Source organism: Mizuhopecten yessoensis, unplaced genomic scaffold (genome assembly GCF_002113885.1).
Source record: "Mizuhopecten yessoensis strain PY_sf001 unplaced genomic scaffold, ASM211388v2 scaffold9385, whole genome shotgun sequence".
NCBI classification, from domain to species: domain Eukaryota; kingdom Metazoa; phylum Mollusca; class Bivalvia; order Pectinida; family Pectinidae; genus Mizuhopecten; species Mizuhopecten yessoensis.
In genome coordinates this window covers 1,215,921-1,360,099 of record NW_018408021.1, presented here as the reverse complement: position 1 = coordinate 1,360,099, position 144,179 = coordinate 1,215,921, and the positions used below count along the sequence as shown (strand labels likewise).

At 33.7% G+C, this 144,179-nt stretch overlaps 5 protein-coding genes and 3 long non-coding RNA genes across 29 annotated transcripts in view; 1 reads left to right on the top strand and 7 right to left on the bottom strand.

Annotated features, from left to right (window-relative positions):
* Window positions 1–4,900: 4,900 nt before the first annotated feature.
* Window positions 4,901–29,465, bottom strand: LOC110457937. Of its 8 annotated transcripts, none has more exons than XM_021509433.1 (14): window positions 28,837–29,465; window positions 28,285–28,354; window positions 25,677–25,816; window positions 23,846–23,902; window positions 23,474–23,511; window positions 23,031–23,078; window positions 20,616–21,988; window positions 20,329–20,450; window positions 19,213–19,268; window positions 16,287–18,845; window positions 13,635–13,697; window positions 11,253–12,640; window positions 10,895–11,022; window positions 4,901–7,953 (listed from the first exon to the last, which is right to left on the bottom strand). In XM_021509433.1, exons 11-14 carry the CDS (start codon window positions 13,658–13,660, stop codon window positions 7,939–7,941), a joined length of 1,557 nt encoding a protein of 518 aa, XP_021365108.1. In that variant the 5' UTR covers window positions 13,661–13,697; window positions 16,287–18,845; window positions 19,213–19,268; window positions 20,329–20,450; window positions 20,616–21,988; window positions 23,031–23,078; window positions 23,474–23,511; window positions 23,846–23,902; window positions 25,677–25,816; window positions 28,285–28,354; window positions 28,837–29,465; the 3' UTR covers window positions 4,901–7,938. The 8 variants fall into 8 exon arrangements, 5 of the variants coding, with proteins under 5 accessions (XP_021365108.1, XP_021365107.1, XP_021365105.1 ...); XM_021509432.1 differs by lacking the exon at window positions 4,901–7,953 and adding an exon at window positions 9,597–10,609; XR_002463739.1 differs by lacking the exons at window positions 4,901–7,953; window positions 10,895–11,022; window positions 11,253–12,640; window positions 13,635–13,697 and having other exon boundaries at window positions 17,322–18,845; window positions 22,969–23,078; window positions 28,837–29,459.
* A 5,149-nt stretch (window positions 29,466–34,614) lies between these two features.
* LOC110457936 lies at window positions 34,615–66,060 on the bottom strand. Of its 6 annotated transcripts, XM_021509428.1 has the most exons (15): window positions 56,365–56,476; window positions 46,873–46,955; window positions 45,956–46,662; window positions 45,571–45,700; window positions 44,505–44,647; window positions 44,168–44,216; window positions 43,182–43,418; window positions 41,981–42,147; window positions 41,661–41,793; window positions 40,587–40,747; window positions 40,373–40,424; window positions 37,739–37,801; window positions 36,574–36,638; window positions 36,166–36,227; window positions 34,615–35,595 (listed from the first exon to the last, which is right to left on the bottom strand). In XM_021509428.1, the coding sequence occupies exons 2-14, from the start codon at window positions 46,916–46,918 to the stop codon at window positions 36,192–36,194; spliced, it is 1,989 nt and encodes a 662-aa protein (XP_021365103.1). In that variant the 5' UTR covers window positions 46,919–46,955; window positions 56,365–56,476; the 3' UTR covers window positions 34,615–35,595; window positions 36,166–36,191. The 6 variants fall into 6 exon arrangements, with proteins under 6 accessions (XP_021365103.1, XP_021365104.1, XP_021365099.1 ...); XM_021509429.1 differs by lacking the exon at window positions 36,574–36,638 and having other exon boundaries at window positions 56,365–56,475; XM_021509424.1 differs by lacking the exons at window positions 34,615–35,595; window positions 36,574–36,638 and adding an exon at window positions 37,154–37,288 and having other exon boundaries at window positions 36,176–36,227; window positions 56,365–56,477.
* Window positions 50,304–51,924, top strand: LOC110457941. Its single transcript, XR_002463740.1, has 3 exons — window positions 50,304–50,712; window positions 51,003–51,293; window positions 51,766–51,924. It is a non-coding gene; the product is annotated as an uncharacterized LOC110457941 (long non-coding RNA).
* Window positions 66,061–67,195: 1,135 nt separating the features above from the next.
* On the bottom strand, window positions 67,196–84,426 carry LOC110457939 (baculoviral IAP repeat-containing protein 7-like). Of its 5 annotated transcripts, XM_021509437.1 has the most exons (18): window positions 84,114–84,426; window positions 82,891–83,397; window positions 81,110–81,202; window positions 80,206–80,334; window positions 79,812–79,837; window positions 79,588–79,660; window positions 78,774–79,204; window positions 77,569–78,405; window positions 77,290–77,456; window positions 76,227–76,359; window positions 75,654–75,814; window positions 75,272–75,329; window positions 72,681–72,827; window positions 72,240–72,326; window positions 71,545–71,631; window positions 71,198–71,335; window positions 70,566–70,628; window positions 67,196–68,875 (listed from the first exon to the last, which is right to left on the bottom strand). In XM_021509437.1, exons 8-17 carry the CDS (start codon window positions 78,164–78,166, stop codon window positions 70,570–70,572), a joined length of 1,635 nt encoding a protein of 544 aa, XP_021365112.1. In that variant the 5' UTR covers window positions 78,167–78,405; window positions 78,774–79,204; window positions 79,588–79,660; window positions 79,812–79,837; window positions 80,206–80,334; window positions 81,110–81,202; window positions 82,891–83,397; window positions 84,114–84,426; the 3' UTR covers window positions 67,196–68,875; window positions 70,566–70,569. The 5 variants fall into 5 exon arrangements, with proteins under 5 accessions (XP_021365112.1, XP_021365114.1, XP_021365111.1 ...); XM_021509439.1 differs by lacking the exon at window positions 82,891–83,397; XM_021509436.1 differs by lacking the exons at window positions 82,891–83,397; window positions 84,114–84,426 and adding an exon at window positions 83,425–83,553 and having other exon boundaries at window positions 79,584–79,660.
* A 3,189-nt stretch (window positions 84,427–87,615) lies between these two features.
* On the bottom strand, window positions 87,616–98,195 carry LOC110457943. Of its 5 annotated transcripts, none has more exons than XM_021509445.1 (14): window positions 95,503–98,194; window positions 95,051–95,118; window positions 94,283–94,386; window positions 93,022–93,135; window positions 92,693–92,747; window positions 92,002–92,190; window positions 91,232–91,783; window positions 90,855–91,021; window positions 90,365–90,497; window positions 89,868–90,022; window positions 89,540–89,597; window positions 89,181–89,324; window positions 88,962–89,006; window positions 87,617–88,503 (listed from the first exon to the last, which is right to left on the bottom strand). In XM_021509445.1, the coding sequence occupies exons 2-14, from the start codon at window positions 95,106–95,108 to the stop codon at window positions 88,301–88,303; spliced, it is 1,977 nt and encodes a 658-aa protein (XP_021365120.1). In that variant the 5' UTR covers window positions 95,109–95,118; window positions 95,503–98,194; the 3' UTR covers window positions 87,617–88,300. The 5 variants fall into 5 exon arrangements, with proteins under 5 accessions (XP_021365123.1, XP_021365120.1, XP_021365121.1 ...); XM_021509446.1 differs by having other exon boundaries at window positions 97,329–98,194; XM_021509447.1 differs by having other exon boundaries at window positions 97,717–98,194.
* Window positions 98,196–100,069: 1,874 nt separating this feature from the next.
* Window positions 100,070–110,367, bottom strand: LOC110457983 (baculoviral IAP repeat-containing protein 3-like). Of its 2 annotated transcripts, none has more exons than XM_021509503.1 (12): window positions 110,320–110,367; window positions 108,799–108,897; window positions 108,142–108,486; window positions 107,544–107,681; window positions 106,816–106,952; window positions 105,887–106,001; window positions 105,446–105,577; window positions 104,998–105,129; window positions 104,609–104,743; window positions 104,375–104,455; window positions 103,741–103,797; window positions 100,070–103,464 (listed from the first exon to the last, which is right to left on the bottom strand). In XM_021509503.1, the coding sequence occupies exons 2-12, from the start codon at window positions 108,863–108,865 to the stop codon at window positions 103,268–103,270; spliced, it is 1,536 nt and encodes a 511-aa protein (XP_021365178.1). In that variant the 5' UTR covers window positions 108,866–108,897; window positions 110,320–110,367; the 3' UTR covers window positions 100,070–103,267. The 2 variants fall into 2 exon arrangements, with proteins under 2 accessions (XP_021365178.1, XP_021365179.1); XM_021509504.1 differs by having other exon boundaries at window positions 110,287–110,363.
* Window positions 110,368–120,394: 10,027 nt separating this feature from the next.
* LOC110457947 lies at window positions 120,395–121,401 on the bottom strand. Its single transcript, XR_002463741.1, has 3 exons — window positions 121,342–121,401; window positions 121,176–121,236; window positions 120,395–120,464 (listed from the first exon to the last, which is right to left on the bottom strand). It is a non-coding gene; the product is annotated as an uncharacterized LOC110457947 (long non-coding RNA).
* Window positions 121,402–134,078: 12,677 nt separating this feature from the next.
* The window catches only part of LOC110457982, a 12,144-nt gene continuing 2,043 nt past the window's right edge, over window positions 134,079–144,179 (bottom strand). Inside the window, exons 2-4 of the long non-coding RNA XR_002463750.1 lie at window positions 136,342–136,393; window positions 136,176–136,236; window positions 134,079–135,465 (exon numbers count right to left, since the gene is read on the bottom strand). This is a non-coding gene — a long non-coding RNA (uncharacterized LOC110457982). The remainder of the gene's footprint in view (window positions 135,466–136,175; window positions 136,237–136,341; window positions 136,394–144,179) is intronic.

Here is a 144,179-nt window from a genome sequence, read left to right as displayed (position 1 = left end):
GTCACTTATGCAAGGATCAGTAAGGCCACCATATCTTGTTCATATACACAAGAAAAAAACCCACCACCTGCCATACATATGATTTGAGAGTGTACACTTAAAACACAACAAAACATGCTCATCGTTTACCTTCAATGAAGCTGTCAATGATGGGAGCTTGATCACAGAAGAAACGGTCACCGTGAAGAAAACTGAAAGGCAGTCATACACTCTTAACGCATGTGCTGTACCCTTGCGGACATCTAAAATGTCAGGGCCGTTATTGACTGGGGTTTAGGTGTTTTTATATATAGACAGTTCTATTTATAATGTCTGGTAAAGAACTTCCGGGTGAAAGGATACGCGATGTTTATGTGAATTAATTATGTCCTAATTTGTGTGTGGGAGAGAGTGTGTGTGTATGTGTGTTTGGATAACATTCTCAGTTGCAAAGCTGTTTTAACGTGTGAATATTGTTCAGTACATACTCCTATACTGTATAGGAGTATGTACTGAACATTATTCACACGTTATTCAAAGAAAATCGGCCTCTTGTGTTGGTTTTGTATGTATAGTATACATACAAATGTACATAAATAACACAAGAGGCCGATTTTCTTTGAATATGAATTATCCACTTGTACGTCGACAGCGCTGTCATAAAGTGTTATTACAACTGCTAACACAATTGGGGAAAACAACACACGTGCATGCATAATGTAATTCTGGTATAAGATTTATTTGATAAAAGGATTGCAATTACATGATCGGTGAAATCGGACTAAATTAAATATATACATTTATGTCGTTATTACTTTTAAGACCTATATTTATAGTTATATATATATATAATTTTTATCGGGTATAAGATATATTTGATAAAAAAATTGCAACGAATTATGAGTATTGTATTGATATGGATCGGGCAGGAACGGGCGGGGATTTACAGGAACGGACAAAACGGGGCAAGATCGGACTTATTTATATATATTTATTGTATATATTTAATTATCCTTATCGTGTATAAGATATATTTGATAACAAAAATTGCAATTACATGAACGGGGCAGTATCTATGTGTCTTAGATCAAATCAAAGGTATAGTAATACGGACACTGAAATGAATGCTGATTTGCATCATTTAGTTCGCGCAATAAACTCATGCTTTCTGATTCGTTAGAAAAAAACAAGAGTGTGTGGTCTTGCTTATAGTAGACCGGGAAAATAATTTGTTTTGTATTAATAGCCAGCGTAATGACATCATGCCTATTTACATAAACCAATGCGAATGGCCAACATTGCGAGATGCCCTTTTCAAGGGAAGTCCTTAACCTTTGAGCCTATCTACTCAGCCACTTGATAGCAAATACTACTTGAGGAAAAAACCGTGACAGAAGTAAACGAGCGATCCTTAAGCGATAAAAAGAAACATTCGAAATAGATAAAATGAAAACTGGAACTTAGCAAAGGATATCACCCATACTTGTGTGAAAGCATCTCTAGATGGTAGCGATCCAAAATTGTACAAATAAAGGGGCCGGCGATTCCCCTGTGGGCTTAGGGGCGGGACCAATCTGACCATAATCCTTTATCTCTAGGTAATGGGGACTATAAATTGTCTAAATGCAAGAGCTTACTCTAGGGCTGAGGAGTGGAATCAAAAATAATTTGTAGCTAAAAATGATTAAGATCTCCACCCTTTAACCATATATAAAATTGCTCACTATACTAAGATGCACATCTAGGCATTGATCCCAATGTCTAGTCCCACCCATAGAGTTGTGACTTAGTCATTGAGTCATTACTTGGAAACAGTTGAGGTCACCAGTCTATAACCATGTATGCAATTGCTGGACATAAAGATACAAACACAATTAATTTATATATGGTATGACATTGTTACATTCTAGACCTATATGTAACTCATTGTAGCCTGTAACTTTCAACATTTTGCTGTAACCTCGGAAAAGTCGACCATGACAACAACATTAAGTTACGTCAACGTAGTTTTCCATGTGATGTTTACTTTACGATACTGCGAATTTCAAAACAAATACTGAAATATATCACTTTTACAAATGATTTTTCAGCTTATATATATAAATGAAATAATGACAACCAGGCAATACAATAGAAATGCCGTTTTCAAACATTCCGGTAGTGGGGTGTTCTCTGTTCCCCCACGTTTAAGAGAACAAAGAAAAGTGTTGATATAGGAAGACAATGGCAAACCAATTATAGTCTGTTTCACACTTGCCCCACAGGTAACTTACCTGTATGAAAGTTACCTGTCTCAATTTTTTTTTTCAAGTTTTATTATATCCAAATGCAATACAGCATATAGGTTACAAACATACATAATTAAATATTCAAAATTCATATGTGATGTACAAGATGGCGGAGGACAATTCCATTCAAATATATATATGCCTACAGACATGTAATAATGATATCACTTGCAGTTTTACAGCATGATTATTTCGTAAAGTTGTGAGAAGTATATAACAATATACTAGTAATCATATGTGTGACTTTACTACCTGTATATATGTGAGGACATGGAAAATGACATCATAATGAAAACACTACATATAACTTCAAACAGCCAGAAAGAACCATGTGATGTCATTAAAGTACTATTTAACGCGCTATTAACGAATCTTAAATAACTATTATTATACATATACACTTATAACAAAGTAGTTACAAATGCTGTTTCAATATAATATCACTACTGAGCGAGGAGAATTTTTCTTTTAACAGGAGCGTGTCACATATATTTACCCAGTCTTTTAAAAGATTTAACACGTTTACAGGTAAATAATTCTATTAGTTTATAGACACTTGGATGTCGATAATAATACTGTTTGATGTATGTTTTCTCAAATCAGAGTATGCAGGACAAAGTAGTACAAAATGTACTTCATCTTCGATATCATTTTTATCGCAGACTGTACATATTCTCTGACCTCTTTGAATGTTATTATAGCGCCCAGCTTCTATGTTGAGACTGTGTGCTTGCATGCGAAATTGACTCAATAACTTTGTTATCCTTATATTAATGGGCTTAGTCAGATAGAACTGGACGCAAAAGGTATCAACAAATAACATTTTGAAGATGCATCAAAAGCACTGAGTAATTCTTGGATAAATATATCAGGAACACGTTGAGTATACATTTGCAAAAAAAAAAGATTTTCATTTTGTACATATTGACAAGTCCAAATATAATTAAAACCCAAACTACATAGTTCATGCTTAATTTGATAAACCCAATTAATTTTACAATAAGGTTTTCTGATATTCAGTTCGACTAGCATGTAAAAGTTTTAACCAATATCATTACTTAAGTAAGGAAAAAGATCACATGCCTAAATGTTAAAAAAAGTTAATCTGAACGTTGATTAAAACTTGCACCGTTTACTTCAGTAAACTGCGTTACACATTCGGTTACACTTACAGTCTGTTTTAACCCTAGAAAAAGTTTTGAGAAACTTTATCAATCATGTTTTTCATTATTTTGAGCACTTTACCGTTATACGATTTATTTTTGCATATAACATCACGGAATCAAAAAATGCATTCAAAAATATGTCCTCGGATGGGAAAGTGATGAAAGTATTTTTTTAAGTCTGGGAGACCCCATTACATTTTTACAGTATTATATTAACAAATACATAATATCTCAGCAGTTCAAACATTCATATTCAAGTGGTTTGATATCTTTTCCATGCATTTTTGCTACTAGAAATGATTTGCTCATTATTTTTTCCCGTATTCATAATTGCCGACTTGGGGATATATGGGCAGTTTTCCGCCATAGTTCTTTAAGTACATATTTTAACTCGTCTTGTATTTCGTGGCTTAAAACGTGTAATGTAAATGAAATGTAATGTACAAGTATTGATATATTTGACTGTAAACTCTTACTATTTAGTTATTATTNCCCCCCAACCACCGACGTGCTCCCACCCACCAAGAAAAGCGACAAGTCAGACTACAAGATGGCGGCGACAATGGTGGACCTGAGCAGTTCGTTCGGAGAGAAAATTATCAGTGAACCCGTTTATGTGATTCCAAAGATAAAATCAGATCATAATGCCGAAAACAAAGAAATTATATTAAATCCTGTTTGATTGGTTTTGGGACAAAAGGAAACAAAATTATACAAACACGACAAACGCATTTTCTTGCTTGTGAACATGATCAGGTCTTTCAAAATCTGCGCTATGGTTACGAAAATGTAAACTTGTCAACTTGATGCATTGATCTACTCAACAAAGTATCAAAGTAACAATGTTATCAAAAATTGTAGACAATCCATACTTCTATTATAGCATTATGATGTTTTTAAAAAAAATCTACTTTAATTTCTATGGACATGTTTTCACTTTCCTATTAGAATTATGCATGTCAGCCCTTCAATTGCACATTCACAAAAAACCCCACATTACTTTAGACATTCAGAAAAATATAACTATAAAAAATAGTATCCATTTAAAATGCCATCATATTAAACGTACTGTATATATATTCAATTAATAAGCCAAACTTAAAATATTTATAAAAAGAAATAATTTTCCTGTTAAAACTTGTGTTCGTATATCTGGCATGGCGTATACTGATTGTTATGCTTAATTACTGAGATGAAATAGGTAATTATTAGAAGGAAAACATATTCTTCTTTGCGGTACTTTATCACGTCTCGAAATAAAACTTTAAAAAAATAAAAATTGTTCAAATCATGAACATATGCTGCTCCGACAAAGAATCGCTATACCAACTGGGCTCCGCTAATTTTGTTGCCAGACATGTGAAAGAGCCTACTACTCGCACTAAAATACAATAATCATTCGAGGTTGTTGTATTTTACAATAAACGTGATTTTAAAATCAGATTATATGACGATGCAATGGAATATATATATAAAAAGAGACTTTGTGTACATTCTGACTAACTTGTCATTGTTTACCTTGAAGTTCATTTTTATTGTGACACGGTTACGATGGAATTGTCACGGGACGGAATACTTGGTCGTACGGTAATCCTCGAGGGAAAGAAGCATTGCCTTGATAACAAACAAAAGCAGAAAAAAGAGAGTGTTAGTCCAACAAAATTGTTAATTTACAACAAAGTGAACGGTAAGACTTCGCATATCACCTTGCTTTTAGTCTATCTAATTATCTAGGGTACTGGATCCCTTTATTCTTGATATGAAGGTACAGGTGTAAAAGGATACCCGTGGGAAGTGTCGTTCTGGTGTCGGCAGATACATATGTTATCATATAGTCTAACGGTCAATTCCTGTGAATATCCTACTGTGTTAGTCAATCAGATACACAGGCCCGTCAGGGGTGAGGAGAATATAAGCAATGAACTAATCAACACCTTCTGATAAGTTACTGATATTTATCAAGAAAAACCCGACATAATTAGCCATGATCAACAAGATAAACATATATACAGTTATAACAACAGATACACCAGATCGCACATCACTCTACAAAGGTAGGACAATACAGTACTAATTTAACTTATAGGAAATGTAGTATGAAAGTGATAAGCGCCCTCTAAATAAAGTGACCGTCTATTACATAAATCTTACTAAAGACATTTTTTAACATTTTCTAACGTTTTTGTACTGATACCAGCACATTGGTAGTACTGCTGGTCATTGCCTGGGCATCCGTTATCAGAGCCTGTGCGGAGAGGGTATCCTCTCCTGGTATTGGAATCCCATTTTATACTTTCAGCCTCCTTACCGTATATTACCTGTATCACACACCCATTTATTCTGTGGCATGCGTAGTGAGCTCGGAACCTCTTCCGGCCACTCAAACAAATCCGCCGTCGTAAAGTAAACACCCATGAAAACAAAAAGACTGCTTCAATGATAGCAGCTACATAGGCCGATAAAAGTGAAATGAAATGAGCCTTCCTCTTAAAGCGGAAAGGGATATAGTCCATTATTTCAACTTTTAGTTATGGTTGAATTTAGATGATGATGTGATCACGTTATTCAATGGTTAGAATTTGTGACACGGTATAGTCGGGCTTTAGAAATTAAGGTTTTAGGATTTATCTCAAATTTCGCTTTCGTAAGGACGCTTCTTTAATTTCCAATTTCATGAACTTAACCTACCTGAGATTTCAGAAATACACACAGAACTTTATATGTTTATTAGTAACTTTAATCTGATTCAGACATATGTATACATTATATTGTACATATCAACCTACACATTTTTTATTTCATGTTCTGCTGGCAGTTTGTTGGCGGGGCAATTGCGCTGCTAGCACTTAGTGCATCAGTGTTTGTAGATGTGCTCAATTCCTTGCTATAAAACGTGTATAACATATTGTCACTTTTCCAACCTGTTGTTTTCATTATGTCCGGTATTGGTACACTTACTATTTAAGTCTCTGACATGTACGCAGTTCTGTTGCTGTGTAGTTTGTTCAAAGATACATTTTCAGCACATTTTTATCCAATTTGATACTGTTTGCTCACAAACAGGATTATGTGGTGCATTTTGTGATAAGATTTGTTTTTGTGTGATTATTTGTATCACATGCATGAGTACGTTTCAGGTATTCTAACAAAGTTTACAATACGCATTGTCTGTTGTCTTTTCGGAATGCCTGCAGTCTAATAGGATCCGAGTGAAGCGCTGGTCTAGATTGTTTAAGTAAATATGTAAGTAAAAGTGTAGCAAAACCTGAGTTGACAATGACGTTTCGTTTATCAAATAAATTCCTACCATAGACATATCCGATGTGAGTATCGTGGGAACTACGGTCGTTTCTAAAGCACACTTTTCATAAACTGTTTTGATTTCTAGTAGAGTGCTAACTCATGTGAAGTGTAAATTAAACTGTCTGTAGAGTCACAAATGTCTTAAAAAATCTGGATGTAAAAGGGCATTAATGCTTGTCGGCGACGGTAAGTGACGTCACTAAAACCTACTTTAGTAGTCCAAAATTCGTCATGCGCTAACATGATACATTCTTTTACTGCTGACGGGGGCAAATCTCTGCTGCCTTGTGTCAGCACGTTAGCGAGCTGGATGAGTAGGTACATTGCCCCAAAGATGTATTTCGCGTCAAGTATTAACCAATTTGCTTGGTTTTGTTTTAACTCTAAATGTGGATCTAATGCTTGAATTAATTCTAGGCACTTTCAACGTGTCACTTTATTTAGGGCAGTAATCTTTTCAGGAGTAATTATGTCCGTTGTTTGTGATCCAATCGACGTTCGAAACATTCGTCTATAGTTTTTAGCAAGTCCGGCATTAAACTTGGCTGAGGATTCCTTTTTTGTTACGAACAGATCGCCGATATCTTTGGGGGGAAAGTATGAGTGCCAAATTGCGACTTCTATGTCGTTTATGGACTCATCCAAGCTTACCTATTGTACCGTGTACCTGGGTTTGGCAATATGTAGCTGAACTTTTATTACGGAAATTTACGTTGTGTTGTCAAGGAGGGGCTCTTGAGGGTTGATTTTGTTCCTTAGTCATCGATGATAATCATACATATGTGGCAGATTTCAATTGTACATAGGATCGCGGATGCCTTGTAGATTCGCGCTAGAGAAATGTCCGCTTAGCATAGTGCTAGAGCATCCGACCTTAAAGTGTAGGTTCGCGGGTTCGATCCCCTGTGGAAGCACACTACTCTGTTTCCGTACACATAAATCGATTAGTTTTTGTGCCATCAACTGTTGAAACTCGTTTGTATGCACATTATTCGTAGGCGCAGCCATTATTCATTTGTGTATCCTGGTCTCTTAAAATGTCGCGCTAATGTCGGTCATTTGCATAAAGAATGCTTATAGACGAAGAAGTAACTCGATAGCCATCATAATGGCGACCGTTGATAATGTGAGCTTGCACGTTTTGGCGAAGACGATGGCACCGATTCTATTAATGTAGGTTATGCTCATGGAATTGTCGTACCCTACCTCCAGTTCCACTAGAATGGCATAAAGGGAAACACAAAAAATTAAGTGATATAAAACAGTTAAATTTGCAACCTGTTTTGCCGCATATGTATTTTTTGTTTTCCAACACTTGTTTATTTGGAATATATTTGAATAGTTGTCATATGCAGATCGAATATAATCATATTTCCGATTGTTTTTATCTGAAATCTATTATGTTTGCAATCTAATAGAAATAATTTCTTAAAACCAAATTGTAGAAGTGCTATACCTTTACATTACAGTTGTGTGACGGCACAACGCACCATAATATCGTGCCCACATCGTGCACACATCATACGCATAATGTCCGAATAACTGTGCGATGTAACAATCGTTGGACCCTTGGAGTTCTCTGCCGGCGATTTGATACACTTGGCTAATCCATTTTACGGAATGAAATATAAATCGTACGAAATAAGATATACTGTGTATTTTTTGTTTCTTTTCTTATCATACTAAATTAAATTATGTTCACTTTTACAATGCGTGTAACACATGATTACAGTGACCGCTAGATTGTCAAGAATGATTTGGCCCACAGGGTACAGAACAGATGAATAACATTTTGATGAGTGACCGGGATTTTACTTGGCATGTGCCTGACATTGAGAGCTGTGATACCGTATGACGGTTATGAAAACACAACTGGATGTTAAGTGTTTGTTAATTGTATTCTTATTGATCTATAGCCCCCCCCCCCCTTTGGTCAACTTTCATGTACTTGTTTTTTTAACAAATGTCCTTTAGTCTGGCACACTAGATCCATGAAGAATGTCAGAAAATTAGAAAAGATTCAAGAAATAGCTTTAAGGTTTAAACACAATGATCACAACTCATCCTTCAGGCACTACTGAGTATTACCAACAGGAATATGCTACGTGTACGGCGTCTTAAGGATATAGTTTGTGAGGTTTTTAAACTTATATACAAAATCTGCTTGAGTAGTTGCATAACCTTGCTAATATTCAGATGTCTAATTATGACTTCAGGAACGAAAAAACTGCAGATGTGCCGAGAGTCAACACTGTGAAATATTGACAAAAACTTTGTTTTTGAGGCCGCCCAGGCGTGGGACATTCATGACTTTCGAATAGTTCAAAGAATTCAGGAGGCCGGTCCATTCCAGAGATGACCCCATCTGCCTTTGCACTTTCTGTAAAGAGTGATACTTCATATTGTGCCCTGATTACCTCTGCTACCTGGCATTTGAATTGTATATACTTTCTTTGTTTTATTTCATTTCGTATATGTATTAATCTTATTCTATATTTTTGCAGCATCCTATTCTTATTATAATGCTATACATTTTTTACTTATTTCTATTTTACCATTGTATGCATAATCTGAAGCCCTTTGTAAGTATTGTGTGATATACATGTTCAAGTATTCATTCGCTATTAACTATTAACTATATTTATTTACTTATTCTGAATACTACTTATATGTAATCACATTTATTGCTGATTAGTTTGTTTAATAACTTTTCATTTTAACACTATTCTACATATATAACTTTGTATCACAAGTTGAATGTTCCGGGACCTTCGTAGGAAGGGGGCTCCCAAACATTTAGAAACCTTGGATATGAANTTTTTTAAAAATTTTTTTTTTTTTTTTTTTTTTTTATAAATATTTTAACCCCTTCAATAATAATGTGTTTGTGATTATCTTTCTTTACCTATGATTGTTATTTTACATATGTTTGCCGCAAAAAAGCTCTCAAGAACTAATGCTTTTTGTTTACCTGTATGAGCTTTAACTAAAGTTTCTTATATCTTGTATTATATGTAAGTTTAAAACACACTGGAAACACTACTTCTAAATTTTAAAAAAATAGATAGAAAGATAGGCTTATACATGTAGCTAGAGTATAGTAACATTCTAAAAAATCAACCTTTTCACACCAACCACGATTGTTATCTCACAGCGTTCGGCCACCGTGCGCACGAATGTGCTCAAACAATAATCGTTCAGCTTTTTATCAATCGCACATGGTGCGAAAATCGTGCGCATTCCGCACATTGTGTAATATTGTGCGACCCCACCACTGTACGATTTTTGTTATATCGGAAAAGCAAAAATCAGAATGTGCCATGTTCTAGATATTATAGCTTGCAAATCGAATCATATAACCTGCACAAAAACTGAGTGTTCCACAGTATTGGTCACTTCTATTTCACACTCTATTAAATAAAGTCGACCAATCCACTCCATAGTTCGGCATATCCAGATATTGGTGACATTTCTTATAAATGATATACTCTCGAAGGTCACGTCAGAATTATACGTTAAATTGTGGTGAACGTATTGATGATAACAGTTTACACAAAATCAATACCGGTAATGTATTGATACAAGGTGTCAGATGATTTTTGTAATTGTACAATGCTGAATATTTAACGTTTCTGCAAATTGACGTGAAAAAATAAATACTATCGATATTAAACTTCGGATACAATATCTTGAAATAGATAATAGTTTAAAATGTTCAGATGCAATGCAATTATCATATTTTAAGTAGTAAATGGTTTACATCTTGTTTGCTCTTATTAGTAACTAGAATTGCAGGATACGTCAATATTGAGTTATGGTAATAAACATTCTGATCACCACAGTCCATCTGTCTAAGACGTCTTTTGGGTCAACCTGTGTATAAAATATATATGGTTAGTCAGATGCAATGTGTTTTTATTTGTTAAGTTTGAAAATCAGATGACGTGATTAAAAACCTAATTCGATTTAGATACTTACATGTAGTAGAAATTGATATAGCAATTGATACTCCGACAGTTAAGATATTCTTCACAATTTTCAGAAAATACTACTGACACTACACACTAATACACTCCCGAGAACTATACTTACGGTGTCACTAAATTTGCAGATTATAAACATATTGTATGTATACTTTTTTAATAGCAAATCACATACTTTCTGTGTATAGTTTCCTCCAATCAAATACTGGCATGCAGGGTTCTTTCGAGCGTGAAACTGCGATGGATTCTCGCATGATGGTATCTCGTATATGATTTTACAACAACAGCACCGGACAACACGGCCTTAAATATAAGACACAAAAAACATTAAAGTCATCAAAAACCGTTCTGCCAGTTAGATAATTAGTTCAGCACATTATGTCCAATTACCAAAAAAAAAGAAAGAAAAAAAAGAAACCTAATCATTCTTACTTATTTTATTTTAGGATTTGTTGACATTAAGATCATCGATTTAACACACCTTGTTCAACATCTGTACTATATACAATGACTGTTTTATCAAAATAACATACCGTCATAGAAGAATCCATTTTCTACAAGTGCTTTCCGAAGCTGCAACTTTAGTTTAAGAAGCAGCAGTGTATCATTCCTTTTTCTTCGAGAAATGAAATCAGGCGATATTTGTTCGTTGGGTTCCTTAGTCTCTATCATGTTTGACGTGCGACTCCCATCTACGATAGGGATGTCAGATTGCAGGGAAACATACAATGCCTTTTGGTTAAGGATTCCTGGAGTGGTAATCGGAAGTGATCGCTGTTTTGAGGACTTGTGTTGCCCAATGTTTCTGTATTGTTTTGAAATGCATCCTGGTGTTTTCATCGATTCACTTTGTCTTTTCAAACACTCTGCTTCACCCTGTCCGTTATAGGCGACTTCTATTTCACACTGGTGACTTACACTGTCTGCTTCACCCTGACTGCGTGACAGGTCTGTCTGTGATAGAGGAGCTTTGTTTTGAATTTTTCTATGTGGTGCTTCCAGTTCGGTTTCAGGTCGGCGTTGTGGAAGGTCACAGTCTTCCTTGCGGTATTGGCGATGCATACATCCAAGTTTGTGATGTTTGTCAAATTCTGATTGGTTGCCTTCTTCGAAAACGGCAATGCTGCACAAGCAGTCGCATTCGCTGCAGCAAACACTGCCACTTTGATCGACAAGATAGAACCCAGCCCGTGCAATAATTGGATATAGGTAATTGTCATTCGGTGCGTAGAGAAATGACAGAAGTCTCATAACCGAATTCCACACAATCTCATATTGAGGGTAAAACAGTATAGGTTCTGTGCTTGGCAGGGTGAAATGAGTATGACCTGCGTGTGGCGTGGGAGGGAAAAGTCCGCGACTGCACAGGTCTGTTAGGTACAGAGACACAAGTTCAATATGAACTGAAACATTCACATCTCCAAACTCAGTTTGCGTGTTGTGTTGGTGTTCCTGACATTTGTGAAAGCTCCGTACCTTAGAGAGAAATTTTCTTGAATGAACATCATCCTTTCTTGTTTTCTCATATCCTTTGTGTCGGCTATCTGATGAAGGGAGTAGTCTAGCTAGTTTATCCGATCTCCACATTTGAAGATTTCCATTGAATTTTGCATAGGGTTCGCCACGTTTCTGTAAAATGGCCGTAACAGAATATGATTTCACAAAGGAAGTGTTTGAAAATTCTTTTGGAACTGGACAGAATTGTTCATAAAATCCAACATTTCCAAATCTGCCTTGTTTCGACATGAATGTTTTAACACTTATACTATCTGTCATCTGTGGATGTTCACAATGCCTCAACAATGGTTCTGCGAGTATGTGGACGTTAGACCCTGGCGTAGTTATCACTGTTGGTTCCTGTATATCACTGGCAGTCAATTGAACTTTCGTCAGATCTAGAATTGAAACCAGGGCCTGGTAACTGCAAAATAAAAGACCAGGAGAACACTTTGAAAAATGTGTTAATTATTTTGGAATTATACATTTGAAAACGGTTTTCTTGTATGATCAGTAAAGAGTATGTCCTATCGCAAGACAGGTTGATTAAAACAATACTTTATCACGTTTGCGATGTAACGACACTTTTCGTTTGTTAAACAAAATAGGACAATTGCCCACAGGGTCAGAAATGATAGAAATGTGTAGCATGCTATGAAATGATTATAAATATATAGGCATCACGTGACAAATGTTATCGCGCGCAAAAGAAAAGCCTAGCTTTAATTATTAGAGTATGTAGGTAGCCCTTGCTTATCAAAGGCGTTTGGACACTGAAGTAGACAAATCAAAGACTTTCGTTATATTTTACTTGGTAGAATATACATAATAAACATATGTTTGTATATTCTGACGGAATATATAACTCCAGATTCGAAAATATTTCGAACATTTTCTCACCCTCGTTAAGTATACCACCAAAATACTTAACGTTGATTATTACTGAATAAACATTCATTTTACAGAACGAGGGTATTTTACAGCATGAATTATCATTGAATATCTTACACAATTAAGCTAGTGCATTAATAACCAAAAGGTTACACGTATAAATTAAATCTAAACTGAAAAGCACCTTGCAATCTAAGGATTACTTTTAGCAAACTGTCTAACTTGAGATATAGTTGTTAACTTTGAACATTGATCTAGACATCCTATAATGTATGAGGTTGCGTTACGTTTCGTTATAGTATATATTAATGCATGTACATGCTAATTAAACTTGTACTGCAAAAGGTAACCAATTGCAGAATTGTTTCAGTGTTAATAAGTTGTACCTTTTTAGGGACACCATCTCATAGCTACATGCAAATGCACACTATACAAGATGTATCTGATTGTATAATGGAATGTGATATTTTTGGGGGATTCTGATTTGACTATTATTGCCTTTAAAATATGAAATACATTACGCTTACCTTCGCTTTGTTCGTATGCTCGACATTCTTGCCTGTGAATCTTTAATACCGTAGATGGTGAATCTATTGTTTATAGAAAAAATATCCATATTACTTAAACGAAAGTACAAAAGAGTATTCATAGTGCAATTTCATGATTCGTAAATGGTGTGTTTATTCCCCCCAGAAAGAGAAAGCTGTCGATAAGGCGAAGGTGAAATGAATCATAAATCAAAGTAGAAAACGGATTGAATGAGTGCAAACGTAAACATAATTTGTCAAACTACATTTAGTAAAACTAGTTGTATTTCGATGCACGTACCAAGCACTTACCTGGTTTCAAATTAATGAATATTTCCCATATAGATACCATATGTTTTTTTTCCAATATATTTGTATTATTTGTTGTTTTCACACTATCAACTATCCACGTGTGAACGTCATTTTACGGGAAATTCATGGAAGTCGTATATTCAATAATATAATTTGTTCCTTATTAACAGTAGGTAGTTACTTGAAAACGAATATAAGTTCACCAAAATAAAGACGAAATATCTGGAGTAAGTGATAAAGCCAATTATGTCTCCTTTGGATAGTATGTGAACAAATGACATTGTCACAATAATCGCAGATGACTTCAAATATGCTTATTTAAGTAATATTGAAAAGGAATGCTTAATGTTTGTCAAATTTAAGCCTTTTTATAATACGTCATTATTTAGATAGAGTTACGGGTTAACCTCCGTGGACTTACATATGGAGAGGAACAGTTTAATAACATCCTTCCACAAATCCATCTAGAGAAAAGAATTATTGGAGATTTCAACGTTAATGCGAGAGCCTACATTTTCTAGATTGTTTAAATAATTGCTATTTAAAAGTTTTATCCTTCAGATAATAGTAAAATATGATAGCTATATTTAAGCTACTATACTTTCCTGATTGATCGGTCAAGAACAAAACCATAACAACAACAACAGAAACAGGTACATTTTCTAGTTATTTCCCGTGTGTCAAATACACTTAGTTGGATCAACTTTAAACATATTTTGTTACTATATTTATATCCGCAATGACTTTGCATCAATATTTAACTCACCTGTATGAGTCATTGTTTATTAACGGCCGGGTATATCCAAGAGATATCCATGCTTGCGTTTTCTAAATCATATCAGCAGATGTAAACACTTACCAACAATAAGTCAAAGAACTATGGCACCACACGAAAGTTATATTAACAGTATATGGAGAGCTGAATAAATGATACTACCTTTGGGAAATGATATATTCAATAAGCGACACCGGAAATAACGTTGACATTATTAATATAAAATATATTTTCTCAGAACTCAACTATGGCGTATCTTTTTCTAAGTATTTCTGCACAACTTCACCCGAAATAACCGAGGTTAAACAAGTGTTTTTTTCCCCAGTTGTATGGCTATGTACCCGTTATAAACATCTCCGTAACTTGAATAAACATATTTATATTTAATAATACAGATGTTTGCTTAATTAATTTAAACCTCGGATTCAGATAAATCATCGAAGTAGAAATATGGTGGCCTCCTCTATTTCAGATTCTAATAAAAACTGATTTGGTAAATGTTTTCGATTAGCATCGTCGTCACTGTTTCGTCTTCTTATTATGATAAAAAGCGTCAAAACCATGTCCACTAATCAAACGAGACAATTAGTCCAGTCCGAAATTATGTTCTTTTCATTAATTTAAGAAAATAAAGATGTTGCGAGGTAAGATCAAAATCCAGCCATACATAACTAGTGTGAGGCATGCTTTATTAAATTCCTCTTTTCGTTCGTTAATAGTATTGAATATATCATTTTCAACAGTCAATTAAAAGGAAAAAGTATGGTCATTGTCACGGGTTTGCTATCGTAGTGGAGATCTAGAAATATACATGCTGTACCGCCATTTACAAAACGTTGATTCAATATGTTCGCGGGGTATAAAAATAGCATACTATCTTTTGTTAGAACAATCACAGGTTTTTCCAATATCTGTGCTAATTTAAGTGTTTCGGAAATAACCTTTACTAAAAATAGAACATGTAAGACAGACAGTGCTGACACAGTTGCCTCCCATACATATTTCATTTGATACAAGTAATTATATGAAGTTAAAGGTGATATATATGGGTAAAACGCAAATGCTATATTAGTTAATGGACTGAGAGTAAAAATAATTTTGCTGAATACTTTGTTTTCAAATGGAACTCTATTTAAAAAGAGGATTTTTGATGATCGTAAACAAAATAAAAGCAATACTTAATTAGATATGACCAAGTGTCTCATCATTTTAATCATACATATAATTGACAATTATATAATTATTATAATTACATATGACTGATGGGCATACATATAACAACTGTATAATTATGTGTTTTATTTTTTCAAAACAGAAGCAAGAAAAGAACTTTTTGTTTGTTTAACATATATGAGCCCAATCAACTGATTCATTAAGCAGCTTTACAAAACACGAAAAATAAGTAAAACTTGTTAAAATACATTACCGATAAAATAGCTCAGGTAATGGAAAACATCAACCAGATCTGATATTAACATACATTTAAATGCACATAATACAGGCGCCACGGCTTCGAAACGATCACATGCTCAAATAAAAATGAAAAATATGTAAGTGTTACATACCAATCTACATGGATAGGAGATTGTTTTTGCTATACCATCAGCTCAAGGGAAAAATCAACGTTGTTTCGTCGAAGAAGAACCCTTTAACAGTAACTTTATACTATGATGTTCAGCGTATTGGACTGATGAGACAGAAATACGTGTATGATGATTTCACTATGTATCTAACACATGTATATAGGATTGGCCAATGGTATGCTAAATTATGAAACAAGAAACTGAAAGAAAAGACACTATATAAATGAATGTACATGTACAACAGAGAAAACAGAAAGTTAAATAAAAGTGTCCTCATCTACTACTAAACTGTATCGTGTCATGAATCATTAAGGATGGTTTTATCTGTCGAAAGATAATAAACTTGTTGCAAAAATATCGGATCTTACAAATATCTCCAAACTTAACAATTTGTACTGAAATTTTATGAGAAACGGTCATGATTTTAACATAATTCATAAATAGTGTTTCACATAACCTGTAAAACACCTTTCAATATATATTGTGCTCCGTAAATCATGCTAAGGTTATGAATATAAGCTGAACACTGTCAAGTACGTGAGTGAAAGAACAGGTATCGACGCCCGTTAAGGCCGTGACAAAGTCTAAGTTTCTTATTCTGTCTCCTAATTATGGACAGTTTGAGGCTTATATCTATTAAGACATATATGTAGTCCCCTCTGAGTGCATCCAATGCTAATTTAGGTAACAAATTATCTATCGGTATTCATGAACCCATTTAACGTACTGGACAGTATAATACGATGGACAGTATAATACGATAATACGATGGACAGTATAATACGAAGGCCCATATCAGCCGTCAAATTACTATTACTACTCTAAAGACATTGTACATCCCCTTTTTGACAAACTGTACATGTCAAGTTACTTTTTATAAATGTTGTACACACGCGTTTTGACAAAATGTACATGACAGTTTACTCTGGAATGTTGATTGATGGGGAAAGATAATGTTACATTTTATGATAATTCCGCCGCTGCCACCAGTTCAAATTAATTGAACAACACAATTAGCACATTTATATCTACACTTTATTTACAACACAGGTATTTTAATTCGTCAAAAATATACAAGTGTTCACCAATGTGAACGCAATCTCTCCACTCCAAGCCCAACGTAAAACCTATACACTAACCTAAAACTACAGCTAAAACTACTATTCTTACTAACTTCCTTATTCTCCAACTTTCTAACTCTCCTTAATGTCTCTAGACCTCTCAACTCGGTCTCCCTAACTAAACCTTCTTTTTTCAACTCTCGAACTCTACTCTCTAACTCCAATCTCGAACTCAACTCTTTCTCTTTCTCCCAAACTTTAACTATCTTATTATCTGTCCCTTTAGCAATTTTTTTCGTGTTTTCCGATACCAGTGCAATTCTACTTTAATTAACATACAGAAACACTTCACGTTGTGATAGATAATTCGATTAAGCCATCACTTAAACATCATATCATGTTGTTCTGTATAAATTTGAAAGGCTAAACATTATTTTTAATATTTGTGACATGGTTGTACATGTGCGCGGAGTGGGACATGCTATGTAATGAATACACGAATGTTATTTTGAATAAAAATAGTTTTCGTCATGTTATATTAATTACATTATTTACACTGTCTGATTCAAATAAAATCCATATATACATCATAAGACATGAGTTTCGTACCGTAATTAACCTGCGCTGCATCTATAAAAAAGATGCATACAAGTGCATGGACAAATGTGCTGAATCTACAATAAAAATGCATACAAGTGCATGGACCAATGTGCTGAATCTACAATAAAAATGCATACAAGTGCATGGACCAATAACTGGTCCTAAGGATGTTCTTATGGTGAGACTATATTTTGTAACTATATAACTGCCATAAAATAATGGTGAACATGTTTTATATAATTTTATTTTTTTCAAAAGTTAAAATTTGACACATTTCTTTGTTGGTAAACTATATCATTGACATATATTTTTAATGCTTAGCTTTTATAAGTTCACCTATTAAGATGTGCAAATGAGATAATTTAATCTTTGATCAAAAGAATAGTATGAACATTTTATGTTGACATTAAAAGTTAAACAGACATCATTTTTATCATTTTTATGTTTCATATTTTACACAAAGATACAATATACGAAGATACAATTTCAAGTACCAGTATGGGACGTTACTGTAGAGAAAATCTCATACAATGTCTCCATCAATACCAAACAAAATACAATATGAGATTATCTAAGTTGACGTATAGTTACTTGACCTTGATTATGTCAATGAAGTACTTTCATACGCTTATAAGAAACCTCACTGTGATTTAAACCCATGGTTTTTTTTACTGTGTTTACTGTGTCAATCTTTGAACCAGTTGCAAAAACATGAATTTCGAATATGGCCTTGTCGCGGTCCAGGTGTATATCACATCCACGATAATACTACACTTAATCACTTCTAACGTCAGGAAACTCCTCAGCAATATTGAAGTAACTTAACTCAAATTGAAGTCCATCAAACGTAATCTAATGCGCCACAGTACATGTAGTTGATCTGTTTGAATGAAATTTGAACAAATCGATTACATTCAAATACATTTAAATTACAAATTTTTCATAAGAATAAAAATTGTTGAAGATAAGGTTTCTCTATTAGTATTACCTTATATAATTGTTGATTTGTTGGTTTGTGGTACATGCACAAAATTCAACACATTGTATTATACAGATATTTGGTGTGGTAAAAAATATTGCGGTTCAGAATGAACTTTAAATGAAAAGTTAAATAGCTAGTTGTTTACAGCCCACACACTAATTTAAGAATGATGTCCTGTAAACGTTTTTTGTTTCAAAAGTGACAATAAGACATTAACATTATTTAATAAATACACCGGTGATTGCAAACGAAAAGTATGCCTTACCATTTTCGAGCATGTTGATAATGTCACGCCTTTGCGTCTTGGACGTTCTATGTTTCCTGTATAAAACAAACCAATACTTTTACATTATTCTTAATAACTTTACGGAAATATCAATATTTCTTTCACATATATATTATCTACTGCAAAGATTTACGTTATATGAAACATATCATTCTCTCGTATCTCTGTTTATTGCAAAACACGAGAAATTTCACTCTAAATAATGTAGTTTTAGATACAACTGTAGGACGCCGGACTCGTGACCGAAGGGTTGCGGGTTCGAGTCACGGCACGGCACGGCACGGCACGGCACGGCACGGCACTGTGTTGTATCTTTGAGCAAGATACTTCACTCCGCTTGTTCCAGTCTACGCAGCTGTAAATGAGTATGTGGTTGGGCAGTGCTAGAATTGTAGAATGGCAACACCGGCTAAATGCTCCCCAGGAAGTTGAGAAAGATATTGGCTGGTTTCAAAGGCCCAAGGCGGTATATAAGAACCTCGAACTCTTATTATTATTATTATTTTATGAGAACTTAGTACATCTCATGATAATGTCTATGTCATCCCTGTAAGTGATATATCCCCAGACATTGTCATTAAAACAAGTTCTTTACCACATACATGCAAACAGAAAATTCCATTGGGCGTGCACCTTCTTTCAATTTTAGTAATTGTACCGTTACAATTAACAACAACTCATGAATCAAAACTTTAAATGTAACGTTTAAATTTCCAGCTGTTGTTAATTATTATATCTGTTATCAATGAAGTTCCTCGTTTTTTTTTTTTTTTATTGTCAAATGACAGTCATGCCCTCGAGAACAGTTCCCTCGGGAAAGGGCCATAATATAATGATATAGTCGATTAAGTTTGTACTAAACTCGCAATTTGCCTTGATAAGTATGTTTATTAATGATTATGATATTGTTTCATGGGTATATGTACCTGTTATTACAGTTTTTATATAGGACGACGTTATAATATTTTACCTTTATGTTTTAATAGTTTTTGATATCACAGTTACACTACTGATGTTCACGTACATGTACGAATGTTTTGCAGAACTGAAACTGATGTTTGGTGCGTACCTAATGCAAAGTCATACAACACATACTCACTGATGCTATTCTTGCGTAATAGCACGAGGACACGAGGACCTAGCATGGACAATCGCCGGATCCTTATCAACACCAATGATGTAGGGCGTGTCACAGCAGAACGTCCGGATAAGGTTTCCTTTTAAAATAAATAAATATTATGTAAAATGCCTCTTCTCAGGGATAAGGTCAATTTGATTAAATCCGCATTAAATATACCGATTAAGAATTTACAAAAAAAAGAAGCTTATTCTTTACAATTTATCTACATTCAATTCTTTTAGGTAACAATCATGCAACTCACTTTGACAGAAAAATCCATTTTCAACAAGTTTTCCTTTCAAACCCTTAGCAATTGTTGAGCCCCTGAATGTATCACTCCTTTTGCTTGGCAATTTAAATGCACTCCACACGGGATAATGTGGCATTTCTGAGGAAGAGGGTTGAACATACGTCCATGTCAAATCATGCATAAATGTGTCCGCGTCGAAGCTACAACCTGAAAAGCTAGATACCCTGCAAAATGCATGGGTCTTTTTCACGATAGTAACTACATTATTGCGTGGCTTTCTGTCGGAATGACCTGCTGTCGTGTTATTCGGGCAATTGTGTTCAGTTGTGTTTCCGATCTGAGACTGTGCAGCATCTAGCTGACATGAGCTAACCGAACTACTTGCATGCATTCGTCGAAAGCTGTATAAAAATCCACCATCAAGAACATCAGGAATGTCGAGTCTAGAATTGTTGTGACTTAAATATCTCAGCTGGTCTTCGGAGGACTTGCGATGACAACATCCAAAATTGTGCATTTGATCAAACTCAGATTGTTCCATTTGTTGGAAGACGTCCACACGAGGCATGCATTCGCATTTTGTACAAGTGACAATTCCAGTGTTGCCGATAAGGTAAAATCCAGTCCTTGCGATTTCGGGATATATGACGTTGCTTGCGGTATAGACAAATGACAACAGACGCATGATGGAGGTCTTCGTTGTGTCTACAACATCAGAAAGCAATGCTAAAGGTCTTGTGTTTGGCAAAATGAAATGCGTATGACCAGCCGATGGCGAAGGTGGGAAATGTCCTTCTCCTCTAAGATCTGTAAGGAATACAGATATCAGTTGAATAACGACTTGTACATTGGTTTGTTCAAACACAGTTTGTTTTTCCAATTCTGGTACTTGATCTTCGTTCCCTTGACTGTGGTAGATATTTTTTAGCTTCGAAAAGAATGTTGCTGAATGTATATTATCCTTTAAATCTATCGTTGTTGACGTGAGGCGTTTATTTTCTGGAAGTGCAAGAAGTTTTGCAGCTATATCAGCTCTCAACATTCTGAAAGTTCCATGGAAAGTTTCAGTCGGTTCCCCTATTTTGCAGGAAACAACCCTCACACGAACTGTTTTTATATGCATGTTCTCTATAGACATATCAAATGGAAGGTAAAAACCAACGTTTCCGAAACTCTGGGTTCTTGACATAAATATCTTAACGCTGATCAGGAATGTGTCATCATTTTGTGTTCTAGTTCTACATTCACTATTCACTATTTCGTCTTCACAGTGGATACGGACATTATTGTTCTGTGAACTTGCAACTCCTGTGTTGCTCCGGGCATTACATTTCGGTCGTGCAAGAGGTATTTCTACTTCTAGTATTCCAAGTATACCCCCAAGGCTGAAATGAAAACAACCGGATTTAACCTAGTTACAAACCGTCGAACCAAAACATACGCAAGAATTTAGTGTAACGAAATATGAATACAACTTTAATCGGAAACCTGTTTTTATTTTAATTTTATATCAAGTAAACAAGGAAAATTACAGCTAGACATAAGCATTACAACCTTTGTAATATCATTGACCAATATAACTGAATAAAAACATGTTTGCTCCTATTTCCAATTAAATAAACAACATTTTATATCGCGCCCTATCTAACTAGAATAACCCACCCTAAAGCGCTTTACAGTACATATATATACAATTTATACAATCAATACAATTTTGAGGAATTCGCAGGAGATGCCATATCAGGCGCTAACTACATGTACTAGGTATATGTCACTATGCTAATATATCCCTGTGTGTATGCATATGCCTGCGTGTGTGCTGGAGATGTATTAAGTTCTGTTTGTAGTCCGACCGAGCTTCAAACAGTTTTATTTATAGTGCCACCTCACTAGAATGCTACAGCACAGATGCCTTAACATCCACCCCAGACCATTTCCTACTCCACCTTGGTTGTTCGAGTTGAACTGCACTGAACTGAACTGAACCCCGCCGTCCTCTGTGAAGGAAACCCACTCTTTCAATCTACACTCTAGATCTGTATCAATCTATACATATTCATTTACTACATTCAACCCAAGCAGCAGTATGTTTTTCTTTAAACAGTATCCTAACTGTCCCAAAAATAACTAACTTTCCTTATCATATACCTGCAGATATCACGATGAGTTTTTGTTATAAGTGTATGTGTGTTTGAGAATTCATTCATCATTTGTATTTGTATTGGGTTGCTACGTCAAACTATTTAAACACTCTATTATATTTCCCTTTACTAATTTTAGGCTCTTATTATTCCATTCCCTCCACGTATGATGAATCTGTTAACATTGATTATAAAGCTGCACTTATCAATGTAAATCAACTTACGATGTTATTTGCACTGTCATAAATCATGTGGAAGTTGTTGCTACATGTACAAGGTAACGTACCTTTTATCGCCCCTCACACTTGGCATGATGTATGGAAACTGTCGTGGCCTGAATATCACAAATGCATCTACTTTGTAAGCGCATTTCATTTGATATACTACTCGCTAAAGAGTATATTCAACACTTTTGTAAATAAAGGATTTAAAAGACCTTAACATTGCTTTTGTTAAAACGAATAGCAGACAAATCAAAAAATGAAAAAAGATATTTTGTATTAACAACAAGAAAAATGTTTGAATAACTTTCCCGCATTAACAACAAATCTCAATATTAACTCATTCATTGGTTGATTTTATGATATCTTTGGGAAAATACACACCCGAAATAATAATAAAAATGATAACAGAAGATGCTACACAAATTTCAGCTATTTGTAACAATCAACTTATTTTCACAATCTAACAATTCAACCCTTTAATCTGCGTAATTTCCCCTTTTCTTACCGTTTATTATTTAATAAAGATGTCTCGTATAAACTTCCCTGTGGTAACAGAAACGACATATACCATTATATATATGCATAGAACCTTTACATATCTTATGACATAACTAGATCACTGGCTTTAATCATACATGTTTATATGATCACATATTAAATTCAGAATATTGTCAGATATAAAATGTATGTTTAAGATCATGATGATATTGTATCAAAAGATTGCTTTACTGATTGTTTCTAGTAGAGGTATTAATAAATGATGCTTATTATATTATAAGGTACCAATATTATATGCATATAAAATGTTTGCATTTTGCTTCAATTCAAGTCTAAATATCCATTTACAGTGAAATTATCAACATTAAAAAATACTTACAACAACGGAAATGAAGCATTGCATGAATCATAGTGCTTTTCCTGCCTCTATTTACTCCTGATGTGGACAAATAAAGTTATTCACAGATTAATTTATATAAACACACTGCAACAAATAACGGGAGATAACACAAAAAGTTAGGTTAAACAAAACTCCTGATCATATAGTCCACTAAACTAACACAATTACATGTAGTTTAAATTGGCTAGAAAATTATGAGCCCTCATTATTATCAGTAGCTACTTACGTAATTTTTATTTATGTTTATTCGATATTCATTGCAATGATACTCAAAATGGTATTTACATTGTAGTTTTTGCCATATTTTTTAAAAGTACAAATGCAATATTGAATTATGTGTTTTGCTTGTATGTTTAGAATTTTAAAATATACATATATGTATGACGAAAATCTAAGTTTCATTGATAAAAGTATGATTTATATCGGTTTGTGTGATGACTAGTTTTAATTATTGTTATGGCTTGCAATTTCATTTGATGTTCATGAAGTCAAACTATTGTTTTGTGAACATTTCTTGATATTCTTAATTGTTGTCCTCACAACCTGTTATCTTTACTCGTCCAGGTTCATATAACAATGGATAAACTTTGTCAATACAGATTAATCTTCAATTTAAATACCTCACCGATCCTAGCTCTAACAAACATACGGATCTTGCGTAATGTTATATTTTTTTAAACCACACCTGGGTTTTTGTAATAAAACAGGAAGGATTCAATGGCAATGCTGGTAAGATTTCTCATATTATTTATTTTATATTGTAAATGTTAAATATATGTTTGATATATATATATATATATGTTTGTTTAAGTTCTGTTGATCATATGCATTTAGACACATATGATTAGAAATATATATTTATTTGAATTTATTTTAAGTGATATAGAAAGTTAAACAAACAAATCTGAACAGGAAATAATAAACATTCCCTCTGGTTTATTTGCTCTCTACAAAATTAATATGTTAATATGCTTATATTTATTAATTTTTGGATGTTATTAATCAACACGTTTTTCTATAAAAAAAATTGGCCGGTTTTACATACAGGCAGACTTTATTAACGATGTACACTGTAGGCATTCCCTCAGACAAAATTTTAAGCGTTGAACCGTTTTTGTATGGTATTTATGATCAATTTGAATGACACAGCTTAGCAACCAAACAACATAATGCGCACTAAAGTATAAAATGCACTGGAAGTTACCCAACCATATATATGACTATATGAAGAATATATAAAAAAAGCCCATATACTTTCAATAAATATCAGCAATTCCACCCTATTCTTGCATCTGTACATGAACCCGTGGAACTAGATACACAAATGTTTGTTTGAACACATGTGTCTTGATTATCAGAAAAGCAGATTGTTTATAAATAGACATGGCGTGTTGATCGCATTAAAAGAAATTCATAATATACAGTAAGCATAAAAACATATTTTGTAAATAGTTTTTTCCATTATTAATATTAGTTCAAATATTTAACATTACTTTAGACTAACACATGTGTGTAATTAAAACGTGCATACAGCGTAATATCAAAACACACGTTCACACCAGGAAGTACAACTACCCCCTCAAAACCGAAAATTATATGTACTCATATATAAGTGATTGAGACAGTTTTATCGAAGTCAAAAGCTTTATACATTATTTTAACAAGCTCATTTTAATGCGGCTAAAAATGTAACATTTCAGTTGCATTTTATTATTGCCTATTTTCTCTTTCTATTAACCTATGTATACAGTGTGATTGAAATCACGCTTATTGAATGATACAACTGAGAATTATTAAAACCATTTATTACCTTTCGGGTAGGCATCCATGACATGTTCAAGCGTTGGGTAGCAACTAACAACGAATTTTGATAGATGCAATTTCCTTCGACATACATGCAGAAAGGTAGTTCAGATTAACTTCCGTTGTAAATATTCCATTGGACGTGAACTAAAAATAGATACACTTCATTCAGGGAATACCATTTTCTCTTTAGGTTTTCCTGTCAACATTTAGATAACGATCTCAAGAGGTCACATTGGTGCATATCGAGGACTCGTCGTTTAAAGTGTGATTAGCTGCAAATGTCAGTAACAACAATTCAAAATAAAAAGGTCATTCTTTTCTGCACGTTTCTGGTGATTTACTTTATAAAGGGATTTTATGACTTTAGTCGACCATCATGATTGATTTTATGTCTCGGGGTTATGCATTTATACATATATCGTATGATGTGTAGTAGCAGAGGTAAAGTTTATATATATTGTAATTAATTTGTATTGAAACCATAATTTTACGATGTGACGATGTACAAGCAGCAATCAAGACTGGATACCTTCTACATCAGCAGTGTTATGTGCTACATTTATGTTATTTTTGTCGACTAAGTAAATATTTATAAATTTGGAATCATATAGTAAAAATTTCCAATCATTCATTGATATACATACATGACCATTATTCTCTGTAGGTTGTATTGTTTTGTTTTCGTTTGACTTTGTTAGAGTGCTTATACACAAAACGTCTTTCAGATTTCCACTTTTTTCTTCAAGGTTCTCATTACTACAAAATTTATGTTTTTTTAGTGTATTGGGGAGTAGCCTTTGTTAAAAATACATACAGTTCAATGTCACATTACCGAGAATCGAAAATAAATTGCCCCTGCATTCACCGATAATATTTAGAAAGAAAAAATAGCTGTATGTTTTAATGTAATTCAATGTATGGTTATAACAATGAGGGGTTTTGCTTTACTGAAATTTTCTACCAGAGGTATGAATTGAATTACAATAATGTGGATGGAATATATTTTGACACAACCAACATAAACTTCTGTTTCAGCTTGATACACTATACAAAGTAACACTAAGGATCACCTACACATTGCTATTATGTGTTTATCTGCAATGTATAGGTTCAGTGAGCTTTTTAATGGTGGCTTTGAAAAATGATATATCTTAGACAAAATTGACAAGTTCTGTTTAGGCCAATATATATGAAATGTTTGCCTTTTCTACAATCAATATTTAAATGATCATTCACACTCGAATTATTAGCATGGAAGAATATCCACAACAGCGCAAATGAAGCATTGCATCGCTCATGGTGCTTATTCTTCCTCTATTTACTCCTAAAGTAGTCAAATAATGTTAGTCACAGAGGTGACCATACAAGATACCCGAACATGGTAGAGAGGACTGTATACTGCAACAACGAAAGGGAGATAACACAAAAGATATATACTAAACTTCTGTCAATGTAGTGCATTTATCTAAAACAATTTCATATGGTTAAATCTGAGTGGAAACAAAAAATCTATCAGTGTTCTCTGTAGGTACTCACGTAATTAATCATTAAAGTTTGTACGATATTTACGTAAAATATACTTATAATGCGTTATTTATGCCATACTCAATGTGATACAATAATAAATGTGTCAAATTGTAAATAAACATATTAGTGTGAAGAAATTAGGAAAAGATAAACTAAGGGTATGTACCAATTTGTGCGATGACTTGTGTTTTCTATAGTGAATGATAACATATCTTAATTTAGAAAATGACTCATTTAATTCATTTTTTTGTTTTATGACGTCACACTTTCGTTATTGAATTTCGTGGAAGTGAAAAGAAAACATCTATCAGGGATAAAGATGAACACTATGTTTTGTGTACATATTTTATATTTGTATCCTAACAAACTGTCATCTTGACTCGTGATATGTTTGTCTGAAAATGTCTCATATTGATCAATATGAATCATCCTAATTCTAAAATAGATTTATCATGATCTTGCGTCATATTTACGTTTGTAAATTACACATGAGTCTGTTTTGTGAAAACAAGAAGGACTCAATGGCATAACTGGTAAGTTTTTTTTCATATTATTTATTATACATGTATCATATATGTGTGATATATATTAAGGTGTTCCATAATATGTAACATGAATTTAGATATACACATTTAGAAAACATATGCAAATTTGAATATAATGATGTGGTAAATTAAAAAAGAATATCTGAAAAGAAAATACCACAAATCCCTCTGATGATTTTGTTCTATACAATCTGTCAATATGTTAAAATATGGAGATTAATAAATCTTGTGATGTTATCATATCAAAACTATTTTTACGATGAAGGTACTCTTTCAGACAAATATATATACACCGGAATAAGCAGATTACTGAAAGTTCGATTACATACTTAGCTTCAGCATATTTCTGTATATTAGGCTCTGATATGTAATACATTGTATTTCAACGATTAATGATGCAGTATACTGTACGAGTACATGAATGTGCACGCTGTTGTATAGATACGTTCTGTATATTCATTAATGCTATATGTTTTTTTAAAAAGCACCGGAACATACCCAACTAACTAAATATGACTACAGGAAAAACGATATACTTACGTTAGATATCAGCATTGCCAGTGCCCGTTTCTGCTATATTCTTGTATTTCTACTGGTTTTATATGTGGAACTAGACACAAATTATTTTGTTTAAACACATTTGTAGTTATTATCCGTTAAGCAGATTGTTTATAAATAGACATGACGTGTTGATTCTTTGAATATCAACATACCTATATGTATACAGTAAGCATAGAAAAAGTTTTGTGAATAGCTTTATTCCATGGTTAATATTTGTACAAGCATTTAACATTACCTTAGACTTACACATGTGTATTATTCAAATATGCATACAGCGTAACATTTCAACTTACGTTTGCACCAGGACGTACAATTACTCCCTCAAAACCGAAAGTTATATGAATTCACAGTAAAATAATTGAGGCATTTCTATCGAAATTGAATGCTTTGTTCGTTGTATTGACAAGCACATTTCAACTAGCTATGAAACCAAACATTTCGATTACACTGTTAATATTGCCCCCGCCCCCTTTCAAATAACCACGCATTTAATGATATAACTAATAATTAATAAAAAAAACCAGTTGTTACCTTTCGAGTAGACATCCATGGCATCTTCAAATGTCAAATAGCAATTAACAACCAGTCCTAAAACATGTAATCTACTTTGACGTACAACGGCAGTAAAGTTAACTACCGGTATAAATATTATAGACGTGAACTAAAAATAGAAACACTTCACTCAGGGAATGCTATTTTCTCTTCAGGGTTTACCTGTCGTTATATTGATAGACCAGAGACAGTCAATACTGCTTGATATTGGTTAACCATTAGATAACGACCCCTAGAGGTCACATAGGTACATATCGAGGCCTTGTTGATTGTATATGTAACCAAACTTTTGAAAATACACATCTGTGTCCTGACTTGTTGCAGCAGTCCAGCTTTCTGCCCTCGTAATTCTGGTGAATATTTTCAACATCATGGCCCAGAAAATACAAACATAATCAACTTATAAAGGTTGACTGTTTTCACCAAAACCTCAACAACAAAAAATATTTTAGTATTTTCATGGTTTGTAAGGTAGTTTTTGGTAGAAAAGTGATATTTGCAATACATTGATATCGATTGTTCCTGATAGTGAATAGCACACTTTAACTGAATACACAGATTTTTTTTTATGTTGAATTCATACTATTTGTGTGAAAATAGATAAAAAAAACCACAACAACCTTATTGTAGAACTGCAATGTCTATAAGGGCAGCAATGTGCATGTACATGTGTGCACCATGTGCTTAAAGTGCATTAGGTCATTAAAATTATAACAAAATTCTATCTGATATGTGGAATGACTATAATGTTATGTATACATGTATACTGTTTTGAATATATTCTTATTAAACTTATGCCCTAGTTACAGGCAATGTTTACATGTATTATTCTAACCGACTCATGTGTATGTCATCCTGCTGCTGTCAAGTCATTCACATTGTGTAACTTGACTTTAGTATAAATTATAATGTACACAATTGATGCATTCTAACTGGAAAGATGTACTTGTATTTATAGCAGAATCGTGTATGTATATGTACTCATACACCAAGTATGTATATCTTATACCATGTGCATCAATTAATTACGTGGCTATATTTATCTATAGAATATAATTAATGTATTACCACTTGGAATGCATGCATATGTGTGTTATCTACACGGTGAATACTATATACATGTACCACCAATATAATGTATATATAGTATATCCCTTGAAAAACAAACAAACTCATCAGCGATAAAGTACTCATCTCAATCTTTTATTAACAAATATTTGTGCATCGCATGTCTTCGTTGATATACTCTCATGTCAGTAAGTCATGATGACCTAGCCTAAATCAACCTATATATATATATAACGACCAATACATTTATTTTCAGAGCATCATTGTCCAAAAACTGCAATGATGTCACATTACACTTTACACTTGAATCAATGTTTACAACCCATGTGAGACCTACATGTATAAAGTTGCCCCCGTCAATGTATTTATAGCAACATACCTTTAATGTATATCCTGGTTCAAATTATTCATGTAAAGTTAATGCTGTGTGGTTATTCCGAAACTTACCTATGCATATTTATCGTAAAATCTTATCTTGTGAATAATATAATCCCCAATTCATTTTCTATATATCTATTTATCACTACGTTTACAGTCACGTCGTCTTTCACGTGCATGACTCATTGGGTCTCAATTATAAAGACTTTCCATTTCTCCCAGTAAATCCACTAGCGAATTTTTCAAAAATACAATAATCTACAGCTTTTTTCCTATCGGACGAAACAAAAACTTACATTACATATTTAATATCCTCTGTCTGAAACTGAGTAGTAGATCTATTGGCTGTATCCTTTTATTTCATTTTTTTTTCAAGTAATCGGTGTGTATAATGAATGTTTACCAGGTGCGTGCACACTTATTATATATAAATGTTCAAGTCCCTGTGTCTTCAAGCGTCCCAGGCACTTAGATTGTGACGAGTCACATCTGTTTCCTGCTTTGTTAACCATGTGTTTTGATGAAAACTGCGCGCGTGTGTGTGTGTGTATGTAATTATTGTGTTGTGCTTGTCCCATATTTATTATACAGCCATGCTCAACTGGAATCCATATATCGCGTTAAGAAAACTATCAGCAACTGGAAGATCAACAGAACCTACCAAGTCCTCATCTCATTAATCGACAATGGGTAATTTTTGTGTAAAATTCGTATGGTCTAAATCTGTTTTTTAGGTTATTCAAAGCGCATTTTCTAAATCTACATCTTGGCTCTCACTTCATAAGTATAATACTTGAAAACAGATCTGTATATTTTGATAACATATGTTTTCTTCTGACTTCACATTTTGTTGTGCTAACTTTGTGTTGTGATATTGAAAGTAATCCGGGGCCAGTACAAACTATAACCTTGGTTCATTTGAATGTAAGGTCTCTCAGAAACAAGACAGCCTTGGTAGAAGTAGAATTTGAGGATAATGATAAAGTCTGTATAACAGAATCTCATTTAAACCCTTCAATATCTAACCTTGACATTCAGATGCACTCCTTCAATTCCAATCCTCATAGAAAAGATAGAACTACTGGTCCGGGGGATGGGGTTATAGTTTATCACAAGGATATTATTGTTATGAATAGGCGAATGGACCTAGAAAAGGATGATGTTGACCTTATATGGTTAGAAGTATCAGTTAATAATCATATATTACTTCTTTTATGTTTATACAGACCAGAAAGTAATGTTGAATACTGGAATAAATTAAAAAATACGTTGACCAGAGCTACAGATACTTCACTGGATGGGGTACTGACAGGTGATATCAATATTGATATGTTAAATCATCCGCTGATTGATCACTTATCAAGACTCCTTATCAAACATAATTTACTTAGTCTTATTAATGAACCCACAAGAATAACACCTGACAGTGCCACATTCATTGATATTATCTTTACTAATAACCAAAACATAGTTAAAAATACTCATGTATCTCCACCATTTTGCAGTGATCACTCCTCAGTACATGCTTCAATTTCTTATTCTGTATTTAAATAAGTAAGCTATAAAAATACTAATTTAAAATATGAAGAAGCAGACTTTGATAGAATGAACAATGCCTTATTTGATATTGATTGGTTGAATTTGTCTTCAATTCAGGATGCTAATACTTTAATAGCACTACAGGCAATGCAATCACGGAGCAGGTCAATAGATTCATTCCTACAAAAGTAATAACTGTGCGCCCAAATGATAAACCATGGATGAATAACACAATTAGATTGAAAATGAGACAAATAATCCCCATTATTGGGAACAATTTACAACCCAGCTACGAAATGAAACTATTGACCTTATCCGTGAGGCAAAAGCAAACTATATGAAAAATCTTGAAAAGTCACTAAATGATAACGTGTATACTCCAGACAAATGGTGGAAGATAGCTAAATCTATTACCAATTTTTCTAATAAGTCATCTTCTATTCCACCACTTGTATCCAACGGCCAAATAATCCATCACCTAACTGACAAAGCAGAGCTTCTTAACCATCACTTCGCAAATATTTCTGCATCAACACCTGACCTCGAATTACCCTAACCAGCAAAACCCAATGCCCCTCATTCACCATCAAACATTCATATCACTGAACAAGATGTTTCCGATCAAATTAATATACTCAACACTAATAAACCCCCAGACTCTGATGGTGTTATTCCTAAAATTGTGAAAAAGCTTCATGCTTCTCTCAAATTACCTCTTATGTTATTATTCAATAAGACACTAGAGTCTGGTATAATACCTTTGAGATGGAAACAAACAAATGTAAATGCTATTAATAAAGGAAATGGCTCATCTAATGATGTTATATTACCGACCAATTTCAATTACATCATTCTTCAGTAAAATAATGGAAAAAAATGTTTTTAAATATCTATACAACTTTTTGATTGAGAATAATATTATTACTAAGCATCAGTCTGGCTTTATACCTGGTGATATTACTGTCAATCAGCTTTAGTTTGTTCATAATGAAATTGCAAGCGATATGGATAAAGGAAAGGAGCTTCAATTTGTTTTTGTGATATCAGTAAAGCCTTCGACAGAGTATGGCACGAAAGTCTTTTATTTGAATTGAAATTATATGGTATAAATGGAAATCTACTTTTGTGGTTTGAAAATTATCTGCCCTCGGACCAATATTATTTCTTCTCTATATCAATGATAGCACTACTAATGTTTCCACCAATATCAAACTTTTTGCTGATGACACTTCTCTGTATGTAATTATAGATGATAACCCGGCACAGGCCGCACAATCTCTCAACACTGATCTTACTAACATAGGTGAATGGGCAACTACTTGGGACATTAAATTCAATACAAGTAAAACAAAATCCCTCTTATTTTCTAGAAAACAAGACACCCATCCCATCCCACTATTTTTCCAAAAAAGCCAAATCATAGACACATCATCACATCAACACTTAGGACTTACACTTCAAGATGATGCAACATGGAAACAGCACATACAGAATATATAAACAAAAGCTTACAATAGACTTGATATTCTTCTCCATGTCAAAACTTAAGTCAATAGAAAATCATTAATTAAAATATATGTGGGATTTATTAGGCCAATTTTGAAATATGCAGATATTATTTGGGATAATTGTACACAACAGGCAAAAGATGCTCTTAAATCTGTACAATTTGAAGCAGCTAGGATAATAACATTGGGGTATCACAGGACAAACTATACAATGAACTAGGTTGGGAAACACTATTTGTAAGACGAAATAAACACAAACATGTAATGATGTACAAAATTATGCATTGGCAGACACCTCAATACTTACAAAATGTTTTAAATCCATTTATTAATAATCAAATGATAACCCCTACCCTCTGAGACAAACTAGGCTTTTCAACTCACCGTTATGTAAAACTAGTAACTATTTCGACATTTTTTTCCCTCAAATGTGCCGCAAAATTAACACTGCAAATTCTGATCTTCTTAATTCTCCCTCTCCTGCAGCATTAAAAAATTATTTGAATAAAGATATTATTTCTGATAGTGAATCTGTTTCAATTTTCAAAACAGAAGGTAACCGAAGAGCAAGTATTATTCTATGTCAACTTCAAAACTCTTGCAGTAATTTAAATTATGATTTACACCATGACCATCTGACTAATAGTCCCGCTTGTACCTGCTCTGCTGAACATGAAACAGTATCTCATTACTTTTTGGAATATCCTATTTTTAATAATCAAATAATTACATTGTTCACTTCTCTTAATAGTTATGGAAACCAAAGTCATATTGATTAAAACATTCTTCTCCAGGGCTGTCCTGATTGTGATGGGTTTACAAATAGACGAATACTTGATAATGTGCATATTTCTATTGGAAAATCCCGTCGTTTTAATTTTTATATGACTTAAAGCCACGATGTTAAACAAAAATATACTATATATTCTATATTACATCCAGGAGATTCTAGTTGAGCATGACTACTGTCTATTACGTGTACTTATCTTAACATTGTAAATAATTACACTCTATAATTGTAACAGTTGTTGGTAGCAGTGACCTGTGCAATATATGCACATGGACTTTTGGTGTAAGCCTGCCAATATCTATCTAGAATAGTGTAAATATATATGCTGAAATAAATGTATTTGTACATGTACTTGTATGTGTGTGTAAGTGTGTATGAGGTGTGTGAGATGTTTCCTTCATAAGTTACTTCCCCTTAGCCTTGTGGTAATATGAATTATTTTGTGTTCATTATTTCATTTGTAACATGCCTAAAATATTATGTCTCATTGTTTATTCCACTTTGGCCATTTGACGGAGAGAATTTATATAGGCTTTGCCTGTTATTTAATCCAAATGACTACGACATCTAATACAAAAATGAGAGTAAACAGATATATGCAAACTGAGGTTTTTAATTGGTCTACCATTATGAGATTGTCCTTGCTTAGTAATTATTCTATCAAATAAAACAACACTATGCAATAATTATGATGAATGATACATAGCGTACAAAACATACAAAATGTATCCCTATCAGATCAAAAGGGGGAAAGGCGGCCATAGGAAAAGGAAAGGATGATGACACACAATGTTTATTATGTTGAATAACAGTCGTAACAGATGGTTTTCATATTTAAGAGCCATAATATCAAATCAGAAATATATAATGTATTATATATGTTGAAATCTATGTGTAGCTCTGACACACTCGGCAGAACATTCAAATATATTTACATTGGTTTGTTTATCACAATCACCACAGCAAGATAGAAGTACATCCAGAGTGTAGTAATTGTGATTAACATCAAATAATCTATCCATGAGGGTTTTAAGTGGTTCATCATATTGTTAAAAATGAAAAAATAATGATGTACTGTTTCATGGACATTACCACAGGTTACAAGTTGGTGATACAGTAAGATGATTTCTGTGTAGATTAAACTCGAAGTTACTTGAATATTTTCTATGTTGGCAGAGTAGGATGTTGTATTTTCTATCACCTGCGTTGACATAGGTAGAGATTCTACTTGTGTCTAGTAACATGATGTCACTTACAGCTCTTCTTACAAGTTGTTTAAATTGATATAGTGATGTGATGTTAGTCAGGTCAAAACTTTTCATGACGTTCCGAGCACAAATTAAGCTTAAGACGACCTTTGTCAATGGAACACCCTTGACTGGAGCCGATGAATTAACTTTCAATCTCCTTCGTCAAATATGTGAACACGGACACAATTTCAAACGCCAGCTACTCCTGAAAAGAATGTAAGGGAAACATTGAAAGAGGATATGATATTGATTTATTGATTAAAAAGTTTTGTCCGACCGCTTTCGTTGCGATGATTGGTGGACAAATTATCGAAGAATATTATGAAAAGTGACATATTTAGTATTCAATATATCACGGTCAAATACATACATATATCTTTACTATTTAATATCTGCACAAAGACTTTAACATTCGCTATCATCTTAGATTGGTTTTATTTCGTATTTATTTAAAATCGATAAAGCAACATTCGAGATGAAAAATGACTTATACAGGTACGACTGAAAAGACCTACAAGAATGAAAGTGTGAGATTAAAACAAGTTCTAAGCAGGTGATGTTTCGTTGCATGCTTTTTATTTGCATCCAACTGTCGACAGTGTTAAATTCCTTATAATACAAGCAGAATTATGGACATTTTTTATTCAGTTTGGACATTTATTTTAGGTTGTACAGTAACTAATAGCGTCCACAGTGTTTGCAAAGTCAAACATCTATGGATGTATCAATCTATGCCATCATCAAGGCAACCCATTTTTAATAAAATACAACTTACGCAGATTTATTTCTCTTCATCCTCGATCAACTCAGTCGTGTTCCCAATCTGGGGTATGTCGTCTATAAAATAACGAGCAGTGTTACTCAAATAGTGGGTTAGAGAAAAAACACATAGTATCTCTAGTTTCATAATATACTAAGCAAAATGTGCCTTTAAAACTTGATATTGGTTCATATTATTTTCATTTACATAGAATATTACTGGGAATGACTTATGACAATATTATGAGACAAAGATGTCATGATCTATATTTAAATGTACAAAGAGTGTAAAAGTTAAATGGCATAACTATATAAAATATAGTCCTTTTTCATTTGTACACGGATTACAAAATTCTCATTAGCGTATATGGTGGGCCCCAATAATAAACATTAAGACATTGTAAACATATGTAGCTACATTTACCATGTACATCAATATTTCATCCAACCATGTCCACACCAATAATACCGACAGAAAAATCCGCCTTACTAACAAAATCAAAGAATACATATTTGTATATAGCAAGTACACAAATATAATATTATATAACACAAATATACAACTACACAACACAAAATATACTACTCTTCATATTTTAATTAGCATATACAGAAACATAGTTTTATCTTGCACATGTTCACACAACATAATTCAAACAACTGATTAGTATTTACAAAGGCAATATACCCTAATCTATTATATTCACATAAAGCATGCTGAAAACCTTTACCACTAGTATACACAGATTAGATCATTCTGCCTGGCATGAATAAGGTAAATATAGTCTTAATTACTTATTACAGGACGTTCCTAACTATTACTACATTTAGACAGATAATATAATTCTAACTACCAAAACAGTATAATACAAAAAGTTATCTAGTATGTACAGGCCACTATTCTGCTACGTTGTAGATATAAACGGTTATAAATAATTCCAACACAAACACAAATGACAACATACACCTTTATTACTACGTACACAGAACAACATTCATCATACCGGAACTAAAATAAAGTCCGTATCAAAGACTGATATCCTGGAGTTGATGACAACTGTATCTGTCCAATGATTTGAGGATCTTTGAATTCACATCATGTAGTTTATTTTCATCAGGATTATAGTACAAAAATCCTTCTGAAACATAGGTTTGTGTACTTGGTGACTTAATACCTACTTGTGTCCCACGCTTTATACGAGTAAATGAATAGATAGAGATTTGCTCGTGGATATATGCAGTTTACAATGGTATCCAGTCATAGCTAGCAAATCTCAGTAAATGCAATGTATTAAAACGTCAGTTGAAAGCTACGTTAATAAGCAAATTTATGTTGTTGAAAACAACTATTAAAATAGAAAAAATAAACACAAAGACATGATTTGGTGTGTGTGTAGGGGGTATTTTTAATTTACCTATTAGGTTAGCAGAATTATGAAATATATATATATATATATATCAATTAGGACATTTATTTCATGTTGTACAGTAACTAAAGGCGTCCACAGTGTTTTAAAAGTCAAACGTCTGTGGACATATCAATCTATGCCATCATCAAGGCAATCCGTTTTAAGTAAAATACAACTTACGCTGATATATTTCCTCCTCGTCCTCGGTCCACTCAGTCGTGTTTCCATTCGGGTGTATGTCGTCTATAACATATCGAGCACAGTGTGACGCAGATTGGGGTTCAGTGAAAAGTAATACTTAGCGTTTCTAGTTTGATAATATATTAAGTTAAATGTTCCTTAAAATTTTGTAATTGATATTCTGATTTGCATGGAATATTACAAGAATTGACGTATGTCAAAATGATGAATCAAAGATGTCATGATTCTAAGCTGAATAAACAAAGAGATCATTATATTTATGTAAATGTAGTTTGTAAGGCATTAACATGTAATACATAGTCCTTATTCATTTGTGCATGGATAACAAAAAGTAGCGCACATAGTACATCCCTATAGAAACTAAATAGACATCATACAAATAGCATCTATATTTTAATTAGCATGCACACAAGCATACTCCTATCTAGCAAACAACTGATTACGATGTTCAAATCCTTTGATAACTTTGGGCAATAACTATGTTTAAACAAAAACAAGGAGTTCATACCCTAAATTAGTTTATTATATGCATGAACATTTCTCGCAATCACATTGATCGGATCCTATACACGTGACCAGTCCTCAAAAACTAATGTGGCTTGTTATTCGGTGAATATCGATTTCTAAATAAAGCCTATAAGGAAATTCCCCGGAACTTGTCGTAGCGCTGGCGAGCGTTTCACCTCCGTTACATCAGAAAATTACCAAAACTTTCGAGTATAAAGATGCTGTTAACATAAAAAGGCCATTGAACACGCAGTGCGTGTCCTCCATGCTTATCTTAAGAAATAGATCCTAGACGATGCCTTCGAAAGCTACAATGCTGAACTGTTGAATTCAAACCTGGCTAAATTTTACACGGAGGCTCGCGAACGAAAATCAGAACCTTTTATTGTTGAAGCATATAATAAAACAGTTTCGCCTCGGTCAATATCACTCTTTCAGGTTCATATCACATCATGTTCACCAGCACCAAAGTCCATAATTGTATAATATTTACATACAGATTTCTAGCACACTCCTACCTGTATTATACACTTAATAGACAATTCTGTCTAGCATATACAAGGAAAATATAGTCTTAATAACTAATTACAGCATGTCCCTAACTACATCTTAGTACTGTACCGCATGTAGACAGACATTATATTTCTAAGTTGCAAAACAATAAAATACCCAATGTAATCTAGTATGTACAGGCCACTATACTGCTATGCTGCAAATACAACGGACTATAAGTTAACCCAGTATCAACACAAACAGATATAAACAACATCTCTACTACATGTGCTACCGACACCGAACAACATGTATCATACCAAAAATACGGCTGTATCTGTGAAATGGTTTGAGGATTTTGAAAATTTCGTTTGAATTCACATCATGTAGTTTACGCTTTATGCGTCGACCGCGAGTAAATGAATAGATATAGATTGTTTCGTGGATATATTCAGTTTAACAATGGTATCCAGTCATAGCTATTAAATCTCAGTAAATCCTCCGACGTTACAAAAAGGCAACAGAAAGCTACCTTAAATAAGTAATACCAATTGTTGAAATCAACGACTAAAATAGATTAAATAACATGGTTTGGTGGAAAAACTCTTCATGTTGCAAGTAAATATTTAAATGTCTGTGAAAAACGCCCGAGAGAATCAGTCGCAGTCGTGTTGGCCGAAGGTTCTTAACTAAATTTCTACACTTGTTTCCCTCTATATATCCTTTCGTTTGTGATTTGAAGGCAATTTGACGTTTTAATTACGTTTTCAAAATGCATAAAGTTTATGACAATGTTTAATCAATATTTGATATTTTAACGTTGATAGGACAATACCGGACAATAACGAGTACTCGGGCATTTCGATAAAAATATGAAATTTGGTCTAATTCAATACCAGATTCAGAATGTTCAATGCTGCTAATATTTAGCATATAACTGGTTATGAAAAGATATACTGCCTACTAGCACATAAAAGGAAAACGGAGAACTAACTAGCACGCAAAAAGAATACATACTGCTAACTGGTATACACAAATAAATCTCACAGGTAAAAGATATACAGATAGAACTCATACTGCTTCGTAATTTATACATTCTACAAAGAAAACATAATCTGGAATAATGTTCATAAAAAACAATAATTTCTTTTACTGATAAGTAAAAACCATTATTCATAGTCCGTGTAAAATAAACAAAGTTCTAGGACAATATTGAAGCATGTATACAGAATACACATATTGTATTCCTGTCGTGACAGTAGTATATACAAGTACAACATTAACGTCCTACCATCATTTCAACATCCTGTCTTAGGTAAACATATTTCAAGAATTTATATTGAACAAAGTTTTAGTATCATATGATAGTGTATATATTTCTTGTTAACAAATAGTTATTCCTAACATTGAGGTATGCATAATGCTTACTTTTACTATCATGGCCACAGAATACAATATAGCTAGCTTGTGCATTCCCATCACAGTATCAAATGTATTTTCAAGACCTTGTTTACATTGATGACATGTGCTTAGTGTTATTCCTTTTAAACCTATTTAAGCTAATAATGTTGAGTTTTGATCTTTTGTAAAATGATGGCAAATTGATGCACTCACCCTCACAAGTCAGTCCTGCAGCAGGTTGTAGCATAGGTGCTTCGCCTGCAGTCTAATGAAAAAAATAGCTGCTTTGGAAATCATTCAATAGAAAATAATACACCCACATATAAGCAATATTTTGATCAACATTTTCAATCAGTATTGTGAATTATATAATATATCCTTTTTCCGTATAAAACAATTGGTATACAGTTTAATAAATAGAACTTACATTTGCAGCATCAGAAACTTGGATAAATGTTCGCCCTTTCATCTTCAGTACAAACTTGCAATACGGGAACCAATGCGCATGTTCTAACCAGGGGTCATCATCGGGTTCCCAACAGCTCAGGCCCCCTCCACAGTAGAAGCATTGTACATAATCCCCAACTCCTGAGGGAAAATATCACGGTTACAAATATATTAATAAGAAAACAAATACATGCCTGCGTTTGACGGACAATCACAACTGAAAACTCCCACTTCTGTTAAAAATATGATAACAACGTTTGGAGCTTAACAAAGTGTACAAACCTTGCTTAACTCGGATATTTTAATATAATTCTGTTAATATTAATTATGTAATATATACATCTATTATAGTATACATCTATAATATACAATTGTTAATTTGGGTCTAGAATTTTTTAATCTGTGCTTTCTTTCTTTGTATTTTAAGTGATAATTGGCGTATACGTACAAAGGACGATATTTTCTGTCGTTGATCGTTAGTCTCAGATGTTGGCTGTAGCCTTAGTTAGTAGTTTGTGATTAATTCTGGCAGGTTTGGCATGAGTTATTATTTTAAGCAAAACTAATTTGTTGTAGTCAGAAATTATAAATTGATATCAATTGAAAGGGTTTGATATGCATTTGTCTGTTTTGATGCATTCTATATTCTTTTGTAACACTTTAGACAACACTGTTTTATTCCGTTTTTAGATCTCCAGTGCCACTGACGATTAGTTAGTGAACAATCTGACTGTATGATGCAGTGAAATGTTTACATTGTTTGGGGTCAGTTCCTACAGACATTTGCATTTTAATAAAGGTGCTTTATTTCTTTGTAATATCGGTGCTTTGTTACTAGAGAAAAATACCAAGTTGCATTTGTGATAGGAAAACAGTATTTTAGCTGAAATTGTTCTGTGTTACGTGCAGCTAGCAATAGAGTGATCGACGTAAAAGTAAAAACCTGTACATTATACAACGATAATATTAACACTTTAAGGCAAACTTGAAATTCAGTATTGCTCTAAACATTAACAAATTTGATTTGTGTGCGAAGCATTTCTAGCAAACTCACCGGTGTAAAAGAAGCCTGCGACTGCAAGCTGTTCGGGTGTTTGTACTCTTTCATCCCTTGGCCAACGAAGGTTTTCAAATGTTCTTCTTCTCGCTCCCCTTTGTGTAAATCGGGGATAAACCAGCTTGTTAACCTGAACAAATTCATCGTAATACATGAGATGCATATTATAATTAAGCCTCTGTTTTCTGAGATCGACGAAATACATTGGTATTCAATATAACTAGATTTAGTAAATAGTGCCAACAGACATTCAGAATTGAGTGGTAACCTCATTCATATTCATCTTTGTGTATGTATCAGTCTACAGGACAGCTTACCCGTGCCCACTGCGTCTGAATGTTATTGATGTAATCTTGACCCTTCTCGTCCCTGAGATATGGGCATTCCGGACTATGACGGGCGTGTTCTACCCAGGGGTCATCATCTGGATTCCATTCCGCAAGTCCGATATCACAGTAGAAACATCTTACAATATCTTCCTCTCCTATAAATGTAAGACATCAATGTAATAGTTGAAATTACGAACTATATGAATTCAAAAAACTAACTAGTCTGAAGATGAACATTTGTTTGAATAAAATTTGAATAGCACTTCCAGGATTGCAAATAAAAGTAGAGGTTTGGTTTTGAGAAACAAAACATTTGTCTCCGCTTATCAGGAGCCTGTTTACATATTATGTTTTGCACCCATATGACATTTTACTAAACAGGAAATGCTCCGGTGACTTTATTATTGTGTATTGCAAACCTTCCGTGGGTTATAAAGGAATTTACATTGTAAACATTCAATTTGTGATACAGGTACACTCCTCAAGTGTCATCAGAATATCTTTTACTTTAAAAAGGTATGGAGTAAAATGTTTCAAGGAAATCTTTGTATTCGATTGACGTTTCACCTTGATATATAAATCACAGTGATCATATAACAGTGTTCTACACTCTTCCTGTATGTGATGCAGGTAAACTACATGTTTCATAAATGGTTGAAATGTTGTGGTCAAACAAAATGTCACAGACAATATTGCACTGAATCGACCTTTGAACTTTGCACACACGGCTCTTTTACATCTATACATTGCAATTATTCAAGTTTCATCGCGATATGATATATACTTGTATGTAATTCAAATTTTACGGCCCAGAGAAGATTAAAGAAGAACTATTGGCCATCTGTGTTTCACATTGTTCATATAAAACATATTTTGAGTTGTTGGAAGACGAAGTTGGTTAATATCATAATGATAATTCTAAAGAAAACTGACAAAGGCGGTGTTCAATTAATTTGGTAATTTGGCTGTCATTTATGAATTTGGATCTCTCGAAAAAACAACAATTGCTAAAGCTGAAAATAGATACTTATTTAATTATGTTTATCGAAACTTTCTATTAAAATAAATGTTCATAAAAGTTGTCATACTGCACTGAAACAACATTATGAATAGTTGAGGGTGAACTAGATGCAGTGTTGCAATCAAACATGTATGTAATTTTTAATTCATGTGAAAACGTATCCACTACCTGTGTAAAAGAACCCGGCTTTCACTAGATAATCAATGTCAACCTCAGCACGATGCGGCCAGTGAAGGTAGGTTTCACGGCGTGCGTTCTGCTCTGTGTACCTTGAGCTACGTATTGGGCAGGAAACCTCACCACCCCGGGCACCTGCTATATTCTCGTTCTCTCTCACAGTTTCTTTTCTTGATATCATATTATCATTGTTGGGTACAGCACACCATACAGGTGGATCAGTTGAACCTGTTGGATAATTTGCAAATAGTCACATACTGTATATGTATAATATATGACGTGTTGCACTTATGGTTTCATTGTCCATATATCAGATATGAAGATGCAAAAAACGGTATAGCAAAATGCAAAATGATACTCAATTTTTGTCAACTAAGTATCCCCGTGCCGCTGCCAAAAACTGTAACAAAGTTTTGGAAACTGTTTTTTTAGCATAAATATTGCTTTGATAAATCAATTATGAAAGGAAACCCATTAATTGCAGGACTTGTATGGGGAGTAATATAGACGAAATAAAGAATATATTCAACAATAGTGTCTTGAATTAAAAAAATATATATGCAGGGATTGACCGAGATTCTAGCCCTGTATTTAAGCTTGAAATACTATCGCTATAACCGATTGCGCTACTAAACAGATGCGTCTTAGGCCAACTTGCTCCAGTTGTATCCAAATGGAAGTCAAGGGAGGTAGCTGTGCATAGGTAAAACCACAGTGCAATGGAACAACGATTCACAAGTCACTCTTGTATAATTTACTTTCAATTCATCAAGTTTATAATTTAATCAAATATGTCATCGGAACTAGAAAGTAACATGCAGACTCCTATAAATCTAAACAAATTAGAACATTTCGATTGAATAATAATGCTCCAAACATTGTTGTTATTATTTTTCTATGCTACCCTAATGTCATCATATTATTGTTTTTAAGTATGATTGGCTTAAGGTTTTAAACAAGTACATTGCCACACTTACCATTGTTGGTCAGATCTGTGGATGATTGAGCACCTCCTCCATATAGCACCTTTCAGGATAAAATAAAATACACTGATTTCACTGAACCCCCTTTAAAATAAATTAGCATGCATTGTTTCATATGAAGACAAGCATATTGGTATATTTCTAATATTTGTTTTATAAGGTTTTTGAACGATTACAGGTTAAAGTTAGCAGAATGTGGTATACCAACGAGACTGAGCGCAAGGCGTGTGTAGCTTATTTACAAAGGTAACTTATATTATAAGAAATTAAACACAGCTCTTTCCTAAACATACGCTCACAAACGTATCATTTACAAGGCATATGTGTATACCTTTGTTACCTGTATGCCATTTTGTGGTCCGTTCGTTGTTACAAACTGACAGACACTTCTGTGTTTTTTCCATGGGTCATCGGACGGTTTCCATTTGCTAACAGTCACATCACATATGTGACACTTGACCTCGTCTCCCTTTCCTAAATATAATATGGCAAAAACGTTTCAAACACATACATAATTTTCAAGAAACAACAATAAAGCAAAACATGAGCAAAAGAAAGATTCATATAGAAACCTTTGAAAGTAACAAGGAAACTTAATTGTAGGTAAATGTACCACAGTAAACATAGGGGAATCTCCTTCAAAATGCTAGATCTAAAAATTTTCATGTGGAGAAATGAATGCTAGCAACAGGTATACTATTGAGTCGTAATCATATGGTATTATGGTAACAATACATAACATAATACAACCCGAACGCGTCATCGTTCTATTCACTGAATACATTGTAGGAAGACATTAAAACTGCAATGAATATTTGTCGAGAAACATAAATGTGACACTGGCAACTTGTTAACCACTATTATAGTTGTTACGGGAAAAGTCTTGTTAGAGAAGAACTGCCGTTCAAGTTTTTCATTTGCCGTTGTCCACTGCTGATTAGAATGTATTCAGAACATAATTTGTATACGTCTCTGCTCTTTTCGTCGATTTTTAAATGTAAATTTTTGTATATTGCATGATTTAAACAAGTTAAAGATCTTTTCAGGAAACATTTTATTTGAAACCTTGGTATGAGGTTATAAAGCAGGCATAATTTGTTTTATATGTATTTTAAGATACACTAAATACATTTCCTGATTCAAGCATGCAAATACGTCAGTTAAAGATTGTATAATTATATCTGTTTTCCATACATATCGTACATTTCTAAAATATTATTTGTTTTACCCGATCAATTCCATGTTAGTATTACTTTAAGAGTTTGAGCTAGTTACTATTGGCGCAAAGAGTATTGCTATTGTTTATCCGTGATATCTTACTTTGCAGACCCATCTCCCTCAAAGTAATATATTAAGTTGTTACAGTGTATAGATACAGCGTACAAGCAAACACTCACCTGTGTAGTAGAAACCTGCTTCAGCCAATTCTTTTGGTAACTGATGTACGTTCTCTTTTGGCCACAAATGGTGCTGAAAGGATGCTATTCTGTCCTGTTCGGTCAAATACATATGTGGTGGGGAATATGTCTACAAATGATCAAACGAATAAGGAACATAAATACATTTTTGTTATATCGTAGAAAGTCGTATCCATCATGCTGTTTGTAATGTACTTTTGTAGTTTTACCATTTACCATTAATCAAAATGACTGTGTTGATGCTGTACATGTATTTACACCACCTTAGAGAGTTTATGCTAGATAAACACCGAACAATATAACATAATTCATATACTTAACATTGAACATGTTTTGTTAGGCACATTTGTATAAACACACATACTGTGTTTGACGTAGCGCCACCTTGAGCTCCTTGTGACTCCATTGACGGCAAATTGCCATTAAAATGGCTTATCTGTTCAACACCTTTCATCTCAAAGGACGGGTTACCATTCGGAAAAGGAACCTTTCTATCTTTCTCTCGTTTTAGGTTTGCTTTTATCCCATCTGTGTTATTTCTACTCGTAGCATTGTCTGTTTTCTCCATTCTAAACAGTGTAGATGGCTGAAGAGAACGGTTGGTTCTCTCACGAGCAAATGTATCTTCACCATTAGTCATTGTGAGATGTCCATTTTGCAATCTGTTCTCTTGAAAGAATTCACAGTTTGGTGAACACCTTAGATGATACCCATATGGATTAGTTTCCTGAAGGGAAGTGAGGTTGAGCAGCAATCCACAGGCAGTGCACTCTATGATAGGTGATCTGTGGTCTGTACAAGAAAATCCTGCCTTCACCAAACGGTTCACATCACAGATATCTAGGGACAAGCGTTCGAAGCTTTTATAGCGGTAATCAACGTCTTGGACTATATATGCTTCCACCACTATTGGAACATATAAAATGTACCATGAAACACACTCCAGTTGTAGATGTGTCTTTACATTTGGATTGTAGTTGTACTGAACATGAAACATGGACATGGTAAAATATTCCTCCGTGACAATCACTTCGCTAACATACAGGTGTATGTTAAATCTACCATTCAATCCTGAAACAAGGAATCAGTGGTGTATTAAACAGATATAATATGTTAAAAATATGGCAAGGGAAATCAATTTACAACTAATATAGATAAACATTGACAGATTTTATTTTTTTATCAGGCAAATCAATACAAATCATCGTTTTGGTGATTCCCGCTATTCAACATCATGAAATTAAATACAATTGGAAAGCAAACAGCTATATATAGCACTACCTTTAAAAGGACAGAATGCCTTGGTACCAAATGGATGCCGTCCCATCTTGCTCAGTTATCTTCTCAAGTCTCACAAGTGAAACCTATAACATAGTAAAATCAACATGCATTTTATAATAGCTCATTTATGTAGTGCATAGTCAAGCATCGTTATAAACAATTAAGGATCAATCACATTCAATGTTATCGAAAGTGGCATATGTGTTCCGCTTTGGTCGTTATTGGTTGGCATAAACAGGTCGCATGTATAGCTGTAATCAGTGTCATTCTGTCGGCTACTATATTATATTTATTAAGAGAGATCTTACTATTTGCTGTGTCACAGAACTACAACACAGGTTCAGATGCTAGGTCTGCTGGGTAATATGTCGAAACAATAGATACATGCAATTGTCTGAATACTTCGGGATCACCTATATTACATGGCAGGTAGTCACAGTGACACAAATTTCCTTTATTAGAGATGCCCAACATGTTTCAAGAAATAATTAATTTTCGGTTCATGTTTATGTTATAACTCTATTACTATTTGTACGTTACCACAGAAAGGAAAACTTAATTGTGGTGTTTGTGTTATATATGGATAAAATAAAAGACAAATATTTTGTAGTTACATAATATGAATAATAGTTTGAATGAACATCATATTTAGAATACAAAGTTTTCATTTTCTGAGTTCATATCTTGACCAGAATTGTACCTTGCCAGACACACTCTAGTCGCTTTAATGACATTATTCACAACTACGAGATTAAAGTGGAATGTCGTTCACTATTGTTTGTTCGGTATATCATGATGGGAGCTGAATGCGACTGATGGGGAGGTGGAGACGGCAGTATCTCTTCTTGTCGTCCTGTTGTTTTCCATGTGAGGTTAAATTCTTTGAGAAACGTTTACCGAGATGTAAATAGACAATATTATTTGCAGGTAAGCTAAAAACCCAATCGAATTTAGCACACTCTTGTTTTGCCTATGTTCTGGTTTAGTCTTCCGTAGAATCCATTATCTTTAAATTCACATTCCAATTGATATCGGGGCCCCTCGTAGCTTTATATTGTTGATAATATTATGATTGCCTACAACAACTTGCCAAAGTGGGTCAGAGCTGAATGGGAATGTAGGAAAAGAGCGTGCTAAAGGATGAGTTACTGGTAGGTAATCCAACGTAAGCTGTTGGTAAGCTAAGTACGATGGAGTAGTAGCTTTTTAATCTAGAATATTACTTTTCCAGAACAAAAACTAAAAGAGAATACAAGAGTATACTAACATTAACTAAAACCGAATACTAAACACAAAGTCGATAAAATCCTGGCAGGGTATGGACACACAAGGAAGATTTACATGGGAGACCGTTTAAGATTATAAAGAATACGGTCTTGTAATCTGGAGTGGTAAGCTTCTGATTCTTCATCCACAACAGTAGCCATGTAAATCTAAGTCAAAAATGTATATAATCATAACATGATGGCGACCTTAGTCGACCATAGTTCCTAGTCTTCATCAACCTGCATCTTTCGAAACACTATCGTTTTCTTTTGTCCGTCAGTACGGTAGACGATATAAATCATGAAAATATTGTTATTAAGGAAAAGCATTTGAATACTGAATAAACTGCAGAATGTAAAAAGGTCGATAACGCAGCGAAATTAATATTCAGAAAGGGAATTTATGATATAAAAAGTCGTGAATTCTTTGTCAACAATGTCAATTGTTAATTCTAAAGGAATCTCCAAATGTTGTCACTTGCACTTTATTTTCATTTCTTCGTGATGTTTTCTTTGAATGGGTTTTTATGATTTCAAAATTTATTGAATGTATTATACCTCAAACGAATCACATTTTGGTATTGCAATTACTGGGAAGGAAGTTTGTAGCAGTCTAGACACTCAACAACCCTTGTGTTTCCGAATTACTTCACAATGAATAAGCCCTCTTCACTTATCCCATATTGTATTTGAAATGATTTAACGTCTATCATTTTTTTAAATATTAATTAACTACATGTTTTGTTTATAAAATATATGAAATGTATATACATGTATATTTGTGATGAAAGCACTGATAATGTCTATTTATAAACTCGTTTTCAGGGATCACGATTAAATTAATGAATAACTTTAGAAACATATTGAAGGAACTATTGTTTTTTTAATTGGGGTGAGGTTTAGTAATAGCAGAAATGTGACATAAATGACAGTGTGTAGATTCAAATGTATCAGGAATACATGTTGTTGTGTACACATACGAGCATTTAAAGACTAGATAACTATTTGCAGTGATGGGGTCTTCAAGGAGTTTTGCGTACATTGTACTAGTTATGGGTAAACAAGTCAACAACAAACAAAGACATGCATGAAGCTTAAAAATTAAAAATATATATTAAAAATATTAAATATAAATGTCGTTTTCAATTATGATAATTGAAGCAATATCTCGTTTTGAATTTGTAGTCATTGACATTTTTGATTTTTGGTTCCTGTAAGATTTAGTTAGATAACATATTTGTCGGTGTAACGTTTCCTTTGACTTAATTTGGCTCCCCCTGTTAGGTGTGCCATGCCCTTAAATGATACATGGCTGATCCCAATTGTTTAAATGTACTTAGATTTACAAATGAATGCTGACATAGCCGAGAAGTAATCATGAACAGACGGAGCGTCCTGCTAGGTAGAGTTGTGTACTCTTGTCTCTGAACATCATTCAAACTGGAGAAAATTTGTCCAGAAAAAGAATGATTCCATCTGATTTTTTTGCTATAATTCATAAGTAGCACATGTGTTTACATTATGTTTCTGTGCTTAGTTGTAGGAGGTGGCTATCAGACTCCTGCACTTGTTTAATTTTCCGACTCAAAAGATAATCATAATACATAAGGTTCGCAACATGATTTGGATTCGTCAATATGAAGTATCATAGCTTAAAAGGCACGGTAGTCAAGTGGAAGGACGTACATGAGTACGTGGTTGGGCAGTGCTAGAATTATCGAACGCTAACTGTAAAGGCCGAAATGACAGCACTGACTGTACGCTCCCCAGGGGGTTGAGAAATATATAGGCTGGTTGCAAAGGCTCTATAGGGACCACGGAACCAAATCAAAAATAGATTGTGAGTTTTTCCCTTTTGGGCAGAAGATTTAATAGGAAAGTGAATGCTTCGGGGCCTGCTGGTTTGATATTTAGGTGGCAGAAGTTTCAAAAGTTATATGTGTGGGTTGAGCAATATATATAGTTGTAATATGTATTAAAAAAAAAAAGAAAAAAAAGTCTGCTTTCGTCTGGGGGAGTTTTTTGGTCAAATTTTGATGCCGAATTCAATACAAAATGGCGGCCCCCATATAAAAAAAAATCAAATAGGCAGAATATTTTATTTACAGTTGTGTGAGATGATATTCTTCAAAATGAGGGCAGGTAAACCAGTGTGGATAACCCCATTTAACCAGAACAGTGGTAAACGTTAACACTATCGTCTATGGAAAATCATTTGGTTCTGCGGTCCCTATAGAAAGATGCAGGATATGACGTTCTACACCATCCAAGCGTCCCTGGAAACCAGATGATGGGACCCACCAGCATATTTCTGGTTGTGAATCTATTCATGGATGTGTTTTGGCAGACTTAAGAGGGAAAATTAGCTGCAGAAGGATACTATACGAAAATTTACATCCATATAGAGTGTGGAGGGGGGCCATGGATTAGGGAGGATATGCGCGTATTGTGGTTAGATGGCCAAACGGACACAGAACAACAAAGAGCACTAGTGCTCCGACTGTCACTGATGATACATTATAGATTGCTGAAGGAGGATTTCCCGAGGACGGACTGTGACGTCATGATTTTGGAGGTCAGTCACCTCTGCCACATCAGACTTTTGTCTTGATATGAACCTATATTAGTAATATATCTGTCTGTCTGTCTGTCTGTCTGTCTGTCTGTCTGTCTTTTTTGTAAAAATAACAAGACCATTTTTTAAGTTCTCAATATTTTAATGTTTCATTTCTTTTTCTCAATCATAACTCTGTCTTTCACATACATTTCTTCATCAATTTAACAGTCATGTAATTTGGAAATTTGTGTCTCTTATTTCTCTTTTGAATTTTACACCACAATTATGTCTTTTTGATCATTATCTAGATCCTTGGACACAGAGCTCTAAGCAGTGATTGGAGGCCAAGCCCCACTACACAGTTCTTTAATAACAGTCCCCGGTTCATGGTTCACATGACACCCTGCCCTATGAGCTCTCCCTGTAAAGTTACTAGTAAAGTTCACACGTGATGGGAGAGACTTCTTCAGCCGTCTGTTCACAGATTCTACCTTTTGGGTCGACAGGTTTCTGAGGGTCATTTCCAACACGGAGTCACCGAGACAAGCCTTAACTTTCTCCGTCAGAATTTTTGACACCGCTGACCTTGAAATCACTTGGTAAGTATACGTTGTCTGTAAGCAAGTTATTTCTTTTTCTTCCCTGCACACACTAGTGATTTGGTCCTGCACTCACAATGTACACTTTGGTAACACTTCACGATTACCTCACTGTCTTTCATCTCAGCTGGTGTTACGTAAATATTATGTAATCATATAATTGTGGTGTTTTACTATTTGTACAGTTATTTACTTTTCTTTACTTTTGTGTCTGTTTTTGGATCTTTTCTCTAAATAATTGCTGGTTTCTTGATTTTTTTTTTACAAAAAGTCCAAAATTAAGGGGGTTTAGGTCTTAAAATTGAGTTAGCTCCCCTGATCTTCAGACAATAAGTTATTTGTTTATATTTCTGAATAATACATTACCTGTACTTTAATAAAAACTCAAAACCATAAGTTTAAGTATAACGTTTATTAAGATATTTAAGTTTACATTTTGAAATTGGTTCAAATTTCCTGTCTTTTCTTGCAGGAATCTCCATCTTCAGTACCAGTAGAAGACTTGACCTAGCAGCCAAAGCCGTGAAGCCAACCACTTCCCATTTTGGTTTCATACCCTATGGTCCTGCCTTTTTCCAAAAATGGTAAATTTGAAAAATATGTTGGATCCTATAGGGACCACGGAACCAAATCAAAAATAGATTGTGGGTTTTTCCCTTTTGGTCAGAAGATGTAATAGGAAGGTGAATGCCTCGGGGCCTGCTTGTTGGATATTTAGGTGGCAGAAGTTTCAAAAATGTATGTGTGGGTTGAGCAATATATATATTTAGTTGTAATATGTATAATATTTTTTTTTTTTAAAAGTCTGCTTTCGTCTGGGGGGGGGGGGGGGTATTAAGTGTGTAATTTGTTGTAAATTTTGGTCAATTTTTGGTGCCGAATTCAATACAAAATGGCGGCCCCCATATAAAAAAAAAGTTCAAATAGGCAGAATTTTTAAATATTATATTTGCAGTTGTGTGAGATGATATTCTTCAAAATGAGGGCAGGTAAACCAGTGTTGATAACCCCATTTAACCGGAACAGTGGTAAACGTTAACACTATCGTCTATGGAAAATCATTTGGTTCTGCGGTCCCTATAACCACGGATGCTAATTTGTGAACCGCTTTGAGACGATCTACGAACTAGGTTGTGATAAAGCGCTATATAAGAACATCGAATTATTATTATTATTATCATTAAAACATGTAACATATTAGTCAAAAAAGGTTTCATTTATTCGAGGAGAATCAGTATTACAATGAATGATGTTTACCTTCTCAGTGAAAATATTAATCTTGTCTTTTCTCTTTTGAAGTGACTATGAAAATATCACCGAATCTTGGCTAAAGAAATGTTATACAATTGTGCATTTAAAAAAAGTAATTGACGTTTACTACTGTTTATGTATCGTAAGACTAAAGGGCATATATGAAAGAAGTTCATTCAATGTTTTTTAAATACTCAGTTACAATTACTTCACGAAACAATCATGTGTGTAGGTCTTCGGGACAATATCAAATATATTCAAAATTTTACAAGGTTCAGTTTTATCAAGGTTCTCTAGGTTTATGATACATGAAGATAACATTTCATATTCATATTTGTCTTTAAATTTTACAGAAATTTGAACACTTATTTTAAATTATCGAAGTTGATCATGATGAAAACTAGGACTTGTACATTTTGTTTGTAGTTTTTGAAAACATCCCGGTTTCAATTCACTTTATTGTATCATTAGGTCCAGTACACTGCCGATTGAACTTTATACATGTAGCTGTAAAGACCTATAATTGCTGTATGAACCTTTCTCTAGTTGTGTTTGCGTTTTTTTCACGTATTGACTAACTAAAAGAAAACGAGGCAACAGGCGCATTTTAAAGAAAATGTTATCACTCTTTTTATTGCAAAAGACATCAAACAACCCAATCAAAAAATAAATAGATATAGACAATAGGAAGAAAATGACGATCATATTGATAAATATACATTCTTAACATAAAAGAATACCACAGTTTCTGCTATTATAGATATAGGTACCTCCGTCCTAAAGTTTGATGATAAACATGCAATGTTAATACTGAGTATTGCATGATCTTTCACAGACAAGTCTTACACATGTACAGACTATCACAGACATGTTTTACATATGTATTTACTATCACAGACAGATCTTACACATGTATAGACTATCACAGACATGTTTTACATATGTATTTACTATCACAGACAGGTCTTACACATGTATAGACTATCACAGACATGTTTTACATATGGATTTACTATCACAGACAGGTCTTATACAGGTATAAACTATCAAAGACATGTTTTACATATGTATTTATTATCACAGACAGGTATTACACATGTATATATAATATCACACACAGGTATGATACATGTATATACCATCACAGATAGGTCTGCCACATGTATTTGCTCTCACAGAGAGGTCTTACATGTGTATTTCCTATCACAGACAGGTTTTACACATATGCTGTTGGAAGCAAACTTAACTTGATATCTAGTGCACTTCGTATTGCACACATAGTGAAAAAGGAAGTTCACTTGACAAAACATTGAAGAGCATCCAGGGTTGCTGGGTGCAAGCACCTGTAGGTTAAGTTATTTATACATGTACAAAAATGAAATAAGTCAATCTAATTACTAATAAAAAGTCAAATCAAATAAATTTCACAGGGAACCTCAAATTTTAATCATACAGTTACAACTTTACTTCAGTGACAGATTAAAAGATGGTTGCTAGGGCAATGTTAATACCCCCTGATACATATTTTTCTTTTCTATATGATATCTACCTGAGACCACTCACTAACCATTCACCTGTGGTCACATGGAATTCTGATTGGCTGTTCCTAATCTTGAACACCTTAATTGTATGAAGGCAATTAATCCTGTCAATTAATCTGTCCAGTAGATATATAAGTAAATCAGTACATGGTTACAGGTAAGATACTGTGGCTGTCCCTTTGTCAGGAAATGACAGCTTCAGGCACGATTCTATTCCCAAATAGCGACTTTGACTTTATAGTAGTGTTTCACACTACCTACTCCATCTGATGGTTTACAAACTGGTTGTTACATAAATAGTCAACACTACTTGTTGACACACCCCATCATAAATTAATGGGTCACTGAACCATGAAAGAGCCTTTTGTACCTGTACGTTTATAAGAGATATGACAATACCATTAGGCGTTTATTTTGATTGAATAATACAACATTTTATTCTTCAGACACTTTTAAAGTTTCTTCTTATATTTATTTTCATAGTAGACATGTAGTTAAACATATTTTCTTACTAGAAACAGACCTAGAGAGCGTCTAACTTCAATATTATTTGTTTTTAGTTGTTGTTTTAAGAAAGTCTAAATTAACTTGATAACTAAATTTACAAAGACACAATTGAAAAAAATATGACATCCCCCTTAAAATACATATCATTGGTGCATAGGGATGTTTTTAGGGTCAGGACCCCCCAACCCTCCGTTTGCAGAAAAGGACAGACAGAGAGAGAGAGAGAGAAAAACATAAATTCTACAGCTGGCGTATATACGGTGTTTTGTCTCTTCTCTCTCTTGACATCAGACCCAATACTTTGTGAAATACCCACACCCTCAAGGCTTTTCACCAGGTGTCTCCTGTGCTAGGGTTCAGACAGGTTAAATTGGGGTGTTCTCAGTTCCCCAAGTTGTTTGAGAACAAAGAAAAGTGTTGATATAGGATGACAATGGCAAACCAATTATAGTCTGTTTCATACTTATCCCACAGGTAACTTACCTGTGAGAAAGTTACCTGTCTGACTTGTGACTTTTCTGTGTATGTGATATGTAAGGTAATTTTTATATATGTATTTTATAAGTTTCAATTAAAAAAAATTGGGGGGGGGGGGGAGGATTGATATACTAATATTATAAACACTAAATTGTCTGTTTTTAAAATTTAAATGCATAAGTTAATTTTTAATATTAACTTTAAACTTCATTTTTAACTCCAGTGCACAAGCTGGTGAAATGGAGTTAACTTATTTGTTAACTCCAGTGCACTAGGCTACCAAGTTAAGTTTGCTCCCACCTGTATTTACTATCACAGACAGGTATGATTCATGTATTTACAATCACAGACAAGTATTATACATGTGTTCACTACAACAGGAAGGTATACATGTAGCATATATATTTACCAACCAGAAATGTATTATACATTTGTCAATACTTGCAAACAGTAACATGTAGTATGCGTGTATGTATTTACTATCGCAGACGGAAATGTATACAATTGTACACCCATTTGTACAGTGTGTGTATAAGTAGAAAAATAAGTAATATATTACATGTTAGACAGAGCTTTCTCCCTTTAAAAGTACCGTATTACATATGTAACTGTATGCTATTGTGAAGTAAACAATTGGTTCGGCAATAAATCACACGTAAAGCAAACACGGTTGTTGTTTTATCAGACATACAAATGGTGTGTCACACACGCATTTTTAAGTGCATGCAAACAGTTTTGCACCAATTTGTATGACTAAACATTTGTTTTATTAACTTTATTCTGAACAATCATTCTACTCACAAACATAAGGATATAGACCCTATTTAGTGTGCTAGATGTGTGCATAGTAACGGTTAAAACATCCCATTATGTTAGACTATTCTGAACTGCTGACCTGTAAACACTTGCTTGTTTTATATCACATACGCAGCATAAATGAGTCATTGTTATTATTGCAGACAACTATATCTGAATATCAGATGCATGCCAAATTGAAAATAACAGTTGTTATCCAGCATTGTGCCAACAAACATAGCAATTATGACTGAAAATGCTAAACAATGGTTTGATAAAAGTGACACCCGTAACAGCACTTGACACCCCTCCCTCTCCCCATCAGTTCAATCATAAACACTGGGTAGCGCCATGCTGTCGACATAAACCATCATAAACGAATATTTTATGTAAGTTCATGACGTTTTCAGTTTGACAATTTGCTTGTCTTCTTCAACACGAAGCACAGGGTCGTTAATTCACAGTGTTTCAGAGTGTTTTTTGTGGCCTATGTTACCTACCTTGCATGGAACAGTTCCATTCTGTAAATCGTTGTTGATAGTTCAACCGGATATCCTTAAGGGACCAATCAGAAATGATCTAGCATATCCAAGATGGGAAATACACGATGAAAACGAGGCCAATGCAGTTTGAAACACGGAAGTTTATTACGTTCATGTAATTTTAGGGCGTTGGGAATACCCTTTACTAAAGATAGATTCATTGTTTTGCTTGGTTCTTGGAACCGGTTGCAATTTAGAGTTCACTACTGTACTATATCGAGGAGTTGATGATACACCTGCCATTTTGTTAGTGTTCACTTCAGGCACTCGAGTATCGAAAACAACTCAAATACCAATCGAACATTACAAAAGCAATACACGGATCGAGGTCACGATGTTCTGGTCATATACGATCTAAAATGGGCATGCAGACATTCTTTTCTTGTAAGTAGATTTTCAGGAAATCTAGATATAGGTGGGTTAAAGTGACCAAACTGAGCCTGCGTAAACTTGATATGATTTTAAAGCGAATGCATTTAAAAAAAATCTCAATGTATTTTTATATTGTGTTTACCTATATTTGCTTGTTGGGTCGTTGAAAGGATAGCTAGAAAACGGACAAAAAAGTTAATGTTCTGCTGCTTTTTTAGGCTATTCGTTCTTTTACAAACTGGAAGTGGAAAAAACAGTTGAGAAAAATCGAACCAAAATTATTTTAAAAAAAAACACTCTTTTATCTGGCATATAAAAGAAGGAAAGATTTGTTACTTTAACTCATCTTTATCAATTGTTGAGGTGACTGCGGTGGCCGAGTGGTTAAGGCGTCTTACATTCTGATGCCGGGTTCGAGACCTAAGTGGGGCAGTCGCCAGGTACTTGCCGTAGTCCTGTGGTTTTCCCTGAGAACTCCGACAGCGAGCATAAACGCTTTGTCGGGTAAAAGCTATTAATTTCAAAGGTTGACAGTGACATTAGTCTCTACTGTATGCAGAGGTGGGGTGCAGCAGCAATATTTTTGGGGATTGGAGAGAAGGATATGAGCATGCTCAGCTATATACGTAGTTCTTGTTTTGATAATGATACTTGTGATTCTATCAAAATGTTACTGCTAATGAGCAGAACGTCTTGACATGCTTTCAAACTTAATCGATTAAACATTATAGCTTGTATTAAGCTAAAGGCATGGTCCCTTTTAAGAGTGTCCTGTTATACACTTTACAACAGCATCACAAGTTTAAATGCAAAGAATTTTTTTAATATTATTATTTGTCGAATTGATATATGACCTATCTTGACGTATATATAACTTTTCTCTATTAACACATATACAAATAAAAAATTGATATTGATTTCTATTTCATTTCAAAATATTTTATTAAATCAATTGAATCAATGGGTTTTGGGCAACAGGCTATGCCTATACGAGCCCTCTCCCTTGGGTTACATACATTTCAAACAATAATATAATTATAATTTAAACATTAACATATTAGAACTTGCTCGGAAAAATAGATAGTACTTAATAATTATTAATCTCTATCCATCTCTGAACTAGGCAAAATAATAATAAAAAAAAATACTGAGATAAAACAAATATATTTGGGGGTTTTTCGGGTTTTTTCTTCACATAGTAACCAGTTTATATATATTATATTTCAAAATGGAAAGCCATGTGTGTATACTCATTTGTAAATAATCACATTTTATCAATTTTACAACATATATTAATATCAAAAACTGGAACCTTCATTCAATACAGTAAATATTAAATATTATTAGTTAAATAATTTGTAACACCAACTAGTCGTCCATAACCACTCCTACTCCAGTTAACAATAATAACTGGGCAGTACTAAAATATCCATACACACCACCACTGTGTGCTTAACCAATCATTGACAATCCAGAGCATGAGCCGTATTGAAGGAGTATCCATGTAGACATGTATATATACGCATTGGGACTATAATTAACAGTTATTTCAAAATCTGTTAGTAGACTCAATATATTTCTGAACACATACACAAATAGCAGAATTAGGATCATGACTCAGGTGGTTACTTCCCCTAGTTAGTATATTGATATTATTTACTAAATGTTCAATCAGGTTTAAGTCAAGATTTAAATGTAGGTTTAGTTGAATGTTAAGCTGCAAATGAGACAGATAATCTAATAGGTTTTGTCTTTGGATTATATACCTAGGGCAGTACAGAAAGAAGTGATCCACATCTTCGTCATGGTTGCCGCATATACAGGATGGGCTATTAGTAAGGTGGTCTCTAAAAAGATCAGAATTTAATTGACTTGCCTGGTTTCTAAGTTGACATTAAATGACGTTAAAAGATCTAGTCCCTCCATATTTAAAAGCATTTCTACATGTATCCTCAGCATTAGGAAGAAAGGCATGATGGACGAGTTGCTTTTTAAGTTCACTTACAGACCTCAAATTATAATAATTACAATCAGATCTATTCCAACGAGACATCATATTCGGAAAAAAACTGTTAAAATATATACTAGTTCTGCAAAAGGGTGTTTGAAATACACGTTGATGTCGAATATCATGAGTCACTAAGTCATTGTTTATAATATAAGGTTCAATGTTTTCATTAGGGGTATGACGGTTTGTTATTTTAAAAAATAGCATATGTTGCTGGTCATTTCTGCTTTTCCTAAGTGTATCCCATCCTAGTTCATTATAAATGACAGCATTACTAGTACCCCTACGTTATCCAGTAACTATTTTAACAGCATCTAGCTGGATTGTTTCAAGAAGATCGGATTCTGTCTGATTACAATTATTCCACAAAACACTTGCATAGGCAAGGTTTGGACGAATGTAAGATTTGTGTATTATTTCTAAAGATTTCCTGTCGAATTTATACTTAAGTGATCTGAACAGATTCATTTTTTATATTTTTTTTCATAAATAAAATTGATGTGATCTGACCATGATCCATGACAATTAAGAAAAACTCCAAGATGTTTATGCTTTTTTACGTTTGCCACAATGTTGTTAATGAATATAAGGTCAGGATGTAGTCCATCAGTATTATGTTTGTTTGAAATTAGTAGGGCTTCTGTTTTATTGGGATTAAAAAGAATACCCCATCTATTTGCCCACATAGATATTCTATTAAGATCATTATTTAAAATTTCAGCAGCAGCTATTTTGTCATTATCTATTAGCACAAATAATGAAGTATCATCGGCCAAAAAATTGACATTAGACTGAATTTCATTTTCTAAGTCATTAATATAAATAAGCCCTGTGGTACCCTAGCTGATAAAGAAGTCTTCCACGAAGATTGAAATCCATCAATTACTACACGCTGCTGCCTATCAATTAAGTAATTAGAGAGCCAGTTAAGCACATTATCTTTAATGCCATACTTTTTTTAAATTTATATACAAGTCCATCATGCCAAACCATGTCAAATGCTTTACTAATATCGCAAAAAAATAGTCTTGCATCTTTTCTTCTATCAAGTTGTTTAAGTATTGTATCATATACTGTTAATAGCTGGTTCACTGTAGAGGCTTTAGGGAGATATCCAGATTGATTTTTAGAAATTATATTGTTTGTTGACAGATAATTGAATAGATATTTAAAAACTATCTTTTCAAGCATTTTACTAAATAATGGTGTGATAGAAATAGGTCTTTAATTAGATGGATCACTCCTCACCCCCTTGCCCTTAAAAATAGCAGTGACATTAGCATTTTTCCAGATTTGAGGTAAAAAGCCAGATTCCAGAGATTTATTAAAAAGAATATGTAAAGGCTTAACAAGTGATTCAGATACACCTTTGATAAATTTAGGGTGAATTGAGCCCGGACCTGGGGGCTTCTTTACATTAATGAGATGGAGCTGGTCACATACATCTTGCTCAGTAATCATAACATTTGATTGTTGATGGGGGAAAGGAGGAATATTAGATGGGACGTCTTCAATAATTTTATCAGTTGTAGAAATAGATGTGAAGAAAGAGTTAAATGATTCAAACTTATCTAAAGGATGTACTTTCAATTCACCATTAATTTGCAAAGGATAATCAGTATCATTTTTATTTTTTGAATTAATAACAGATTTGGCTATTCGTCACCATTTTCCAGGTGGACTGCTTTTGTCAGTAAGAGAGTTTTGTAATTTTGAAAGATAATTTTGTTTTGCATTTTTAATCATGGTAATAACTGTATTTCGTAGCTGTCTATATTTTCCCCCATGAAGTGGGAGTATTAATTTGTTAAGCCTTTGAATGTTGTCTATTTCTCTGTCTCATTTTCAGGCAAATTTCATTATTCATCCATATTTTATCATTTGGTCTTATTACTACAGTCTTATGTGGTACAAATTTGTCAATGCATGTCATTATTTTACTAGAAACAATTTCATTTAAAACTTCAATAGTATCTGTGTTACCGAGCTCATCTTCCCAGTCAATTGCTGAAAGATAATGATAAGCATTAACAAAGTCTGCATTATTAAAATATATCAATGTCTTTTTTTAAAAGCAGTTTACCGAAGTGTCTTGTATGAAATAGTTGCACTTATAGCACAGTGGTCACTAAAAGTTGGAGAATGAACAGCTACATTGAAGACTTTAATTGTATCATTTGTCAATATTATATCGAGGGAAGTTGATGATGTGAAGGTTATTCTAGTAGGTTCATTAATAATATTTTCCAATCCATATTTGGTCATTAATCTTTTCAGATGGGAATTAGGGGTTAATTTCAACATATCCTGGTTAATATCACCAAGCAGAAATACCCTTTTATTTAGATCACAGACTTTTTCAAGGACTTCATCTAACTTGCTCCAGTAATTGGCTATAGAATCTGGAGCCCTGTATAAACACCCAACAAGTATAAGTTTTTTTTGTAGTTTGATTTCTACCCAGACAACCTCAACATCATCAGATTCAAGATCAGTTCTGCGTTTTGCAATAATATTGCTTTTTACATATATAAGAACACCTCCTCCTCGTCTGTGTTGTCTATCATTTCGAAAAACATTAGAAAAATGTTCAGTCAGAATATCATCATCTGTAATTGAAGTGTTCAGATGAGTTTCGCTAACACAGACAATATCACATTCTCCATATTCAGCATCAATAATATCAATTTTGTTCCTTAGTGAACAAGCATTTATATGAGAGAGTGTAATGTTGTCAGAATATACTGGTCACTACTTGTATTAGGTCCTGGATTAGGATGCACAACTACACATAACTGTAGGAGTATCCCTTTAACCGTGTATTGAAAGCTGATATTTAAATTTGGTGAGTTTAGAGACAGGAAGAGATCACAATATTGTAAATACATAGGTACATCTGATACGGACCCCACATGCTGGACACTGTACATGTACATCTGTTTAAAATCAGTCATTATCGAATATGAAAAGGAACATGGAATGATATACACACCCCCAGACTATGGGTTCCGCAAGATATAGATCTAACATGTAAAATAAATGTAATAATACGTCAAATAATGATTTGGAGTTCCAATCCTACTTGAAGTAGCTATGCCCAAGCTAAGGGGAGATAACTCCAATTGAATTTTCGCGCCGCGCCAAAATTTCGTCACACTTTTATACCATCGGTAGAACGGTGATTTTATCGTGCTTGTCCATGTTATAGAAATGGATACATGGTAGGAATTTTATCTTCGATATCCCTCGTCACTTTACTACAGTCTATATTACAAATATCATGGCGGAAACGCAAGGAGCGGAGATTGTGAAATATTGCAGAAGCGACAATTTCCTTATAAAACCGAGTACATCCATCAAAATTATATACAAATGTTCAGTAATTATCCCTTAAAATAAGTATATATATATGCCAATCTGTCAAAACCGTTCTTGGTATGAAAAATGCTGTTGAAATCCCAAGGGGTAGTATAACGGTAAATCCAATATGGCGGACACCTCGCCTCGAAAACGTAAACAAATCCCACCTGTACCAGACAAAACTCGCTAGAAGGATATTGCATTAACGGTTGTTTACCTATCGTGTAAAGGTATCTGTTCTCTTTGTTTTCTGTATATATTTTAAACATTAAATGATGTATATTTGTATAAATTTCGGTACTATTTACTTGTTTCTAAATGATTAAACTTTTAAATTAAGTTACTGTCACTCAGTCTTGACTTAGTTTACATACGCTGATACAGTTAGAAATTGAATAGACCTAAATTTAAATTTATTTCGAGTTTCAGTGTTGTCTGACATACAAAAACTATACAATGGTTGGTCTGTACATAGTTTACATTAAACATATCTAATTGATATGACATGCTTTTGTTTTTCAATATCATTTTTTTTTTTTTATATAAATAAAACTTGTCAGATCATACACCATGTACAAATACAATTTTTTGTTTTTAAATATTATTTTAATGATTTATCTGACTAAAACATATCAGATCATGTGTAATTACAATGAGTATGCTTGAAGACAAGTACCCTTCAGACTCCTGGGTAAGCAAATGCCACAATAAAAGGAGGGGCTGGTATATACATTAAGTACCCCAACTGAGATCAACAATCAGAAGCAATACCAACAGGCCTACATTGTTCAAACTACTAAGTTGAAGAAGACCTTATTCATGCTGCACACTCCATCAAAAACAAAATTGATAACACAACTCAAGTAGTATTCCTGACTGATGCCCTCTCTGTGCTACAAGCTTTGACAAACGACAAGCTTAACCTCAACTTGAACAAGCTTTATACACCATCAAAAGTCTGACAACAGTTCTACAGTGGATTCCTTCTCACTGTGGAGTTTGGGGTAATGAACAAGCCGATAAATTAGCAAAGAATGGTGCTGAACAATAACAGGAAGAAAATCCAGTCTGCTACACAGAGATGAAGACTATCATCAAATCTCTGTTCAACACCCATCAGCAACAAGACAGTTACCACCAACAAGATCTGACCAAACTACCATCTTCCGACAGGACACAACAGACTCAATCAACATCTATACAAAGTCATGAAAGTTGTTTCATCTCCAATGTGTCCTTGTGGAGAAGCAGAGCAGGATACTGCACACCTCTTACAGTCATGGAAGATCCATCAGGCACTGATCATGAGAGATAAGATATGGCATTCACCAACAGTTAGTGAGTGAGTGAGTGAGTGTTAACGTTACCACTCAAAGAAAAGCTATGTGGACCAGTGGATGCCCTTAGCACAGAAGACCACCAGATTTGTTGAGGAGACTGGTATTCAAGTGTAAAGGCGAACGATAAGAAAGAAGATGTGTAATTACCACTGAGACTGGTGCATCAATATATATAATTAAATGAGATTATTAATGTCATTCATTGTGTTTTGTAAGGGGAGGTAACTCTTTGTGAAGTAACATTTTAGCATCATCTCCGGAGTGAGGGGTGATATTTAGCATGGAAATCTTTCATTTTACAATAGAATAGATTGGTTCTGAAATTGTGGTAAAAAAAGAGAAAACAAATTCTCCCATATATACCATGTTATTGACCTTGTACGCTTTTTTGATTGTTTTCAGGAAAATGCTAAAAAACAATTGTGAAATTTCACGATTTCAAAAAATTCGTAAAAATCCAATTTTGAAGATAACATGGTTCTGATTGCTGTTTTGTAATCAGGTTATGGTAGTCTCTAGGAAAATGACAAGAAATAAATCACTTTTGGTTTTAAAAAAATTAGTTGGGCATAGCTACAGTACTTGTAAGCTAATCATAGACATTGGTATTGTTCGAAACGAATGTTTGTGCGGATACGGATTGTTATTGTCCTCACAATCGAGCATAAGTAAGAAATGAAAAAAAGTACAAAAAAGTAAACACAAAAACAAACAAGAAACATTACAGGTGTAATAAACACAAATTTTACCAAACGACAGCATATATGGTCCATGTGGAGAACATCGTGAGCCTGGTTTGATAACTTCATGACAGCTATATATAGATGTTCATGCTTTCAAAACGTTTGAGCGACTAGGAGTAATACCGGAAACTCTGATCCTTACCATTAGAATGGTATAAAGCGTTATAAACAGACCTGGACAGAATGGCTCTGTATAAGAAAAGTTATGTATTTATGGTTCAGAAGCACTAGTCAGATAGGATAAATGCTAGCAATAACACGAAATTCTTTACGTGTATCCACTCGATAAAGTATAACACGGGGTTACACACTGTACGATTTGGCTAGAATGAATTTTACATTTTAATTTTGTTAAAGTGGATATGATGGATATATCAAGCCGAGGTACGTACGTGGAATAAACATGAATAAGATACGTTATCACTGGATACTAAATTGAACTTCTAAATGAGTTGTAATCATACAGTGCACAGAGTTTGGATGTTTAGTTGTTTGTCATTTTTTCTTCGCGGATGTCAGGGATCTGCGAATGGGGAGAAATGCCAACGGGGGAGGTGGGTGACATTAAGTCAGAACTAGCATACACGTAAATTAAATCATAATAATAAAATAATTACATAACACACAGTTTGCTTTGTTGAACAATATATACAAATTTGCAAGCAGTTGACTTTACACTTTAAACTTTACAGCCATGGCGGCTACATGTACTATGAATAGATCATATATGCATGTTGGGCATTTTATATTGACTTGGTTCGATTTCACGAGCACAGGTGAGCTAGGTGGGTAACACACATGGAGATTTGGGAGAAGATAATTATGGCACTTGTCATGTTAAAGCAATGCATATGATAACGACTCCTTCTGTATAAATATATATTGTAACAACCCCTATTTCCCAAATTATTGTATGTGTACCATAACAATTTTACCTTCTGCACGCATGAGTGTTTAATACCATATTACACATTACATATGCTCATTATTAACAATGATCTAGTCCAATATATACATACTCATGCACAAATTTATGCTAGTCTCAAAAGCGTACAATTCATATGTAATAGATCTATACGTTACCCGATGTAAAATATTATACAGATCAACGTTTGTAATCTTTATAGCACATTTATGTATGCAGTCGTGAAGCTGCACATATGTATTAGAATATTGATAGGGTGTAGTAACCATATTTATCTTTAAATATTGTAATACAACATTGATACAAATTTGATCGGAATGCTAGCACTCCGGTCTACTATATGGTATTTTAACAACCAGTATACCCGTGTACGAGCTTGCAGAAGACGAGGGGGAAAACACATAATAGTATGTGTAATAAACTGGATGACCAGTGCAATGAGTAAATACGGACTGATTTATGTATGATACATAGTTGTTTACTTATTGATACATGTACGTAAATATATGTACACTTTAGATAAGGAATACACAATTTTAAAAGAAAAGAAAGAACAAATCTTCCAATAGCAGAGGTCAGGGTTGATACACTACTCTGCAGTACTAAACAGTCAGCGCTGTTTGGTCAGGGCCTCATTGATATAGAATCGGCTGCTGGCAGAGGGGGCTACATGATCAGGTTCGGATGAGGTGGAAGCCCAACGCGATGGAAACAGACTAAATCTGGCATCATATACGAGGGCCCTTGTGCGATAAGAAGTGAACATTTAAATTTATAATAATATTGATATATTCTGATAAGTGAGAAGTCCAAAATCTTCAAAAAAAAATACATACCTTATTATTCCCATGGTCTGTGTAGAATAGTCAACGCACCGTGCAACAGTAACAAATATCTAAGGTTAACCCGGATGTGTGTGCACAGAAAACTATCTATATTAAAAAAAAATAATCTATTTTTAGGGGAGGGTATTTCCACGCTCATACAAATCGAGTCACATAATTTTATGGCTGAAACAACCTCTTACTATTGTTAATAAAAATGCAATAATGCATACTGATTCTTCAAGAAAACTAAATAAAAAGAAACAGAGAAAAGAAATAAGTGTAAATCCTCTTTTGATAAGAAACAATACAAAATAGATTCTCTATAGGTGGACAAAAATCATTCCGAAATGTTCCATCCTATCAATTTCTATCGTAGTTCATGATATTTTGAATATTTTGTTCTTGTTCAGCGTTACGTTTTGCACGATATTTGCATATGCTTTTCGAGAAATCTGGATTTTGATGTATATAGTACATGTTAACCACCAGCGTAACATAACTAGACGAAATTCAATTTAGCCTTAAGTATTTTTTATAATAGTATTATGATTGTAAAATAATAACAACACCATTTCATGATATTTGACGTCGAGTGAAATATCATTTATATAACTGATATGGAGTATCCGTAGGGTGTTACTTATAAACGGGTAAATATTGATGATTGTCTGATCAGATATTGAGTGGTCAGTTTAAAGTTTCAGACGTCAAAGCAAAAATCATTATGTGAAATAAATATGTGGCATAATTAAATGCCCTCGTTAATTACTGATAAACTTGTCCTCTCTGTAGTTGTGGTTATGTTATACTAGCGGCCACCACTTAATACGGGATAAGTTTCACCATAAAAGCAGCTGTCATTGGCTTGTGTCTGTCTATTGATGCGACAGCAGTTTTCCCCATGTGAAAGGAATCAATATTCAAAAAATATTTAAAAAATATACAATTGTTTTTATTAAATTTGAAATATCCCTATTTGCAACCAGTTTGAACCATTTGCTAGATCTATTTATTAGTTACATGAAAACTTTAATACAGAACAAGAACAAATGAAAGATTAATTGCATTAACGATATCATAGCTGGTTTATATTCCCATAAGTACACGCAATAGTCATCACAAGTTGCAAGTTAGTTAAAACATTATTTTCATCATGCTTAAGATTCACAGTTAGTATAATATATATTTTTTACCAAGAAAACAAGACCCAATGATAACAATTAATATTTTATTCATTAATAATAAAATTACACATTATTTGACAACATTTATACAATGCAACACTGGTAAATCAATAAGGCATATTGGTGGTTATTACCCTTTATAATTTCACAACGTAGTTATCATTTCTTCCAAAGTCAGCATATCTGTTACAATTTACATATATTTCTTTGGCTGAATTTATTGGACCCTTGCTCACTCAAAACATGGGCAATTGATTAAATGATCTTAGTGATGGAATGCTTGATAAATTGATGAGATTGTAAGTAAACGGTGATTTATGATTGATACATTTAAACTGTCGTTTAAAATCGTACGGTATTCTCTCAAACAAGTGTGTTTATATCGCTTGCGCTTTCACATTTTCGTTCACAGTACACTATCCTTTGTAACCGTTTCATTGAATTATGAATCATCCTGTCTTCTTCAGTTCCATTAATAAATTTGCTAAGTTACACTCATATCTCATATCTGTAATTGTCCCCTAATCATTTTTGGAATTTGTTTTTTATTTCGAATTGATGAGAAGATTACTGTCGCAATTCGATGCTGACGTTATCATATGCAACATTTCATTCACGAAATACCATAAAAGGGTCTGGAAGAACTTTTGGCGCTTAATGAAACATATTCAAAGGCGTGTATAGCATTCATGTGAGAAACAGGTTACATTCTATGTTTAAATTGTCTATATTTTTTCAAAGACTCACGGTTAAGAGACTAAGATCATACACATTTTAACTTACAGGATATCGCATGATTACTTGTATATATTTTTTACGTATCTGATACAAAATAATATTTGCTCTGCATGTTAAATACTTGTAGATTCAATACCCTGATATCTACCACTACACCTGAAACGTGATAACTGGTAACCAAATAATAATATTCTAAACTTCTCAAATAATATAAAGTCTACATATATTTCGTTTAAAATCTGTTCCTTATCAATCTTTAATAACTTGATTATTTTACACTTTTGAAAAATCTACATTTAGAGTGCCATTTTGATTCGTCACATGAAAGTCGTAATGCTATGACGATTTCATCATTTTCAAATGTGCAAACAATTGCATCGGAAATCAAACTTATCCTTGTACGCGTGGATCATTACTGATTAATATACATATATAGTCTTTGTTTATTTCATAACAATTATATAAAACAACCTCAATTAATCACTCTTGTTGCTCTGCATGTTAGCGCGCGACGGTCTTCATGTGGAACGAAACCGGAGTCTCCACCAAGAAAAAATCCACGTGGTCGAACTGGTGACCATATACAATGTACCTTTTCACGTCAGACCGGTGAATCTAATCCTTGCCGTAGTTTTGCAAGGCGAGTGCGTTATCCACTTCGTCACTTGCCCATCCCACTGTTGATTGTGTTACAATGGTTCTTCACCAACGTATAGAGCAGATGAAAGTGTATGGAAGGTCGATGTTCTTTTAACATACATTGTCAATTACATTGTCGATGGTATAGTATGCTGTGTCCACATGTATATAAAAACGTAAATGTAGTTTAACTTTACTTTAGAGGTTAATTTAACCGTTCGCTGTATATACTGATGGTGAATGACACGTTTTATACGAAACAACAGCCATGCTATATCAGATCATTGTCCTTAAACTCGGTTTCTGAATGCTTGGAACTGTTTTTGCTGGATCCTGAAACAAAACATAACAGTTTTTTAAAGGAAACTCCTCTTTTCTTTTGTGATTTGGGAATTCAAAATCCTATTATTATAACATACAAGAATTCCACGGAAGCGGATGTGTCGCCTGCGCAGGAAGCTGGGAGATTACAAAGAAATAGATACACTTTTCATTTCAAGAAATAATGTTAAAAGTAAGCAATAGTCATCGATTATGTTTTTGGATGGCATCATTTTGTTATATAATCTGTTATTCTGGGAAGAATACTCTGAGTTTTAAGGAACTTGCTATGGATACTCATTGTCTCAATTCTAAGTTTAATTTGTATGATTTGTCGGATGGTTTCCCATAAATAAATGAATAAACTTGTGGATTATGATGTTAAACAGCTAGTGTTGTCAATAACTTTTGGAGTAAGACGACATTTCAGAGGTATACACGGTGGGTCAAGTGGTAAATCGAAGCCGTCCAGTATACAGTTTTAGTGAAGTTTCTATTTATAGTAACAGTGAACTAGACCTGTGACGTTCGGACCTGAAAAGCAATCCCAAGCAAGTACTTTTGGTAAAGAAGCACTGCATGAAGTTTGAGTTTGATCGGCCCAAGGAAACTCAAGTTATCGCACAAAAACAGATTTTCTATTTATAGTAACAGTGACCTTGACCTTTGCCCTTCGGACCCGAAAGCAATCCCAAGCAATCAGTGTTGGTAAGAAAGCACTGCATGAAGTTTGAGTTTGATCGGCCAAAGGAAACTCAAGTAATCGTACGAAAACAGATTTTCTGTTTATAGTAATAGTGACCTTGACATTTGACCTTTGGACCTGAAAAGCAATCCCAAGCAAGCACTTTTGGTAAGGAAGCACTGCATGAAGTTTGAGTTTGATCGGCCAAAGTAAACTCAAGTAATCGTACGAAAACAGATTTTCTGTTTATAGTAATAGTGACCTTGACCTTTGACCTTCAGACCTGAAAAGCAATCCCAAAAGCAGTTTTCGTAAGGAAGCCCTGCATGAAGTCTTAGTTTGATCGGCCTAAGGAAACTCAAGTTATCGCCCGAAAACAGATTTTCTATTTATAGTAACAGTGACCTTGACCTTTGACCTTCAGACCTGAAAAGCAATCCCAAAAGCAGTTTTCGTAAGGAAGCACTGCATGAAGTTTTAGTTTGATCGGCCTAAGGAAACTCAAGTTATCGCACGAAAACAGATTTTCTATTTATAGTAACAGTGACCTTGACCTTTGACCTTCGCACGATAACATCCGTTCGGACAACGCCGCCGACAAAGCAATACCTATGTGTCATCAGCTTTTCGCAGGCGACACACAAATTGTTCATTAAAGAAACATAATTAAGATATTATTTAACTGAGCACAATTCGAGGTTTTATTTTGATATAAGACGTAAATAACAATAAATTGATATAACAGAAACCAATATGTATACTAAGAGTATTCATTCGTGGTATCTGACGTCACATAAGGCAATGGCTGAAGCTGTTAATAAAATTACTTTTCCCTCTTTAATTAATCAATTTAAATTATCCCATCGACAAATTTTCTGCAAATCGAAGGGTAGTAATAGTAATCTAAGTAATAGACGAAACGCATTAAGCAAACGGAAAATATAACACTGGATAAAAATTGTGCTAATATTGTGTTCTCTGTAATTTGCAAGAAGTTAAAAAGTAAAAATTACATACATTTTTATAGTTCCCCCTTATCATCGGCCTTTGTACCAATACCGTCTGGCCAGGGAATCGTGTCTAAGATATATAACAAGTTCAACATATTACTTCAGTTTAATCATGTGTTTTATACATGTAAATGCCATCATTATTTATCTTCGTTTTAATGTAATACATTGCACGTTTTACTGATCGCATTCCATGCTTGTGTCTTAAACAAAGATCATTATCTGATCATTTTTACCTAGGGGATTAGCAGGTATTAAATGAAAATACATGTACGTATTACGTTTTATGACGTTTTTCCTCTAAAATCGCTGTGAACGTGTTAAGCATAATGTTTCTAAAAATACCAAGGGGTTACAGTGTATTTTTATGTTTTGCTGTTGTGTTAAACTTATATGAAAGGGTATATTGAATATATATTTTGATTATTTTTACTCAAACTTTCACAATAAATGACCAAACATTTCTTTGAACTCTTTGCCTGTGCATGTAAATATTGCGTATAATACCGTCAAATAGCCATGTTCATTACAATGTGTATCTCCCATCAGAATATATAGTAACAATATGGTAGCAACAAAGAATGTAAATCAGTTCAAATTAATTATAGCAACACTACTATGATAATGATGATGACTTACCAGTTTCATCCTCGTCTTTCTGATCCGTGAGAATGTGCCCACAGGGAAGAAACACAATACATCTGTCCTTCTCGTCACAAACGATACACTTGGTCTTCTCCCGCAGGTGTTCGATCTCTTCCCTGATCGCCTCAACAGCTTTAACAAAAAAGTATGTTGTAATACGTTTTGTTATAAGTTAAAAGAGTGTGTGATCTAATACACTTTCCGACAGTTGTGGTCAAATAGCACTAACCTGTTGAGTTATTAATTAATGTTTACTTTCACTATGAGATAACGTTTCTAAAATGATTACAACGATCAATAAACATGTAGGATAACTAATTCTCAAATGTCTGTATACTTACCAAGAACCTCATCATCATCATCATCATCATCATCATCATCATCATCATTAATCATTTTGATTGGAAAACCGTTCGATGCCAATCCACCTGTATATGAAAACACATCATAGTTCTTAAAGGATCATATCAAAACAAATAGTAAAATTACCTGTTTATACAATTTCCTAATATCTCTTTCAACGGCATTAACACGGCATGCATGTGCTATTTTCATATTAACAATAACATTACCTGAATTCACTTTTATCGAAACCTTTCACATATTGGAAATAGTTAGTTTGAGGTATTCTTGAACAAGTTTATTTCGTTTAGGGTACACATATCTAGATGCAAATATAATCCTTAAGACGCAACCCCAAAACACTGCTGTTTTTATGAAACATAAGTAAATACACCAAAATATCTACATTTTAATAAGCTGACACAGTGTACTCAGTAAATGGAGATTATGATAAGTGTTAAATTGTTTCACATCCTTTCATGTTTTTAATAAGGATGTTTTTATCACGTCAATACCAGTCTGAAGTATTAACTTCTATGCTGTTTCAACATATTTGAACTATGTCACTACATAATGTTTTCCTTTTGCTAATGTCATGTATACAAAAAGTAAATGCTATATTTATTTATAAATATATATTTATGAATGACAGCCTGTCATAACAGGGCTGGGATTATCAGGATTATGTACTTACTGGCATCATTATCTGTTAACAACTGACCTGCCTCTTCCATCTCAATGATTATGTCCATCAGGTCTGCAGCCTTACAGTCTTGTCTCCCTTTTCACAGAATTTACTTGTACTAATATTCTGGTAACCTCAAACTCACATAAAATAACAATCTATATTTGCATTTGAGATTGGCATTGTTTTAATATACTGGAATTGAGATGCATTTAGACAAGCACTTTGTAAATCGATGTACCTTGTACAAGGCTTTGTTTTCATGTAATATATGTGTTCATTCTTCCTCAGACTTAAAGTCATTGACATTTTCAGCTTCCTAGATACCTTAATTTGTTTAAACTTTATATCAATACTGGTAAAATAAATCTGAATCGAAGGAACACTATTTAAAAGGGATAAATACATCGGGAATACGCCGGTAATTAAAAGTAAAACAACAATTCATACCTGTAAGATCTATAAATGTTTTGATAACCACCCTTATCGTTGCTCTTGAATATCCCATCTCCTTCATACTCCTGGCTGCAGCAGAATGCATCGGGTTTCTTTGCTCCAATATTTTACATGCATCAACGAAGCTAATTATCCAAGTATCTGAAACATAATGAAATTAAAAGTAGCTGGATCATAGTATTTGATCAAGATCAACCTTAAAATATCCATGTGAACTTTTGCGTATTATGACTTAATATTAGAAAAGAAAAACCTAAAATCCGTCTGTAAAAATATTGTTATAAACAAATAAATTACCAATAACGCACAATAATGTTGCTGTCCAATATCAGTTTAAACTTGACGATCCAGTTTTTGTCATCACAAAAACAACTCATTACTAAAACCTGACTTCTGCGACATTTTCTGTAGGGTACCTTACTCTTGTTGAATTAAATAAAGGCCTGTTTAACCCACTTGTTTATCTCACAAGGATAGTGTTACTTTGATATATATCCATTTATTACATTTTTGCCAGTGAAATTCGGATTCTATCAACTTGATAAAAATGATATCTTTCACACTGTGACAAATATCCAAAGTGATATTTTCATAGTGTGAAAATATCACTTTTTGGTATTGACCAATCATAACGGTATCTTCTTATCGCTGCATTCAAAGGCAACGATATTTTTGTTCAGATTAAAATGAAGCTGCTGTAGAATAAGTGGTTGTTATGGTAAATGTTTGATGCACAAACTTAAGTATTTACATAAATATTCAATTAATAACATTTGTATAAGCAATCATAACAGAAAATAGCAGAAAACGTCGGAATTGTGTTGAGTATCCAATTCAAAATGGGGCGCAGCCTTGTTGTCAAACGTGACGTCATAAGAATATGGCGTTTATTATTAAGCTTCTAATTCCCGCACTTTTTTAATGCAACACATTTTTCATGTTTTATGCTTTAAAAATGCGATAAATAGAAAATTTAATGGTGTCTTCAGTAATACCAAATATATTTCACTCGTGTGGCTAATAATTTGATATTAGTCACTCTCGTGAAATATTTTTGGTATTACTAAAGACACCATTAAATATCCTCTATTTATGAATATATATAAATAGAGACAACAAATCATAGAAAACCGGAATACGTTGCAAATTTAATAAAGAATATGCTATTTAGTCCTTTTGCAGCATGTGAAGTCATGTATTGATTATTTATAGCAACAAGACGATAGGGACAGGCGACCTATTATAATCTAACGGGGAGCTAGAACAAGAGTTTTTAAATAAATCTTGAACTGTGCATTTGTGACAATGTATTTTTTATGGTTTTTTTTTCTCCATTTAAAACGATTGTGTCCTTTAAAGTAATTTATCCATTTCGAGATAAAGTAATAAAACGACACTTGTTTGCAAACCTCTATTTATGATAGATGTAAATTAACCAAATATGTATAATGAACGTATTACACAGGTAAGGGTACCTTTAATACTTGGTATTATATATAATATGCAAAACAATAAATACACAGCAACATGCATGCGCTTTGTTAATCAAGACTCATAAGTGATGCTAAGAGTAACAAAAGGTGGCAATCCGAATTGGTCTTCACATAAGTGATGAATAAAGTGTGTTTATTATGCAAAAGAGACTACTGTGGCTATCAAAGTCAGGGGAAAGAACTGGGCTCAGAAATCCACCAGAAAAAGTTAACCACTTTGGGGACTCAGAACTCCACTAGTAGAGTCGACCATTTTTGGGATGTAGAAACCCACTAGTAAAGTCTACCATTTTGGGGACTCAGAAATCCACGAGTAAAGTCTACCATTTTGGGGACTCGGAAATCCTTTAGTATAGCCTACCACTTTGGGGACTCGGAAATTCACCAGTATAGTATACCAATTTGGGGACTCCACCAGTATAGCCTATCACGTTGGGGACTCAGAAATCCACCAGTTTAGCCTACCACTTTGGGGACTCAAAAATCCATCAGTATAGTCTATCACTTTGGGGACTCAGAAATCCACGAGTAAAGTCTACCATTTTGGGGACTCAGAAATCCATCAGTATAGTCTATCACTTTGGGGACTCGGACATCCACCAGTTTTATACCAATTTGGGGACTCAGAAATCCACCAGTATAGCCTACCACTTTGAGGACTCAGAAATCAACAAGTAGAGCCTACCACTTTGTATCTTGAAGAAAAATAAAGCAAGACACACAATGATGATGGAAAGTTTTAAAATTTGGTAGTTAATGAGCATACCATTAATGGTTCGTTTAGCTCAAAAGATTAACCAATAAGTCTTAAATATAAATAATTGATTATCTTTGGAATAATCCTCAAGGCGAAAACAAATTATCGTTAAAATTCCGTTACGCATGTTTATAACAACAAATTAAAATATAAAGGAAGTTTATTGAACAATGAGGTCACAAAATAAGCTAAAATAGCATTATCATATTTATTTTTGAAACATTCTACAATTACTCTGGTTTCGTCTTCCATATCTCATTATTTAACTCATGGCATACTAGAGCAAGCTGATTGAGCTATACGGGAATAGCTATATTTGATATTGCTACACTCACCCTCGTTGCCCAGCGCTGCTGCAGGTTGGGTGACAGGTGTTTGTAGCCCGCATGCGGCCTGGTGAAAAATTAATAAGCATACCAATATCCTCACTTTGTATCAACATCAAAGATCTTTATGGAAATATGAAATCACCATCGTAAGACATAACGCAAACATTTCAGTATCACAATTTATGGATATATTACAGGAGTTGGTACAAGATTATTGTTCATGCAGGTGTTTCGAGAAAAAACACTTAGTATACATTTACCATGACTTTTCAAACAGAAATGAGTAAAAAAAAAAAAAATATAACCGTTATGCTTCCCTTCAGTATTTCTAGTTATAAATCAAGTTCTTTCAATAACCAGTACATGACAAACTATATGTATTACTGACACTTCTAGCAGTAGAAGCTTGAATGAATTTTCTTCCTTTAATCTTCAGTACAAAATTGCAATACGGAAACCAGCGTGCGTGTTCTACCCAGGGATCATCTGCATGTTCCCACTTCAAAAGGCAGCCGTCACAGTAGTGACACCGGACAGTATCTCCCATCCCTACAGAAACACATCATTGTTCAACACCAATCAATAAAGAATTAATATATACGTGTTGACGGAAAATTCATAATTGAAAATCTACAGTTTTGTCTAAAACTTAGAAATACTTGCTTGACCTACAAATCAGACATTAACATTCTTTTAACATATGCCAATTGACGTCATTTTTTCGTGAATGTGAGATGCAAATATTATTAACATATACTTCAAAATTTATTTCTTTTGGTCCAAGGTTCAAATTGATCTGTGTGAAGTCAAATACGGTACAAATAAGAAAAGTACACTGTTTTGATTGAAAATGATTATACTACAGTGTAAACACACACAAAATCAAAATTGGAACTATAATCTGACAAAAAATTATGAACTTTTATATGATATGATAAGTATTAATGATGTATTTACGGACCCGTGTAGAAAAAGCCTGCAACTACGAGCTGTTCTGGTGTTTGTAGTACGGTTTCCCTCGGCCAGCCAGCATTTTCAAAAGTTCTTCTTCTGAATTCTGATTGTGTTTGAAGAGGATGTTTCGGCGTAAAAATCTGAAACAATGTAGATGATGTCTCACAAATGGTGGCCTACATAACGTCTTTGTTATCGCTGTAATTAATAAAAAAAATGTATATTGTGTAACGAGTCACATGGGACACCACGGCAGATGACAATGTTTTTAATGTTACATTTGTATGTGATTAAATTTGGCCTGAAATCATTTGAGCCATATCTCTAGCATTGTATTTTACTGATGGTACGCATCTATGAAATGTTCAGAAATTCGTTTATACTCGTGAATAAGGTGGTGTCTTTTTTCTAGTTTGTTTAATAATCGTAAGGCGCACACATGTGATTGCATCTATATAATTTTGTAAACGATACAGTATAATAAAAAGTATAACTAATCTTGAAACAAAAGAGGAAATGCGTAACACCCCTTCACATTGGCTATATAAAATTAATAATGAGTAAATTTTGTATGTTGAACAGTGCTACAGTATTACACACAAAGATAATTTTAGCCATCACGGTAACGACAAACCTCGGGAACTAAGGAAGAAAAATTACCGCAAGACACACACATTTGCTTAAATCTATTCCGATTTGGTAGCAGATTCAATATGCCAAAAACGAATGACACTAAACCCTACAGCTATTTCGTCCTTTTATAACCCAAGAGTTCTTTGAAAAAAAACAATGGCTCATCACAACTGGTAAAGTGACCAAAATATCACTACACTTTTTTTTTCTTTACATATTTTCCTTTGAGTTTGTAATTTGAATTTTAAATTGATAAAAAAGTGCACTACCGAAAGAGGAAAGAGTTGACAAATCATGTGTTATAGTAGGGGGAGGCCTGAACGCGGCCGAACAATATTGGATGATTCATAACATAGAATGGCGAGGCAAGACTAAAGTGAGCTTACGATGACAGGGAAAATGGAAGAACAAACAAATGTAATGTTGCAATAGCTTACCCGTGCCCATTGCGCCTGAATGTTATTGATGTAATATTGACCCTTCTTGTCCCTTAGATATGGGCATTCCGGACCATGACGGGCGTGTTCTACCCAGGGATCCTCATCTGGATTCCATTCCGCAAGTCCGATATCACAGTAGAAACATCTCACAATATCTTCAGTACCTTAAATAATAAGGAAAAGTAATAGTTAATTTCAGATCTGAAATCTACTGTTGAGAATACAGTTTTCCAATTACGCATATTTTATTCGTTAAAGTGAGGTTTAAAGTTATACCTGTGTAAAAGAAACCGGCGTTAACCAAAATATCAATATCATGTGCAGCTCGATGTGGCCAGACTGTGAATGTTTCACGTCGATCGTTCTCCTCTGTGTAGATTGGGTTTCTCGTAGAAAATATAAGATTACCACCTTCATCTCTTGGCATGGTGTTTTCTTTCTCTTGTTCGTTTAGTGCACCAGCGTCATGCTGGTTGTTTTTAGTTACTAATCCTTCAGTGAATGAATTTGTAGCAGACACAGTATCTATAGGTTGAAGATTACTGGCTGACGGTACTAGAACAATCTTTCTATAGTCACAATTTGGATGATGTCCTGAAGACGGTTGAATATAAGTGTTGGGTGTATCCATAGTTTGCCTATTAGTGTTACGAGTGTCCTCTTCATGAACAAATTTACAGCCGGGTGCTACTGTCCTGTGGTATTCCAGTGGATTTTTAACGTTTAAGTCCGAAACATCTAGTACAATCCCACATTCCCTACATTCCACTACACTGGATCGAGGATCCGTACAGGAAAAACCACCGTCAATTAACGGACCTGTACGGACTTTCCTATGTTGCCATTTACCAAAACTTTCTAACCGATGCATCATTCCATTTACTCTGTTATTTGTAAGGTTTGTTGCCGTTAGATTTATTCATAAACTTCTAACTCTTTTAACTGCTGAAGTTTTTCTTCGTTTCTGTTTTTTTCTTAAGGCATTTGATTTTCCTTGTAAACTTTGTTTGTCGATTGTTTCCTTTTCACCAGTCCTACGATTTAATCTATGTTTCTGTTTCCTCTCCACTGCACATCGCATATTCGAATTTCCTTGTTCAGTCCGATAAATATCTAGGGAGAATAAACAACAGTTACATAGACAGACTGTAAATAAAATGTATACACGTTTGACAGGAAATTTTATTTAAGACATTAGAAAAAACGCAGTATAAACAAGTTAATAAAAAGGATCTGATGTATATTTGTTTATTCTAAATTATATATCCAAAGTACGTTCATCTACATCTGTAATACCATGAGTGGGCTCTCGCTGACATTATAATGTGATTAGTTCGTTGAAGTCATGCATACAACAACTGTAATTTTAACTTACTGAATTGTTCATTCTGGATATTTAAAATATTTTGTTGATATATTTCTTTGTCACTATGGTAACAAATAATTCATTTACTAAATATGCATTGATAATGTATACGTACAATCCGTTTCTAGATCGATTGGTTTTGATGGAGGGCACATGTGCACAGTACTTGTCCAGCCTGAAATACCGTTTCATCTTCGGTCATTTCTTTCTCTGCTAGTCCCTTAATTGCTTTACTCTTTTGGTCTAATTTAACAATGTTTTTGAAAATAGGGTCAACTTTCCTTGCAAAATTCGAATCGATTCTCCGGATAATTTTCATGAGACAGGTGTGAGCTTGGATGCGTGTTTTATAATATCCTTCTGTCTTCAAAATAAACATTATATCTTTAATATCTTTAGCCTTTTCTAACGAACCACGTGGAATATGCACAATTCCTTCCATCAGGTTTAGAAATTGTTTCCATGTATCATGCTTCTCTGGCGTTAAAAAGTCATCAAGCATGCTGATCATTGGCCTTTGTTTGTCACGAAGATCTTTCATCATATCTGAATAAAAGAATAACACTAGAATGAATTTTAGTAAATCTAGATTTCATTGCTCACATCCAGACATTAAATGTTGGGGCTCCAAAAAAAGAAGAATCACACACTTAACCAAATCAATGAAAAGATGATGTGAATGCCCATCGACGAAACGTGAAATAGTGTATCACAGGTGACATGCAGAGTGACGTCTCTGTATTATCTATGAAATAATGATGGGAAAATATCTCGAGTAACGATTTAGCTTTTTAAAGGCACGTTTATATCATTGCGATAAAAATGCTTGTGTTATACCTTGTTACATACAATCGACAAGATTATGCATCTAACAATCATTTATACAGGTATTCAAAAAAAAAATATATAAATTGTATCTTCCCACCTACAATTCTGATGTGCTTTGTCAATACTCCAGTCGTCTGTCTGCTTCGAACTGCCATTGCTATTTCCCATTCTTTTCTGAAATCAATTTAAAATCAGCCAATTTAACATATACATATATAATTACAAATTAAGTCTTTATCTTCAACCACCGAAACCATTAGGCCATCATATTTCATTTCTCTTTAGAAAGCAAAATCTTTTCAGAAATTGCTATGTTGATACTTACATTAGTACTTTCTCCATGTCTGGTACCTGTGGATACAATAAACATGATCAAAAAAGCTATTTAGTGTTTTCCTTAAAAAAAATAATAATATAATTCTCATTGAGTAAAATCCATGAAATCTGGAAATGCTGTACATCGATGTAAAAGTAAATTAAAGCAATTAAAAGGTTAAGACATTTCCTCACAGTATAACCTCGCTCTTATATTGATTGTAAATCGACAATTAATATAATCTGAATTTATTAATAGCATTACAGATATATCGGAAGTGTTGCAATTGCTTATATTTTTGTTTATCGTCAACACCAAGTAAACTTTCGATTTCTTTTTGAGTTAGATTTGCACTCTCAAAATACATATTGCATGACAAATTTGCATTTCAATAGAGCCTTACCTTTCGAATCCCCAACATGTTTATCACAATCCTGTTGTTTATGACTCTTTTTTCGCTTTTTTCTCCTTTTTGCTTTAATTCTTTTCCTTACTTTGTTTTTGTGAATTGTTTTTCGGGCAGAATGATTTCCTGGTAGAAAATAAACAACATCATTATCAGGAAGACTCCAAGGATATTGATATCAATTTCAAAATTTCCATATGTATATATATATATTAAACAGCAATACCCACGTTTAACTTCAAATAATAAACCATCATATGGACTCTTGAAATTTAACAATTCATATTGTGTTTTATGAAATTTCTTGACGGAATATGGTTTTGATTATTCAATGGATAGATTATTCTGAAAATAAGATGTTTCATTCTGATTGCTGATATCGATTTGACTCGTTGATTACAGCTTTTAGTTCTGTATGAATCTTGTAAATTTCATATAAAAAAGAAAAAATCATATTCGATTCATTAATAATGTAATTTATTCCAACACAATCAATAATATTACTTAATGTCTAGTCTATTTTGTTAAATTTCATTTCATGTTGATAATTATGTTACATAAACTTTGGGTTTAAATAAAAACAATTCCTTTGAATTGTCAAGTTCCAGTTACTATTCTTAGAACTGGCTTATTTGATACTTCTTTGAAGAAATCAACAGAATACCTGAAAAATGCTCGAAAAAAAATCTTGTATTTAAATCATTTATCATAATCATGATAAGTACAGATTGTTTAACTGGTAGCTTTTCCCAAATTTTGTCTGGGAGCATTTATCTATTCTTCTGTATATGCATATAAAATCCAAAAAATATCATGATCACCAATCATGAGAATTGGTGGTATTTATTGGGCTATGAAATACGGTTTCGTAAATTAATATAAATATATTTATCAGTATTACCTGGTACAGCTTTCCTGTCAACACCGTGTTTTCTTTGTCCCATTTTAGTATCGCCAGCTATCTTACCAAGTCAGGTGTTAATGTTGATCAAGCCTTCAACACCAGCAAAATAAAAACATAGTATCTCAATTAATTAACCTTGTAATTGAAGCCAACTCTACACTTCACAATAGTGTTTGCCCCCTGGTAATGCTATAATAAACAACCTTCCATTGTCTTTTTAATGAGTCAAAATAACTGAATGTGTAATACAATACAATTTTTTCTATGCATAAATCTTCTTCATTCTTAAAAAAACATTGCTAAGAAATGGATACCGAATTGTAAGGATGTATTCATTTAGTACATACAAGGATATTTTCTTATGTATTGTAAATCCATACTCATTTGTAAACAACCTACAGTACAATTAATTGTTAAATCTGCTACGTGTCATAAGTTATTAGTCAATTCGCTAGTTACAACAGAATAGTAAATTACAAGAGTTGGATCTAGACAGACATAGGTCCGTTGGCTACAAATCAATGAATAAGACGACGGTACGGACAACAACATTGGTCATATTTTCGAAAACCGTCCATGTCAATACACAAATATTCAACATTTCCTTAATGCAAACTACAAGAGAAACAACAGTTGTATTCCTTAAATATGTTCTAGCGTTGAAGTTTATATATATATATATAATAAATAGCTAGATGCAAATACAAATTGAATTGTGTATGGATCTGACATTGCGGAAAACAGGGGACAGACGCAAAAAGGACTGTGGATAGGAAAGTACAACAGGTAACAAGTTTCTTGACACCTGGTTATATACCGTGACTAGATGTTGTGTGCACCATTACTCCAAATTGTAAGGTCTCTAAGCAGTTGAATGCATTGGTTTCTGTTTCGTTTTCAAACAGCTAAACATTTCATCACCGAACAATTATTTATATACACTAACAAATACAACACTTGAAATCCAGATCATTGCACAGCTCGCAAAAGAAATGAAACAAAAAACAAAAACCAATAGCTAGGACTTGAGCAAGGCTACAAGCTTGTATGTAGTGCGAAAGTTCATAAGTGACGACCATTTTATAGATTAACTACCATTCAGCTTGATCATAATATTTTTGGACATAACCTTTGCTAAATATTAATATAAATAACATATAGACAGTACGCCATATATGGGTACTAAATCAATGTAATCAAATGCGCTTTACACTATATATTACGGTAAACGACAACCACGACTTTGATGAGTCAAAGAAACGGCCTACGATCCTTACGTTAGTGATCTATTACTCCATACTCCATTACAACTGTGTATGCGATAAGTGTGGTCGTTGCATTTGCTAATGTACAGTTAAATGTCTGAAAATATTGTTTTGTGTAATTAACATTTATAATAAATCAGATTCCTTTTAGCAATTGAGTGCGTGACAAGTTTTGTGCTATAAATAGCTATTTGGAAATAACCTCGACTATATTTAGAATCCGCAGTAACGAAAAGGTTATACAATACTACACGTTACAGAACAAATACTGTATATCACTATGGGGCGTTTATATTTGTGCTGCCATGAATATATGTCTATTATTTACATATCATAAAACTGCCAAATTGTGGCTAAGAAAGAGTTGGCGAATCATGTGTTATGGCAGGGAGGCCTGAACGCGGTCGAATCATATTGATAGATTCACAACAAGATTAAAGACACATCTATGGTATATAACATTTGTTAGTAATCAGTGAAATAAAAAGATATGATTGTAAATATAATACGAACCACTTCTCTGTCTTCATGAGCTATCATGTACGAGTTGTACTAACTCGGAATGCGGAATATGTTCGGACGTTATCCCATCAACACATCATGTTCACTGATGAAAACTTTCAAAATTGTTCATTAGTGAAAAATATCACTTTTACTGATTTAACCGATCAAAACACTAATTAAAAACTTCTTTGGAAAAAAAAGCAAGTGGCCCGTCTGGGCAAAGCCTGGTTAGCTTAACGATACGCCGGCCTCGAGAAAAATCCTGCCTAGTCATCAACCCAATCTACTGATCAGAATAATATTCTTTTATCAATCTTTGGGAGACTATTGTGTTGGGAAACTCATTGCTTAATTTCATACTTAGCTTTCATTTTCATGGAAGCTGGCAAACTAATTTGGCCAGCAATTCAAGCTATTTGATCGGGGGAAACACAGATCAAATGAACACGTGTTAGCGTCTCCAATTCCAAACTTTAGCCAAGCGATAAGTAGATAATATTTAAGAATCGTGGTCATCTGCAACAGCAATTAAGTATAACTTACATAGGTTGCGCTGATATATTACATCATCAGGATAAGTGGTGACACAACAACTCTGCATTTGTTTACCCTCCAAAATTTTAGATTCGGCGATTCAAAGTATCAGCATATCAACTAAAATCATTACGCATTGACGGGACCTCTGTCAAATACATGTAATTAGATTTGATAGTAATTTGGCATATTTTGTTAAATATATAAACTTAAACACTTACTATTTTGAATTAAGTGATGAAAGGAATTTACTTATAAGGTTTATAGTTTATTAAAAAGGTTTGCACATAGAACTATATTCTGACGCGTAGGATTGTCAAAACAGGCTAATGGTTAAATATAGCTTTTTGGAAATAACCTTCGCCAAATGCAGCATATATATTATTGTTGTTCTTGTTTCCATTTTCAACATCCATTTGTTGTACCGATTGTTGGACCATGGATACCAGATTACATATTAACATCCACTATACTGATGATTTACAACTAATGCTCTATTCCAGCTGCGTTCTTTATACAAAGCGATAATTTCAGTAAGATATTTATAGGTACCGGCATATACCATGTGGAGCTTCTCGATTTATTCTAAATGTAATGACAGTTAGACTGATTAGCTACACAACTAATTTCAGAGCTATTTTATTCACAATTTCGAAGCTCAATGACTCAATGCGATTACAATGATTTTAAAATCTTACCTCCTTTGCCGGATGTATATTGTGTGTTATTATCCATACAATCATGCAAATCAGAGTAATCTCACCCTCTGATGTGTAGCGATGTTAGGTGTAATCACTGGCACGTCCGATTCGACTAAATGTTGGCATTTTACATATTACTATTGCTTGTAAATACCTAAGTTAATAACAAAGTTATATCATTTTACAACAGTCTGGCAATGTTTTACATTTTGTAACTAGCAGATCAACTATTTTTCTTGATACAGATATTCATAGTGTATGTAGATTGGCCGACACTCATACACTTGTCAACAACCTTTGTTCGGACGTTACATTCATCTACCAAGTGCAGCTGTGAAGTGTCATAACCAAGCAGTGTAGATGCTATTCATTCGTCGTTGATTTATAGATAATCTAAATTGAAGACAGTCAATCATAACACATTTTGGGTATTTAATTTCATTGTTGACCTAAAGTTGAAACACTTCCGAATAATGAATGGATACCCATGTCGTAATGACAAAGAATGCTTTATTTTAAAACACAAAACTGCTCTTTTAAGTATCCTTGAGCTCTAGTACATCTAATCCATGTACATCATTATGATGTCAATCAAGTTACAATAATTATTATGTGTTCGGTTATTGGTCGTCCGTAAAGTGTTTGCTTTGTTTTTGAAACAGGTACCTGTGTGCACGACGTACCTCGTTGAGGGTGAATTATGTCGGACGTTTAAAAAGGGTTTGGATATTTCTTCGTGTATTGTTCACTTAAGGTCTTGTCTTCGTTAAATGATCGCTAGCCTGTGCTTCATTGTATGTAATCACAGCATGCAATACAAGAATAATAAGCAAAATCAGTATCAGAAAGTCATTATCAATAAGTCAGCATACCAAAACCAAGAGGGGTTCTAGTCCAAATAATTGTAAGTATATTGCACGTAACACAGAACTACCTGGATAACACGATACATGTAAATTATCATAATTGTAAAAGTGAGATTGAAAGTACTACATCTTGATTGGTATTCCTTTAAGTAATATTTTGATATTATGTTTTAGGTTCTTGCTTATGATGTTAGTTCACGATTGTCCAGTGAAAGTTCAACATTTTGTTGAAATGTAACTGCATCTTTTAATGTCTCGAGATCTACAATTTAAGCAACCTGGTATTTAAATGGATAATATGGTGTTTTCGATCTAGTTTACTACCGTGTAATTACCTGTGTGTGGTCGACACAGACAGTAACCGACCTTATCATTATCTGCGTTCGCTCGTTACCGATAAGGAATGTATGGTTAACCGATCCGTTTACTTACTCAGTTAAACACGATTGTATCGATGAAAACGTGAAATCACTTTTCGATGAATCAGAACGAAGTCCTTCAAACATCAAACATAAAACACCAAAGTATAAAGCCGCATAATGATGCAAATAACTAGATATTATGGACTGAACAGTCATTCCTAAGACAAAACAATTACTCAAAGTATCTTCGGCATACTATCATGTGTCTTATGTATCTTATTGTCGGTTATATACAGTTATTATATTACGGTAACTGTCAGGAATTACTCGATAATTTGTAATCTTTAATGCGATGGAACAAACCTGGCCCTCCAGTTGGAAGGAAAGCGCTGAGATTGCACAGCTGTACGGATAAATAATGTTGGGACGTCACAGTCGTGCAGCATCTTCATGCCATTCCACCAAGTCATTTTAGAATGCGTCCGAGTGTAACCAGGTGGAAATACGACAAACTCATGATGTGAGATTTGTTGTAGGTTTGTCAGCAATATAAAGTGAGTGTCGTCTGCTACGGTGACTCATATATAACGGTAGTGAAGTTCAAATCTTCTCATCGGGGTTCTATACAATAAACCTCCGAACTATGCGGCCCTATCGATGATTTGATACTAAGTGCCAGTACCATCCACTAAATCCTACCCGTGCACCAGGCTGTACTTTAACAAGACAATAAACGGTGTCAATATGGACTTAATACAGCATGTATACATGAGTTATATAAGTGTATACACAATATGTAAAGTATGGTTAGTTTTTTCTCCTAATTACCCTTTCTTTTCGGTAGTCTTTCTCTAGAACGTGTTATCAGTTGAATTGATTTGTGCTTTTAAATCCATCCAACAAGCATTATATCTACGATTTCCTAGCGTTATTTCATAGCTTAAATGCATTTATATTCCTAATACTATGCCGATTCTTACACAACATAAGCATGTTCATGCAAAATATGTTGCAATTAAGTCGTTTGACATTTTTGTTAAACAGACGTCACCTCATCCGTTCAAATTTGACAGGTGATTATCTAAATGAGTGTGCAACATTTATTTACTTGCTTTTATTTACGTGATATTCAATAAAGCTAACGTGGTGCAGATATGATGACCTAGTTTTATTTTAAAAGTTAAATATCACCTAAGAAAAATATCTGTTCTCAGATTATTTTTCCACTGTCAATTTAGACTAAATTGTTATTTTCTTTACCATGTTATTTTACATTTGTTGATAAGATGATAATCAATTTATTGTTTGAGGTGCTGCTATCAACTTGGTGGCAATTCGATATGTATTTGAAAAACTTTTGGATAAGAGCAAGCTTAGTCAGATATGACTCTTATTCTGAATCACAACGGATTATATATCTTTATATATATATATATTATAAAAGGAGAAAAATTATCCTACGGACAAAGTCAGGGTACTGGACAACACAAGTCTGCTTGAATATAAAGTCAGGCCTCACACACAGAGGGTACCCTGTGTAGTCACGTTCCACCCAAACATGCTACCGCTTCCATCACATTTGAAAACCCATTGGCCCATGATTGAATCTTCAGAGAAACTCAAACAGATTTTCCAAGAGACAGGGTTATTGCTCTATCATAAGCAAAATATTAAACGGATCTGGTGGTAGCTAGTAAGCAACAAAAGACTCTTTCAAAACCTGCAATAACAAATGAGCAAAATGTGACCATACACAAGCTTCACATATTCATTTAGTTTATAACATGTTTTCTACCACAATAGGTGGGTGTTATTCATCTCCCAAGGCATCAATTAATCATTATAACTGTTGTAAAACATATTGTTTATATCACACGTGGTATAAACTCTAAACGCGTTTTGATTGGCTGACACGATGAACTTTGACCGGGACTCCTTTGAATGGACAATTTGGCGGGAAAGCGCTTCATGCGGTGGCAGAAATGATGATACACAGAAAGTAGTTCGTCATTGTTTTTGTGATAATAAATTCTTTATGTTGGTTTCTATAAACCTATTGCTTTGAAGACAATACATTTGTTACGTACTTGTTATGATTTGTAATAAATCAAAATATTTCCACACATTCCTGAAATTGTCATGTTTGCATATTAAATAGCGGCATTTTACTACAGGTCGTATCCTTACGCCCGATCTGATATCGTAAACAAAACACATGTCCATAAAGAACATGTCAATTTCCTCGGAATATTTTCTATTGTGGAAGAAACAAGGTCACACAAACTCGTGGTTGTTGTATGTGGTATTTATTTCAATCGAGAGAAAGAAAGAAATACCATCTGATATCGTAAACAAACCCATATATATGCATACAGAACGGGTTGTTGTAAATGGTATTTCTTTTACTCTCGTTTGTTATTTTTCAAAAGTTACAAAAAACACGAGCTTTAGCGTATACCATATACAACAACCACTCATTGTGTAACCTCTATATAAACATCGACATGCACCTCAGTCATTGTAGTGTACTTACATATATGTATATATCTAAATCAAAATCATCTTTGTTCCTTCATGTAGTCAAATTCTTCAACAGATATAAATTAAACGCAGCTGCAACTCATTCTCGGTGTCACCAGTTGGATATGGAATAAACGATAATCTTTCATTCTTTAAACGTTTATTCATAAAAAGTTTGAATAGATGACGATAGTGAACACAAACATAACATATCAAACAAATTTTTGTATATCCCTCGTAAAGAAGGTAATTTTACCCGAAGAAGAAACCTTCATATGTAACCTAAAGTCAAATTGGTATACTATTTGATCAAATGGTGTCTTCAGTTGTTAAAATGGTCAGTCAGATTGATAGATGTCCACTACTTTCCGTGTAAGAACAGTGAAGCTGAAGAGAGTTTTACGTCATCACTATGGCATTTGAATGATAAACACTATCATCTGACATAATCGACATAGATCCTCACGTTCTCCTTGATTGTATTGTTACATCTAGCACACTTAACAAGGCCTGCTGCACACTGCTGACACACAAGGTGGCCACAGGGCAGTGATATGTTCATCACATCTCTCGTGCGACAACTTTTACACAGCAACCGGTTTCGAAGTCGTTTATTCTCAAAGAATGCCTGTTCATGTTCTACAACATTAATAACGAAATCATTCAAACAATTTGAATTATGTCGAGTATATCACAGTCTGATGGTCCACTGATATGTATTTAGACAATTTAAAAATTACATTTGGTTCGCAGTTATAGCTTGGAAGTATATGTTTCCCATAATTATATAATGAGAGAATGTTTTTGTAGTAAAATCAGCTTGTAAATAGACAACTAGCAACATGGGGAAAAAAATGTACTTCACCGAGCTCTTACTTGTATTAATAATACCAAACGATTAGATGTGTGAAACAAGGTTATATATGAAAATACTCGTAATATTAAGTAACCATAGAAAGCAATATAACTCGTGTACATGGAACAAACATATGTTGAAATCATCACTACTTATACATAAATCAGTTAAAATAAGTGTTTTACTTTTGATAGTCTTCCCTTGGCAATAACTACAAAAATCCAAATTAAACGTTACTTACCTTGAATGATATCAATCAAATCCCCCGCATCAAAATCTCGCCTTCCTGAAAGCAAAGAATTTCTTAAAAATGTTATAGGCATTCAAGGAAGAAAGATTCCTGGTTAAATTTGTTAGTCTAATTCATTTTAAGGTATTGAAGAGTATATTTTTTCGATGAAAAAGAAGATTTAGAGAAGTATTTAAGATGAAACTAACACAAGGGATGTGAAAATCATACCTGTGCGGGAAATAAATGCTTTGATTGCACCTGTGATGTTTTTCCTGTCATAGCCCATTGTCAGTAGACTCTGCGCAGCAGCTGACCACATGGGATCGCGCTCCTCCTTAATGCAGAACTCTTTGACACATGACAATCGGAGTACTGCAATGTCGAAGATTAATTATCTATCAATTAGCACTATTGACTGTTAACAATGATTAGTGTTAATAATATAAAAGCATTATTGTTCCTCAAATAAGTCAACAAGTCAAAATGTATCTGATTTATTTTTTCAGAACAACTAAAAGATAATATACGTCATACCCAACCATAACAAAACTATAGGTAATCGTTATAAAGGAAAAAAAGATATATACCATGTCCCTCTTGTCCGGCCGCCACTGGAAGATGATGGCCCGGTCGTTCTATTCCGGTCTGTAATGATATTTCGGTGTAATAACTAAAGCAATACATGCATTTACTAGTATGAATTGTTATTTTTTCTAGACAAAAAAAGAAGCATATACATGTTTGTATCCTTTTTCATCAAATAAATAATCCATGGTCGTAATACAAATATTAGTCAGTTATCATCTAGTTTAATACTTTATTAATGTTTGTAGTTAAATACTTTGATATACTAACAGACTTTGTGTAACATTGCGCCTTTTAAAGTATAAAGTGCACATCATGTAATTTACTTACAAGATCATTGCTGTGTTTTTCAATAAAGTCATTTCCTTTAGATGTTTGCACAAATTTACAAAATGGAAAGGTTTTGGCGTGTATCAACCAAGGTTCATCAGTGCTCCCATCTTTCCGCAGGATTCCGTCACAGTAATAGGATTTTACTCGATTTCCTATAAAAGTAGTTGATTTGATTTAATTAAGAGGTAATAACAATAAATGTAGATTACCCTTTTTAAGTTCCATTAATGCATATATCATATTAGCTAGTAGTGCATTACTATATTTCGATTACAATAGAAGAAAACTGTTTTTCGTTGATTTTGCCTCATGAGTTTGTTTCCACGTTAAATAGTGAGCAACCAACTAGTACAATGGGTGAAATATAACATTCTGAAAATAATTTCATTGTAAAACTCGCAAACTATGCTAAACTGACAATGATAATAGATAACGAATGCTAAATTAAAAAAAAACCATAATACATGTACACCAATGGTAACATTAATCTGTACCTTCGAGGAAAAAGCCAGCTTCTGCTAGACGTTCTGGTGTAATTGAGGAATTGATTTGGCGCCATTCATCGTTTTCGAATGTCTTTTGTCTGGCATCCATTTGCTGATACTCGGGATGTTTTGGTTTGAATATCTTAAAAAAAAACAATGCAACGTTTTTATATTGAAGATCTTCCATTTTTGTTGCAATTGTACACCTTATAACTTAAAAAAAATCGAGATTATCTTTTTTGTCATATTTGAAAAAAATAAATGCTCATTTTTGACAACACATGTATTTGTGTTATTTATCGGCAAAACACATTACAGGGCATTTCCTGTGTGTAATTTATTTTGTCTGCATGCTTAACACGAATGTATAAATTATTAAGCATATTATAACACACATCTCAAATAATTACGGGGCGACCATTTTTGTGAAAATATAAATGTATACCGTTGAAACTGATAGATGAAAATGTTGCTGTGCACACATAAGGACTGTTTGTACCTGTCTCCAATTCGCCTGGATGTTGTCAATCCATTCTTGGCTTTTTATGTTTCTTAGGAACGGACAGTCTGGACTATAACGCGCATGTTCCGTCCAGGGATCGGAGGTAAGGTCCCAGCCGCCAATACCAATGTCACAGTGGAAACACCGAACTACATCATCATCACCTTTATAAAAAAGATATTTTCCTTCATATATAAATTGTCTATAGTGCATGACTTCGCATAAACCTTGTTCAAATATATCACTAATAATAATTTTACCTTTGTTATGATTATACTGTACAGTAGTATTTCTAACATGATATTCATGCCTATACTTGAAATGAATTTGGAAACTGATATCCTCAATAATTTCCAAACAAATTGTATGCATACCTGTATAGAAGAATCCAGCTTCGCTATGCACGCTTGGGTCGCCTTGTTCCCAATACAGATATGTTGCATTACGTGCCGGTTCATCTGCAAATTTTGGATTACGAACAGGATATGAAGACCGACACACTTCATCCTTTCGGTCGTCATCTTCAATGCTACCACTCTGTTGTAAATCAGCTTTGTTAGCTTGCAGATCGGGTATTACTTGTTCTCTCAACGTTGCACCTACTGTATTGCCATCTCCCGTAGTATCATTCGGCATCGTCTCTTCATTAGTTGATGGTCTGAGAGAGTCGACAGTGCTGTAGTCATCACCATGGTCATATTGGCGTGGTGTTAGAGCTGTTCCATCTGATGGTGTTTGTTGATATTGTGACTGAGTGTTACGCACCATATACATGTCTGATGTCGTTGTGATTGGTTCAGTATTCAATTCCCTACGACACTTTATGTTTTCCTTGCTGTGCTTGTTGCTTTGAGGAAAAGATTCCATGCTTTGTCCGAAGAACTCCTTATCTGTTTTTATTTTCAATGGCGGACAACTGTTTTCTTCTGAAAGAAAAACATTACTTTATTTAATTAAATCGTACATCGTAAACTTAAGATTAATTTGTAAAAATACAATAGCAAGAATGACAAGTCTTGCAAACATTTTGATCATATGTTTTGATGCCAAAAACAAAACCCTCTAAGTGTGAAACATGTCACAGCATGTCATTTAAATGCGATTGGTCTTTCTTCTTTTTAACTAATTTGCATTGTAGGCTTACCTGTGTATCTAGACTCCTTTTTGCCAATTGTACTAATTGGTATTCTGTACCCATCTGTACATTTCTGTCCTATTTTCTCGGTATTGTCCTTTGTGACTCTCTTTGTATTGATCTCCAATCTCTTTCCGCCATGACTCTTTAACGTCTTTTGAGACTTTTGCTTCTTCTCTATCCTTTTAATCGTGATTTCTGAAACATAGAAATATAAAACAATGTTGATGGCAAACGAATTACTGTAATCATCATTTACCTGTATAAATTTCAGGATGATATTCATTGCAAAGTACAATGTATAATGCGTAATGATTATGCAAGCTGTAGATGTGTGACCGTCATCATGATGTCATATCAACTCCCTATTATTAAAAAAGATAATAATAAACAAAATTATGTAGATACGTAACAGGAACATTTCGAAATCAGTAAAAAATCAAGTGTAAAATCGATTTAAAAATATTTATGCTGTCGATTAAAATTATTAAATTCATGTGATATTCATATTCGATAAACTAAGTGATAATATTAATGTTTACCACAATATGAATTGTAATATCTTTAACATCGTTATTCAATGACGCCAATAAAAACTGACACAATAGTATAAAACGATTATCCTCATTAACTCAAAACGCTTATGCTTATGGCTATTTTCATTATTTCTGATAGCCTATACGAATAATTTTACTAATACCTTCTAGATACCGTTTTTCTCCACCCGGGAACCTGCTATCGCCATGTTTGCGACTCTGAAAAAATTGAAAGTGAACTATTTACGGACAGGGAAAACCTTTAAAGATGTATTTAGTCGAAGCAGAAAACCAAAGAAAATAAATATTTACCAAACTATATGGCGCTTTCGTCTATTTCAGTTTTTGTGTTGTACTAAAGGTCAAATGAAAATCCACATATAAAGTGTTTGATAGTATATGATGACTCGATGTGTATACCTTCATGAAAAGAAATGTTGATACATTGTATATATACTTTACGTGTATGACTTATCATCAAAGACGCGCATACCTCCCAGACTAGAGCGTTGTCGGTCATGCTCTTTGAATCCTCTTTCTGTTTTACATTTTGATCCGTCAAAGAATCCGTAACGGTTCGGCAATTGTCACCACACGCCCTGCCGTCCTGTAATTTGAGACGTATACACATATGATAGCTTTAAACAACGTTAATTGTGGCTAATTTAAAGATTAAAACGAAAGTCAGGATACATTGTATATGTCGTCGAAATAGTTTTCAACAAGAGGCCCAGAGGGCCTGTAACGCTCCCCTTTACGCAAGGATGCTCCACAATAAATATGGACCAAATCCTTTCATTCCTACAGAAGACGAAGGATTTTAAAGAATAATTTGCTATGTTTCCCCTATTGGGCTCGGCCCCTCAGGCCCCTGGGGGGCCACACCCACGATTTATACAAAATTGGTTCCCCTTCACCCAAGGATGCTTCTGACCAAAATATGGAACAAATCCTTTCATTCCTACAGAAGAAGAGGATTTTAAAGAATACTTTTCTATGTTTCCCCTATTGGGCCCCGCCCCTCAGGCCTCCGGGGGCCAGACCGACGGTTTATACAAAATTGGTTCCCCTTCACCCAAGGATGCTTCTGACCAAATATGGAACAAATCCTTTTATTCCTACAGAAAAGAAGGATTTTAAAGAACTTGCTATATTTCCCCTATTGGGCCCCGCCCCTCAGCCCCCAGACCCACCGTTTATACAAAATTGGTTCCCCTTTACCCAAGTATATTCTACACCAAATATGGACCAACTCCTTTCATTTCTACAGAAGGAGAATGATTTTAAAGAATAATTTGCTATGTTTCCCCTATTGGGCCCCGCGCCCAGCCCCCAGGGGGGGCCACACCTTCGATTTATACAAAATTGGTTCCCCTATACTCAAGGATGCCTCTGACCAAATATGGAACAAATCCTTCATTCATGCAGAAGAAGAAGGATTTTAAAGAATAATTTTCTATGTTTCGCCTATTGGGCTCCGCCCCTCAGGCCCCGAGGTGCCACACCAATGGTTTATACAAAATACTAATAATGTTCTCTTTTTAGTCAGATTTAATAAATATTTTGATACAAATACGTTCTCAACATTCCTATATAAGAAAATACTTTGCTTTCATATTTTATAACACAAAGTTAAAAAATCACATATGAAACGTTATTTCAATGCAAAGACACCAACATTCATTCAAATGTTACCGCCAATGCAATAAAAACATATTTAACAATCACCGATTCTTCCTTGGCCCTGTACTTACGGCACAATAAATAGATGTGTTGACATTTGGAAGTCCTATTCTTTGTCGATACAACGCACAGAATTCGTCCATAGGAACATTATCCGTAGCTGATGTTACAACGCCTATAGCATTTAATCAAACGAAAACACTTACATTGAATGAGCAATATCTACCAGACGCGCACTTATAAATAATATTTCAATAATGTATCCTTTATAATGTATTAAAAAAGATTTGTATGAATTTCACTTCAATTAGGTAAAGTTTAACATTTCACGTAGATAGCACTTAAAATGAAAATAACAAAATTTGAACTATATTTTGTACATTGTATACGCAATTTCACAGAATAACACACACAAAAAAGACAAAAAAAAACCAATGCATTTAAATAACAATGTGATTCTGAACAACTTTTGATTTGTAAAAAAATCCGGTAACCATTGTCACAAACTTGTAATAAATATGCGAAGAAACCTGGCGATTTTTATATGAAAACTATTGTTTAATAGACATCGTATGATTCGTGTTTAATAAAGCTAAACATTTAAATTCTAAAACTTCTGATTATTAATTTCATATGTATTTTGTATCATTTAAATGTCATGTTTTGTAAAACCTCGTGTTAACATTGTACATGTATATATATACACAATCTACATATATATGTAGGGGTAGGGATGAAACAAAATATTATCTGTGGAGATTTACGAAAGAATTACATGCATTCCTTTGTGATCTGGCAAAATTTCAAATGAAAATTAACAATGAAACAGTAAAACTCACAGGTGTTAGATCCGGTGAACTCGGTAGAATTGAACACTGCACCAAGTGTAGATTCCATTATTCCAATTCTAAAACAGCAACAGAATTGCGTCCTAATAATGGTGAATGACCGAACGACCCTCTATGATCAAAGTATGAACAGATTCATCTTGAACATGGAAGATTTGTTATTCATGACATTTGAAATATTCGAAATTGTTGTCAGGCAAAGAAAAGGAACAACCCTCTTTTCCTTTGCTTTGATATTTGCATTAACAACTCATTTAAGTATGTTTTGTTTCTTGTTCAAAATTGCTGTCTTTTACATATCGTTTTGAAGATTGAGACGTGCACAGTTCAGCTTTAGACATGACTGAATTGAAGCCTTAGATAATATGAAACCATGTATGTCTATATGCAACATTTTAATTCAATATCGTTATAGCTTTAATTTCTGTCGTTTCATTGCCAACCTTTTGATGTCTGTTTTTCCAATATTCCATTGTCCACTGGCATGCTCCTTGCGCTATTTCTTTCCTTGCCCTTCCGTTTACCATACATCCACTATTCGCCACCCATAGCCCTACCTTCCTCGTCCGTCCAATGACCTCCATCGCTCCACCTTAATCCTTAACTCTCTCGTCGGTTCAACATACTCCCACTGCTCGCCTCTAAATCTACAAAACGCTCGTTCGTACGCTTTACCTCCGACACTGGATCTTTGCTGCCAAGACTTTCCCCATCCATCCGCTGGACATGCTTTCCACCTTCCTCGTCGTTTAACTTTACCTTCACTGCTCATCCCCTTTAGCCTCGACTCTCTCATTCGTCCATACTACTCACACCGCTCCTTCTCTTAAATTCCAGCTTCCTCATCCGTCTACTGTACGCCCACTGCTGGTCCCCTTAACATCCCAGCTTATTCTTACCGTACCATCAATTATACATCAACGGTATATCACCTAGAGACTCACAAGTCTCGTCCTTCCAATGCATCTCAATCACTCCTCATTGAACCTTCCGACCATGTCGTCATGATACCTCCACTGCTCGATTCCTCAGTCACACCTCCCTCACCCGTGTACTATACATGTATTTCCACACTTTTCACCTAAAACACAGAGTCACTCGTGCGTCCGCTAAACATGCATCTCCACTGCACAATTTCTAAAGTAATCAGTATCATACATATGCCTCCATGCTTTTCCCCTAAAGTACTGAATCATTTGTGCGTCCAATACACCTCTACCTCTCTCAAATCAAGCCTCCATCGTTCGTTTTTTAAAGCCCCACTTTCCTCTTCCATCCACTTTAAACCTCTATCTTCTTTTCAGACAACAACTTATGCCCTCTCGGTCGCCCGCCGAGTGACTCTTGGTATCGTTTACCCATTCTAGGTTATTTCATAATGTTCCCTCTTGTTGTCCTTATCAATATAAACTCTTCTAATGTTCATTAAATGCCCATTTTATGTGTCTCGATTATATCAACAGCGTTATCTGTGGCAATATATCTTACTATACTGTAATCAGGGAAGTGTTTTACCTCAATTTGTTACGGTTAGAGACTTCTGCTGTGATATTGGCTGGTTTCGCTAGGTATCAACTGACATGATAACCACGTCAACACCATGCTAAGTGCTTACGAACGAAAAGCGGTAATGCAAGATAAACAAGCCATATCGAATGTCAAACATTAGCAATTGTAAGTGTGTGGTACAATGTACATGTGATGCATTCATACAAGTGCAGTAACCGAACCAACTATTTTATTTTGTTCGGGACTGCAGGTTCTCGAAACATCTAGGATCATATCAATAAAAGTGCCTACGAAGAGATGGCCGATTTAAAAAGAAAGAGTAGGAAAAAAAACATTTACGTAGCATATAAAATTCCGAGTAGCAAAAAGGTAGATAATGAAAATTTACAGAAATATTGTGTTGTAGGTCCTTTTTTATTTCCTTTATCTCAATATTTTTCTTTGAATTCAGGGTATTTTCTTTGTGACTATTAATCGTAAAATAGGTTTTCGAAGCGTAACAGTATCTACTTTAACAACTAAGATACACACACAAACACAACTTATATAGGTATATAAAACTAGCCACTTTGATATATATTCATGGTTTTGCATTACATGAGGGTACTGGTATAGGCCTAGCTTGCCTGTTAATCCTTTCCTTTATTGTTGTCAGTAACATTTGTTGAGATATAGATACACATTTCTTGTCAGTAGTCATTATAAATCCATTAAATGTATAATATTTAAACATACATCATCGTCTAAAAACTTGACTTACCCTTTTAGATTGTAGGCTGTTCAGCAAATATTTAATATCTGTAGGGCAACATCCGTTTTACCACGCAGTCATATTAGAAACATCTACAGCTATTTTTAGTAGAACGGAATAAACCTCAGCCATATTTAGAACAACAGTTTACTCTGTAAACGAGTAACATTTTTCTTAACGATCAAGTAGTTGGCTTTTGTATGTTAATGTTAACATAAAAATAAGAAATAACGATAAGTACCAATCTCAATAATTGTGTTTAAGAAGGATTTATGTGACACACTTAACTTGACTTCTGGTTAATACATAATGTACCATCAAATCAACGGAATGACAATCATTATAAATATATCAAATTTATAATATTTAAACATACTCGTCTAAATACTTGACTTACCCTTTGAGATTGTAGGCTGTTCAGCAGATATTTAATCTTTGTAGGGCAACATCTGTTTTACCAGGCAGCCATATTAGAAACATCTACAGCTATTTTTAGTAGAACGGAAATAACCTCAGCCATATTTAGAACAACAGTTTACTCTGTAAACGAGTAACATTTTTCTTAATTATCAAGTAGTTGGTTTTTGTATGTTAATGTTAACATAAAAAATAAGAAATAACGATAGGTACCAATCTCAATAATTGTGTTTAAGTAGGATTTATGTGAAACACTTAACTTGACTTCTGGTTAATACCGTCAAATCACCGGAATGGCAGTCATTATAAATATACTAAATGTATAATATTAAAACATACATCATCGTCTAAATACTTGACTTACCCTTTTAGATTGTAGGCTGTTCAGCAGATATTTAATCTCTGTAGGGCAATAACCGTTTTACCAAGCAGCCATATTAGAAATATATCTACATTTTATTTTTAGTAGAACGGAAATAACCTCAGCCATATTTAGGACAACAGTTTGCTCTGTAAACGAGTAATATTTTTCTTAATTATCAAGTAGTTGTGTTTGAGTAGGATGTATATGAAATACTTGTCCAACTGAAATTTGATTTTCCCGATATGCAGTGACCTCTGCTTAACTCTGTTTGTATATAACTATAGAACTGTCGGGGCGGGAAACTTCCGCCGACCAGGAAGCTCAACCGGTTAAAGCGATAGTAAGCAGCCGAACCGATTTCGTTTTCTGGATGGTCCAGAGAAGCTGTGTTATCCCAACATCTTACCCTTCGATGTCAATATACGAAACATCAATACAAAGTTATCGTGTGTGACGTAATCAGTACAACCACTTGTCGCCCGATACTTGTGGGCACCTGTGATTTACCCTACGTAGCTTTTCAATCAGGCCACTGACGGGGACCAGGTGAGCTACCGTTTAAACCTTAATTGATTTTAGGTAATTTGTGGTCATGGGTAGTGAATTTGTTTTCAACAAGAGCAGTTTTCCCTAGCCGGGTTCAGTGTCACCGATATTTAAATATAGAAAAATATAGAAAACTAGCCCAGGATTGTAGTATTATTCAAATGAAGCGGTATTTCAGTGTATCTGTCTTCAATGTTAGTGGGTCCGACTGTATATTTTTGCATTACATAATATAATTAAGTATTTTAGTACCACAATTCCGGTCCGGATTCCGTACCAGATGTCCTTACTAGACTTACCCCCGTGAATATAATAAAATGGCGGACTTTTATTGTACTTTTTAGACGAGGTGGTACTGCTGCAAGAAATAAACAGTTACCCGTGAACAAATATTGTTATTGTTTCATGTAGTTGTTCATAGACACACACTTCTTCATTTACGCAGCATTATGATTAACTGGCAGCTAATTATGACTGATAAATCGGCATTTGTCCGGCAACAAACGATACGATTCCTTATATTCAAAACAGAGTTGTAATGGAGGTTCCTAATGGGGATTGATTATCGTTACGAATACGGAGTCGGTTTTTTTTTCTTTTCTAATTACAAGTAGATTTTATCGAGAATTATATCAAAATAATTATATTTCTTTCTATTAGTCTCAATACATATTTAGTGATGAATTAACGAGTGTTCGTTGTGAATCAAGTTGCCGCCATATTGTTTATATTCGAGACACCAAACGCAAACATCTTGCGGTAAATTCGAAAACAATATGTCACATAATGAAAAATGTTTACTCTGCACCTTTAAAGATATGTCTTTCCATCTGATGGGTGCTTATTTTAGCGACAATTGATTGTAATACGCGACTACCGTTTCCTATAACCAGCTAATCTCATAAGACAGGTAACACCAAGGTTTCTTGTCGTGTGTATACAACAACGGGGATGAGACGGCCTATTATGTTGTCGTGTGTACACAACAACGGGGATGAGACGACCTTTTAGTATGATGTCGTGTGTACACGACAACGTTACAGAAAGAGTTAAATGGGTTGTTGTAAGCCGTCTGATCCACCTTAGTAACTTAAAACCCCGTCTTAGTATCCTAGGATCTTTAGGTTAAACTAAGGACTCTGGCTTATCAAAACGTTTCCTTTCTCCCGTCATTTATAGACAAGTAATTTCTGCCGACATTTTGAATGTCATGTAAAAATAATTTTGATAAAACAATTTAATTCTCAGCAGTCTTAGTGGCTTCACGAAATCACTCTATCTGTTGGGAATTATAGAAGATATTTTTTTTTTAAAACATTGCTAATGAATCCATTTACTTATTCATATCAAAAAAGTTATGTTGCTTCTAAGTTTTTAATTTGAAGAAATATTTTCATCAAATTTTTCTAAAAATTGACTTGCCATTTATATTCTAGCGTCTTCTACGTGAAGGTGCTTTCATACGGTTAATTTAACATGTATATGATATATGTATAAAAAAAAACAAGTAACAACAACATGTAAAGATCACCAGTCTTTGATTTAATTTTAAAATGCATAGACATGTTTATCATATGGTGTGTGTCAAGTGTTTAAATGTCTACGCCAGAGATAAAAGAAAGTTAAATACCTTCACACACAGAAATGTGTAACTTTTTAGAGAAATGCTTATATATTTCTAAATACAGTCAGTGTACATTTGTAATTACTTTTTCATGATTACTATCTTTACATAACACTTTAGTACTCTTATTAACGTAGTATGTTTTAAAATGTATAGGGTCGCACTAGGATTTCTGAGACAATTTTTTTGTTTGTCCATAATATCTGTCCTAAACACTCATTGCGACTCACTCCTATGAACTGTCCCAATAATGTTTTCAGGCTATTATAATTGTTCTTCGTTTTAAATTTTCAGGCGAGATGAAGAAATAAATATATTATTATTCATTTATTGCATAATATTGTTTTTTGACCTGACAAAACTTTTATCAAGTGGATAAAATTGCACCTTTTACATGAACACATCTGCACTTGAAAGAGTATATCAGATTAAATCACTAAACCTGTAAAGGAATGTAATGTAAAATAATATTTATCAACAACATAACCATTCATCAAGTGTCTACAGTATATTGTTTATATCAAAACCTTATGTGGCAGCCATTTTTTTTGTCTGTGAGAGCCATGACATATAGTTTTATTAAAATTACATACTTCAGACTTGGCGCAAACATTATAAAGACACCATATTGAACAACAGTCTGTGTAAAAAAGAAACAGAAATGGAGTTTGCATTAAAATCAATACTTAAACATCACTCAAGGAACGAATAAAAAATAAGTTTCATTATTTGGCATATGAATTATACATATTCATGAGTATTCATTGTTCACAAACATATATGATGATGCGTTTGTTAGTTTAACACTTTTTGAAGTGATACCATATTCTGAGAAAATAATATCATGCTATATGTAAAGTGTGCCTTGGCCCATATTGACAAAATTAATTGATCTAGCAGGCATGTTAACGTTTAGCCATATCCAAACCACAGTAAAAACTGCTAAATAAGGTTTTTATACAAATAATGTTTCAATTTAAACTATTATCAAGGGAAAATACATCAAAAATTCATCATCATTGGTCTTATAAATGCATGAAAAATCTTTAATTTATTTGCCTTGTTTACAGTAGCCTTTATCTATCACATACACACATACATAAATATGATAATTTATAGATGCAATTCATAGAGTTAAGACATAACGTTTTTAATTTATTGTGAATATAAACACTACTGTAATCATAAACAAGGATTATCAAACTCCTTCTTTCTATTTTGATCGTATAATTTTGAATCGAAAGCTAAAATTTACATTTAACTTACATGTACATAGAAACTCATATGGAGAAATATTTTCAAAATCTGTTGAGAATCTAGACTCTGAAGTTCAATTTGAGATCATTTTAACAGAACCATTTAACTTTGCCCTTACCAAAACTGAATGTATAGAAATTCTCAACAAGTGTATAGAGATGCATTATAAATGTGAAGAAATTGAAAAAAGATATATATAAACTAACAATAAATGTACAGATATTCACAATAGTATTCAAACCAGATGAAATATTTCTTTATAAAGGTTTACGCGCAAAGTATGCTGGAAAGGGCTTCAACATTGTTATGTCATTTTGAATTCGCACTTTTCTTTTCAAAGCTCAAATCCTACGGACACATTCTAGTGTGCTCTATAAAAAACAACCTTTTTGCCTTTATCTCATAAATAAGCACTGTTGTTGAATGCTGATTTATTCCGTAGTGATACACATATATATAGTGTTTAGCGACTAAAATCTTGGTAAGTGTGCCTCTTTGACAACAAAACACGTCTGATTTACAAATATTAGCTCATTAACCACAAATAAACAACACAAATATTGGAACCGTACCGTTCCCACCATTTCTTTTTTAATTCTGAACGAATTCGAGTCAAATGACAGTTTATTTTATATCAAAGGTAAAGAAATGAAATTAGATTCGAATCAATGGTTACTGTTACTTTAAAATTAAAAAGTTATATTATAACTCCGAGATCATATTTCCATACATAAATGATCCACACAAATAATATATATATATCGTGCGTCTTAAAGCTAAAAACTGTATAGTCTTGAAACATAAATGCAAATAGCAACTATCATAGCATGACTTACATGTATCACACATTATCTACTTCTAAAGCTTAAACTTATTTTGAAAAATGCAAACTGGTTGACTAGATGACAGCACGAAATGTAGACAAGATATATTTAGGTTGTTGGTGGTGTTTTTTTCAACGGTGATGATAATGACATTTTAGTTGAAATTGACTCAAAAACCATATCTTGTTAAAGGTCTAGGCGACAACCTGATGTCCCTTAACTTAACTTTACTTAGAAACAGACGTGTATTTGATAAACTTCATTACCTTAACTAACATTACTTTCACAGCAAAATAATATTTATACTTTATTGATAACCACATTGGTCGCCCATAATATCAATCAGCATGTTAACTAACAGGTGTGCTAATAGTCATATTCACAATAAACACTCTCTTCCATATTCCCTACAAATCTATGTTAAGTGTTCAAGTGTCTATAGTGATGTTCACATTGAAATCAAGCCAACGTATGAACATTACTAAATGAATTGAAATCCATTTCAATACTCCTATTTCCTTGCAAAACAACAAAGTTAAAATTCATTTTATCGTTTTTTTCTTTAAGGATTTGTGAAACAACTATATTGACGATCACAGTACCGTGCCATTCTCTATGGTTACTGTTCCGTCCAGGCAACCAACGTTAAAAAAGGAATAATTTGGAAATTTCCAATATGATTTAAAATTGACGTCACGTCATAATTGGGCTCTGATAACTCAAAAGATTTGTCGAAGTATTGTACCATGGACACGAACAAATGGTATTATCTAATTAACATTTTTTTCCCCCATTACCTTTTTATCAATCTGTGTTTTTGTTCTCATTGTCATTTAAGTGTTTATGTTACCAAGAAAACACATTTTGGCTCTGTCTACATACTACCTGTAAGACTAGAGGTAATCAAATCACCCATCTAGACAAGATAGATTTTCCGTTTTTCCCGAATGATCAACTTACAGTCAATACACTTCACTGCTCTCTCCCCACACTGGATACAAGCGACGAGGTGTCCACATGGGATGAAAACAAACCAAATCTTTTCCTTTTGACATATCTTGCATTTAAACTGTTCATTTAGACGTCCGTTTTCCTGTTGTAATATGTTGAAAGCTGTAAAAACAAAATTCTGTGCTCAATTTATTTCCAGAAAAAAAATCGACGTATCGATCAACACGAATATATTCATATGCTCATCAATACAGTAATAAAGCCCAAAAGTCTGGATATTTTACAACTGCTTACAANGGGGGGCGCTGAGAAACATACGTTAGTTCCCTTCGATACATTGTATACTTAATGCACTACGTATGAGCACGAAGACGGTATGCTTTGTTCAAATATTGTTATCGATTGAATACTATTGAAATGGTTAAGAGATCAACTGACTTGGATCAGTGGTGATTTTTTTGTCCCTGTCTCCGGAAAATGTTTCATCAGTCCTGCCTACAAAAAAAATCAAAAAACCTAATACTTTAATTGTAACGTTTATGTACACGATGAGAAACATAAATTTAAATTTTTAATTTAAAAATAAATATGCATAAATATTAGAATACAATGCATTATACATGTATATGAGCCACCAACTCCAAGTATCATCGTTAAAAATTGTAAATATGGAAATTTCAAACTTGGTTTTATCTTGGGCAGTGTTTACATAAAATACAACATTATAGCTAAATGAAGCTGGGAATAAGTTTTTTTGCGTAGCCAAAAGTTGTACAATATTAACATTAAAAAAGGTTTTGTTTGTAGTTATTCCTTCTCGCTGTATTTTACATGTATATGTTTCGAAACACTTCATATAAGTTTTTCTTCACAAATCAGATCTGTATTACCACCGATCAGCCGTTTAGACGTGCAATGGCCATATTGTTCCGTATAATGTTTACATTGTTTGGATTTACATTTCGACAAACATTCTTTACATACATGCTTCATTTCTTTCTATTTCTAGTAGACATTATACCGGATCATGCCATTTCTTTAAAACTAAAATATAAAATCTATATCATCATACCATTTACAACATCATTGGTCCCGACATCGTTTGTATCCATAAGTCGGGCTTTCTCCGCATCTTCAATGCTATTTAACTCACCTAAAACAACAATGGAATAATAAACTAAAAAAAACCAATGACATATTCAAAAACATACAAATATTTATCAAAGTAACAGGTCTTTCGAGTCAACGTTTCCTGTTTATAGTTACACATAAACAGTATTTTTTTTAATATATTTATACCTCTAACCTTTTTGGTCAAGTCGTGTTCTGATTTCCAAGTCCCTGTCAGAATTACGAACGATACATGTTTCTTTTTCTTTTGTTGGAGAAACCAGCATTGTCTCGTTGAAGTTCTCCTCTTCTTCGAAACTTGCCTGGGAATCTAAACAAAATCTTCGTTATGAGGAGACGGGAGGATTAATGTACATATGCATTTCAATTGTGAACAAATTTCATCATTAAAATATAAATTAATAATTCCCCCTGTCAGTGCGTCAGATTGGTGGGTGAATTATTGGTTTTTAACGTTCTCAGGCATGAAAACTTGCCTACCTGTTTAGTTGGATATTCTAAATATTTTTGCATCGAACCAATGCAAATGTTTTCCATTTCTGGTTGAATGGAGGAAATGCTTACGTTTCAGTGCAGAGAGAGAACGTTCATCGCCAATGACTCCCGAACTGTGATCAGAGCGAATAGCAGTGGCAGCCGATTGTTCATGGTTGTGGCGAATTACTCTAGGTAAGGACTCTTTCATATCCAGATTCGCTAAAAAATAGAAGGATGCACCTGCTATTAACATGAGGCATTTATTAGAATTATGATAGTATTAGATAAATATGTTCATACATGATTCGAAGATATGAATTTCTGCATTCAATAAAATATTGCTGAGAAGCCTTTTTTATTTATCCTTTCATCATCATTCATCATGCCCAACAATTTGTTTTTGTTGTGAAAAGTCATTATCATTTTTTTATTGGTGAATTTAAATCCGACGATTATAAAAAAAATCTTATCATCCACATTTTCACATTTCTATTGTGTTTAACTTTAAAATCAGTATTATTTATATTTCACCCACCTTTATAAAAATTGAATTTGTAAAACGTTCGCATATTCTGTCTTCTTTTTCTTATATTCTCGGACAACTTCCTCCTACTCAAAAACGTGTTTGCTTTCTTTTGCTTATTAACCTTTCTTCTGGTTTTCTTCACTAGAAAACAGGAAAGATAGGTATTCATCTGCAATTCGTTTGCAAAACTTAACTTTAAAATATCCACTGATGACATTGCTTAATTTCACCTCGATTTGCCATTTGTGACTATTATTGAAGAGACTGAGTAGAAATATGTATTTCGTTGGAGGATGTCCCTTCATTGAAGAGTGATGAAAATAGCAACAGAAAAAAGTATGTTTGTAATTTTCAATAATTTCTTGAAGTCATTGTACCAATTACGTCTTTTTATCCACAATCAGTTCATACAAACTCATGAAATTACGCGTGTAGATGAAATTAATTTACCTCTAGGAAAGTACTTGGTGACTGGTGGTTGTTTAATTCGCTTTTGACCCGTTTTAGCTTCTGCCTGACCAATATCCATTCTGCGTTTGGCAGTGGTTTGATTAAGCGATGAAACCTATACAAATTATATAGATAATCATGTTTCTAGCACCATATTTCGAGCTGGTCATTATGTCTCCAGTCATTTCAAGGAATATATATGTGATATGCAAAGATATTTTTTTCAAAATATAGGTTTATTTATCTATGGCAAGCCGACAAAATAGAACGCAAATAGAAAATTTCCGAATACAATTTGATAATATTTTAATAATATGTTATATGGAATATGAAACATTTATTGTTCCCAATGATGTCGTTGATAATCTCGGTTGTGCATTTAAAAAGGAAAGGACATGCATGCACATTTATATTGTTTTGTTTTGTATATGATAGCATACATGTGTATATAAGTGAAAAAATTATAAGACGAACTGTAAACAAAACTGAAATTCGAACTTGAAACGTAAGAGTAAAACACACTTCGAACAAAGGAGAGGTTTATTGAAAGTTTATTTAAAAGGTGCAAACATGAACCCCGGCGTTCCGGATGAGTAAGCATCTTTTGTTCCATAAATGAAACCTGTCACCTGTATGTCGAACCCTAGTTTGTCACGTTATCAATGAGAAAAAAACGAGTTAGTGGAAATAAAATTACAGGGCACATTAGTGACATCATTTAAAGAGTCGAATTCATATCTTACAAGGGAAAACAAGTTTTTCTCATTAAAATTATGATTGAAATCATAACAGGACGAATGCAAATGTGGACCTCTAACTAGCTATCACAGAGAATATTTTGTATGTAAAAGAACAAAACATCTTCGTGGGTCTATGTAACATATCTGAATATATACAAGCACAAAACTATTTCACGAGTCTATGTGTACCTTTTCTTGATTCTTTTCCGTCTTCCGATAGGGACAATCGGGATGAGAGTGGACATGGTTTGTCAAGGGGTCATCTGCAGGTTTCCAAATTCTTCGGAAAATATTACAATTGTAGCATCGCACCTCATCCTTATCTCCTGCGAGGTAAAACGGTACAATTTTAACGTATTGCAATTTGTGAAAAAAGCAAGAATTTACCTGGAGAATAAAGCCTGCATACGTGTTGATAAAATGGTACTCAGTTGTAGACACTTCAAAGTATATATGTATAGAATATTCTTGGTTCTTGATAAAAAAGACATGTATGTTTCAAATGTAAGTTGGATATTTCAACATTAAGAAAAGTATTGAACACATGAATGAAATATATTGGTACTTAATAAAGAACATTCTAGAATAATAGGTTTTTTTACGGTTACAACTATAAGAAGAAAAAAAAATCCACTTTTGTCACTTTTATAAATGACAATGACAAGTGTTTTTTGTTAATCTCATTTCCTCTGATAACTCAGTGTAAATATAACAAAACAACTTATTTGTCACGGTAGAAATTTATCAAATGTAATTCCAATGCCATCATTAAATATTATATCACTGTTTATGTTTGTTAGTCTATTTTTGTTTCGTTTTTTATCAACACAGTATGGGTAAAATCTTAGTTACAAATCACTCACTGTTAAGATAATTATTAATTTGGGTTCGGGGGCAGCAATGTAATAAATACATACCAGTAGCGTAAAACCCAGATGCACTCAAAGTGTCTATGTTCTTGTCATGGGTAAATATCATGTAAAGAAAGCTGTCATTTCGTGCTTGATACTTGCTGAATGTGTCAATGCAAGTTTGACTCCCATCCTGCATCGATTCTAAAAAAAAAAAAAAATAACATATGAAAAAAAGCTGGATATTTCCATGAACTATTTTTACGCCTTTTCTCCGATATGAAGTAAACACAAAACAATTCAGCGAATTTATAGTAAATGTCAGAACTTTTGTTAATTTTCCGATCATTGTCGTCTTGACAGGAAATGTCAAAACCTTTTTGAATCATAATTCTAGCCAATTTGCTTATTATTAATCGTAAGAGAAGGTTAAGTAATATTTTTCTGATTTAAATAAAATGAGAAAATGATGACTCATTTCAAGAGGAACGTTTGAAAATTAACATGTTGTGACGTAAGTGTATTGATTGTAACCATGTGAAATCATTAACGAATTGGTATTGACAAAACAAGTGATACTATTTGAAAAAGGGTAAAGCAAGAGCTACTGTACTGATCATTTAAACTTGTACATTGCAATGTATTTGCATAACTGAAAGCTTACCTGATTTCTGTATCACCGCTGGGAACCTTCTTTTCCAAATGATAGAGACTTCTTGCCCTGGCATAAACTTCTTGATAAGTATATAATAAGACTGTATAACTGTGGTATATCGTGGATCTGTTTCGATAAAATGACCACAAAAACACACCAGCGCTGTCAACACGCACCCGTGAAAATCCCTAAAAATCTTGAAAAGATCTCTCAGATCTTGAGCATTTTTAATGCAAACTTCTGTACAGAATATTTGTTTCGTTAATGTCGTTTTCAAACGTGCTAATGTTGGTTTTTGGGTTGAATCCATTCTGGTTTCTAACTCATTCAATAGTTGTATTATCAAAGTCGTTGCTGAAAAAAAAAAAAAAAAAAAAATGAAAATTTATTATTTCTTATAATAGGAATTGACTATATTCATAAGTAAACATGTTAAGATACCATACAAGTTATCTGCGTCTTATTTTTATACTCACTTCTATTCCTCTCTCTCAGCAGCACTGAAAGCTTTACTTTCCGATCACAACCAAACGACTATGGATATAATAATGAAATGCAAAGTCACTGGAATCAAACAAAAAAACCATCCTAATCGTTAAGAAAGAAATATTCCTTATAAGTGTTAATTTTGTTTTAAACGGGAGCACACGTATATCGACCGCTTACCTACTGCTTTGTCATTTTTCAAAGATAGGCACTGATTATCTTCCAAAGGGATTCGACTGTCTGCCATGTTGTACAAACTTTGTAAAGATGAAATATTCTCTGAAATTCAGATATCATAAAGGAACATATTTAAAAACATACTTCAGTGAAGTCGATGTTTAACATAATTGTTATTAAAATATTAACGTGTTTTAGATATAGACATTACATCTAGGCCAACTATATATATACATATATATATTATGACCAGGTGGTAAGAGAGTTGGTGCTGTCAGCAATCAGCAATGAGATTGAACCCTAATTGAGTATCAATACAATTGCGTATGATATATTTATTTGGTGATTTCAGTTTATCAATAGAACTCTGAGCTGAAAGTTAGATTTGCAATTGTTTCGATTTCTCCCCGGAACAAATTTCGCGCATGGATAAATACAGTGAACACTGTAACTCCGACCTTGCCCTCCACGAGGGAGTTATTTTTGGAAGTTAATTAGCAAAGAGAAAAGTTAGAATTTGTGAAGAATCCAGACGTGAATTTATTTGTTGATTATATGGGAATCTGACTACAGTCGGTAGATTCTATAACATACTCGTTATTTGACAAGTCGTCAGAAACTGAGGAAACCGTGGCTGCGAGACGCGTGAAACTGATAGCGTTTGAAGTGAGTGATCTTGCGACGGAGCACAGGCCAGGGGTTCATTACAAATGTCTGAAATGTTTATGTGTGTTGTGACTCATATCATTAGGTCTGTAACATATGTGTCAGTAGGTCTATAGAATATGTGTATTTCAGACATTTGTAACGAACCCCTGTTGATCAGTGCAGTGTAACAGACGATATTTCTGATAAATTGCATGAGTGTTGATTTTTTTCCCATTGCAGGCATTGGTGATTTCAACCGATGTGGATTTTGTAAGATATTGTAGACCTTGGTCTTGTTTTTGTTGTAATAAAAAGCATTTTTTTATATTTTCTTTTTTCTTTTGAATATAAATTTACAATTACATTGTCAAGTCTCCCAATGCCCAGCAATATTTCAAGAGCCGTCATGTTTATTTACATTGGATATTGTAGTTCCGGTCAGTGTTGTATTGATACGCTAAGAAGTGTGTCTCGTGCTGCATGATAATTAAAGTCCCATCAACGATACAGCTTTCAAAGAGGCTATAAAGTGACAATGCCATGCAAATGTAAACATATGACAATACATGTGTCTCACATATTTAAAATCTTTCTTAATGATCAAACTCATAGTGCAAGGCTCAGCTACAATTGCATTTTCACGCATGCACATTATAGGTAAAATTCTTAATAGTAACACGGAAATCCCCATACCTTTAAATAGATTGCTGTAAGCATTGTATATAGTTATTATAGTATACATAATATCTCCTTAATATGTACATATATACATAAGTGCGTCATATTTCATCAAATATCAAGACATAAACAATACCAAAGAAGAAGTATTCATGTTTGAAATACCGTCTATAGGTCAGAAATAGCGTCACAACGCACCGTGAGCTACATGCAGGAACGCCCAGCTGCCATCTTATATAGACTTGCACAGGTTCGAGTTTTCACTAGTATGGGAGAGTTCAGGGCCATGTAAATATTTTCAATCGAATTTCGACTTACTAACTCGTGATTTCAATAGAATAAACTCGACACCTCAATATACTGACTCGAAATGTAGAGATAATGACTAGAAATATAGACTTTATAACTCGAAATTTCAATTTAATAATTCGAAATATCGAGTTATTATCTCGACATTTCTACTTGGTAACTCGAAATTTCGAGACAAAAAAACTGTTTAAACTAATATCTGTTCATTCTCGATCTTTGAGTAAACCGACAAACGTATTTGGTCTTTAGTTCTATAGATTTTTTTTATTTAACTTCGAACTCCTTCTGTAAACCGGTTCTTTTTCCCGATCTTACTCTCTTTTTTAACCCGCATCACAACGCGTTCTATTCCAGACCAATCATTACTACTAGACAGGAAAGTTAACAGTTTACCAATCAATTTGAATTTCCCCAGATATCGTCATATATTATTTTTATAAACACTGTCCCGCTAATATCGATGTCGATAATTGAAATGATAAATAGATATCTCTCTGAATATCATCTGTTTCTTGTTAGTTTTTTTAGTGAAAGTAGCAAATAAACAGAACTAGAAAAGGACGTGATGTTGATGCACATAGAGTGTAGTAAATACTGTGCAGAGGTATTATATCTTACAACTTATATCAAGAGCTTGACAAAGAACACAATGTCAACTATGTATATACGTTTTTATTAAGAAACAGGTACCAAACGATTCAAAGCAGAAAGCTAAAGTTTCGAAGAACAGTATTTAAAGCAATTAGGTATCCCCTCTCTCCGTTTTTAGTCATTGCTTTACATCACAAAATGGAAAATGAGCACGTTATTCTTTAAAAATAAGATGAAGAAGAAACAACAGCAAGAAGTCATCCTTTATCACGATAACAAATATACTGACATTAAATCAATACATACTCGATGGAATGAACCTGACCAAGTACTTGTGATCTTTTGGAAATTTGTTGTCGGTTTATTAACCCTAAAGTTGTTATGTAGGAAGTAATGCGGATTGTTTTTTGTTTGAAGAAGGCAAAAAAAAAAAAGAAGAGATATCTGTCTGTTAATCGCGCTCTCTTGACCTGTACGTACCAAACACAAAAAATTTCATATAAAAGTATGGAATTACTTATAAATGTTGAACACAAAACCTTATGTATACCAGTGAAGTCGCTTAAGCACTGCGCTATGCGGTTGGTTGTTAAGTGTAAACAAAAACTGTATATTTCTTTCTTTTATAGTATCGTCGATTAATTCGATGTCTGGATAGCATACACAAATATCTCATTATATATATTTAGGCTCGTTATGATCTAATATGCAGTAACTTAACTACATCATCCAAGTACGTGCCTGTTGGACCTAGCTTGTGTTGACAAGATATCGAACTTTACATCCTTGGTCAGCGTTACTCCGTTAGAAAAGCGGAAAATTTAAGAAAGAACAGTATGAATACATATATTTCAATGGCAGATCGTTAAGTTAAGGACAGTGTCGTTTTATAAGAGTTTTACAATCTAAGTCCATTTTGTTTCGTTAGGATTAAAGTGTATTAAGCGCTACGGTTACCTTTACTGTCTTCGTCCATATATTAATGTGTAGGCGTGTATTGATGACAGGTTTAAAAAGTAACTGAAACAGCAATGTAATAATGATATTTTCGCATGTTATCAGTATACACGACAGAAAAAAATACATTTAAAAAAAGTTTTACAAAATGCGTTGTAACTTTGTACTTCAATATCTGAAAAGACAATGATAAATATGTTCAAAGATGATCTCAAAAAACTGTACATCAAATATTAAAAAGATTAGGGGGTGTTAGTGAAATTATCCGTGCCTTTACCAGCTGCAGGTGTCAGAGTGACTGGCGATGGTCAAAGGGATATAACTCGATATAAATCTTCATAAACAAAGATTAAAGTCCTACATTGAATAGCGGCATGCTTATACACATGTTAATTAAGATCTTTCAAAACATGTTTGATATTACAATTCCTGTCACTGGACTGCAATCAACTGTATGATTTCAATAAAATAGTTTCGAGCTCACCTTTCAATGACAGGCTGTAGGAAAACCGTTCCAGAACTAATTCAAGCTACAAGATTACGGTCTGATTCACCACTGATTATGCCGATATCAGTCAGGCAGAGCAACCACGTTTTCTCACCCCCCACACTAAAACAAATGATTGGACCAAATCTTAGTAGACTGGCCAATCAAATTGAAACACGCTTGTAATATAGTTGCATCATTATTAAATATGTCGAACGAATAAGGAATAAAGGGTAAAGTTAGTTCTGTATTCATTATTAAATAAAGAATTACAAATAAGGAACAACCTTTCCCTTGCTCTTAATATCACGATTCATAGATATCCCACAAATAAATTTCATTACCAAATTAACGCAATACTTTTTACAACATAATGTTTAATCAACTGAGCCAGGTAAACTAACTTTATTTATGTATCCACTTCTCAGCTGTGTTTCATTTATCTTTGTTCTATCTTTATGGTTTTGATTTGGCACATTTTCATTTTTTTCTTTACCTTAACTAAAGTTATGATAGGATGCATGCTACTTAAAAAAAGATCGAACGTCAGACAATGCTTTGATTGGCACTCCTCTCCTTATAGTCGGGGGAATACGTTTTGACAGTATGTACCAATACATTGTGAAGTGAAACCGAAACCACAATACCATAATGTACAATATGATAAGTATGAAAGGGAGTTAGGTAGTAAAGGAAGTAGTAAAATCTGTAGTTTTATCCATAAATGGTAACTTTGTGGCGAAGAATCAAACAACGCCATCACTGCGCCTTTCATCCTCTACAATTGAGTTTTTGTAATGGTCACTTTAATTTAATTGCAGTGTTGACTCAAAAAAGACCAAATACACGTTTTAACCTTAAAACGCACATCCTAGATACTCTCACTTTTGCTCTCTGCATCCCTGGAATATGTCAAAGCAAAATCGAAGGCTCACTGTGCGCCATCTTGTTGATGAGATGAGAAGCCTACTTGGATCCTTTGATATACATCAAAAGAATCTCGCGATCGCAAAACGGTATAATTTACTGACTTTGAAGTCGGGTGTCGTTCCTTTTTATACTTCAAATGACAGGTATTAAGTCTACGATTGGTCAGGCATTTTCATCTGAGACCAATCATATATAAGTGTAGCTAGCCGTGGGCCTTCAATTTTGTATGACATATTCCAGGGATGCAGAGAGCAAAAGTGAGAGTATCGAGGATGTGCGTTTTAAGGTTAAAACGTGTATTTGGTCTTTTTTGAGTCAACACTGCAATTAAATTAAAGTGACCATTACAAAAACTCAATTGTACCAAATTGTAAGAGGTTATTTAGTGCTAGTTACATGTTGTTTTTTTATAAGATCACAAAACCATTTGAATTTAAACAACAGGCTTAAAACTCTAAGCCAAAATGTATCCAAAGAAGAAATATTTATAGTAATGTTAAGGTTAGTCGCTTCAGCATTGCTCGATGTAGTTTGCTATAGGTATACTATACAATATTCATTCTCCATTCCAGTAAATGTTAAACAGTTCATCGTCTTGATTATATACATTTAAAAGACTCAACTCAAAATCGTTTGTGATAACCTAAACTACTTGATCTAAGTACATTTCCCAAATCTTCACTAAAAAAAAACGAGTTGTCCTTTGCTCAGTTGATCTTGAAGTTAAACAAACTCTTTTTTATTGGTTGAATATACTGACACCGTAACTCCTTCATACGTTAAATGTTATTTAATGCACATTTAAAAATGTGTAGAAAATGCAGTTATCGTACCTGCAAGGCTAACTGTTCTAGCATCAACAGCACTTGATGGTAACTAATACCATAGTATCCGATACAAATTACACAGTACACCCTTTATTTACTAGCAATGGTTGTCCCTTAAGCGTCTGAAAGATACATATAAGAACGGCATCCTCAAGCAGAATATTTTATCATTATTTCACATGCATATTTGCATCACAAGAGACTGCTAATGTTTTATCCCGACTGGCTAAGGCCACAACAAAACGTCTCAGCACATGACATTACAAAAAAGACATTGTGGACCAGATTCACATATTTAATACTAATAACTCATCGGTCCAAAATTGGTATCACGGTTTCTTGTGAGATCTCTCTGCTTTTGAACACCTGTTCATACCTACAAGTATGCAAGAAATAGGCCATACAACTGAAGATCAATTCTGTTACTTGTATTTTAGTAGAAAAAAAACAGCTGTATGAAACAGTGCAGCTCGTGTTTGGCATTCTGCCAATTTTACCAAATTTGAAAACAGCAGCCATCTGCGTGTGTTACGTTCAATTTTCAAAACAAAAGATGGTAGAATTTTCTCCTGGAGTTTTTAGTCCCCGAAGTTGAAATTCATAAATTTATGGGGATTAAGGCACCTGCCCCTGTATATCAACAGAACTTTAGAAACTTTTGAATCCCAACTGTCTCTCCCCAATTATAACCGATGAGTCCTGGAATGACGAAGCAGCTGTTTGATGTAGTGTTATTGACTTATCGTGTGTACTATACCCCATTATACAGACGCAATCACTTCTGTTACTTCCCTGTGATTATTTCACATTTCTTGGTGGTTGACGCATATAGTGAACTTTTAGTCCCTGCTGTTAGCCTTATCCGTGTAACTGGAATGGATACATGAAACATTATTTTAAGAGTGAACTGTATTTTTACATAGTTTTTCAAACACATGTACTTTCCTTCTATTGGCCCTTTGTTTCATTATGAGTCCGACAAATGTAAATGGACGGTAAAGTTTTATGTACAGTCAAATGTGTACATTGTCTGGAATCCTCATGATAAAACTAAATGTTATTGAAGGTGAATATTTCCTATTTTTATGGATTATTTCATGTCACTTCTTCATGTTACATTTGTACACGTATACGTGTTGCATATAACATACAGCATAATGTAGTAATATAGTGTTACTATACTGTTCTTTAGCATTCCAATTAAAACACGCCTTTTAACACATATACAATATAAAACATCCTTTTCAATAATGACATGTTTAATGTCATTTTCATTGTGTTGTTGACTTACAATATTACATTATTATCATGAGGTGAGGTGCAATATTAAATACCAATACATTATAATATGTCATCTGAGCTTTCCAACTGTTAGGCTCTTAGCAACTAATATTATCGGGAAATAATACAAGTGATAGTGTAATCGATCACAGGTACAAATTAATATATGCGACAGAGATCATTACTTTTGCATTGCCCCCGCTAGGAGTTGAACCTGGGACCTCCGGCTTACTAGTCTTATGCTCTACGGAATGAGCAAATGAGATAATCTCCCTATCCGAGTCGGTAGGACGCGGCTAGTATTTTAATAGGGTAACATATTTCCCGTTCAGGAAAGAACTCGTCCCGAATTTCAAGGGGTCATAGCGATTCTCGTGAAAGTATCGCTAAGCATATTTGTCAATATTTTACGAGTCCTTACTTGGACGCCAATGTAACAGAGGTCATTGTTTTGCCTCCTCTATGAGTCGAACCCGGGACCTCTGGTTTACTAGTCTTACGGCTTACACTCTACCAAATGAGCTAAATTGAATTGAAGTCCCTTAGAAATATAGGTACTTTAGTAAAAACTATACTATGCCTCTTAGAACTTGGTGTTTGTGTAAAAGTTTGGTGTTAAAATACTGTGGAGATATCACTCTAACGATTTCTGTGTCATATTTTTATATTGTGCATTTATTTTTGGTGCAGGGTACTGTGTGAAAAGGCCTGTGTTATCCTCTACCCCTGACCCGGAATTTTTGACATTGGTGACACATGCAGAGGATTATCTCAAGAAAAAGGCCAAAATGCTATGTTGAAATTTTGATATTTTACTCCCAAGATGTTGCTCTTGACCAGGTTAGATGGAAAGTTGGCTATCGGATATTTGGAATTTGTTATGAAATTAAATGTTACAATGAAACATATAGTAAAATTAATTGTGGTCTTAGTCCAGATGGAAGGAAGCGGACATTTTTTGTTCTACCAGGGTGACATACATTTAGATGTACTAGTCTTATGCTCCACCGAATGTCTGACCCTAGCCGAGTCAGTAGGAAGCCGCTAGTATATTACCTGGGTGACAAAAAACATTAATCTAACTACGAAAAGGTCTTATTAGTATATAGATATTTTACGGAAATGGAGATCACACTAGATAGGTATAAAATGTTTACTTTTGTATTCCAAGTTTAAATACTTGACGAAACTTGATAACACTTAACGCAACTAACAATGGATGTTTATATGAAAAGAAACTTTAATACATTACACATCTATCATCATAACTTCAAACAATTAATTTATGAAACTTCATAAACGAACAACCAGAAAAAAACACCTTGACAAGATGAAGGCGACGTTACCAACAACGATTGGATGACAGGTAATATAGCCTGTATTTAAAACCTTGATGGTAAAGATAGCAAGCGCCAAATATGGTGTTGGGAGTTATCTGGTCAGGTTGTTTTCAGATAAATAAGTAGTTCTTTTTCAGTCGATATACTGAGAACGGAAGAGACCAGGTCTGTTTATGGAATTTACAGTCAGTGGAAAGATCGTCTGGTAAATTTGAGGTTTTGTTGTCAGAATAACGGTGTGGTACGATGGCCGAAAGCAGCCGACACAGAATCACTACAATATCAGACATTTCTGTACATGTACACTTTATAAAAACTGCACATGTACACAAAACAACTACAAGTGCTATTAACATTCCTTAACGGTTCGGGTCAACTTGATATTGATCGGGTGCCTTATACATGTATGGCAGTGAATTTAAAGACCAAACGACAAGGAAAGTGAATTTGTCCATAAGTCATCGAAGAGGCAATAGAGGTCACCATACAGTGTTGCTGCGTAGACTGTACAAACTAGTTTACTAGTTGATGCTTGAGGACGAACCTTCTTATCACAATATCAACGAGTTAACTATTTGATAGACTGGTTGAGAAGTACTTGGTCTGTAGTGCGTTCTCGGGAGGATTATAACTAGCGACACTTACTCATTGATGATCGGTGAATTAAACATTGTTAATTGAAACTCATTGCCAATAATTGATGGTGATGCAGTGCACGATACTCAATGTACATTGTACATTTATATATGCACGTAGAATTGTTTTATGGTATTCATTTTTTCACTGTAGCTCATCCCTACCAACTGCTGGCATTATACCTGGTGATCGTTACACAGTTACAGTACCACATTACTTAATGTTGCTTGCTGCAGCTTAAACATCGTCACGCACTGTTTCTCAAACATTTGCCATACATTGCTACTCAATAAAGAGATAAAAAATTCTGATTAAGCATAGGAATTTATCACTGTATGACGGAGATATATTTTGTAGATCGACAATTGAGTAGGGTTATTAATCTTTTCTTATAATAGAAAAATAAAATTTTGTTTTGTCCAAATGATATATTTCGTCTTTCTTGCGTCAAACGAAAAGTGAACTGACTAGATGACGTACATCATTAAACATCTGCAAGGTGATAGACAGTTTAGTCATTGGCTCACTTGTATTTCCGGGCCGTTAAGGGCCATCATGAGATGATTGAAGTACGTTCTACTTTATTGTAAGTGGTCCTAAGAGCTACCACATTCTACATTGTTAAAATGCATTAGGTTTTATAAGGTTCCCTTACCAGAGTTTGAAAATGATATCGAAAAGCGATATATCAAAGCCCTGTTAAACACAGCCTTTTCAACTCTGATTGAGATCACTGTATCTTTACATGTACCAGGTAGTGGCAAATGTTTAGAGGACCTCATATCGAATATCATGAAAAGTATGATCGACGAAAGGGTTTGGTTTTGTTATCTAGAGTTAGCGTCATATCAAATTGTAAGATCATGAATTTAGCTGTAACATGTGTACTATATGTGCCAATACTGGAGATGGTATCTGCAGGACTCATACCGATTTCAGAATCCGAAGGCACCCAAGATAGTATTTAACGTGTCCTTAATGCTAAACATATAAAGCCCAGTGTTAGGGGAAAAGCATCACATTTATTTACCATATGTTTATGACATAACAGATTAACCATTACCACTCATTATGTCTCTTAGATAATATGTTCTTCCCTATAACGCATCAAAAACTCCATTCCTTATGTATAACTTTTTTACAACGATATAAGTAATACTATTCGCTGGAAATAATCCCGGAAAATGTTCTTAAATACACATAAACCGAAGCATTTATTAGACAATATATAATTTTCTCTTTCTTCGAATTATATTATTCTGATTCCCTGGCGAGAAAAATGGAATCTTTAAAAGGAAAATCATTTATCTAATATAACTTGTATTTTTATCCTTATGACAATCTACCATCGTTATTCCCAATTATTATTCTCACACTTTTCAGCAGGTATTATTCAAACTAATGGTAGGTAAATGAAAAACAAAGAGGAAAAAAACAATTAAAAAACCTGGATTCGATATTTAAATTTGTTCAATAATGAAATTACAAGAATCATTTTTGACACTTGAAATTATTTGAAACCTTTCAATAATCATTTCGGTTGCATACAACAAACCATAAAGTATATATGGTATTTTCCTCTAAATCGCATAGTGCTGAAGCGTTTGTTTCTAAATCTATGTGATGTACGGTTTGACGTTAGTGGAGGTCTAGGTCACTCCTTGTCAAAACCACTTACGGATGGAACGTTTTGACCATTTGGGATCAGTCAGTGTCTTCACGTTAACTATATCCCATAAGAATGTCGTCGTCAAATAAAGCGTAAAATCCACCGCGAAAGCGAAGTTCGTGTCTTATTTATCAGAGGTAATTATGAGTTTATGTGTCTGTCGACAGGAGTTTCAATGAATCGTTGGTATGGTGTCAAAGTTGATTTGTGAAGTAGATTAGATATGGTTCATCACCATTCATTTTAGCTGTTTGTGATCTGTAAGCTACAACTACCAGTTCTTCGATTCTAATTATAAGGACCGTGTTTGGTTATTAAGCTTTTAGAATAAGTGTTAGGTACCATGATTATGCCTTTTTTTGTCAATCGAGAGACCGACAGTTGACGCCACTTTTCTGATATAGCTACATGATACATGTGTACAATTGTTGACTGTTTCTCTGAACACTGCCCGTCATCTTTCAATATTTGCTCCGCAAAAATGACGTTCCCAGGGTTTGTTTCTATTTACGTTTTCGTAAGATTTGATTCCTTCTCGAAAAAAAACCTCAGTTGAACATCACAGCTTAATACATTGAAACACATTCATCTCATAACAAGATTCCAAAATGAACAGTGTCTGACACTGGTTGTCAAATGAAACAATAAAACCACGAAAGGAATTCAATTCGTGATTGGAACAATCGTTTTTCAGTATGTACCATAGCCAAAAATATCGTCATAACCATTTTCGAACTGCTGCATAATAATGATGTCATTAGTTATTTACATTTAGTGGTGAACGAATTATACCTTCACACGCGAATTATTATTATGTTCATGGAACCAACCAATCCGCGTAGCTGTAAAGTTGATTATACGTGCTTAGCAAAATCATGTAATGGCGCTAGGATGAGGCATTACATGATCGTCACATTGTAAAACATGCTATTGTTTATCGTTGGTGTTTTTTCACGTCTATAACGTTCATCATATGTTCTTACACTATTCTTTTTGTTATGTTACAGTGCAGAGCTACAAGTTTACGGAAAGGCCACGCACTGACAGGGAATCCATATCCATTGTAAAGGGGGTTTATCTTAACCGTTCACTTGTTCCGTAGTAGTTAACGTTGTTGATTTAATAGTCTACGTTCCAAAATACACATACATAGAGGCATGGATTTTCCTTCGGCAAATAACGCAATTCTTCTGGACTTTATCGCACTGTTCACACAGTGCCAGATGGTTGCATCCAAGGTACAGCACTCCTTTCCGTCGGATATGGCATAGGGAGCAGTAGTTTCAGTCTAAGAGCAGCATTTTCTTTCCGTAAATCTGTGCATAAAGGTTTTCATTTTAGGTACAAAATTTCCAGCAAAAATGTCACATGCTAAAATGCGGTTGTTCATTAGGGCAATTTTCTTTTCTTTACAACCTTTTCCACTTTGCTACCTCTTTGCAGCATTACAATGTGTAACGGCGACAAAGGTGATAGGGGCATTTTGCATTCTTAAACGTTACTGTGTCGCTGGGACATTGTTGTTTTGTTTTTCTCAAGTGGCGTTTTCTTCTATATTCTATACCTACCGAGTAGAAGTCGAAAAGGTGAAAAAAGCGAAAAGTCACTGTTTCAAATTTTCATATTTCGTACATTAACCTAAGTGTGATGATTTTTTACGATCGACATAGTGTCACATATGAACAACATTGTTTGTGCTTTCAATGTTTCAATGAAGATATGTATTAAAGTGATTACCGAGTTTCGTGGGCGTGTCACATTTTGTTTATAATTTTTCATATATCGATTTTGTTTTAAATTATGTTGCCCTATTATGTTCCAAAAGTCCCCAACCGCCAAGCTGCTGCTAACTGGCATATGGCTCAAGAGGTCATAGTCTCTAGCAAATACAAGACAGTCATTAAAACGTTAACAAGGTAGTGAAAGGGGTTACTGGCAGTTTAATGTATATTAAGTCAGAAACTTGGACAAAATTGAACTTTCTGGCCTTATACTATTGTGGTACTGGGAAATTGTTTATTAGATACCTTCAATAGTTTGTGTGTTGACCGCTGATTTCTGTCCCAGTGTTGTTTGCCGTTGTTTTTCCTGTAAAATACCAATTGAGATTACAGAATAAAAATGTAAATCTAGAAAGTTTGAGTATGTAAGTAACAAAAATAAAACATTGATAATGATACTTGTTCGACTTACCATGTTTGTATTTATTTACGGTGCACTTGTCTCAAATGATAAAGATTTCTTTCTGAAAAGTTAAATGAACACTTTAATTTTTTTGTCAAATGTTTTTTTTTTGTTTTGTCCAGACCTATTTTTGTTTGTTTCGAATGTAATGAAATGTCACTGAAAATACCCGTATTAAACCGTCGTAAAGTTTCCCTTCTTCATAGTTACAAACCTTTGGTGCTTATTACACTAGTACATATCGCGGTTGTTCGATATTCAAGAGCTTGCTCCGAATATCATGACTTTTGACTCCTGCCTGATGACATACAATTTACAACATAGCGTTTTCAAAGATGCAGGTTAATGAAGACTATGAACACTTTTAATAGTCACCAATATGATGTGATTCTGAGATAAATTCTTTGTGATTTGAGATGGGTTTATATATATATGTATATCCTCATTATGCTCATTAATGTGTCTTGTTGCTTGGTTGTCACCACCCCAGATGTAGCTCTAAGGACGTGACCTTACTTTGAGTTAACCGAAACGTATATGGCTGATGTCGTCAACAGAAAGGATAACGGTAACCCCTCTGGAACACCTGGTTTTAATTTCCTTGAACTTTTGAAATGCCTCCAGGTAAAAAATCCTTTGTTCATATTTCAATTTTATTAGTTGTGAGTTCGAACCACATTATTATTTTCTTGGGTTATTTTCTAGAGGTAAATATGAAGCATAAATAATTCAGTTTCTGATACTCATCGAATTACTGTAAAGATATCAGTTGTTATCTTCAGGAATAAACGGTGTTTGAGCAAAGGAGTAGAATTCCTGTAAGACGCAAAGTACATGTACATGTGCCTGTAACCTCCTATTTTTAACAACCTCTTACCGGCACTGATGTTCAAACAAGACAGCGTTTCAATCTGTCTGGAAAAGGAAACGTTTTATATAGCAAATTTTCTAATGTATACATACACTCCTTCCTTATTAGGAAAACGAATATATTTTGTTTGTATCATTTTATTTGTCCAAAGATTTTTCATAATATAGATACAAAACATTTTTTGTTTCATTTTTACACTCTATTACACACATTTTGACACTTAATTCACTCATCCTGATTGTCATCATCATCATCATCATCATCATCATCATCATCATCATCATCATCATCATCATCATCATCATCATCATCATCATCATCATCCTTAACATTCAAACTATCCGTTCATCATAGTCATCATCAGCATCATCATCATCATCATCATTGTCATCATCTATAGATGCGTGTTATCAGCAACACACTTCAACAGACAGCCACTGAACCACACTGCAACATCATTTTTTTAATTCTTACACTCAATATTTGACATCAACACTCCGCAATCATTATTGACTCATTCATAATGAGGAAGATCAGCATAACGATTTTTCTTTTTAATATATTGTTACATGTATACACATTTTATGACGGACAATATAATCATGTTATATTTTATTTCAGAACTAAATCATGTACTGCACTTAATTAAAAAAAGCACCAACAGATACACCCTATACGCTTTCACTACACACACTCCCATACACTCTACATACAAAAATATAAAACTCCTGTAATTGCGATATCTGATATGTATGTAATATTGTCGAAAATGAAGGAAAGAAAAACAAGAGGGAAGAAAGGAATAAGAAAAGGAATGAATAGGTATAGATATTCTGTTGCAAAAATATCTTATTGATGAATTCTAGGGATAGATACCAGAGACAGGGATGCCAAACTATACTCATATAATACTTAAAAATATATTTCTTTCCAGAATCAGCAAAATATATTGGCAGAGTACTGAGCAGTTTCAATAGAATTATTTCAAAATTAACATATATTCAAAATATACATGTGTATAAGTGTGTAAGTACATGTATATAACTACACTTGCATTTAAAATTAGTCCACAAGCTCTATTAACCGCATCCATTTATCCCAGTAAGCAGTAAATCTCTGTATATAGTATTCACCTTTAGCAGTTGCAATATACCGTTGTACAGTGTAATGGTACTTGATTTTAAGAATTAAAGAGCTGTAATTCAACATTATATTGTTACATCTAGAACTGTAAATGTATAGCTTAATTATTAAAAGTATTTCATTATCGCTCTTATTAAACCGTTCTGTTTGTGGAAACAATCCTAATATGAAAGTGATTTTATTGTATTGAAAGGAATTAGCAATGCATCTAGAAGAGATTCAAAACTTTGCAAAAATGACTGAACTTCTTGGCATTCCCATAATAAGTGCAGCATAGTTTCTTCAACTTGATTACAGAAAGTACATAGAGGATTATCTAAGATACCTACTTTAGATATAAAATAATTTGTTGTCAGTATATGATGCGAAGTTCGAAACTGAAGACATTGTAGCTTTGTATTAGAAGTAGCTTTGAAAGGGATTTGATGTATTCGTTTCCAGTACTGGTCATTGATGTCCAGTTCAACATTCCATTTAACCTGTCCAGTTGGAATTCTTTTTCTATTTACCAGTGTGCTGTAAAAACGTTTGAGCCTTTAGCAGAGATGGGACTTTTTAAATGGCATGTCATTACCTACTTAAAGCTGTCTTACTGTAGCCATAACACCTTGGAAAGTTAGAAAATCTGTGTTTATTTGGAATAAGTCTATAAAATCATGAAAATTGAAGAAAGAGTTATCCTTCTTGATAAATCACTGATTATTACTAAACCTTTGTTTTACCATTCTCTGTAAAACACTGACCTATCAACACTTCTTTGTCTATCAAATCATATTGGAATTTTCACGACCTATTTCCCTTGTCCATATGGGTTTTCCTTCCTAGCCTTTCTTAGTCTTTCCCATGCCTTCAGGATATCTTTTCAGAGCTGGTTATTGCATCTATTATAGCATGTTTGTAAATAGTCATCCCCAACATAAGCAAGTAGGTTAATATCTACAATAGACTTAATAATATGCTTAATTTTGATAAAAAAATACATCTTATAAAACTAAAATCTCTTATAGCATCATGGAATAGACTAGTACTTACACCAATAGGTAAAATATCAGTTATTAAACACTACTTATATCACAATTTAACCATTTATTTATAGCACTACCAAATCCTGATGAAATGTATACACGAAAAATTGATAGTATTTTGTATAATATTTTGTGGAATGGTAAACCAGATAAAATAAAGAGAGATGTGATAATTAAAAGTTATGAAGAAGGTGGTCTGAAAATGGTACATTTAAAATCTTTTATAACAGCTCTTGAAGCAACATGGATAAGACGGGTATATAAAGAAGAAGGAAATTGGGCACTTTTTTTAAGAAACTTATTTTGATAAAGAAACATGAGCTAACTTTAGACTTGAAAAATTGAAAGAAGAATGAAACATTGTAGTAACCTCTTTTGGAAAGATGTCTTAGAAGCATGGTACAATACTATTATCTCTAGCAATATATACAATACCAATAAACGTGAAAAGCCTCTGTGGTTCAATAGTGAAATAAAATTGACAGACAATTTTAATTAAAAAAAGCATGGTTTAAAAAGGGAGAACAATTTGTATATAACATTATTTAACAGGGTGGATCACTCTATTATTTTGAAGAATTTCAGGAAGAATATAACATAAATACTAATTTTTTGACATACCAAGGCCTAAAGAATGCTTTGCATCATTTTATAAGAAAAAATCATCACATTTTTACTTCAGAAAAAAACAGTTATTGTCCCAAATATACCTATCAATCTTAAGTTAATACTTAGAAATAGAAAAGGAGCACAAGACATATATTCAATATTATTTAAAAATATTGTTAAACCTACTGCTCAAAGAAAATAGATCTTAAATGATAACATAGATGAAGAAACATGGAAAAAATTATATGAATGTCCTTTTAAAACCACCACCAACTCCAAACTACAGTGGCTACAGGACAGAATAAATCACAAAATCCTCACTACAAACACATTTGTATTCAAAATTGAAAAATCACACAATAACCTTTGGACTTTCTGTAAAATTCACCCTGACACAAAAGTGCATATGCTATGGGATTGCGAAAAAGTTTATAGGCTAATTGACGAGCTGAAAACAAATATTATAACGAAAAAACTTACACTAAAATTTGATACACATACACAGTTTTATATAGAAAACGTCATAATACTACTTAATACTTAATACTACATCATTTTACTATATACAACTAAATGCCTAGAAATAAACCTTAATCTGATTAGTCTCAAAAACCATATGAAATTTTGATTAAAAACACAAAAGATCCTTGCGTCTAAACCGAATAAATTAATAAATAAGGATGAGTTAAACCATCAAATACATAACTGGATGCAGTTATAATATGACTTAATATGACATATTTGTTTTATATATTTGTTCTATACATATATACATCTATTGTACTTTATCATCTCCTCACTGTTATAATAATCATCAAATTTTTCATAATTTTTAATCCGCCAGGCTTAAGTTAAAATAAAATGACCTAGTAACTGTAATGGGTTTTTTTCTTTTCTGTTTAAGTTATTTGGTTTTGCTCTTGCATGTTTGATGTCATAGGTTTATATATATTGTGTTTGCATCAGCGTCTCTGTGTATATGTCTTTAAGTATGTACACGGCATTGGCAATCTTTTAATGTCTGCTTATGATATCAGATGAAAATGTTGGCATAGGATAATGATGGCTGAAGATGATGAGGATGATGTAAGACAATTATGATGATGATGATGATGATGATGTGGATGAGGATGAAGATGATGCTAAGATTTTTTTCAGGATGATGATGATGTCTGATGATGATTTCTGATAATGATGATGATGTCAGATGATTGTGATGAGGATGATGATGTTAATTATTATGTCAGGATGTTGATGAGTATGATGATGATGTCAGATGATGNTTGTAGTCTTTTTAAAAGCAAATAAACTGGTTGTATTTGTTGAAGTGACGAGAGTCATAAGCGAGTTCCAGGAGTAGGAGGAGGAGGAGGTGGAGGAGGAGGAGGAGGAGGATAATAATGTCAGAATGATGGTGATTGTGATAATGATGACAAAACTATTTAAAACTGTATCGACACCTTTGTTTAATATGTATGGACAAGCATGTACTAAGCTATCATGAATTTATGATCAATTCCATATAAGTTTTGTCTTGTAACAAATAATGATTTTTTTTTATTTTTTTTTAAATCAAAAAAAATATGCTGTCATTTACCTTCACTAAGGAAATGTCCCTTGGACCAACTAAGTTTCAGAAAAGTAATGAAAGCCTCCAGGTTAACCATTTTCAATCCACCATCAACTTAGCTTTGTATATTAACCCCCCACTTTACTTTGTCAGTCTTACTGTTCCACGTATACTCAAACAGGATAGAATTCAGATTTGACATAAAATAAGCATCAGGGTTAGGGTGAGCATAAGAAAGATGGTGGAACTGAAAAAGCATAAGTGGTTTTAAAACAGGAATTTTCCCAATAGGTGTCAATGACCTTCTACTCCAGGATCTAATTAAAACTTTCAGTTTAATTAGTTCTTTGTCATAATTAAGCTTCGGTAGCCGATGTGAATTCAAGCTGAACAACTCTATTCCCAATAAAGTAAATATTTCCTTTACCTAACCTCGCTTCATTTCTGTTGTAAAAGCTAATATCACTAAGACTCATTTTGCCAATCCGAATAACCCTTGTCTTGTTTACATTAATCTTCAATCCGGAAATTTTAGAAAAAACTGTTTAATTCATTAAGCGCTTCTCTCAGTGATCTTTCAGAGCCAACTAATATAAGTGTGGTGTCATCTGCGTACTTGGAAATTAGGATATGACAGTCTTTGATATCTACACCCTTAATATTTTTGTTATTCTTAACCTGATTGATAAAACTTCCGCACAAAAGATACATATGTATGGTGATATAGGGTCGCCTTGACGACATCCCTTCCAATATGAAAGAAGGATGACAAATTCCCTCCCTGATTAAAAGCTGAACTAACATGTATATGTAACGTTTTAAGCCAATGTCTTATACTATTTCCAAAGCCAAACAATTTAAAACATTATCCGCAAATTTCCAGGAGAAAGAGTCAAATGCTTTCTTAAAATCAATCATAAGTAACATTCCAGGGATATTTTGATCTTCTGTATACTGCATAATATCATAAACAAGACGAGTATTTTCTCCAATATAACGACCAGCTGAAACACCTTTTTATCACTACTAATAACCTTATCTAAAACTGTTTTTATTCTAGAAGAAATAACCCCTGATGCTATTTTTGCACAATGTTCAATAATGAAACTGGTCACCAATTTTTCAAAATATGTCTTGGTTTATCCCCTTTTGGAATGCAAGTTATAATCCCTTGTCTTTGAGTGAGATATATCCCCAGTAGAATATTCAAAATTAATTGACCGTACCACAAAACAACCTAACTGCTTCCAAACAATTATTAAAAATTCAGTAGTAAAACCATCTGATCCTGGCTGGACTTTTATTATTTTTATATTTTGAAAAAAAAGTCCAGCTTCCTGGGGGGTTATCTTCAAGATCTGTAGATTCATTATTTGTCAACTTGGGTACATTATTAAAATCAACATTATCCAAGTTATCATTATCCTTATACAGGCTTTCATAAAAGTTCTTAACTTCTATCAGTATATCTTCCTGCTTAACTATAACGTCTCCGTTGTCCTTTTGTATTTTTTGGAATAATATTTCAAACAAAATTCCTATTTTTAAAGTAAAAAAAAATATTTGGTCGGTTTTTCACCCTTCTCTACCCACTTTGCCCTTAAAGAACTAAACTACCCTTAATCTTATCTGATCTGATACCCTCAAGCTGTTTTTTCTCTGCTGCCAATGTTTCTAGATCAATAATATCTTCTGATTCCAACTTCTGTATGTTTTCTCTAAGCTCCTTCTCCCTTACATTTTTATTTTTGTTCCTGTAAGATGCATATGAAATTGTCTCATCACGTAGTTCCATCAATAAAGTTGCTAAAAAAGGCTGATCACTTATTAGTAAACTGTAAATCTTCCCAAAGGATGTCTTTCAAAGAAGTTATATTATATATTAGTTGGCAGTAAACTTCTTTAACCCTAAAAATAGTTTTTTTAACCAAGTCATGATATTCAGTTTCCTTAGTGTCAATAGTGTCTCAATACTCTTGAATACTGATTAAAAGAGATTCAGAAACAAGAAAGTAGTCTAGTCTAGCCTGTTTTATTGGGGTCCTTTTCCTCCATTAATATCTCCTAATCTCTTCATGTTGATCCAAAAATGTATCAATAAGCCCATTATTCTCAGAAATATGTAACAGTTTATTATTTCCACATGTAGCTCTTGGATTGTTAATATTCTTGTAGCTGTTATCATAATATAACTTCAGATTAAGAACACAGTAAAAATCACGACATATAATATTATTATCATTGTTAAAGAGATGTATACATGTAGCATCTTGGATCTTCGTAAAAAAATATGGGCAGTCTTGGTTCGGACCATACACGGTAACCAGAGTAGTTTTTTGTGCCTTCTAGTATAGTATCAAGCGCTAAGTAATTTCCAGAATTGTCCCTTTTTTCTCCCCTTAAAACCTTCATTTCAAAATTATTATTAAACATAATAGCAACACCCCTAGTATTTGACCTAAAGGAATTGAAAAGCAATCACACTCCCATTCATTTCTAATAACATGTTCATTATCCTGAACAAAATGCGTATATTGTAAACAACAAATGTTGTAAAAAAAAATCATTTATGTATGAAAAAACGTCTTTCCTTTTTAACTTATCGCCCAGACCCTGACAATTTGCTGATACCAATATTATTACAATCACGTTACACCGCTGTCATACACGTGAAGTGTTACCATTGATAGTAAGTCTGGCATTCCTGTGAGCAAAAAAAGAAATAGAAGGAAGAAGAAATAATAACCTCAAATCATATGTTTGAGGTCTAGAGTCGATAACCACTGACATACTCACGCTTAAAAAAGTAAAAGAGAAAAATGTTCACACCATGCATGCTAGGCCTTGTAATATACCGGAAATTACACCGGAAGTCAGCAGGATATAGTAACGCCTAAATGATTCGGTACTGTATATCCAGATTTTGTTTGCATTGAAGAATATAGTATTTGAAAAAAAGCAGCTACAAAAGAAAATCCACATACTAGTTGCGAACAATCAAACCCTTGTTATCAATAGCAAAAATGAAAATAAACCAACAAACAAATAAAACTATACCACGTCAATCACACACCATGGAACATGTATTTTTTTCAATGCATCAAGATTTTTTATGTTTAGTGCATGAACGCAAGATATGAAAATTATGTTACAATAGCTAAATTTTCCGTTACACGGAAAATTCATTCTCCTAGATGTTAATAATATTTCTAGGACGGAATCTCCTAGTAAAAAATATTTAATGTAAATACGGTACACAAATTGATCAAAAGAACCGTGTTCAAAAATACTGAGAAAGACCAGGTATCGACAATTATACGTGCCGTATGTTTGGTGAACATACTGCAAACAGATACCGAGTGAAATCAGAGATAATCAAAAAGAAGTTTGTAATTTTGACCTGAAGTAGTCAACATCTAAATACAGGTATCAATATTTACATTTTAGAAAACAATTAGAAATAACAGTTTGTATAATAATCACTCGGTAACCAAAATAAAGTATGTCGTAATGTTATTCAACATATTTTTATATCAACAGACTAACCATCACATGGAAAACATATATTCCGATAGTACTTTATAAAAGCGAATTTGAAAAACATTAAAATCCTCCAAAAAGATAACTACGAAAACGAAAACTCACAAATAAGTAAATCACTTAGGAAACGCACTTTTAACACTGGTCAACAAGACACTGTCGACCGTTTTAGTTTATGCACTTAGTTCCTTCTGTAACCAACGTTAGCGTCATTTTCAAGATATTTTGCTGTGAGTTTTGTGTCATGAAACAGTTTCTTTTTTCGTCCGTTTTCAATACAACGAATAGTTTTCCGTCTATACTATAAGAGTTTTGTACAGTCAAATTGATCAGCCTCATGGAATCTTTGTTGATTAGCTTTCGTGAGGTCCTCGAATACTGTGAATCCGTATCCCTTCAGCGTCCTACGAGCCTTGATGATTTCGTGTTTTTTCCGTCGATGTGTAAACTTAACAATCACACTTCTCTTCTTGGTGTTGTCAAACCTCCCAAGTCTTTGTGCGATGTCAATGTCGTCTGATCGTAGGGTCACTTTCAGACGATTATTGACAAAGTCAACGATCTTGCTAACACAATCACCCACTGATTCTCGTTCAGAAGAGTCGGGCAGTTTATTACTCTGGATCAAATTCTTACGGCCATGCTGTTCAAGGTCGTTGTAGCGCTGCCAAAGGTCACTAATTAATTCCTCGGAATCAGTTACTCTCTGTCCCTGTTCAAGGATGGTGACCTTTTCCCTCAGGTCTTCGTTCTCAGACTCGAGCGAGTTAATTCTCCCTCAATTCTCAAATGAACAATTTCTACGTCCTCCCGCTGAATATCTGCTTGAAGTTCGTCCTTTAACTTTGCCACAATTGAGTTAAGATAGTCCTTTGTAATAGTGTTTTCAAGTTTTTTTGATAACTCATCCACATTTTCGGTCGAAGTCTTCGCCTTACTCGGACCCATGTTGGTCTATATGGTGAAACAGAAGATATATACACACTATACCGGCAAGCGCCTAGCTATGGTACACGTCTATAGTAATGTGTGGTAAGTTGTGGTCACCGCGCGTGAGTAGCGTAAGTTCATTGTTTTTAAAAAAAGCTTCCAAAATACACATTTCCTTCAGTTGGATATGCTTGAAAGACAGGTATTGTAAAGAAAATACCTTCTTAAGTGTCCATGATGAACATCTAATGATAATCTATACAAGAACNTTCTTAAGTGTCCATGATGAAAATCTAATGATAATCTATACAAGAACTGTCGTTAAAAGTACTTTTTGGCGGAGCGCTGTTTAAACCGTCCATTCAAGGTGCGCGCGACCTTGACATCTCCGGAAAAAAAAGAAAAAAGAATATATATATCGTCGTTATCTGACGTAATCAGATTAGAGGTCAATGACGGCGCCCTCATATCAGTTTATCACTGTAAAGTAAATGCCGTTCTTTACTAAACAACCATAGCCTAGGTCCCACGACTATTATTCCGGTGAAAATAAGATAATATTATACTTGTTCTTCTTTATAAAATATGTTAATCTTTTTATCTGAAATTTGTAGCGTAGATACCTGGAAACATTATAAATATATATATATAGGACGCAGTGGGTACAATGCAATGTACCAATTAGTAGAAAGATATGTTTGGTGAACATACTGCAAACAGATACCGAGTGAAATCAGAGATAATCGAAAAGAAGGTTGTAATTTTGACCTGAAGTAGTCAACATCTAAATACAGGTATCAATATTTACATCTTAACAATTAGAAAAAAAGTTAGTATAATAATCACTCGGTAACCAATATGTGTTCTCTTAACGCTGTACATGTATGTTTCCCTTTGGTCCCTCGGTACAGTAACCTGAACCAGAAATCACTATTTGTTTTAAGTATAAACGAAATAGCTTCCAGGGGCAGAATAATCATCGCATCTGTACAAAGTAATCTACACTTAATGATGTTAGAACTATCGTCAATTCTGACAGTGTTATGAACGGTTAGGACATATTAAGAAGATAATGTATAGGTGCGTTAACGACAAAAACAGGAATAACGTGAGATAAACGAAGTATGCTCTAAACAATAATTAGGGTAGAATATGTATTTAAGTAATATTTACAACAAAACAATTCAAAATGACAGGGGCAATATGACATTGAATTCATTGACGACATTTCACACGGGAATAAATACAATGTCCATAGAACCAACAAATCCACCAAAAATTACAACGAATATGAAACAAGTTGTTGCCACTTAAATAAATAACTCTCGTTGGCCTGGATGTACGCGCGAAAGGGGGATGAGTTAAAGTGGGGAAAACCGGAGAAATCCAAATGTATGGGGAGGTGGCCCCATATCTGTTCACGTCCAATCAGGAAATCGTACCCGACTGCCTTGGTGAAAGGCTAGTGCGTTGTCCATTGCGCCACTCGACCACCCTTTGCAACATTCATGTAGGCATGGTCAATGTGGGACATCGTCACCATTTATTCATCAATTTTAGTTTTTCTCCAAGCTTCGTCCTTTTCTCCTTAAAATCTATTGGAAAATACTCCCAAACTATACAGATATATCATGGGTCAGAGACAATATCAAGGTATAAGGAACATTTCATTGATATAGTATCGATAAAACAAGGCTATGGGAGAGTAAAATTAAAAGTTGAAATTGAAAGTGATAAATTTGTCATTAGAAGGGAAAACTCTAATAATCAAATCCCTACATGCTCTCAGTTAACTTATGAATTAGCACAAAACACCATATCTGAAGAATATTTACAAAAAATAAACAAATTAATATATGAATTTCTTTGGGATAGTAAAAGAAATAAGGTGGCAAAAAGAAACTGTTTATTAAGAAAAGAGACAGGGAGGGTCAAATATGACTGATATAGTGTTACAATGAATATAATCAAACTAATATATAGAGTAATTAATTGTGAAATACAGACATGAAACATAGTAGGTAAACACTTTCTGCAAAGCTATGACAGAGCTTACAAAACAAATTATTTCTTATGTAGATGCAGCAACACTCATAACTTGGAGTTGAAAAAAATCCGGCAATTTATCTGGAGGGAATTTGGCATTAGCAAAAACTGCTAAAAAAGTATCTGTAAGCAGTGCAGAAGATGTCGTTAACCAAAACTTATTTGGGAATCATAATTTATTATTCGAAAATAATCCACTTTTTTTCCAAAAATTGGGCAGGGACTGGAATAACAAAGATAAATTATATCTGGATGTTGAACAAAATAACTTAATTTCATTAGAACAATTACTGAAAAAGATAAAAAGGTAAAAATAACTGGATATCGGAAATCTCAAAAATCAGAGGGGCCCTTTCGTCAGGGTGGAAAAACATACTACAAAATAATAATGAAAACAATATTAGTGCCTTTAAAATTTCAGATGACTTAGTTTTCACTTATAAAAACAGCCTTTTAGCCATGAACAAGTGTTTTAACAAAATAATTAAATATATCATAGTGGCAAATGTTTAGATGACCTCATATCAAATATAATAAAAAGTATGATCGACGAAATAGTTTGGTTTTGTTATCATTTAAGTTAGTTTGAACATGTGTACTGTATGTGCCAGTACGTGTGTTGGTATCTGCAGGACTCATACCGATTTCAGAATTCGAAGGCACCCAAGATAGTATTTAACGTGTCCTTAATGCTAAACCTGTAAAGTTCATCGTTAGGAAAAGAGCATCACATTTATTTACCATATGTTTATCACATAACAGATTAACCACTCATTATGTTTCTTAGATTATATGTTCTTCCCTATAACGCATTGAAAACTCCATTCCTTATGTATAACTTTTTTACAACGATATAAGTAATACTATTCGCTGGAAATAATCGCGGAAAATGTTCTTAAATACACATAAACCGAAGCATTTATTAGACAATATATAATTTTCTCTAATATAACTTGTATTTTTATCCATATGACAATCTACCATCGTTATTCCCGATTATTATTCTCACACTTATCAGCAGGTAATAATCAAACTAGGGGTAGGTAAATGAAAAAAAAACAATATTCATTTTTGACACTTGAAATTGTTTGAAACCTTTCAATAATCATTTCGGTTGCATACAACAAACCATAAAATGTACATGGTATTTTCTTCTAAATCGCATAGTGCTTAAGCGTTTGTCTCTAAATCTATGTGATGTACGGTTTGACGTTAATGGAGATCTAGGTCACTCCTTGTCAAAACCACTTACGGATGGAACTTTTTGACCATTTGGGATCAGTCAGTGTCCTCACGTTAACTATATCCCATAAGAATGTCGTTGTCAAATAAAGCGTAAAATCCACCGCGAAAGCGAAGTTCGAGTCTTATTTATCAGAGGGGATCATGAGTAAATGTGTTTGTCGACAGGAGTCGTGTTTGGTTATTAAGCTTTTAGAATAAGTGTTAAGTACCATGATTAAGCCTTTTTTGTCAATCGGGAGACCGACAGTTGACCCCATTTTTCTGATATAGCTACATGAAACGTGTTAACAATGTTAACCATTTGGTTCCCAGGTACATTGTAGCTGTCCGTCAGTTTACGGTGATCAAAAACATTTTTTCCAACATTCTTTGCTCCGCAAAAACGACGTGCCCAGGGTTTGTTTCTATTTACGTTTTCGTAAGATTTGATTCCTTCTCGAAAACAAACCTCAGTTGAAAATCACAATTAAATAACACATTCATTTCATAACAAGATTCCAAAATGAACAGTGTCTGACACTGGCTGTCAAATGAAACAATAAATCCACGAAACGAATTCAATTCGTGATTGGAACAATCGTTTTTCAGCATGTACCATAGCCAAAAATATCGTCATAACCATTTTCGAACTGCAGCATAATAATGCTGTCATTATTTATTTACATTTAGTGGTGAACAAAGTATACCATCACACGCGAATTATTATTATGTTCATGGAACCAACCAATCCGCGTGGCTGTAGAGTTGAGTATACGTGCTTAGGAAAATTTTGTAATGGCGCTAGGATTAGGCATTACATGATCGTCACATTGTAAAATGTAAAAACCTTTTTGTTACGTTACAGTGCAGAGCTACAAGTTTACGGAAAGGCCACGCACTGACAGGGAACCCATATCCATTGTAAAGGGGGTTTATCTTAACCGTTCACTTGTTCCGTAGTAGTTACGTTGGCGATTTAATAGTCTACGTTCCAAAATACACATACATAGAGGCATGGATTTTCCTTCGGCAAATGACGCAATTCTTCTGGACTTTATCACACTGTTCACACAGTGCCAGATGGTTGCATCCAAGGTACAGCACTCCTTTCCGTCGGATATGGCATAGGGAGCAGTGTAGTTTCAGTCTAAGAGCAGCATTTTCTTTCCGTAAATCTGTGCATAAAGGTTTTCATTTTAGGTACAAAATTTCCAGCAAAAAAGTCACATGCTAAAATGCGGTTGTTCATTAGGGCAATTTTCTTTTCTTTCAACCTTTTACACTTTGCTACCTCTTTGCATCATTACAATGTGTAACGGCGACAAAGGTGATAGGGGCATTTTGCATTCTTAAACGTTTCTGTGTCGCTGGGACATTGTTGTTTTGTTTTTCTCAAGTGACGTTTTCTTCTATATTCTATACCTACCGAGTAGAAGTCGAAAAGGTGAAAAAAGCGAAAAGGCACTGTTTCTAATTTTCATATTTCGTACATTAACCTAAGTGTGATGATTTTTTACGATCGACATAGTGTCACATATGAACAACATTGTATGTGCTTTGAATGTTTCAATGAAGATATGTATTAAAGTGATTACCGAGTTTCGTGGGCGTGTCACATTTTGTTTATAATTTTTCATATATCGATTTTGTTTTAAATTATGTTGCCCTATTATGTTCCAAAAGTCCCCAACCGCCAAGCTGCTGCTAACTGGCATATGGCTCAAGAGGTCATAGTCTCTAGCAAATACAAGACAGTCATTAAAACGTTAACAAGGTAGTGAAAGGGGTTACTGGCAGTTTAATGTATATTAAGTCAGAAACTTGGACAAAATTGAACTTTCTGGCCTTATACTATTGTGGTACTGGGAAATTGTTTATTAGATACCTTCAATAGTTTGTGTGTTGACCGCTGATTTCTGTCCCAGTGTTGTTTGCCGTTGTTTTTCCTGTAAAATACCAATTGAGATTACAGAATAAAAATGTAAATCTAGAAAGTTTGAGTATGTAAGTAACAAAAATAAAACATTGATAATGATACTTGTTCGACTTACCATGTTTGTATTTATTTACGGTGCACTTGTCTCAAATGATAAAGATTTCTTTCTGAAAAGTAAAATGAACACTTTAATTTTTTTGTCAAATGTTTTTTTTTTGGTTTTGTCCAGACCTATTTTTGTTTGTTTCGAATGTAATGAAATGTCACTGAAAATACCCGTATTAAACCGTCGTAAAGTTTCCCTTCTTCATAGTTACAAACCTTTGGTGCTTATTACACTAGTACATATCGCGGTTGTTCGATATTCAAGAGCTTGCTCCGAATATCATGACTTTTGACTCCTGCCTGATGACATACAATTTACAACATAGCGTTTTCAAAGATGCAGGTTAATGAAGACTATGAACACTTTTAATAGTCACCAATATGATGTGATTCTGAGATAAATTCTTTGTGATTTGAGATGGATTTATATATATATGTATATCCTCATTATGCTCATTAATGTGTCTTGTTGCTTGGTTGTCACCACCCCAGATGTAGCTCTAAGGACGTGACCTTACTTGGAGTTAACCGAAACGTATAAGGCTGATGTCGTCAATAGAAAAGATAACGGTAACCCCTCTGGAACACCTAGTTTGAATTTCCTTGAACTTTTGAAATGCCTCCAGGTAAAAATTCCTTTGTTCATATTTCAATTTTATTAGTTGTGAGTTCGAACCACATTATTATTGTCTTGGGTTATTTTCTAGGGGTAAATGTCAAGCATAAATAATTCAGTTTCTTATACTCATCGAATTACTGTAAATATATCAGTTGTTATCTTCAGGAATAAACGGTGTTTGGCCAAAGAAGTAGAATTCCGGTAAGAAACAAGGTTCATGTACATGTGCCTGTTACCTCCTATTTTTAACAACCTCTTACCGGCAATGATGTTTAAACAAGACAGCGGTTAAAGCTGTCTAGAAAAGGAAACGCTTTATATAGCAAATTTTCTAATGTATACATACACTCATAACATATTAGGATTTTTTTTATATATTACGTCGTTATCTGACAGTGATAGAATAAGTATAGAGGTCATAAAAATTTATATGGTCGGATTTTCCCGAAGCGTAAAAGTCTCATATCAGGTATGGTAGTGCATTGAGCGTAAAAGTCATCTGTTCTTATAAAGGAAACATTTTTGACGATAGGGTGGATCATCATATCGTTTTAGGTCTTCAAAATCAATCTTATCATTCAATTAATCCACTGCTTGTGTACACAGACATGGACGAGAAAGGAAACAACTAATTACAAATAAACAATGAAGTGTGTTGAAGAACGGGTAAACGTGCCCTGAACAACATATGCATGCATGTGACACTATTTGATTGTTCCTCCCTTGAAAGAACGGGAAGAATGTAAGTCTTTAATTTTCTAAGACAACCTTAACAAATTATTGGTCATGTTATAAGAAACAGTATATAATGGAGTTTTTTTAATATGCTGTCGTGCTTGTTGCTGACTTCCTTTTGTATGGAATAAACCACAAAGTATTACATATTGTTAGCGCTAGTGGGGTCTTAATGTGGGAGGAAACCCATATTAGCGGGAAGGTAAGAAAGGAGTGAAAGGAACTAATGAAATGAGCTGAGAGATTTCGGAATAGGGGAGTGTGATGGTGGGTGGACCGGGAAATGGGGGACGCAACTGCCAATGGATGTGTATTTCCTATTTTATTTATTTATCTTTAGTTCAATTTGCAGCGGGTATACCACCCGGTACCCCCGGGGGGACTCAACTGCTTTTGTAGTGTTCTGTATGTATATATAGTACGTGTTGGGCATAAAGGAGGAAACCCTAAACCTCCTGTAATCTAATTATATAACAATTATTGGGAGGATTGCAGCCGCCCTGGGTATGCTAGGATATTATTGTAATAAGAATGTTGGTGTATGTTGATAAACTAGGAATAAGTTCGCTGTGTTTAGAATACAGTCTTTAAATTGAAATTTGATTGATTTTATGTTTGTTTAATACAAAAGGCATCAATGGTGATTTTAGCGGCAAGATGTTCTAACAGACTGCAGGTATTCCTATAGGATCAAACTGTGCTGCTCTTCGGACCGACTTGTTTTTGTTTTCATATGAGGCTGAAATTTTGATGAACTAATCATGAAAGTTGACAAAGCCCTTGCAAGATCCTACAATGTCACCATAAGATCAATCGACCATGTACTATATCTTAATAATACGAAATGTATCGATGATTTCGATCATGTGTACCCTCCTGGACTCACAATAAAGGTCACCATACACATTTACTTTAGCCGTTTGTCTCTATCCCTTTCCTGATATTAACATCCCATCATAAAATGGTTAATGAGTGGTATGAGAAAGAAAATAGGTAAATTATATAGTCGCTATCATGTCCTCTTAAAAAATGTTTTTTTTGTGTGATAATTATGATTATAATTATAATTACGATATCTTTCTTAACAGAACAGACTAAACGCTAAACTTAGTGATAGCTATGTATATGGAGTTTGTAGCCAAGACTGACGATCTGGGGAATACCATTAGATTTAAGCGGTACCAGGGTCGAACATTCCATAAAGATACACCTGGTAATGTTTGAGATCGCTTGGCTGGTATAGCCTCATTACAATGCAGGCCAGATGATGTGTTGCTCTGCACATTTCCAAAATCAGGTAGGAGATTTTAATAGATTTTTTACAAGCAAGAAGTACCGCTGTGTATTAAATCAATATCAAAGAATAGAGATACAAATTTCCCTATAATGGATCTCCTTTTTAAATATTTATATTCCATCCGTCGTGCGGTTGGCCGGCCAGCCGGCAATTTTTCCTTTTACACGCTACTAGTCCTGAACTGCTGAGAAGATATTTATTAGACTGGTGAATATTGAAAGCTCCATAGCACATATTTATATATTTGTATATCCTTTATCTACATTGAACATGTTAAATAAATATAAATATTTTGTTTTGCGTATATTTTCAAAGGTACACATTGGGTGTTCAATATGGCCAGAATGTTACAAACCAAGACCCTTCAATACTACGGAACACCAGAGATGCTCGCGATCGACTATCGGGATGTTGAAGTATTCAATAGAATGAAATCACCTAGAATGCTTCATACGCATATGACCTATCCATGTATACCTAAAGCGGCAGCAACTGGACAAATGAAAATCATAAACGTATTGCGGAACCCGAAAGGCGTGGCTTGTTCCTACTACACGTACCTGTGTAAAGTTGAAACCGATGAATATAATGGCAGCATTGATAGATACGTTGTAAATATAACTGAATCAGGTACTATTTACAGGTCCCCTAAACTTATTGTCAGATTCTTTTTCATTCTGAAGCTAATATAAGCGTAAAACAGTGTTTCTTTTATATAAAGTTATTCTATTTGAGGGTGTCATGTTTGCTAAGTGAAGTATAATTCATTTGATATCTTACATATACAATTGCATTTGGTTATATATATGGAAATGAAAATTTTAATTCGCCCTTGAAATAACATATATGAATTACTTTTGTGTCATATAAATATTGTTATATTTTGTAGTAAACTACCAATTTCTCGTGTTGCTTTTTAGTTATAGGATCTAGTGGATCATGGTTTATACACACGAGGGAATGGAAAACTGCTAAGCTAACAAATCCAGATCCAAAGATATTGGTTCAGAGATATGAAGATCTGCAAAAAAGGTACACAATTAAAATAATTTCGTTATTTATACATGTAGAGGAAATAAAGAAATACATGTCACAGTAGTAACCATACACCAGATTTTAAGCATAAAGCATCAATGTTGACTATTGGGAAGTAAAATGCCAATACTAGCTAACCCCCACCACCCCCGCCACACAAACACGAAAACTCACACTCACACCCTGTGCTGTAAGTATGTAATAGATGGCGTAAACATGATAATATCATCGTTTCTTTGGTATAAACCAGAAAAAGAATTGTATTATACCTTTTCAGAACGTATATAAGAATATCGTGAGAATAGCAGACTTTCTGAAAGTCGATCATGAAGAAACTTTATTGAAGAAAGTGGAAGTCGCTGTATCGATTGAAAACATGAGGAAGCAGCATGCAACACATATCGGTGAACGTGAACTTTGGAAGCACAAAGGAGATAATGGAAGACTTCCGATATACTGGAAAGGTAAGAAAGGAAGCATATTGTAGTAACATAATTATTATAGTAATATATGCTTTAACTTCATGGCGTTTTAATGCTACATATTAACCTGTTGTACACACTCTGTTACGATGTCTTTTGGCCAGTTGCAAGAGTATTAGCCCAATTATTTGTAAATTGATAAGCTGAAAACTTTAAGTTAAGAAATTTGTTTGATTTTGATTCATGTTTGTATCATTAAGATCATTTCAGCAGTATTTAGTATTAAACAAATACGTCTATATTGTGATTAAAATCAATATTGCATTGAATTTACCCACGTCACTATATATACGTCGTTCTTGGGGCGTGAATTCATTAATGTAGTATTTATCCTTTAAAACTCAAATTGAATATTATGATTTAATTACAAATTGAGAAGCCGAATATACTACAAATTAAATAGATGGCAGTTCAGATGAAAGTAGGTGAACGTTTAAATAAGGAAAATATTTGAAATTCATTAACTGTTACTTTATCAACATATTCAGTATAAATCTATGAATATATGATATTAGGTCATACAATGCGTGATTTTATTTTGGGAAAAAATTGTCACAAAACTTGACAGATTTTATTGTAATTGCGTAACGACGATATCATCACAGTATTTATTTGTAATGTTGAGCAAGAACACGTTGCCTACATATGCCATTGTTCTATCTTCTAACCCGATTTCATCTTACTGTAGGAATTATCGGTGATTGGAAAAACATACTAACGGTGACTCAGAATGAAACATTTGATGCCCTCTACAAAGAAAAGATCAGTGACATGGGTATCAATATCGAGTTCGATTATGAATGATATTTTTTAATATATTGCTTTAACCAATGCAGACTTTTGTTAAGTAGTTTATGGAGATGACATCAAATTCGCAATGACAGATTTTGAAACCTCTGTCTTTGAAAGACCTATCTTTATAATTTATTGGTCAACACTGAACATTTTATTCAGAAAGACTAAGTTATTACAACAGGCTGTAATGTGATACATAAGCTATGACAAGGAAACAACACCATATTCTGAATCTGATGTCTACTGATGAAGTATAAACATAATCAAAGTCTGTATTTAGATAGTACATTAAAAGAATGACGTTTGTTCTGTCTAGAGAAGGCTATTAACTTAGCCTTTACACATTAATATTGGAATATTATCACAGCATACACATAATGATAAACATATAAGTATTAAAGTATATACACTGGCTAATAATATATAAACCTTCGATAAGTATGATATGTGTGATCTGTCCAGGGTTCATGCAATTTCGGTGCATGGATGAGTTTACATTTAAAAGAGAAAGAAAATGATTTCTAGATTTTTGTATAGTTTTGTATGACCACACTGTTAGTGCAATTGGTGTCCTAGCATACAAAACGTACTTGAGGTTATGAACAGACATTATCCTTTAGATGTTATAACTTAACGCATATTTGTGTATCAATTGATTGCTTTTCAAATATTACTACTGCACCATATGAACTTTTTATTCTACAATAGTATTACATTGTAGCTGTGACATATCTTTGCGTCGAGAAATGTTTTCACCAAAAGTCATAACGTAAGAGGACATCCTTACATACAAACCACCATTATATTTTAAATATGAGCCCGAGTCTGTGTTAACGTTTAAAGACTTAATTATATCTTTCCAGTATTTGATTTAAATCTACAATCCAAAGATTTAACCATCGGCGGAATCATCAGTAAGTAGCATTCAACCGCACGTGCTAGTCCTCTATTCAGTTTCATATACATCAAAAATTATTGCGTCATGTTTCCTTTAAATCCCCATATTTACATCATATATTTAGTAACGTAATTATTCTGTGGTCTAGTAATGGCCTAGACGGAAGTCGAGATCTCATAATCCATTGGCTTCTTCCTTTTAAAGGAAGTGAGAGGGGAAAACAATAAGGCGATAACTGAAACAACATACATACATGTACTGTATAACCTAAAATGACGTCATCTTTACCCAAGATAGAATCAATTATGAACAGTGCAAAATAAATAGTTATAAATACTACTATATATTGTTATAATAATAATAATATACACTACAAATTTGCATATTTATAGTTGATAGTTGTTGTTTTTGTGAACAAATGCACCTAGTATTAATAATATCAATTAATCGAAATGTTTTTCAACACGTAAAAAAGTTTCATTCAGTCCTTCAAAAATCAGCAAATTTAAGGCAACACACCAGAAATGATAAACGTTGATGATAAAAAAATATGATAAAAACCATATTATCCGGAAAGGTAAGTACTGCCTATGTCACATGTAGCACGAACCCGTTTACATAGTTTTGTGTCGCATCATATCCGGGGAAGTATTTTAGTTTCCGGATAAAAATGAAAAAAAGAAGAAAACCAACGCCACTTTTCAGTGAATCTTGGAATTTCAAAGAGAAACTGGAGTTGTCTACATGAGTATGTATTATGACATCGATGGTATTTAGGTATAATCTATATGAGACCACATACATCATTAATTGCCACGTTTGCGTTGAATAGTGTAAATATAATTTAGAACACACAATTTGTAAACAGAGTTTTACAACAGATTATTCAATAAACGAAGCAAGTGTTATGCTTCATCGGATGGAAAGGCTGTTGTATAAATGCTCGGAAAACAGCACTGGTTTGCAGGAAATATCCAATCCATAAAATATTTATCAATATCCTAAAGCCTAATTTAAATGCAAATATCTAGTATACTATGACAAATTATAAAAAGCTATGCTCCTTGAAGTGTTATGACATCAAAATTAGATGGATAATGAAATGCTTACAGTTGGTCAACGATGTAATCTAGATTGTTCGACTTTTATATTTTTGAGCAATTTCTGATAATCACTGAATAAATTCATTAACATTAAAGCGATGAGACTGAGACTAATCCGAAAAGATAGCAATAGTGTGGACCATCCATTCAAAAGCAGCATTATGTATTAAACATGATCATTTGATGATTTTAAAAAACGAGATCACAAAAGTTTCCACTCCGTGTCAAAGAGATTTCAAAAACATCAACATCAGCCTTAACAATTAGGACTAGGGCAGTGATATCAACAGGGCAAACTTAACAGCGTTATCAAAACCCATCGACCTTCAAACAATCAAAAAGCTTATTTCCAAATAAAATCATGATGTCAACGGTAGAACATTCCATAATTTTAATCAATCTCCACCTTTGAAAACGCTATGCTGTAAAGTCCGTCAACACCCGACATCCTTAAGGTATCAAGCAAATAATAAAATTCGGCGAAACGGTTTGAGTTTTCAGTAATGAATATTTGGATGGAACAGAAATAAAAGAGGTTAAGCATACCACACAGTAATCAGTCTCGAAATAAAGGGGGTATACAATTCACAGATAATGCTAAAAGGTACCGAACTGTTCAGAATGAAAGTTTATACCAGTGAGAAGGTACCAGCCACAGGTCGGTGGGATTTCTCCTGGTTCTCCGGTTTTCCTCCGTCACCACAACGTGGCACTTTAAATGAACATAGCTGTAAATAGGATGTAGAACACAAACCTTAAATGAATATAGCTACTATCAAGACGTGAAGCAAAACACCAAACGAATATTTGAAATTTTGATGATTAAGACAAACTTAACACAGATATGTCATTCTGGGAAATTCCGTACCTTTTAGGATATGATG

Bases quoted from the DNA above. Each gene is read 5' to 3' on its own strand.
- LOC110457937 (XM_021509430.1), bottom strand. From the start codon at position 13,660: ATGTCGAGCATACGAACAAAGCGAAG. The intron at 12,641-13,634 runs GTAAGCGTAATG...TTTATTTTGCAG, and splicing joins AGCATACGAACAAAGCGAAG to TTACCAGGCCCTGGTTTCAA. The intron at 11,023-11,252 runs GTATGTTATTTT...CTTATATTTAAG, and splicing joins AAATGGATTCTTCTATGACG to GCCGTGTTGTCCGGTGCTGT.
- LOC110457936 (XM_021509426.1), bottom strand. From the start codon at position 46,918: ATGGGACGGCATCCATTTGGTACCAAGGCATTCTGTCCTTTTAAAG. The intron at 46,663-46,872 runs GTAGTGCTATAT...TCCTTGTTTCAG, and splicing joins GGCATTCTGTCCTTTTAAAG to GATTGAATGGTAGATTTAAC. The intron at 44,217-44,504 runs GTATACACATAT...TTATCCTGAAAG, and splicing joins ATGGCATACAGGTAACAAAG to GTGCTATATGGAGGAGGTGC.
- LOC110457939 (XM_021509437.1), bottom strand. From the start codon at position 78,166: ATGATGCATCGGTTAGAAAGTTTTGGTAAATGGCAACATAGGAAAGTC. The intron at 72,327-72,680 runs GTATGAATTGTT...TTCTGTGAAAAG, and splicing joins AACATTTATAGATCTTACAG to GGAGACAAGACTGTAAGGCT. The intron at 70,629-71,197 runs GTAAGTCATCAT...TATATATCTTAG, and splicing joins GAAAGACGAGGATGAAACTG to ACACGATTCCCTGGCCAGAC.
- LOC110457943 (XM_021509444.1), bottom strand. From the start codon at position 95,108: ATGGAATCTACACTTGGTGCAGTGTTCAATTCTACCGAGTTCACCGGA. The intron at 93,136-94,282 runs GTAAGTACAGGG...CTCAAATTACAG, and splicing joins ACACATCTATTTATTGTGCC to GACGGCAGGGCGTGTGGTGA. The intron at 89,007-89,180 runs GTATGATTTTCA...CTTTGCTTTCAG, and splicing joins AGCATTTATTTCCCGCACAG to GAAGGCGAGATTTTGATGCG.
- LOC110457983 (XM_021509503.1), bottom strand. From the start codon at position 108,865: ATGGCAGACAGTCGAATCCCTTTGGAAGATAATCAGTGCCTATCTTTG. The intron at 105,130-105,445 runs GTGGGTGAAATA...TCTATTTTTTAG, and splicing joins CAAATTCAATTTTTATAAAG to CGAATCTGGATATGAAAGAG. The intron at 103,465-103,740 runs GTCAGTTGATCT...TTGTTTTTACAG, and splicing joins AAAAATCACCACTGATCCAA to CTTTCAACATATTACAACAG.